Here is a 108226-nt window from a genome sequence, read left to right as displayed (position 1 = left end):
AACAGAAGGCCATTTTCTTTCTTTCTGAAATCTACGAGAAGACCTGAATGAGCACGTTTTCCCTCCCGGGACAGTTTGTGGCTCATAGGATGAAACTTTGGAGATTAAAGTGTAAACCCATAATAAAGTGGGTAATAAACAGCGTCCCTTTAGCACTTAAGCCATCATCAGAATTCTACAAAAGTCCTAAAAGTAAATAAAGAAAACCCAAATGAACAAATTTAACAAAAAATCTGGATTTTACATGCTGATCCAGCATGGCTGGGCTGCACAGGGAAAGCCTTCTGTGAAACATGGCCTGGGTAGTTTCATGCGTTTCCATTTGCATTTAGCTTACTTGGGGCTGAGACTGTTTGGCTGAACAGTGAATTGCTTGGGTGTCATGCAGCAAGACAGGAACCTGAATTACACAAGCGGCTCTATTAAAGGTAAAGCTGAAAAAGTTCATGTGAGGAAACCCAACAACATCTCTGACTTGAAGCAGATCTGGATGGAGGAACCCAGCTGACGCCCAGCTTTCACTGGCAGCCGCTTTGTTTAATTATTGTTGCTGCAGAAGGGGCAAACACAAGAAAGTAAAAGCAAAGCAAATATGCAATATTAGATAATCTTCATCAGTAAAAAAAAATAAGCAAGCAATAATTCTTTATTTTTGTTTTAATGGATTATTTCTTTATCATTTAGTGGGATCAGTGTAGACATATGCATCTTTTGCAGAAAATATCCCAACTTTCAAACTTCACTATCAATCTGCTGTTAAATAAAATGTGGGTGCAATGTTTCATACTTCGATGTCAAATACAGTGTTTGTAAGAGTGAACACTGAAATGCAACAGTGAAACACATGCATGGACGTGTAAAATGAAAGAGGTTGTATTTTGAGTCCCTGTTAGCAGAGAGAGAGGCTAGATGATCCCCCGCAGTGTCATGGTGTTGGAATTGGTTCATTCGTTGTGCTTTATTAATGCATTTCAGTCTCTGATGCCTGCATTAATGTGTCCAGAGGAAATGAAGAACTGCATGTCATCATCAGCAATGTTTTGGCAAATGGCTGTTTATGAGAACAATGCTTGTAACCAACACACTGGACTGTTGTGAGCAGTCTAATAGCTTTGGGCCTGCAGCAGGCTGTACAGTGCACAGGGCCCGTAGGCACATGAAGGCCAAACACCGCGACTTCCCTCATCAGAGGACTGTAAACACACTCTGCTCAGCCACTTAAGTGCAGTGCGTTTGGAGTGGGGTGGGGGATATGGGGGGGTGAACAAGAAAAAGTGACCAGTGTGTCCGCTTTTATTATTTCTTCTCCCTTCACATTTGAATAGAAGCACTCAGACTCTGGGACAGTTTGATGCAGGGTGAAGTATTCGCTCACAGCTACTGGAGCGGTTGCCTTGTGCAGACTTTCAGAACTGGCAGAACTTTTCCATATTCGGCAATGTTTAGATTTTATAATTGTGGTTTTCACTGAAATAACTATGTACAGATGAAACAGAGAGGCATGAAATATGGACCACCTACACTCAGAAGCTCAATATGATATACTTTAGAACATGCTAAACAACAGAATGTCACCTTCTAATTTACAAAAGAGTGACAGACTCCTTATCACGTTTTCAAATTCAACTGCATGACAACTGAGCCAAATTTAGCTGCTGAGGAAAACCATGGATTCAGTCAGCGTTGTGACTGTTTTGCACTGTCCTGGAACAGTGTAGTCTTTATTTGGCAACTTTTCTTTTTAGTTTTCACACCCTAAAAATATTTTAATGTAATAGCAAATTGCTCCAGCATCACTTCAGGGCCTTCATTTGTTTCTGCCGACAGTTTTTGATGTCACACAATCAAATTACTCCTTCAAAGGCATTTTTTTGCCCACCATAAACCATCTTTTATAAACAGGTGTCATTTACAGCATAAGTGATGTGGACTGCGTCTCCTGCTCTCTGCTTCTTGTTGTATTAACCCATATGTGGGGTGAGTATGAAAACAGACGCCTGTGGGAACTCATTAGGAACGACAGTACATTTGTTCTTTTGTGAACTGGGTGGAAACGTGGCGTCTCGCATGTCAGCACGATGCAGTGACTCACACAGACACACAGATTGTGACCCCTGCTATCTCACACAGAATGTAACCCTTGACTCTGATTTTGAAGCCCATGGAGCTGAATTCCTCTTCTATGCAACCAACACACAAACAGCCTTCATTACTTTACACAATGCCTTCTACACGTTCTGACAGGCTTGTGGTAAGGGGGTCTTAAATCCCCAAGGAATCAACAGAAGAAGTGGAAATAAAACTCTTTATAATAACCGAACCTCGTCAGTTTGTCTTCCTTAGTGTAACTTCCCTTTCAAGTGCATAACAAGTGGAAATTGACTTGATACCCACTACTCTCCCATCTCCATTTCTCTGTGTGCACAAAAGTAAAACAATGACAGCACAAACCATTTAAAAAGGGCGTTTTTTTGTGCATAGCTTGAAAACAGCAGCTTGAAATAAATCTGCTGCTAAAACGGAGCTCCTCAGATGGGCTTTTTGGAGGAAGAAGGCCAGCCACCCACATTCTTGGCATGGAAAGAGGCCCTTTTCTCACAGTGTGAGGACAGCTTGTGATGGGTCAGTGGTTTAGATTTCACTCTGCAGTGGGTCTCCAGTCATTACTGCCGTCTTGAGCAAACTCCTGAGCTTGTTCACTGGCCACTGGGAGCCAGTGTAGCCACTTCAGAACTAACAAGCTACATGCAGAGTCACTGTATTGGGACTGAGGAAACGGGGACAGTATGAGGTTGTCCTAATCTGAAACCTAGAAAAGTCCATCCATTCATCGATTTTCTTTACCTGCTGAATCCCATTTTAGGCTGCAGCCTATCCCAGCTGTCACTGGGTGAAAGGCGGGGTACACCCCGGACAGGCTGCCAGTCTATCACAGGGCCACACACAGACAAACAAACATGCACATTCACTCCTAGGGTCAATTTAGAACCACCAGTTTACCTAACAATCATGCTACTGGATGGTGGAGGATGAGAGTACCTGGTGAGAACCAACCTGTCCACGGGGAGAACAGCATACTGTGTCATAAAGAAATGAAAGTTGAAGCATTCACATTGGAATTAAATCTTACATCATGAAAAGAGGACCTGCACTCTGGGGCTACACGGTGGTGTGGTGCTAACCACTCACAACCAGTTCCTGGTTCGAATCCCGGCTGAGGCCTTTCTGTGTGGAGTCTGCAGGTTCTCCCTGTGTATGCGGGGGTTCTCTGCAGGTACTCCGACTAACTCCCACCGTCCAAAAACAAACCTGCAAACCTTCCATGTAAGGTAGTGACCAAACAACAAAGTGTGTTCAGTTCAGAGGCTTCTTCTGGGGGTCATTCATGCCCACAGCAATAACACAGCAATAACGAATAATGGCTAACAACGAATGACTAATTATTGTTATAGTCTTCTGTTACGTGCCAGGTGGCCAGGTATTCTGTGGTTTTGTGTCTCCTCCCCCCTTCCCTGTGTGTTGTCTTTAGGTAATTGCTGCAGGGATGCTGCTCACCTGTGTGAGCAGGCGGTGCACATGATTTGCTGCACATGATTGTTACCATCCTTGTCTCTTTTGGTGCTCTTTCAGAGACATATTTGTTCAGGTAGGTGTGGGAGGTTTTGGGACTAGGTAAGTTGGGTTTACCCTTTACATTTCTTTTGCACTCACGTAGCATGTACTTGTTATCCCACTAGTTTTATTGGTTGTGCCGCCACTCTACTGTTTTGGAGGGTCTTTTGTTAGACAAGCCAGTTAGGTATTTTGTTTAATTTCTTTCTTGAGAGATAGCTCAGACAGGCCTTCTTTTGTTATATTATTTTAACTTTATTTGGTACAATCACTTTTGTGTTCTATTCCTCCAGCACACCTTTCAGTACTGACTTCACTTACTGTCAGACTAACAGAAGCTCAGATGGTTGAGTGTGCGTCCCATGTCCGTAAGCTGAAAACAGCCCGGGTTAAAGTCAGCTCACCATCTGTAACCAAGTTTAATGTTAAGCTGAATACATTCAGAGTAGCTTGGATGTGATTGTATTTGTTTGTTGCTGTAAGGACATTTTGTGTTAGAAATAGTGGCTCCCTATGTCTTTAAGTAGACCAGAAATTTACATAATTTTACAAGGAAAATTTCCAAAATGATGTATTCCTTGTATTAATCTAGTCTGAAGTTCAGGGGTTCCAAATGTTCTGCTTTGACAGAAAAGTCTGGACACTGGTGTTGGCCCAATCTGTTTCCATTTGCAAGTTTTGAAATGCAACTTTATTTGACCAATCAGGGAGGTCCACTGCTGTAAGCTGAAGGGTTCCTTCAAGCTTGACCTCATTAGTTGGGATGGTTTTAAAAGCTCCAACTATATCCCTGGAGCTCAGTGTAGATCCTGGTTTCTCTGATGGACAAGCAGACGAGGGAATGTAGGCCCCGTTCCCAGGGAAAAACTTCCACTCTTTTCCACTAATGCCCTGCTTCCCAACTTAGTTTTGTCCAACATCTTCTCACAGCCAAATCAGGAGAGATTAGGTATTGTTTTGTACTGCTATAATTGTTAGACTGTAGGAAGTAGAGTCGGGGTCTTGGAGTCCTCATCTAAACCCCGTGCTGTCAGTGCAATATCATGCATTGGGGTGTTCAGTCTAAGCAGTTGTAGTGAATGAAGCACAGCAATAAATGTTTTACATTAGATTTTCAAGAAATGTCAAAGTGCAAACTAAAGGAAGAAGTACATCCCCCAAAACCCCCCATCCATCCGTTTTCCATACCTGCTGAATCTTACTCAGGGCCTATCCCAGCGACCATTAGGTGAGAGTCAGAGCACATCCAGGACCGATCACCGATCCATCACAGGGCCAACACAGATGATACTAACAACCATGCAAGCTCACACACACACACTCCAAAGGTCGATTTAGAATGACCAATTAACCCAACATGCACACTTTCAGTCAGTGAGAGGAAGCCAGAGTTCCCGGAGAGAACCCACACATACATAGGGTCAACATGCAAACTCCACACAGAAAGAACCAGCTGTTGTATGTATGAAAATCTGCTAATTGAAACATTGAAAAAAAATCCGTGGGGGAGGGGGGTGCACACACACAGACCAAGAATATCCCAACAGATAACCACACTCTCTCACAATCTGGTCCTGTTTTGAACAGAGTGGAGGGTTATTACCAATTGAAACAAGTCAAGGTCTGTTGAGTGTAAGCATTAAGTTGTAGTTGTAAGCTGCTCTGAGAGCAGACAGGGAGTGAGTGGAGTGATGGCGGCGCTCCAGACACCAGTCTCCTATCCTTAAGGTCAAACTGACACTCTGTGTATGGGCCCTGCACTTTCCAACCAGAGCTGTAGTGGATAGAGCGGACACATGCCTCATCTATTTATTGAGACTGAGTTTCAGCGGGTCTTATAACGATAATCACAATGTTTACTGCAGTGTTCAGTGAAACGAATTTCACCAGGAAAACAGACATTCTCAACTCTTTGAGAAACATCTTCACGTTTTTTAAATCCACTGACCAGCCCTCTGCAATATCTGACAATGACAAAAGACTACAAAGCTGTGGCGATCCCTACATTTTTGTGTCAACAGCTAATAGATGAATAACTGCCACAAACAAGTACCCACAACGCTAATAGCATTCCCATCAGCCCCTGCAGTACTTGCCCTTACTACCGTGCTAATGCTAGCATGCTAACCAGCTAAATATAGATATCAAACCTAGGTCTGATATATAGATATCAAACCTTCCAACATCTAAGTGCATAGATGTTTTTCTCCCCACTGTCACAAAAAATTGCTGAATTGAATGGAATGAAACTGTCAGCATACTGATTCTGGCCTTTAGCTTAAAGTAACACAGGAGAATTTGGCATTATTCTGCTCTTTGGCTCCCCCTACAGTTGTGGGATGTTGCACCACTGTCATAAAAACAAATCTCTGTATGAGCCATACAAATTCGTTTGTTGTCATTTTGAAAAGGCCACGAAGCTGCCATCAAAAGCCCCCCAGAAATGTCAGGCAACAATGAGGCAATACAGTGTGGTGTGAGGCTGGAAACCAAAGAACTGTGGCATCTCCGCCCCTGGGCACTTTCGAGCAGTTTCAGGCCCAGGAATGTTGTAAATGTACAAATGTAAAATGAGTCAGAAGCAAATTTCTCTCATGCTGCTTTAAAGCTCAGCTATATGTAAATATAGCTTCCAAATCTATTGTTAGCTTTTTATATAGCTTGTTATATCTTCATTTGTAAGTCGCTTTGGATAAAAGCGTCTGATAAATACAGAAACAGAAACATTTATTGCTAAGACTATCTTTCTGTGTTATATTGTGCAACAAGTATGCTTTGACTTTTGTCACTACACTTTGACCAAGGGGCCACATTACTGAATTCGAAGTCTCCTTGGGTGAGAGACTGAACCCCATGTTGTCTACCAATGCATCCACTGATGTGTGTTAAAGAGTAAAAAAAGCACTGTGTACTGTTGTTTGACTAAGACACGCAGTGTTAAAGTGGCTTGTAGTGTAAAAGTGCTTTGGGTGGTGAGCTAGACTATACAAATACGTTTTGAATTGGACTGTATCTTTGAAGTGCCTTGAGATGACATTTGTTGGGATTTTGCGCAAAATGAATAAAACTGAATTGAACTGAATGTCATTTTAGGTGAAATATAATTCTATTTATTCTAATTCTGTAGCTCCCCACCCTCAACGCGCTGGTGAAGGTGCAGACGCCGTCTCCACCACGCAGGAGTGTCTGCAGAGGAGTACACCAAGACATCATACTAACATCCCACGCCAGCCTACGAGCTGCTCAAAACACAGAGATTTGGCAGCTTTCACTGTATCGCTGTAAACCTACAAGCTTATTTTGATTTTCTTAAAGTTAAAACAACTGGTTTACTTCACTAAAACTAAAAAAAACCCAAATCAGATATCCAAAAGACATTTTAATGTGAGGGATTGCTGAAATCAGTGAGTGTGCCCCCCCATCACGCTGGAGTAGATGCAGATATCCCCAGATGTCCCACATTTTCTGCCACCACTTGTCTTATTACAGCTGGTTTTTAGCTTCTGACTGATTATCACTGTTCGGGTAAACCAAACACCTGACTGCTAATATATGCAATATGAAATCATTTTATGCTTATTCACTTTTCAGCTCTGTTGTAATTGGTTGCCTTTATGCCATGCGTTATTACAGACTGCTGTGCAATCTGTTTCGGCATGATTTGGAAGCTGGGTGAGACTATAGGTGTTGGTGGGACTAAAAACAGGAATCAGCAGCAGCAACCAAACTAAAGATGCTGTGATGTCTTGATAGATAAAATAATTTCTCCTTGTACTAAAATGAATCCATCCTTTGCAACAGTGGTTGGCACCTACAACTCCAAAGACTTTATGTGTGTGTGTGTGTGGGGGGGGGCATGCTCTTCTGTAGCTACAGCAGCAGCCAAAGTAGCACGAGATTGTTGATCTGTTGTAAGACTAATTGTGCTGGGCTCTCCTCATGTCAGTCATAAATTTTCCTCAGGTGGTAGCATAACATCAGAGGCTGATCCACTGATCCAGATCTCTGCCAGAACCTGCAAAGTTGATGCCAAGTCTCAGCTTGCATGCACTGGCTTCACTTGTCATTCCAGCCTGTCAGAAGCAGGACTGAATGTAGTTCTTACCTTGTGTAATATCTGCACCCCAGCGATCAAACCGTCCTGCGTAATGAGTTTGTGTAGAACTTTTTAACATGAATCGGATCAGGAACAGGGCCCAGGTTTTTTCTGCAGTAATTCTCCACACAGAGGACTAATTACACGGATGTGTTTTAGGGTGCATTGCTGACTCCGTCAGACGAAGCTGTGCTTACCTCTCACACGTAATTTTGTCTTCAGAAGATACACAACGTCCTTAGCTGAAGGGATTTACTTTTCTTTTATGGTTTTGTGTAAAATCTGTCTTTGGGCTGAGCCTGATGCAGGAACGATGGCATGAAAAGTTCACCCCCCCCTTGTGTTACTGCGAAGGCAAAAGCTTGAGCACCTCTAAAGATTTGAGCTTTTTGATAACTTTGAATCAGGGCTTGTGTTGACACCACATTCGATGTATAAATGGTTGTTTACCAAAACATTCTCAGTTATTAGGTATTCTTAACTGTATTTAATCAAAAATAAATGTTTGTGGATGATTGATACTAATATACTTACTCTACTATAGTCATTTTGCATAAAATCTCCTATTCTCGTGCCACAGAATGGCAGGTGGTGTCCAGTCAGGCCACTGCAGACTGAGCTTTTTGTGGTGGGGTGCAGCCGGACTAGCTTTTGTTCTCAGGAAATCTGTTAATTGCAAAGAGCACTGTGCAAAGGTTTCATGAGACCTTTGAGAATAGTCGGCTCCTCAGACCTTCCCAACAATCAGCAGACATGCTCTCCTCTCAGCAGGCTCCTAAAACTGGGAAAATGAAAATGACCAACACAGACCAGCGGAGGACTGGTTGGTTTCACAGTGAGAGGAAATGGAACTAATGTGAATGATGAAAATGTCAGACACGAGAAAAGAAATCTAAAACCTCTGCTTGACTGATCAAGAGCTTCAGGAAGCTTCAAACTCTGCAACTCCAGTGGAGTTGCACCTAAAGAAGTTCCTGCATCTTCATGATAAAAACAGCACTCAGAAGGCATGGACTGAAGTTAAAGTAGACCTTCCTGGCAGCGACACTGTGCGTGGAAAAAAGAGTAGATTTAATTAGAACGCCAGCAAACATCCCAATCTGTAAGATGATGAAGGACGCCTTCTTCAACAAGAAAACATGGAAGCTTCAGCTTCTGTCATGACTCATAGTCAATCAAATATTAGGAAACCTGTGAAAGACCTGGAATCTCAGAGTCTCAGCAGTGTAATGGCCAGAGAGCGGAGTTCTGTTCTGAGAGACAAAGCTGAACAGTAGAGGAAGTTCTTTATCAGTGTTCTTCAAATGATGCAGGACTAAAAGCATCTTTCACACTCCGTAGTGAATAATTCAGTGGCTGTATGGAAGGTGAACAGCTAACAACTCCTTCATAAAAGAAAGTAACTGAGACAAAAGAGCTTTTATTATAGAGGATATAAAATAAATATACATGACTTTTTTCATTTAACAGTCATTTGTACAGTAAAATTTATTAAAAGCAGCTGAATAAATGTTTTCTGCTTCCACATTTTCCTGCGCCGGGCTGTTGTTCCCTTATCTACAAACGCTAAGAAAAGACAATACAGTTGGGTCATACGTATGTTTGGAAGTCATGTGTACACACACACACACACACACACACACACACACACACACACACACACACACACACACACACACACACACACACACACACACACACACACACACACACACACACACACACACACACACACACACACACACAGAGAAGAGTGGAAAGACACTCCAACCTGCAAAGCATCTTCTTTTGAGCTTTTGGAGTGAACACAATTAAAAAGTGATCAGTAAATAAGAGCTGCTTGTCTCCCTCTCACAGAGGCAAAATGTCCTCCACCACCTCGTAATTAAAGCTGTGAGAGGTGGTTCCTGAAAGGGAATATCAGAAGCTGAGCTTTGCAGGTGGAGCATCTGTCCGTCTGTACAAACTGTGGGACAATAAGTGCTTATGTTCTCCATTGGAAATAGACAGGCACATGCAATACTATTAAAAAGTGTGAGAGGAAAGAGTGGCCTAGAAGTGCACTAGATTTCATAATAGTGTGAACTAATATTACTCCATATTGTCCATATCTACACACAGGAGCATCATCTGCTCTGTCACTTTTAGAGCACTGCCAGAACTTTAGTGTCTAAAGCAACACATTAAAAACATTAAATACTTTTTTATTTACCACTACATTTTTGAGAAATAACAGTGCATCAAAAGACAGTTACTGTATGAATATCTCAATGAAAAATGTCTTTTTATGTACAGCATTTCCAAACCAACCAGTAATGTGTGAGGAAAACATCTGTTAGCAGAGAAATCAAGCACTAATCCTCCATCAGGAGTCGTTGCAGACACAACAACTGCAAGCTTTCACGATAACTTTATGCAACGTGATATGCAGGGAAAAAGAAAGAAAAAAGAAAAATGATGAAAAAAAGGCACCATCTGCACAAATGAAGGACCAATGTCAGCGCCGTAGCAACACGGACACTGAGGAATATCTGTGAGAGAAATAAGTCACAAGAAGCCGGTGAGTGATCCCAAACCACGACATCACCTTCATTCAACCGTACAGTGAGGTGGCGTTTGCACATTCAGTAACTACGAGTCATTTCAGGTGAAGGAAACAACCATGAAATGACAAGAAATGCAATCTAGTGACGCCTGCTTTGTCTGACAGGTTCTGCTCGACAGCTACTATATTTAAGGCAGAAGCACGTTTACAAAATGTGTATTATTCATAGATGTATGGAAATAATAAATATGATTGTATGCTATCCATATATATATATATATACATATATATATATGCATTTCTTTACAATAGATAATTTTGAGTACATTTTAAAAGGATGTGAAAGAAGGGACAGAACTGAGAAGTGTTTTGAACTGCTGTACTCAGTATTACACAAGGAGTGAACACACATCACCCATCAAACACATTAAAACCTAAGCACAGGTGAAAGCTTTACTCTGGGATTTCTTTGCATAGGAGTCGTTTGACAGAAACTTGTCACTCACTTGAACCTTGCGCTCAATAATACCTATGAAACCTCGCTTTGTGGAGGTGGAAATATACAGCAAAGTGTCTTCACGAATCTTTGCTGCCGCTCACTTCAAATTCACACAATAAAGGGAAGAGAAAACCTCTGAATAGCTGCTGGTTTTGATTCCCGTCATGTCTGAGTGCCCCTGCCCCCCTGGATCTGTCTGCCACACTGTCAGAACATGTGATGAACATACGATGTTAGGTGAAAAAGTACACGTCCAATGGATCGAATGACTTTCTGTGACATTACCACAGCCACTCACAGTGACACACCTCAAAAACAATGTTTGCTACGTGTCTGCCGTGACAAAATGACACAGAGCTGGAGAGAATGTTTAATGTAACCATCAAAAGTCTGTTAACCTCACACTGCTAACCACTGAAAGTAAAGCCTCATGTCACGATTAAGTGTTGTAAAGTTTTAAATAAGGTTCGAATGCCATTGTTAACTCTAATTTGATAAGGAAGAAAACAAGCTGCAAAACTAGAGTGTTGCTCCCCCCAAAAATGCTGCACTGTGGGGCTCTGAAGCTCCAAAGTTCAGGGAACACTGAGGTTCTTGTTTAAAAATCAACCAGAAATTCCCCCCATCCAAATATGGGATTTTGGAATGAAAACTGACAATGAAACCTTTTAACAGAACTCCCACAGTGAGAATGAAAGTGACCCCAAACCGACTGGAATAACGTCCCCTGGCTGCTGTTAGTTCCAGCAATCTGAATGCGAAGCTGGGAGACATTTCCAGCAACAGAGAATTCTGGACACATTTCTGTGATATGATCTGAGACGGCTCATATCATATGATCATCTTGACTCTGAAACATTTGAGTTATGCTGTTCAGAAGAGGTCCAGTTCTATTTTCAGCCACAAGGTGTCAGTGTTTCCTCATCTGACTGCAGGTCACACTCTAAAATATTTCATTTTTTACATCTTATTAGTCCATGTCTGGAAATGCAGATATAGCAGCAGTCAAATCACTGGGTGCGCTCTTTAATACATAATGTGTTCATAATGGCTGCTCGTGTGACTGAATGTGGTCAGCGAGGCAGTGGTCAATATTATTTTCGGATTGCTCCAGAACAGAATCATCACTTGAGTTTTTTCAAAAAAGAACATGTATTTATGTCTAAAAGGTACATTATAAAAAGCATTTTACTTTGGCAGATGTCTGAGGTGCCACAGCTATTCAACAACTGCCTACTACAAAATCTAAAAGAAAATTCTGCATGAATGGGTTCTGAACACCTTCACATTCAAAAGCAATTTGGATTAGATTAAAGATATTTTTTGTAATTAATAAATGTTTAATCAATTTCATGACTTTTCATTATATTCTGAATTAGTGGGGGGAATCAGATGCCTTTGGCTGCAACTGTTAAAACAAATAAAGGTTAAGAAACCCTGTGAAATGTTGTGGAGCAGTTCCATGTAGCAAAATATTTAAATACTAAAGTAAAGTACAGGCACCTGTGTACTGCAATTCAAGAAAACAAAGAACCTTTCACGATTCCTTTCATTGCTTTTTACTCTCAGGCTGAAGCTTCTTAGCTTAGCTTAGCTTAGCTTAGCTTAGCACACAGCTCAAAAACGGAGGAAACATTTTGCCTGACTATATTCAAAGTCAATAAACGTCTTAGCATGATAGTGTTCCGAACTTATTTTACTCAACCAGTAACTAGTAAAATAGAACTGTGTACCAGATCATGGTCTAAGAATTTGTTAGAAGAAATAGACAGTAAATGGTCACTTTCATGTGTGCTTTTTGCAGATTACACAGACTAAATGTACCGTCTAACTTCATGATCCTTAGATGTGTAAGTGGTTGAATTTTTTTGACCTCTGTCAGGCTGGATGTTTCCCCTCTTTCCAGTCTTTATGCTGGGAAAAGCCAAGTAACTACTGCTGGAAACCTCCGATGAAGAATACACACAGGACTGAAATCAGTCTTTTCAGCCGAGTATTTCCCAAAAATCTAACTGTTCCTTTAGCTGCTCAATTAAGATAAATAAACTGAGGTTTGTCATGGAAGAACAAGGCATACAGGGCAATTAATATGTATACACAAATATATAAAAATAGATATACGAAGTTTTGATGTAGTAAAGAACGCACCCATTGTCTTGAAATGCGCTGTAATCTAAAAAATGCCTGTTCAGAGGGGTGGCGTCGAGGAGGGCGAATGTTCAGGTGACAAAACTCACCCAACGTTAGTTCCAGCTTTTAGCAGATTGGTTCAGCGGTCAGTGCAGATCTAGTAAGTAAAAGGATTAAGAACACACGTAAAAAAACACACTTACACACACACACACACAGGGCAACAACAGTAACAATCAAACAATCTGACATCTGGCAGTAACAGTCTCAAAGCAGGATGTGTGGAGGGGGAGGGTACACTTAGCTGCCCCGTACATTATGCGCACGTTTGTGTTGAAAACCCTTAAAGTTTTGAGGATCGGAGCAAAGCGTCCACCAGCAGCTCCTAAACAGGACAATCCTCGGAGCTGCAGGCCACAAACAACAAGAGTCATCAGAGGGAACGAAGCTGGGAAAGTGGTGGAGTGTCAGAATGTATACAGAAAGTGGAGCTGTAAGAAAGACCAAGCTGTGGTCTTTTCCTGCTTTTCAAAACGAGAAAAACTTTCCTTTCTAGAAACCCTAAAATAAGAAGATTCCAAGAAATTGCGCTTCAAATATTTCCCTGCAATGACATCAGCTGAAGAGCTGATTTTTTTCCTTGTAGAAACACGCGTCTGTCTACTTTATTTCTAAAAACACAGGATTAGCTCAAACTAACCTCTTTGATTATCCAGTAATGATACACTAGAGATGATAGTAAGGGGCTTTTCCTCCTGCTTTTCATTTCATCCCAGCGCTTCCACATGTAACAATGTTTGTAATGACATCAACTATCAAGCTAAACTTGAAAAGTCTAGCAAACAAGCAGGAGAAAAAAAATCAAATAGAAAAAGGTGCTGTAGAATATACATATATGAACACAGCTGTGGTTCTGTAAGTGACACCATTCTCAGTCTGTGGGATGCCACCACACTTGTCTTGCAAAACTAGTTTTCTGCTTGGATTTTTTTGGTTCCTATCTGTGTTAGCCTTCATGTCCCAGAGCTGCTGAAGGCTTACAGGTAAAAGATGAAAGGTGAGGCCAGCTGGAAATGGAGGATGGCTGAGTTGGAATAATGTGATGTAAAGACAGGGCTCAACTAGGACGAGGGAGCAGCTGCTGAAGATCAGGAGGAGCGGACTCCTCTGCTGGTTCCAGAGGGAGCAGGGAGCCTCAGTAACGGTGCGTCTGGTGGGAGTACTGAGAGCTCTGCTGGGAAGATGAAGAGTATCCCATGGTACTCTGAGGCTGAGTGGAACCTTGGACGTTGCTTTGGTAACCAAGGCGGGAGCTGGAGTGCTGACGGAGAGACAGAGAGAGGTGGAGAAAAGACTCAATCCCACATCAGATTAGACAGTCAGCGTGCAATCCACACAGATTATTGTACTGTGCGATGTTTCAGTCTTACTTCATTTTACAGATCCAGTACTTTTCAGATTATTCTCTCTAAACCTTTCTCCTAAAAATGAACAGTTAATAACTCTATTTTCAAAAAAATCCTGCAAATTTGGTACAGATTATAAGAAAAAAGGATGAAGTGTTAGTTGCTGCTATCCACAGGAACATTGCTGCTATATTCAAGCTTTTGAGAAAACAACTAAATTGGTCTCATTGTATCCATCTGTGTTTTCTGACTAACAAACATTTTTGAAATTCCAAACTACACAGATTTGCTTTATGATGTGTTTTTATTTAATCCATGTATTTCAGATATGGTGAACTTCAAAGGAAACCCATTTAGCAGTTAGACAGTATTTCTCGCCAACTCTCAAAATGATATGGAAAAGTTTTTTCCTCTTACCCACATAATGATTTCATATTTAGAAAATGGATGGAAATGAATAAGATTATTAGGATTGAAGGAACTTCATTAGGCTGTTTGTGAAACTACAATCTCCTAAATTCAGACAAAGCTAAAGTTACAGCCTCAGAAGAACGCTAACCATGCAATAGGTCAATTATAACTCTCTAAAAAGGAATAAATGATAGGAAAAATAAATGGTTGCCTGTCTCTCTGTGTTAGACCTATGCTGGACTGGCTGTATCCCATCTCTCACCAGTGGTACAGCTACAGATAATGCTTGAATGAAGCCTGATGATGGGAAGCAGCTGATCTTGTTGCTGACTAACACCAATAGTCCAAGACCACAGAAGTCCAACAACTCTGTCAGCCTTGCACAAGCTTCAAGAAACATGTCTGTTTTCACGTAAATGGGAAATGGACAGTACTTTTCTAGATTAGCTGACCACTCAAAGCGCTTTCACACTACCCAGTCACACACACACTCGTACAGCACATCATAGTCTACAGTTTTACAGGCTTTTCTTCAATCTATCACACATTCACACACTGATGGACCCACTGGTAGGCAACGTGGGCTTCAGTCTCCTGTCCATGGACACTTTGACATGTGGCCTGGGGAAGCCGGGAATCAAACCATTAACCTCTTTGATTGCTCTTCCTGCTGAGCTAGAACTGTCTGTGATGCAGTCATCAGATTATACATTTAAAAACTGCTGCTTTATTTTCCTGGCTGATATACCTTTCTTCTCTAGCGGTTCTGTGCTAATCACAGGGACAATTTCACAAGCTAACATGTTCAGAAGTGTAGAGTCTGAAACATTACTCGCTCTCAGAATAGCTAAGTGTGGCGGTTAGCACGCAGCACGAGGGTTAGAATCCTCTGCTGTGAGGTGACGCTGCTGAGCACCACACCACCGAGCTGCCCCAAGTACAAGTCCAATTACTGAAATCTTACTGAAAGTACATTTAAAGCAGTTAGTTTTTACTTCTAATTTGTGGCAGCTGTAGCTCAGGAGCGTCCGTCCTTCAATCTGAAAGTTGCTGGTTTGAGCCACATCTTCCCTGGTTAAAGCCCCCCCCCCCCCCCCCCCCCCCCATGTGTTTTTCACTTGTAAGTCACTTTGGAGAAAAGTATCTGCTAAAAGAATGGGATGAACATGTAATTCTACGTATGGAAATGTGAGTAAATGTAATTTGTGACTTTTATCCCAGCCAGAGCAGAAATATGGATATTTCACAGAGGTGAAACATAGCTTCAAAGAGACCGTCACCAGACTTCTCCTGTTCCTGGTAGTTCCATACACGACATGCTGTACCAACTCACAATTAGTCAGAGGATGACAGAGGCTGTGTAAATCTCAGATTTCAAGTGAACGGATTCAGTGTGCAGACGCCACAGTCCTGGTCACATGTGCACCACGGCTACTGTTTGGGAAAATGACTGTCAGGTGGTGCACAGTACTATATATTTATATAAGTGATATAGCTCAGCTGTGATGCAGCCTCCATGTGGCCCTGCTGAGGCAGAGGAAGGAGAGGTCACCTCCATCACACTGCAGCACTGACACATGATCGCCCTGACTTTGCACCTCCAAGCTGAAATTTATTTCTTTTAGTCAGAGTCTGTATGTCATCTCACTGTCCAGAACTCAGAGCTCTCTACTCTGTCTGACCCTGTGATAAGAGTCAAGCCACTGATAAAACAGACGCCTAAGTAGAAAACAAGCTAACAAAACAGGGCATTACAGAGATTTGATATCAGCTCTGTCAGCAGGACTATGTGGAATGTAGTTCTTATCAGCTGGACAACAGACTGTCGTTATCAGGTGTAGATGTTTCTCAACAATAGCCCCTTCACTGGTGAACAGTAGCTCCTTGAGCTTACGATTGCATCAGCTCAGGGATGTAAAAGTGAATAAACTTTTAATAGATCTTCAAAAACACTATGCATATAACTTACTTTATTATGGGAACATTTTCATACACCAACTTGTCAGGATTTGCTGACAATTCAGATATTGACATATGACAGATATTGTAATTCATATGTAGAATTAAGGTGACATACTTAAATCACTTGTGTTCGGGGACCCTGACCAGAACAATGCTGTGGACATAAACTTCAGAAATGCTGAACAATGTGGAAGCTAATCAGCGGTCACCACTTCTGAGAACTGTTTGTTTTGTTGTCATATCTGCTCCATCTTCAGAAATAAGTCTAGACTTATCTGATCTCTGGCTCTCAGCCCATTGGTCCTGAGGAGGAGGACAATGTTTAGAAACTGATGAAAACATGGATTTCTTTAGGTGAAGTGAGTCTATTGTTTGGGGACTATTCTTAGAAATGGATAAAAACACATTAGGGGTTGTGATAAGTACCTCTGGCAACAGGATGGTGAAAGTGGAACTATAGAAAATGTGCATGGGTGATAATGGGCGCCACCGTGGGATTCCATAGCACAGAGGAATGGGATCCATCAGCCTTATTCCACCAAGTAATCACAGGTTGAATATGTTTTAGTTGGAATTCTCTACAATCCCACTGACCTGGTACTCTGACTGCAGTACACTCGTCCCTGAGGAGGCCCCAGAGGGCCCGATCCGAGGTTTCTTGTTGGGCGGCCCCTGTTCTTGGCCATGCTGCATACCCCCACCTGCAGTGGCCCCAGCGGCTCCGGTGGTGCCATTGGTTTGTGCTGAGCTTTGCTGGGAGGGGGCCTGCTGGGCTGCTGTCTGTTGCTGGTTCTGGGCCTGAGTCTGGCCCGTCGTCTGCTGGTGCTGCTGGGTCTGGTTCTGCACAAACACAAGCAAGGAAAACTTAATGAGAGTGAGAGTGGCAGCAGAGAGTGTGGGACAGAATGCAGCCCCCGAACAAGTCTTTTTTATATTTTTTAATTTGACAGATGACTAAACACATCAATGTATCTCACTAAGTTGAACACAAGTAGTCAAAGACTATTTCATGGAAATGAGGCATTAAGGAGGAGGTATTGTCATGCTTGTTATCAACAGATGGTGTAATTCTGAGCAGGAGTGTCTCTGCACCCCAGACACTGAGCTGTGAGTTCCTGTCCACACCATGTGCCTGAATAGATCACCTGTGTTATTTTGGTAGCATTCTATATCTGGCCTTCAAATTCTGCATGTGATGCCATCAAAGCCATACTAATGCATTCATGGTAATCTCAGCAGCTTTCCAGCACACCCGTCTCTAATTATTTTATTAGCTCCCAATTTCAATCATTTTATATTGTTATACAGGTATTTTCCTCCATATGTTTTACAGCGACCTGTCCAGGGTGACCCCCGCCTCTCGCCCGATGACCGCAGGGATAGGCTCCAGCCCCCCCGGGCACCAACAGACGGATTAGGCGGGTATAGAATATGGATGGAAGGATGGATGTTTTAATGCAAGAAAATAATTCCCCTTTGGCTTATAATTAATATAACACTGCATTAGTTCCAGAAAAGTCCCCATTAAAGCCTGGAGCCTGAGACAGAAGTGAAAGTTACTTTTAGCCACACCAATTTTTGAGAACGTTACTAATGCAATAATATGACTTTGGTGTTTAATGACATTATAGAAACGACTGCTCCTCAGTTCAGAAGTGATGGTTTGCTAATACTTCTACTAGTTGTGACTTGTGACAGCCCGGCAATAGGAAGCAACCTCAGCCTGACCCACAGCAGGGGGTTCCTGGTTCTTGTCTCAGCTGGTTCTTTCTGTGTGGAGTTTGCATGTTCTCCCTGTGGATGCATGGGTTCTCTCAGACGTGTTTCTACAAAGAACATGTAAGCTGTGTCTCTGTTTGCTGCCCAAACAGCAGCTGCCTCAGTGAAACTGAGCTCGTTCACCCGGATGTTGTGCACCCACTGAGCTCAGATGATAAAAATGTCTACTAGAGGGTCATTTGACACTGGACTGACTGCTGATTAGGCACTTTCACACTGCACTCAGGAGCCAGGTGTTAGTGGGTGATAATGGGTTTTTTGGACCAATCTAAAAAGGTTAAAGATTAAAGAAAATGTTCTGGTAAAGTTGAAGCATAGCCAGACCTACAATAATCACTATTGTCTTAAAAACGAACAAATAAATCAAAGGAAATATTCTTAAAGTTCCTAAGGATGGAAATGTTGATGGTTATTGACTTCATGTGCTGTTGATCAGGTTGTAATATCTTTATCTCAGTCAGTGTCATGGTATAAATCACCTTTTCCGTTTTCTCCTCCGGCTCATCTTCATTGAGAAACTCTCGTTTTGGGTAGGGGATCTGACATCCAGCAAACACACTGGAGACAAACATCAAGCCATCAGTCGAAGCATTTTTGCAACACAGAAAGACTTAGCACAGACTTAGCACAGAAAGACTTAGCCAAACCAAGACAAGTTGACAAACTCTCACTCTGTGGTGGGTAATGGGTCCTCCAGGAAGTAGGGGTCCTGCAGCGCCTGCTCTGATGTGATTCTTTTTGTGGGATCCATGGTGAGAAGTTTCTGCAGCTGAGAACACACAGCGTTAGCAGAAAGGTTCATGAAAACCCCACAAATGAAAGTTGTAATCCCTGCAGTCTGAGGGTCGTTGTTTCAGCTCCACCTGCGGGAAACAATTTTCTGACTTGTTTTCATAACTGTAACGATCTTCTAAAACATCTAATAATCCTCAGGTGAAAAACCTGTTGGTTGCTGTTGGGCTGCATCAGGCACCGACTGAGATTCCAACCATCAACCCTCACCACTGTGCCGAGATAGACATTAAGTCTTTACTGGGGCACAGGCCCCCCATCACTCACATCATATCTTTTTATCATAAAGGCCTGCAGCATGTATGAAAAGTGCAATAAAACACATGAAGTTCCCTCTCTAAGCCTCCTTTGGCTGCTATAGCTGCTGCTGAAGCTGAAACAACCAATAAAAATAAAAATGGAGCTGTAAAAAGTATTTTTGGTGTAAAAGCAATACCAAAATCGATGAGAAATCAATCAATTATAAGTGAAATATGGGACCAGAATACAAAGTGTGAAGCTCTCAGCACACAGATCTCAAAGCTGCAGCTGTGACTGTAGCTGTAGCTGCGACTGTAGCTGTAGCTGCGACTGTAGCTGTAGCTGCGACTGTAGCTGTAGCTGTGACTGTAGCTGTAGCTGTAGCTGCGACTGTAGCTGTAGCTGCGACTGTAGCTGTAGCTGTAGCTGTAGCTGTAGCTGTAGCTGTGGCTGCAGCTGTAGCTGCGGCTGCAGCTGTAGCTGCGACTGTAGCTGTAGCTGTGGCTGTAGCTGTAGCTGCGGCTGCGACTGTAGCTGTAGCTGCGACTGTAGCTGTAGCTGCGGCTGTAGCTGTAGCTGCGGCTGCAGCTGTAGCTGTAGCTGCGGCTGCAGCTGTAGCTGTAGCTGCGGCTGCAGCTGTAGCTGCGACTGTAGCTGTAGCTGCGGCTGTAGCTGTAGCTGCGGCTGCGACTGTAGCTGTAGCTGCGACTGTAGCTGTAGCTGCGACTGTAGCTGTAGCTGTGGCTGTAGCTGTAGCTGCGGCTGCGACTGTAGCTGTAGCTGCGACTGTAGCTGTAGCTGCGACTGTAGCTGTAGCTGCGGCTGTAGCTGTAGCTGCGGCTGCGGCTGTAGCTGTAGCTGCGACTGCAGCTGTAGCTGTAGCTGCGGCTGCAGCTGTAGCTGCGACTGTAGCTGTACAAAGTACAAAGACGTATGGATCTGTTCTCACAGAATTCTGGCTTGTTGTGGGAAATGCAGACAGGTGTTGTCACTTTGACCTTGCTCTCTCACTTGAACTCAGGGTTTCATTAAAAATATGCTAATATTTGTAAAAGAGACCACGCCATAGAGTGAGGGTTTGATCCAGTACTTATATATATATATATATATATATATACACTGGACTGCTGCCTGGGCATCCCTGCGAGCATAATCAACATCCCAGACAGCTCAGGGCGTTTTTAAGTTTCACTGCACTGTTTCTATTATCTCAAACGATCCCACACAGTCAACTTGTTCAAACTTCTGGGTGATGACCTAATCTGCCAAAAAGGGAACAAAAGATTCCTTATCTATAAAAAACAGGACATTCCACATTTGTCTGATTTGTGCAGATTACGTTTGCGTGCCTCACGCCCGGTGTTTCGTTCGTTCAGTTTTGGTTTTCCAGCTTGGCTGCACTGTTTTTGTTTGAATAAGATCACCATGTCTGCTGCTCTGCTCCTCATCTGTCCACATCACATCATCACCAAACCACAACCGTAGAAGGTTGGAGTGAGAAATGACTGTATCGTCCTCTGAAGTGATAACCATGATGATGTGTGTGTGTGTGTGTGTGTGTGTGTGTGTGTGTGTGTGTGTGTGTGTGCACTTACCAACAAGAAAACCTTGCTGTCTGGTTTGACTTTATGCTTCTCCATGTATTTAATTAAGCTGCTGTTTGCATACCTATGCGATAAAAACAATGACACCATATTTGATTTTTTGTTTCGGAGTTTCTGAGAGTCAAATGACGGTTGGATCATCGCAGCATTGACTCACGTTGTCCTCCTGAAGTCTTTCTGCAGTGTGGGGTACTCTGGCATCTTCCTAATGTCTTCCCAGTCTTTATCTGTGGAATACAGAAGATGAACACACTGGAGCGTTTGACCAAAACGTTCAAGGCTTGAGGAAACCCTCAGCTGCACTGTGGAGCTGTGGGCTCATCCAACAGCTTTAGTGTGCCAGTAAGCTGTTGTCGATGCACGTTACGTTTGTCGGAGGGGTGAAGTTAGCCTTTAAAATGAAAATGAATTCAGAAACAGCCGAGGCCGTGGAGTTGTGCGTACTGTGTGCAGACCTGCAGGGAAACCCATGACGCTGAATATCCGGTCCAGTTGGTCGTGATGGAATGGGTTACTGGTCTTGATATCTTCCTGGCGACAGTGAAAGATGGGCTCTGACGTTAGCAGTTCTGCAAAGATGCAGCCAATTGCCCAAATATCTGCATACAGACACAGACAGACACCACTTAGTCTTTGTATTCTTGAGTCATGCCCAACAAAATCAGTAAAATGGTGACTCATCATTTTAGCACTTTGGTTTTAAGGCTAAGCTAACCAGCTGCTCGTTTAGGCTCGTATCTAATGGCCCGACATTATAAGTACTGAATTTACTTCCATTTCCTTTAAACAGCCCAACAGTTCTGTATCTGACACTCTTCTGTCTTTCATACTTGACATATTTACCAAAAGCACAGTGAGGGCTGGAACGCTGAGAGGGCGTGAACACTGTGAAGTACGACAACTGACGGACAGCATTGTTTGTGTTCCCAGGTTGATAAATATAGACTTTGACACACCCGCCTTAAACTGATGAACACCATGGATCATACGGGCACTTAGACCTTCTCAGCCATCACTGTCAAAGACCTCGGGAGGGAGCCCAACCCCGTCAGTCCACACGCTCCAACTTCAAGCAAACAACAAGGGGTCTAAGAGACTAAGAGGACTTAGAGAGGTCCAAAGAGTTTGACCTTCAACACGGTTTTTAATACAGGGGTCGCCTTCACATGGGACATCCATGCCACTCACCGATAGCTTTGGTGTAGTGCCGGGCACCCAGCAGCAGCTCGGGGGCCCTGTACCAGAAGGTCACCACCACAGGGTCAAGGTCTGCCAGAGGCTTGAGGGGGGAGTTGAAGAGTCTGGCAAAACCCATGTCAGCTGGAGGAGGTGTGTGGAGAAGACAGATGCAGTTAGCAAACAAAGGCTTTATCAGAAAGTGATATGGGTGGAATCAAGGCTGGCCCCAGTCCAAGGCTGCTGTCAGGGCCACAGACAGCACCACAGGCCTCCTCCCACGCACAAACCCTCCACCCCGTCAGAAAGAGGAATCTCACTTCAGACCAACAGCTTTCACATATGAGCACCAAAAATGTTTAGGAGCGAGTGCAGACCACTTCCTGGTAATGAAGCAATGACACTGTGGGAATCTCTGTGTTTCCTTCACAACAAGCTGTGTATCTGTGTGTACCTGTGTGTACCTGTGTGTGTACCTGTGTGTGTACCTGTGTGTACCTGTGTGTGTATCTGTGTGTGTACCTGTGTGTACCTGTGTGTGTATCTGTGTGTGTACCTGTGTGTGTACCTGTGTGTATCTGTGTGTGTACCTGTGTGTACCTGTGTGTGTACCTGTGTGTGTACCTGTGTGTATCTGTGTGTGTACTTGTGTGTGTACCTGTGTGTGTACCTGTGTGTACCTGTGTGTACCTGTGTGTGTACCTGTGTGTATCTGTGTGTGTACCTGTGTGTGTACCTGTGTGTATCTGTGTGTATCTGTGTGTGTATCTGTGTGTGTATCTGTTTGTGTACCTGTGTGTATCTGTGTGTGTATCTGTGTGTACCTGTGTGTATCTGTGTGTGTACCTGTGTGTGTACCTGTGTGTGTACCTGTGTGTGTACCTGTGTGTACCTGTGTGTGTACCTGTGTGTGTACCTGTGTGTACCTGTGTGTATCTGTGTGTGTACCTGTGTGTGTACCTGTGTGTATCTGTGTGTGTACCTGTGTGTACCTGTGTGTGTACCTGTGTGTGTACCTGTGTGTGTATCTGTGTGTGTACCTGTGTGTACCTGTGTGTGTATCTGTGTGTGTACCTGTGTGTACCTGTGTGTATCTGTGTGTGTACCTGTGTGTGTACCTGTGTGTACCTGTGTGTGTACCTGTGTGTGTACCTGTGTGTGTATCTGTGTGTGTACCTGTGTGTACCTGTGTGTGTATCTGTGTGTGTACCTGTGTGTATCTGTGTGTGTACCTGTGTGTGTACCTGTGTGTATCTGTGTGTGTACCTGTGTGTACCTGTGTGTGTACCTGTGTGTGTACCTGTGTGTATCTGTGTGTGTACTTGTGTGTGTACCTGTGTGTGTACCTGTGTGTACCTGTGTGTATCTGTGTGTGTACCTGTGTGTGTACCTGTGTGTGTATCTGTGTGTGTACCTGTTTGTGTACCTGTGTGTATCTGTGTGTGTATCTGTGTGTACCTGTGTGTATCTGTGTGTGTACCTGTGTGTGTACCTGTGTGTGTACCTGTGTGTACCTGTGTGTGTATCTGTGTGTGTACCTGTGTGTACCTGTGTGTATCTGTGTGTGTACCTGTGTGTGTACCTGTGTGTATCTGTGTGTGTACCTGTGTGTACCTGTGTGTGTACCTGTGTGTGTATCTGTGTGTGTACCTGTGTGTACCTGTGTGTACCTGTGTGTATCTGTGTGTGTACCTGTGTGTGTACCTGTGTGTGTACCTGTGTGTGTATCTGTGTGTGTACCTGTGTGTACCTGTGTGTACCTGTGTGTATCTGTGTGTGTACCTGTGTGTGTACCTGTGTGTATCTGTGTGTGTACCTGTGTGTATCTGTGTGTGTACCTGTGTGTACCTGTGTGTACCTGTGTGTACCTGTGTGTGTACCTGTGTGTGTACCTGTGTGTATCTGTGTGTACCTGTGTGTGTACCTGTGTGTGTACCTGTGTGTATCTGTGTGTGTACTTGTGTGTGTACCTGTGTGTGTACCTGTGTGTATCTGTGTGTGTACCTGTGTGTACCTGTGTGTGTACCTGTGTGTCTCACCTGCTGATGTTGCCACCTCTCCAGAATATAACACACTTATCATGCGACTCACTTCTGTTTACAACAGAAATGATCATTAAGATCAGATCTCGTCTTATTCTACATGTAAAAGTGTTGTTGTTTTATTTGTGTGAAATTGATTAATATTGGAAATTGAAATGCCAGTCCAGGGCTTCGTTTTCTCTGCTGATGCTGAGAGCTCGTATCTGTTCATGTTGCCAAAGTCAGAGCATCAGCCTCACAAAAAGCAACAAGAGCTTTGCAGAGCTTTTTCTCCAGCTCAAGATTTGGTCTTGGTGGTTCAGCATTGTGAAGCTGCTGTAAAATCAAGTAAAATCTTCACCACCACGAGTAATGGAACAGTAGAGGAGTCTGGCTCTACTGGAACAACACAGGGTTTGAAAATAGGCTCCAGCACAACAGTCCCTGGAAAGCCGGCTTATGTAACACTACTGATCAGAGCTCCCTTCAACCCCTCAAAGGGAAGGTTCACTGCTGCAGCCCCTCGACACACAAATAAGTGAACCACACCACTGATCTGTCGCTCTACAAACTGTATAAAGCACAAATCTGAATACATTTATCTCTTCTCACCAATTTTAACTCTTCCTCGTTCAGGACCTTCTCCCATCACCAGGATGTTAGCTGGTTTCTGTGGGAAACAGAGAGAGAAACAATAAATCCAACATATAACACACCTCTACTCAGAAGAGTAACGTGTGCATGTCACACACACCATTCTCAGCCCGGAGCCGATAAAGTGAAGGCTCTTTCCTGAGGGACCAACACAGGCAACTTGGCTGTGCAGGGACTCGACCCGCTGACCTTCACATCAGTAACTAAGACTACCCTGTTAACTACTAAAGCCATTGGAGCATGCCTGTCAGACACTGAGTCCACTCAGACCTCAGCACACAGGTGTGGAGTCAGGTCACACACACAAGCACATGGCTGTTTGTCTAGTCACAGAGAGACCAAAGAAAAAAAGCCTCTGGGAATTAACTACTGACATATATAAAAACAATACAGCAGCTTTTGTCATGTTCTGCATTTTATGTTCTGTCATGATCTTTTGTTCAGTTTCTAGTTTACAGTTTAGCCTTCCTCAGTCCCTCTCTGGTCTGGTCGTCAGTTCCACTGCTCAGTATTTAGTCTCCAGCGTTTCTCATGCCCACTGCCGGAGCCTCACCATCACTCATGCTGTTAAAGTCAGGTTGGTCCATGTCAAGTTGTCCGTGTCAGCTTTAGTTTAGATTTTTGTGTTCCGGCTCAGCTGCGCTTTATGTTTGGATAATTTAAGTAAATCACGTTTCTTTGGAATACCTGCATCGGGTCCTCCTTCACCACCACGCCTCGTTATGACAGCTGTGAAGAAAGATCTGCTGTGACACTGTTCTGTGTGTTTGATTTAAGGAGCTTTTGGGGGAACTATCTGCCTTTATCACTGCTTCAGTTCAATTCTATTTTCTTTATATAGTGCCAAATCACAACAAATTCACAGATACAGTCCAAATCAAGCCAATTAGAATCCAATACAATCATAATCTGATCAAATCCACTAAACTAAATTCCAAATTAGTCAAATTCATACAGAGCCAATAAAATAAAGTAGCCGAGCGAAGAAAACCAGCAGGTTGCACTGAAACTTCTCTTCAGTACAATCCCCGTCCTGATCTGCACGAGGCGACTGTGGAGAGAAAAAAACTCCCTTTTAACAGGAAGAAACCTCCATCAGAACCAGAACCAGGAAGGGCCCATCTGCCTGGACCAGCTGGGGGTTGAGAACACTAAAGGGGCGTGCCTACGGGGCGGCCATCTTGGTACAGTGCCACTCGCTCCTACAGTACATCTATGGAGGAATGGTGTTTCTACACAATAAAAGTCATCATAAATCACTCAGTTGTCAAGCTATTTTCACGAGGCTTGTTTGTCAAATGTCAGACAGATAGACAGACATAGATGGAACGAAAAGAACCCAGAAAACGTTCAGGTGTATTCAGGTCTTTATTTAAAGAGCCTATATAAAATATTCAAATTAGTATTTCCATTTTACCCGAGCAGCATTCAAGCCTAGCTCTTCATTCAGGAGGTTTTTCTCCCTCAGATGCTCGAGAAGAGTGTGCACATTTTCTTCACTCTTTGCTCCCAGAGCAGGCTATTCCTCTAGCCAGAACTTCACTAAGTCTGGCCTTTAGAACAGAGGGAGAAGTAGGCAAAGCATAATTGTGGTCCTAGTGGAAAGAGGGATGGAAATATATAGTGATGTTTAAAACTCATCACTCACTGATGTAGCTGGGCCACATTCTTATTTCATCCCTCAGTCCCACTGTTTGCACCCTGAATATGAGCTAAGCTGAGGTGACAGGGACATAACACACTACAGTATGTTTTAATGTGCACTCGTGTATTTCAGTGTGTCTACAATGATTGTCAGGTTTTAAAATGACCAGGGCCTTGATGCTCTCATGTGTTTGAAAAATATTACCTGCAGATCATTAGAATGAGGTTCAGCTTCAGGGAAATGCTGAGGCAAGTCCACTGGAAGAAAACCAGCATCTTTAAAGCACCCTGTATCATAGCTACATGTGTGATGGTTTTAACAAATCAATACGTTTGGAAATCGGTCCAAATTTCAGCGAATAATTCTACTTTAAGATTGAGGAATACCTCTTCCCCTCGTAAGTTCATGCACCGCTGCCTCTGCTAGCCCTGTACCAAGATGGCAGCGCTTTAGGCACGGCCTTCCACAGTCGATGCGGCGCCTGTGTATATGTCTATGGTTGAGAGGAGAGGAAAGAGGGGACAACAAACACCGTTATGGTGCTTGTTTTCTCCTCTTTCCTTGAAAAAGAGAAACACAAGTTAATGACAACAGAAATGCCAAATTTACATGATGTCATATGAGGAAATTAAAGGGGGGAAAAAAGTGTGTGGGAACTATGGGATGTTTCAGGGTCACCTGAGCCATCCCTAACTATAAGCTTTATCAGAAAGGAAAGCAGAGTGAAAGGCTTCAGACACAACGTGACAGCAGCCATTTTGACACGGAATAAAAGGTAAAGCCAAGTGTTAAACTGATATTCATTTAGGCATAGGGCAGGACAGAACCTCTGTTAATACAATTTAATAAAGCTCCCTTTTTCACATCAAAATCACTCAGTGGGTCTACATAATGAGATTAGCTGGATTACAGCTACAGTTGGGTTCTGCTCCTTATCTGAGGGTAATTATCCTTGGATATATGGCGGTGAATGAATGGAATCACTGGCACAAAGCATGTCATACCCCGGTACCATAGGTGACGCTGTCCCCATTTCAGCTATCGCTAATAGAGCCACTTCCTGTTGACGTCTTCACCACCAACAACAACAAACTCAGGCATTCAGAAAGATGGCGAACGCAGAGCGAGATGAAGCTGCGTCCCTCTCCATCTGTGATGAGCTGCTTATGGCACAGACGATGCACAACGGCGCATTCTCCATCGCCTTGATCCACTGTCGCCTACAGGCACGTTCAGTGGGCATTTGGATCGAGTTATCCTGGGGTCTTAATTCGATCACAAGTAACCCGATCCGATTCGATTTCTTGTCGATTAAGCTTGTTACATGAGCTGAATAACTCAATCTTATTGTAATTTAGCCATTAATTCGATCCGATGGCCCACATGTAACCGCACTGACTGTGTGTAAAATGTGTATTCATTCTGTCAGCTAGTTACAAATGTTTTAATGTGCATTTTGATGACATGTAAAAAAACACAACCTTTATCAAACATGAAGGTGTAATGAGCTGAGAATAAAGGCCAACTCATGTTTTCTGCACATGTGTGAGCTGATTGTGGCTCTGTGCACGTGCTTCTATTCTTTCTACAGTTTGGATTGTCTTTTCATGCATATGTATTAACAGAGCCACAGTTTCACACACCAGTCAGGTGGTTAGTCTCCAAACAAAGGAAATATCTGCAGGCTTTTTCACAGTATCTCACCTGGAGTTTATACTTTTATTACACAAGGGTAGAACAGTAGCTGCAGAGTCTTTCATCTGAACATGATTTTGTGTTTCTGAGTGGTAGGTTGATCCATGCCCATGCGTAGCACCAGACCCAGTTTGAGATACACGCTAATAGCTGAGTAGGCGTACTGCAGACTGGTGCAGATTATGTAAAATACATTACTCAGGCTTTATGCATAAGCAGGCAAGGAAACTACGAACTGACCCTAAATGCTGAGACTTTGTCTAAATGTTAAAGTTATGAGCTTTTACACCAAAATAATATGTTTTAAATCAAACTCAAATTTTCCACACAGCTGAGGGGAATTATAGAGCAGAGGTGTCATTTGCTGTTAGTTTGTCACCTCATGCAAACCCATCAGTACCAAAAAAGAAGAAAACAAACTGACATTTCATCTAATTTGTCCATTTAAACATAAACCAGATATTAAGAAGAAACAAAACAACATGCTCCATCATGGGAATGCCATCAAATGAGATTTTCTCTGTTGTTTCAGTAAAGCATATCAATCACTGGAGGCCCAGTATCCTCAGAGAAATCCACAAAAATATATCATTATCTGCGTTTTGTCATTTGAAAGGCTGTGCACCAGCATGTGTAAGCGTGGCTGATAGATGGAGATAAACGCACTGGGACAGATGTCTTTTTGCCAATCAACACACCTCTGCCATTTCATTTGGAGTAATAAATACTGCACTGTCTCGAGATTACCCTGTAAATAAGAAAAAAGAGCTTATTGCTGCACATTTAATCAAAGAGGAAATGCCATTAGGTTTATTTTCTGAGGTTCACAGTTGCCTCCTCATGCAGGAGGATTCAGTATCTGCTTATGGTCAAACAGAATCTCCAAAGGTGTCATTTTAACCCCCTGGCTCAGTAGACTAAGATCTGCCTGGCAAATACTTCTCGTTGCTATAGAAACTGCACTAATAAGGGGGTCTATTGCTAACACCAACAACGTGGAGTGGCACGCCACAATCAGCAAACACAAAGACAAGCATCTCTCAAAAGTCTAAGGAGCTCCTCTTTCAAATTCTAAACAGTTCTAAATGAATTGGTTTGTCTGGCCTGAGCATATTCATTTACCTCTTCAGTGTTCTGTATGAGGCCAGAAATGCTTCTCCAAAATACAAAATGAACAAAGCCCAAGAGCTGCGGAGAAGAAGCTCGTAGGTGGAACTGAACAGGTGGCGCAAAACATGAGCAAAGTGACATGAAAACATTGTCAAATACCGTTATTACTCCACTGAAATACAGTATGTGTAAAAAATGTGTTCATAAACATGCACTCAAGTTGGAAAAGTTTATAATTAACAAATGGTTTGTTTCATTAATGGACCAGGGCCATGGAAAACATTTTCTGTCTCAGTGTGGACAGCAAAGTTCTGTAAAGTCCTTCAGGACATGAAAACCATCTACAGCTTTGTCTCAACAGCTGGGACACCTCGGGATCCACATCTCAGGCTTCAGCCACCTCGCTTCTCACTCATTTTGAATAGAGCGCTGCCTCATTGCTTGACTTTACTTGTGGTGGAAAGTTGGAAACAGTTCAGCTTTTTCCATCAGCAGTGGAGGCCCCAGCCAATCAAATCATCTGACTAATTGTGTGTCTTGTCACATGTCGCTATGATTCCAAGCAATAGGTTCACCCAGTGTTGACTGTTTAAGCATCATGTCCATGTGAATCCTGCCTTACTCTATAATGTGGGCAAGCTGATAAACAGACACTCCTAAAACCAAAAGGTAATCCCTAACAGGGCCAACAACAAGTTTCATTGTAATGAACTGTTGCCTCTGCATGACTATGCTAGTCTGAAGGGATAACTCTGGAGTTTGTGCTGACCTCTTGCTATTTTAGCTAAAGTATATGTTGCACATGTGTGACACAGCATTGAATTGAATTGAATGGTTTGAAGCATAAGTACCAATTCTCTTTCCTTACATTAAAGTTTGTATCCTTACAAATAAAACCATGAAAAAAAGGCCAATATAGTTTATACATATCTTCCTTATTAAGTTGGTCAAGCACGTGGGTTGTTGGTATATCATTTCCCTTTGGGATAAATAAAGTATTTCATTTTAGAATTGAAGTAACAACTGTATCATGCATCACTGAAAGTTAATCAGTTCACAGATGCATCATTTGGCAGCGACACTGCGGCAAAATCCTCTTGCATTGTTTCCAGCAGCCAAATGATCAGTGACATGCACATGCACTATCGTACATTACTGTAAAAAACAGTAACCTTCAGAAAGGTTATCTGCTAAGTCAGCAGCTTGACTCAGCTTGCCATGTAGGGTGGTGCACTCGGCACTCGCAGGAAGCTCTTACATAACCCTTGAGGGGCATGGTGGGGGAGGCATTCCAAGCACCTCTGGTGTGGGGGTGGCTGGTGAGACAGTGAGAGAGAAGTGGAAGAGTGGCAGGACAAGTAAATGGGGGATGGGCAATATGCACTGGTGCAATTCAAAGCGCATGCCGGAGTCCAGAGACATAGAATGTGTTACACACCAGCACAAACAGACGCTTATGTAACAGCACAAGTACTACGACCATGAAAGATGTGCTGATTGGATCACCACAGCAACACAAAGATTACATGGCTGCTTTGTCACTCCTCCTCCAGCATTAACAATAGCACAACCCCAGGCAAGATTTCATCTAGCAGTTAGAGCATGCATTTTCCAAAAGGAAGAGAAGTACATGCTATTAACTCGCCCATCTCTTTTCATTTATTACACACACCCACAAAGAAAGCTGACAAAGAGCCAGCCACCTGCAAAATAAAACGATAATCGGACAATATTAAGAACGAAAGAGTATGAATTATACAAGCGAGACTCTGAATAGTTCTGTGGCCACAATGGCAGGAAGCCCTGGCAATAATACAGTAACACAATGACACTGAGCTCCATATATCAGCGCAGTCAGACGGAGCCTGCAGGGAAAATAACTACGAGGTCCGGAAGTGTTGGTGCACCGATAAGACTGGAGTGACCTTCAGGGACCAAAACAGCCAAGCTACTACTGTGGGAGAATTTCTTATTGTAGGTTTCTCCTTTCATCACTTCACTGTCACTGATTTCAACTCATTTCAAACCGAAAGCCTGGACTAATATAGAAAATACAATGTGGGATCTCGGCCCACTGAACAGCCTTGTGAACGCTGTTAGTAGCACAAGTGATTTTTCCCTACAATGACGAGCCAGACAACATGCAGTGAAAAGACCAACATGTGAACCTCTGTCCACAGCGTGTTGTCCCCCGGCAGTCATGACGGTTAAAAAGAGATTGACAAGTAAGGGAATGCCTTTTATAGATAGCGTTGCACCGAGCGGAGCTGTCAGCAACTTGAACTGTTGACGCCATGCTGTTACTGCGAGTGTTTTTCCACAGCAGTGATGTGAAGGAGGTGAGCGGGTCCAGACACACAGCAGCCAGTTCATTCAAATGACTTTTCTCATTTGCAGCATTACTTGGTAAACAGTGATGAAAAAAATATTCATAGTCAGTTGCACAGAGCTGCTTTTACTGATGATTAACAGTGCTAACAAAGCTCTGTATTTCCTGCAGGTCCCACTGGTTAGCTGGTGAAAAGCTGTTACAAAGAGGCGACAGTTTCCATCTGCAGTGAAAAAGTCCTCATGTGATCAATAAAGACTTTGCCATCTCTTGTCTTAAAGTGCGACATTAAATCCAATCATAAACATAATAGTCCAATATTACTTATAGGCTGTTAATTGGTCAAAATAAGCAACGGTAAGACGTCCTCATCAATGCATCTGAAAAACTCGAAATCTGTTGCAATCGTACTGTAGGCTGATGAGCACAAACTAAGAGTAAGTGAAACTCAACTTCACAGCACAGAAGCTATCAAAGCACTGAGGGCTGCACACAAGATCTTATCACCAGCACGCCTGTACACGCAGCTTGTTTAAAAGGGATAGACCATCATAGGTTGAGTGCACATGACCATAACTGCGATGATACACCACTGTAAGGACACGTTCATGCATTGGAAACAAGCTAAACCAGGCCTGTGGAAAGATACATCTCTTATGGTCAGAGGCTGGACCCAATCCAGGGAAGCATCTGTCATGGAGCCTGTGCTTCAGTCACCTGGATATTCCCAACCGTTTACAGATGCTTTTAAAATCCAGGCGTTCTGCTGAAGTAATGTAACGGCATTGTGACCAATATCAGAGGCCTGTCTACAATAAAAGCAGAGGTGGGCATCATAACATGTTGTTTCTAATGCTTTCAGACAGTTTATTTTCTTGTATTCTCTGCTTAACTGGATGCTGTTCAGTGACTGCCATGTATAATTCTTTTGGTTTCAAATGTTTACATTAAATTTATTTTCCATCACTCACCCGATGATTGTGGGATGTCAGCAGAAGACAAATGAAGGTTCAGTCAAAAGGTGGCTGGGTTTATCCCATGCAACCTATTCTATTACAACAAAAAGCAACTAAATATCTTACTCGTGTGAGTGTTATCAATGTAAAACATTAGTTTGGGGGTCTGAAAATGTTTGCAACAGGACAACAAAGTGAATGGCACAAAACATTTCCTGGACTTAGAACTCAAAATCTGTAAAAGACTTGCTTAACTCACCAACTGGATCCGTCAAATCTGAGAGTCAGCACTTTTTAAACTTTTTAAAAGATATCATTTCAGCTAAGTGATATACAAGAAATACAAGAAACAATGCAATCAAAAAAAGCTTAATGATTTTAAAGGTACATTTTATTCAAGCATTTAATGGCCTGAGGGAGCCCCTTAGAAAATGCCCTTTGGATTGTTCTAAGTCATCAAATATAGTGCAAAAGACAGAGCGTGCGCTCCATGATCCGTGCAGATTTACATTAGATTACATAAAAAGGAACACAATCTGATTTAGCATGTACAGAAATGTACAGACTGAAGATGCTTGAACTGTATGAGAGGTCTGCCCTCTGACTTCTGAACCCAACCTGTTCACAAGCAACAGCTCAGCTAACTCTCAGTCAGACCCCTGAGATCTATCTGAGAGAGCCTCTGTATGGACCATGAGACATCAGAGTAATGAGAGCAGTGATCAAAGTTCTGCTTCACAATCTGCTGTGTTTGGTTCCTTTTTTCCCCAAGGCCCAAATGGCACGGTAAGAATGACAGATAAGAGTAACACAGTGGACAGTCGGAAAAAGAAAATGATTCTAGTTTGTTGTTTTTTTTCTTTTTCTTGCACATGACAGATTTGTTTTCTATGAAACTGGGAGGAGTTACATTGATTTGGTTCTGATCATTGATACTACTACCTGCAAAACACACTCATATCTCTAAACCGACTGTTCGACACTAAATTGCATTGTGGTCATAAAGCATTAAAACATCACTGATCACTGAATATTAAGAACTTGCATCTGCAAACACATTTACTATCACTCTGTTTCAACACAACAACATGGACCTACAAAGAAAATCCTATGATTGATGAACCAATTAACTGTCCAAATCTTTCATGTTCTGTGTTTTTTTGTTCTGCTGTTCTTGGCTTTTGAGTTTCTAGTGTTTTTGTGGTTTATCAATTTATTATTTTGGTCCTATGTTCTTGTTTCCTTATGTTTTCAGTCCTGTGTCTATATTCAGGTCATTATTCTTAGTTTGCTCAGTTCCCTCCTGTCTGGTTCTCAGCTCCATTTACACACCTGTTTCCTTGTAAATTAGTCTCAGCTGCAGTCACCTCTCATTATTTTCCCTCAGTATACATTCCTCTAGCTTTCTCTCAGTTATTGCTAAATCCTCGCCGTATCACCTCATGTTACCTCAGCCATTTATGTTCTTGTTTTTGTTCTGGTTCCAGTTCTCAGTCTGGTTACCCTGTTCGTTCTTTGGAGTTTTTTTCCAGTTAGGATTTTTGGTGGCTTTTCTACGCTTTTTGTTCAGCTTTGAAATGGATCAGCTTAGTTTTCTCTCAACCTCCTGCCTCACCCAAGTCAGCATTTTGGGTCCTTCACATCTCCACCATCCATGATAGAAGGATCTGGCCAATACATGGATCCAGCGTTCATTAAAGAGGTACATTTGGCTGTGAATTTTTTCAATAACTGTTTGGCTGGTTTAGCTGGACCTTTGGTAAGTCTGAAAATGGTGGAGGAACTCCTGGACATGATGCATTCAAGGCCTTGGCTCCTCTCCTCTCTGCTCCAGAGATTGCTATGCTGGAGGTGGAGGCTAAGGCAGAGTACCACAGGTTTTTAACAAATCCAGTTCTCCAGTTGTGTCGCTGCCTGCATTTCCAGTCATATTGCCGCCTGCCTCTACAGTCAGTGTGCAGTTGGGAGTTGACTCTTTGGAGGACTGGTTGGAGGCCCCTCCATCTGCTTCTGAGGGGGGCCATGACCTTCTCTCAAGCCGCCATCCAGGAGTTGTCTCGCCTCTTCGTCAGATCCACAGCCTGAGCCAGGGCCTTGGACCGCATCTGCACCACAAAAGAACAATAACCCAGAGGGGGGAAATCACCCCTTTTAGAATATTTCAGCCGGATAAAAGCCAAGTCTGAGAGGGAATGGCTCCTCAGGTCCCAGCAGGAAACAAGTAAAGGGCCCAGTATGGTTGCTGCGAGCCGTGTTGATGACGTCACGGTGTCGTGCCGGCCATATATAGTAGTTGCAATCTTCTCCGTCACAGAGGTCTTCCTGCTATGTGAAGGTTACCACTAACTACTCTACAACAACGAAAGTAGAGAAGAAAACAATGCCCTCATCAAGAGCAGGAAGAGTAGCACTGTCATCAATGATCAGCATTCTCACCTCTGCTTACATATTTGGTGATGAGCCTACAGAAGTTGAAATTTCAGTAGGTGTGTTATCACCATTATAGTCTGAATTAGTGCTTAAAATATTGTTATAGGACTTTTAAGTGTATTGTGTTACCTTTTCTTTCTTTCTTTGTGATGACATAGTGTGCTTCAATGGACACACTTGGGAATTATCGTTGCCTTTCAGGCTTTCACATATCTGTCCCGTAGCCTTTTCCACGCACTCCAACAGAACTCTCTCTCTTTCCCCAAATCTTCATCCACGAGTTCTGGGAGTTGACGTGGTCACTATGTTGTTTCAGTGTAGTGTCGTACAGGTGCCTGTACAGACGCACTTCCTCGCTGAGTCTGTTTTCGAATTGGTCCATTCGGTTTGTCGCTCTCTGCATGCTCCAAGTTACAAATTTTGACTGGTGCACGACTACGCGCCGCCTTTTCAAATACATAATTTTGACATCTCAGGTTCTGCTAGTTCCTGACTCTTTATCAGAGCCTTCCCTCCAGCTCCTGTCCTCAGTCTTTGCCCCAGCTCAAGTCAGTTCCAGAGTCTTCACACTGTCTAAAGGTTGCCCGTGGGGTGGTTACACATGCTAAAGTGTCCCCTTGGGAGCCAAAACGCGTGCTAAAGTGCACTCTACAGTGGTGAGGACGCGCTATATGTGCCCTTTTTTTTCTTTACGCCTCTACCATTCAAAAAGCCTGTGCACGCCTCGGAGTGATCCCACTCATCTGGACAAAAGGTAGTTATTAGTGATGAAAAATATAAATCTTTAGTACATAACCATGGCGGTACAAATCCTGGAATACAAAAAAATGAACCTTCAAAACCAAAATGAGGTAAAGATTGCACAGATATCTTTGTACTAAATTAAGACCTAAGACCTCCATGAAAAAAATCATTCAGGGGAAGATATCTTGCTTGGAATAGGAAAACCGGGGCACCCTCTGGAGTAAAACCTGGAAGGGGGAAGCTCTCTGGTGAGTACCTGGTGGTGGAGTCTAGGCTCGTAGAGGGTACCTGCAGTGAGAAAAATCCCGGTCGAGTGCAATGTGAGCTGGGTGGCAGGTGAAGATGGACACGTGGTCGTGCCGATCTTTGGTGTCACAAACTGGCTTTTGAGACACGGAAAATCACCTGGCTGTCTGGGAAGTGTGTTGTCTTGGAAGAGGAGGCATATTAGGGATTCTTCGGAGGACTTCAATGACCATGTAGACAGTGACAAAGTGACATGGACGGGTATGATTGGGAAGAACTGCATCCCAGATCTGAACCCAATTGGTGTTATTGGAATTCTGTGTGAATCATGATTTGGCCATAACAAACACCTTGTTCAAACAGAAGGTGGTCCATAACTATACTTGGTACCGGGCCACCTTAGGCCAAACGTAGATGGTCGACTTTGGAGTCATATCATCAGACTGATCACTACCTAGTGGTGAGTTGGATCCAATGGTGGGAAAGATTACTGGACAGACCTGATAAACCCAAATAATAGTGAACTGGGAATGTAAGGTGGAGGCTCCCATCTGAGAGATCTTCATCTCACCTTCACGGTAATTTGCTACACGTACCGGGGGCGGTTAGGAACATGGATTCTGAATGGCCCATGTTCAGAGCCTCCATCGTGGATGCAGCTTCCAAGAGCTGTGGTAAGATGGTCAATGGTGTCTTTTGTGGTAGCGACCAAAGGACCCATCAAGGTGAAGAAGAAAGCTCTGCTGACTTGGTTGTCCTGGGGGACACCTGAAGCAGCTGGCAGTTCTGAATGATCAAAATGGTCACTGTGTTGGTGGTTGCAGATGTGAAAATTGGGCATGGGAGGAATTTGGTGATGTTATGGAGAAGGAATTTTGGCTGGCCTCAAGGAGCTTTTGGCAAACCATTCAATAGCTAAGAAAGGAAGATCAGGGCCCATCTAAGGTTGTGCTTGGTCTGGATGGGGAAATGCTGACCCAAACTGGTGATATTGTTTTTGCTGTGGAAGGAACGCGTTGAGGATCTCCTCAATCCAGTCACCATGTCCCAACTGAGGAGCCATAGTCTGAGAACTCAGGGAAAGACTTGGCAATCGTCTTGGCAGAAGTTTCTGAGATAGTTAAAAAGCTTCCAAGAGGCAGAGTGCTGGAGGTGAATGAGATTCGCCCTGAGATGCTGAAGGCTCCGGACATGGTGGGGCTGTCATGGTTGAAACATCACTTCAATGTCAGGGCTCAGCCTTCTTGGAAAAGTTTTCATCAGGGATTTGGACAGGAGGCTCGGACCTATTCTCAGTCCTCATATTCAGGAAGAGCAGAGTGGTTTACACCAAGGTCGTGGAACAGTGGACCAGATGAGTGGGTCATGGGTATTAGACCATTCAGTGTCCATGTCTTTTGTTGACTTGGAGTAGGCTTACAACTGTGCCCCCAGGGATTCTGAGGGGGATACTACTGCGGGCTATCCTGTCCTTCTGTAACCAAAGCAAGAGCTGTATCCGTATTCTTTGTATAAAGTTAAGTTTACAGTTGACTCCGCCAAGGCTTATCCCTACCACCAATCCTGTTTGTGGTGTTCATGGACAGGATCTCGAGGCCTAGTCCTAACCCTAGGGAGAGGAGTTTGTCTGGTTTGGAAATCTTGGGGCTGCATCTCTGCTACTTGCAAATTATGTGATTCCGTTGGCTTCTTTAAGCCATGACCTTGAGTGGTGTTCATGGACAGGATCTCGAGGCCTAGTCCTAACCCTAGGGAGAGGAGTTTGTCTGGTTTGGAAATCTTGGGGCTGCATCTCTGCTACTTGCAAATTATGTGATTCCGTTGGCTTCTTTAAGCCATGACCTTGAGTGAGACCCAGAATTTGCTGGAGGGATCATATATCCTATCTAATCTGGGAATGGGATCCCCCAAGAGGAGCTGGAGAGTGTCACTGGGGATAGTGATGTCTGGGCTCCTAAACATGTTACCTCTACCACCCAACTTTGGTAAGATAATGAGTGGATGGATAGATATATTGCCTGACTGAACAAGCTGGCTAATGAATTAATTAGAATGCAGCACTAAAATATCTGACGTTGATAGCGACTATCTGGTCAAAAAAAACTAATATTTGGCAAACAGGAAAGACTTCCTACAATGACAAAATGTCTTAATTTTTGCAGCATTGTTTCATTTTTACTATTTTTTCGTGTGCTTATTATTGCCACATTTTTATCCATGTCTACCTAACGACAGCCTAGACAAACTGACAACACCATATGTGGCTGCCACAATGCAAATTTTATCTCCTCCATGTAACAACAGCTGTGCCCATGTCACTTTTGGAAACAGCTCCATGCTGTAGTATTTGCTGTGGCTGGAGTGTGTCTATAAGGGGATTTTGGAGCAGTAAAGTCAATATAGCTGCTCACCAGATCCCTGTGGAGTACCCAGTTGGCATGGAGGTAATGGATCCCATCCAGAATCTGATACAGGAGAGACTTCACCATCCCTCGGGGCAGCTGCATGGGCTTCTTGTTGGCCTTGGAGGCGCGGTGGAACTTGATGATGTGCTATGAAGCAAAGGTACAACATTTTCTCTAGTTGTAAGGAAGCCCTGTTGACAATAAAAAGCTAAATGTGTTAAAATGGAATTAATGTGTTAAGTTTCTGCAGTGGTGCCGAAAGACTTACCCAAAGATCATGTTCAGCATAATCGAAGAGGAGCCACACCTTTCTGTCGCTGTGGGACAGGAACACTTTCTGAAGGGCTATCACATTTGGATGCTTCAATTCTCGTAAAAGCTTCAGGACACACAAGCGAAACAATACAGTTATTTGGAAGGGGGAAAAAAAACAGACATAATCCAGTTTTATAACGTGTGCGACAGTGATGTTATTGTCAAACTAGCAAATGAAAAGAAGGTGACTGCTTTAGAAGGAGTTTTTTCTTTTAACTTTTTGATTATTTTTTTAAAAAGCAAGAATGGACAAAATTTGGATACCTTAAGAAATGTGTAATTTCTAGTTTTAGGACAAAAGACTGAAGAATAACTGCAGTACTTTACAAAGCAAAATTGATAATGTGCAAAAATGTGAGAAAGATTCTGAATGAAACTATGTGCTCTCTTCTCAAATTGAAGAAAAATATAGGCAGATCAATTACACTTCTTTGAAATAATTGTGCACAGCAGCAAAAAAAGATGGAATAATGTGATGAGTACTTATATTAATATCATTTAAAGGCTCTTGTGCAAAAACCAGCATGATTACTAATTTCCTGTAAAACACAAAGAGTAATTATTTCCTGAAATGACACAAACCTGCAGTAGATATACTGTATGTCTCATTTAATATGCTAGTTCTCAGGGGACTGAAGCACAACATACCCATACTGTTTTCATTGTTAAACACTGTATCTGGGTAATGCTACACACTGTGCTGCAGCATTCAGGTAGCAATGCAAACTGTATGCTACATGCTAGTATTGCCACAATGGGCATTTACCTTTTTTTTTCCAAAGGTAAAAAAAAAAACATAATTATCTACCTTTGAAACTGATTAATTGATTCATCCTACTTCCATTTGCACTGAACCATCTGCTGACCCAACACACTCAGTCCATAATCAATCATGGCCTTTAGACAGGGCTCCATGTCTGCAGGGTATTTCAGTCAGGAGGGAGACAGAATTAAAACGGTGTGCAGTGAAACCCACCCTCTTCATGAATTATTCATTAGTACATGAGACTTACAGTACCTCACACACAGAAGGATGAAAATAATAGACTGAGATGTTCAGTTTCTCAACCTGTCTAAATATCTCTGAACTGGGGATTTTTATATACAATATGGTCATGCAGCAATTTTGAACCCACAGTTACTGCACTGCGAGCTTTCAGTTTTTATCTGCACTATACATGTTCTGTACATATACTGACTCAGCACATGCGTTTCACATAGCCCTATAGGAAATAACTTGTGTCAAAAATATCCCTAAAAAAATGTGTCTAATATGGGAGACTCAATTGCCCAATAAAACTAATAAGAACAGTTCTGCCAAGAATGGTGTTTAATTGATAATTCATAACTGTATGTAGAATGTAATTGCTACTTTGAGAGTAACTTCAGCTGATTAAATACAGCATAGCTTTGAAACCAGGTCAGTGTCTCACAGGAAAGTGTCAATAAATGTGCTCTTCAGACATTTTCATCATTAATCCCTCAGGCTTGTAGAATTCCTGAAAGGTCTTATTTTTCCTGGTTATGGAACAATAAAACTGTCAGGAACTGTGGTGAGGTAGGACCCAGATGCAGTTCTTTTCCAAAGTAACAAGGTTTATTCACAAAACGGGGAGCAGGAACAAAAGGCGCGGCAGAGCCGGATCATCAAAATTACTTAACATGAGAAAAAAAACACTAAAACAAAACAAGGCTATGAAAAACACTATGACTATGGCGATCTTAACAGGCTATGAGGCAGAAAACCAAACTTAGCTTTCGGTGGCATGAAGGGAAGGTGAGGATTCTGCAGTGACTGAAAGTAAACCAGGAAGCTAAATACTGTGAGGGGAGTGATCAGTGACATGAGGTGCAGCTGTGAACAATTAGACAGGTGACGTGAGTGAACTGAACGTGACAGGGGAAAACATGACTAGAACAAAACATGATTAAACATAAACTGTGACATGACAAACTAATAGAACAGACTGTGACATAACATAAACTGATAACACGATTAACATAAACTGAGACAGGGCAGACTGTGACAAAAACAGAAAATCTGATAAGTGATCTTGAAGGAGGCTGACTTTGTTCTAGTCTTTGTGCTGTCTTACGTCTCATTTTCATCAGGATTAGCCCTTGTAATTAGCCCCTTTCACACCGTCGAGGCACTTTCAAAGAAGACAAGCTCATTCAGCATGTGCTTTCAGACAGAAAGTTGATTTGGTTCTGTGACTACAGCTTTGACCCACCCTTCCTTCTCCACACCTTACAGACAGAACATCAAAGCACAACGAAGGCACAGTAGCCCCACCTACAACATGCAGCATGGAAAGATGCTACAGAGTTTTATGCAGCAAATATATGGAACGACCATAACTGATAGTAATGCTAATAGCTCTTTGCTTTTGCTAAATACTAATGCTAGGAATGTTAGCATATCAACAAGTATACATCTGACCAAAACAAAGCATGGCTAAGAGGAACATCTGTTACTTTTGCAGGTATATGGTTTTGAATCAAAGTTTGTGATGGAACAAAGCTACTGGGGTAAAGATAATAGTTATCCCAAATGATCCTCTGGAGAAAAAGAAAGGCTGCATCAGATATCATGGCAATTAATGATGTTTTTTAAAAGGAGATATCTACCACATAAAGTCCTCTCTCTGTGTGTTCTTTGCATTTCTCAATAAGCTTTTATCCCATCTTATTTAAACTCGAGAGCTATTTTACAGGGGAACTGAGGTGCAAGGGCTACTTTGAAGTTCTTATAATCAGTATTTTTTCTTAAAAGCCTTTAAAAGAGAAACATAAAGCAACATATTGTAAGGCCCAGACCGGCGTGTTGACAGGATGGACCGATAGGGTACCACCGAACAGCTGCTTTATTAAACAGAACTGTTGACTGTTGGCCGTAACCACGCCAAAACAAACAGCAACCGTAAAAAAAAGAACAACAGTCAGTCCTCCACCGGTCTCCTGCTCCGCAAACCACTCCCTCACACACGGGCGCCCTCTCTCATCCACTCACACACCCATCTCAGCCCTAAATGCATTCAATATAACCCATACAGACATGAACTACAGAACATTCTCAACATTAACACATTCATAACTAAACATAGATGTAGGAACGCTACAATATTGTGACTGCGTCAAAGTGAGGCAACTTACTAACATAACAGATGATGCATCACAAAGATGGATCCATCAAGTCAAAGCATGGATTTTTCCATATATGTAACTGTGTGAAACAAAGAGGTACTTCATAAGTACTTAGACTGAGTTTTGCTTGGTTTTGCTGATTTTCTTAGTTTTCCTAAGAAGTATCCATGTGGACCTATTGTTTAGGCATTAACACCAAGTTGCAAAAAGAATGCCAGTTTTGTAAAAGTAGTAATGCTTCTCTTGTGTTGCTGGATTTGACACTGACTGATATACTGTTGTGATCTTAAACAGATAAATACACAGCAGATCAACTGTGCAGTACAAAAGGAAATGATATGTGGTCCCAGTAGAGTGCCTGTGTAGAAATCCCTCCGTTAGCTCTCCTATAGCTGCAAGTAGCCACATAACAGCAGCTATGAGCTAACGGAGCTATAGCACACGTTCATTCATTCATTCTTCTTAAAGTATTGGTGAAATAAAGACAGATAATGCCTTATTTAGAGGCTGCATCGTCTTTGCCCCGTTCACTCCATTATATGGATCGCAAGTTATCTAAATATCTTCAGAAGGACGCCGACTTTCACCAAACTGTTCTCGGTAAGTAGCTAAACGTATTTCATGCCAGAAATAAGGTCCAGGTTTAAAAATACCGGAGTTCCCCTTTAAGGCGTCATGTAGCGACGTCACATTTTCGGCTCGATTCGGCTTGCTCAAAGTTCTTTTACTGTAGGTATGGAAGCAGTTTTGACCAAAGCATCAGCAGTTCTCCTGTTGGAAACTTTATAGCTGCATCTCTCCTGATAAGCTAAAAAACATCTTTAAATCTATTCAAAAACACCTGTTGGAATGTCTGTTAAAATGATATCTTTGTGAAAGGATCTAGGCACATCTCACAGACGTGTACTGTGCTTACACACACAAGGCTGAACAGCTTTACTGAGAGTTCATGCATACTGACATGGTCACATATGTGGAATAAAACAACATTTATTCTGTTCAGTTGCTGTGGGTACACGGGTGCAAAAGTTTTGAGAGCCAAGAAGTAGTTTACTGCTTAAGCAATAGCAGTCAAAACACCTCGGCAGCAATCTGCTGAGCCATAATCAGAAACAATACAAAAAAATTTTCCCTACTTGGTCTGACATATTGGGAGCAACAGAGAAGAAAGAAAGCTTATCCTTTGAGCTAATCTGAAAAAACATAGACGACCAAAATAACCAAGTCCTGCAGGCAATAATGACACAGCTGTAATCCAGCCAGGTGGGAAAATTTAGGCCATTCTTCAGAATGTGCTGAGATGGAGGAGACGTTGTGAACAGACATCATATTGAACTGTTTTTCAGAATTTTTCTTCTGTTTTCCAGAATTCAAAATTAAACACCAGATAACAGAGCCACTAGACCCATAACTTCTAAGTTAACATGGATCACTTTGTGTTCTTATTGCATTCTATTAGACATCATAGTCAGCTCATTTTATAAAATCCAAACATTCTAGCATTTGTTAATAATGAGATGTTGCGCATTTAATAATAACAAAATTGTGTCTTCAAACATCAGAGCCCATAAGCATGATGGTTACCCTGCTTACCACTGGTTAAGTAATTGAAAATATGTGTGCGGGGCTTTTTGGCTCTAATCAAAGCAGAAACTCCTACTGAGCAGAACAGAGGTGCTGTGGTTAGCTGTTTCCTCACAGCAAAAAGGTTCCAAGTTTGAATCTCATTTGAAGCCACACTATGTGGAGTTTTCCTGTGCCCACTGCGCCTGACTCCAGTTTCCTCCCAAGGGCCTAAAGCACTCGTGTTTCTAAACTGACAGAAGGTGTGAGTGATGAACTGGGGACCTGTCCAGGATCCCACCACTTGCCCAATCACAGCTGGTATGGGCAACTCGGAAATTGGATTTAAGGAATTCCAAATATTACACAAGTGTCATAAGACTACTCAGTTGATGACTATCAAATCTGTAATCATTTTTGACAGTTCAGGACCATGGACAGTGCACAAAACAGGACATTAAAGCCTATTGTATTACATTATGGAATAAAAAAAACATATTGAACCCAACAAGCACGCAACGATCTCTGCTCTTGCAATTAATGTGACGAGTGCAGGCTTCTATAACATTCTCAAATCTTCTAAAAATTGGAAAAAAAGGGAATCTAACATATGAAGAAGAGAGAACAAAAGATTCTGGTGCAGAGTGTGTTAGAAGATTGACTTTCTGGCTTGATTTGTTGTAAACATGTTAACAAAAGTTCCAAATAAATTAATAATATACTCATTTAATTTTTCATCAGTATTGCAGTTGAAGGCCAATCGAAGGTCATTCGAAATTTCCTCCAGCAAATTGAGAATACCATGAACCATGGACGATCTCATGGAGATCACAGATCTCTTTTTCTAGGGAGTCCTGGCCAAGAAAGAGCAACAACACAACCCAAGACAAACAAGAGACAAGCACAGTTAAAAACCAAGTTACAATAAAAAAAACAGACAACATAAACAAACTAAGAAACTCACCAATATTAGAATGAATTTAAAACAGGAACAGATTAGTGACTACATCAGGTCTGTCAATGTCGATTACAAATAATTACAATAAATAGGGTTTTGTGCAGTGTTTTGTGAACTGTTCCGGTCTGAAGGAGCACAAATACTGAAATACGATTTTGCGACGGGGGACGGTCACTGTGTCCAGCTACTGAGAGCGCAGAGCATAAGGACCATCAGACTTTAGCTGAAGATACACTCACAGCTAGGGAGGAGCAGACCCAGACTCACTTGTTAAATCAGTTGAGTATGTGCCCCATGTACCAAAGGCTGAGTCCTTGCTGCCGCTGTCTCAGGGCCTGTGCAGCCAAAACATTTTCTATTAGTAAGTATATTCAGATGGCTTTCTCTGGTAGCCAAAATAGAAAAAGAAATTGACCCTGCTTACAACCCATTCTCTGCTCCTAGTGGTTCCTCCTCCTCTTCACAGCAGCTAACACAGCTTTCTGTCAGAAAAAGATGGCATGACCAGTATAAAACTGTTTGATTACTCTGATTAGTTAATTAATCTAAATTCTCTCCAAGTACAATTGTTGGATATATTCCTAAACACTTATTCAACAGCATTATCCCTACACCTCTGGTAAATCCCAACAAACCTTCTTTACAACAAACCAGGATTTTAACAAGACTCATATCCTTGTATCTCACATTGCACACTAACACCACACTAACAGATGCTATCCCGCATCATCGTGCTCCTGTGGAAAGAATCCTGAGGATTCATCAACTTTCTCATGTGGCTAGTAAAGTCCACTGCAGAATGTTCTGTGTCTCTGGTTTAACACTGCAGTTCTGTCTGCAGTGTTGAGGGACCGGTAAAAGCCCTCTCCTTTCAGAATGAATAACCACTGTAGCAGAAACGGCACCCATGTGGTGTTCTTCAACATAAATACTGGTAACTGGATCAGGAATCAACCTTAACCTTCAAGTGTGACAGTGCAGGATCGAGCAATTGATATGATAATCATCATCGATGCACAATAAATCAGATTTTATCCACGTCGCCTGAAGTTGTGCTTCTTAACTGAAACAGCTATAACTCTGCAAGAACACTCTGCTGTACGTTAGTTAGAAGAGTCTTAATCCTGAATGGAAACTCCTGCTTTTGACTGATAGCAAAATACCAACCTTAATTTGTTCCCGAGCAACCATGTGTTGGTGCTTTCCTTTCTACACCCTCTACAAATACAACTAAAATATGTCCCTACTTCAGCATGCTTAGGAAAAATGGCCGATGTGGGGCAGAATAAACATGGAGGATGAATCAGTAAAGATGAAGCCTCAGATTTTTTTATAGCTGTCTCTTTAAGGTGAAAAACAAGTCCAATGTATTACTGTGTGATTTTCTAGGAGTAGATCATTACTATTGCAGGAGTGATTGTGCACTTATCTTGACACAGACAAAAGCTAACAAACAAAAAATGCATCTGCCATGTGCTGCTGTGTTGGAGGGGAAATAGGGAAAAATTATGAGGAAAGGACATTAGGCAAAACAAAAGCCATTGTGACACAACAAGGAAAACAAGACTCATGTCGTGGGAATAACAAAACAGATGTACAATGTTTCAATTTATGAAGGCTAAACTGATAATAATGAAGGGAACAGATGTAATGCAGCAGTAGGTGGGTGGAGGTATTTCCAAGATAATGATAAAAACACTGACAGACATTTAATTATACAGCATTCTAAGGACAATTCCACAATATTTCAGACTGATGTATTTTTCATCAATGTAGTAGAAATGGCTCAACAGGTTATGCTAAATCTATACTCTTCATCTCTGCCATAGAGTTCTGCCCCTAAGGAAATAACATGGCAAAAACTATTGAGTGAAAATAGAAATAGTGGAACAGTAAAGCACAATTACTGGACTTGTGTGAGGTTTGTTTGAAGACCTCTTTGTGGTCAAAGCACGGAAGTAGCATGTATATATAGCATGTAACAAGTAAACCACTAAGGCTTTATGACAGTGCTCTTTTTGTAGTTTCACACAACTGCATTCTAGGCCAGTTGCATTAGCCCAGTCAGAGAAAAAGAAAGAATTTTACCAGATACCAAATGTATTCATTAAAGACATTTTTGAGGCTAGCTTGCTTTGTCCTTCAGTAAAATTTCCACCTAAATGTGGTGGAGGGGTTTAAGTACTCCAATGATCCTGACAGCTGTGGTTGGCGGGGTTGTAAGCCCCCAGTAGGGTCTCCCATGGCAAAATGGTCTCAGGGGAGCGGTTCAGATTAGGAGCAATTCAAAGACCTTGATGGAGCAGCACCAGATAGGAGAGTTGCTTTGCTTGGAAAAGGGAAACTGGGGCACTCCCCTGCTTACTCACAAGCCCCGGCTAAGCGCCTCAACGCTGGAGTTCTCCCCAGGGTTAAACTGTGAGGGTCACCTGAGACTGTGAGTCATGGAAGAGAAGGTTCTGACTATTGTTTGTGAGTATGAACCAAATAGCAGTTGCCTCTGTCTCAGTCTTTGGGTGAGGTTGCCACCTGGGAATTCCACTGTCCCTCTGGGGGACTTCAATGCAGATGTGGGCAATGATGAAGTGACCTGGATAGGAGTGATTGGGAGGAACGGCCTGCCTGATCTGCACCCGAGCTGTGTTTTGTTTTTGGACCTCTGTGCTAGCCATGGATTGTCCATTAGAAACACAATATTTGAGCATAAGGTGGTTCATAAGTGCATTAGGCCAAAGGTCGAAGATCGACTTTGTAGTTGTATCATCAGCCTGGCGGCCTTATGTAACTCAGGTGAAGAGAGGGGCAGAACTGTCAACTGATCAACACCTGGTGGTGAGTTGGATCCATTGGCAGAGACAGACCGGGTAAGCCCAAATGGGTAGTGAGGGTAAACTGAGAATGTCTGTTGGAGGCCTCTGTCTGCTTCCAGAAGATTTTTTCTCATCTACCGGGAGTTGGTTGGGGACATGGAATCTGAACCGATCATGTTCAGGACCTCTATTGTGGTTGTGGCTTCCAGAGGACCTGCTGTTGGATGCCAGTGGTGAAGGAAGCCGTCAAGCTGAAGATGGAAGCCTTTTGGGCTTGGTTGTCCCAGAGGTCACCTGAAACAGCTGGTAGGTATCGAGTGGCTAAAAGGACTATAGAGTTGGTGGCTGCTAAGGTTAAAACATGGGAGGAATTCAGTGAGACCATGGAGAAGGACCTTCGGTTGCCTCAAAGATGTTCTGGCAAATCATTTGGCAACTTGGAAAGAGAAAGCAAGGTCCATGCCAGGTTGTGCTTTGCCTGGGTAAGGAACTGCTGACCCGAACTGAGGATATCGTTGAGTGGTGGAAGCAGCACTTTGAGGATCTCCTCAATCTGGCCAGATTATTCTGTAATAAATCTGAGGATTTGGGGGAAGGCTTGCCCATCACCTTGGCAGAGTTGGCTGGTAATCAAAAAGCTTCCCTGGTAAGGCCCCTGGGGTGGTTGAGATTCGCTCCGAGATGCTGAAGGCTCTGGACATCGTGGGGCTGTCATGGCTGACATGAATCTTCAATGTTGCCTGGATGTATGGGATAACAGAATAGAAATATAACAGAAAAATACTTTATTCATCCCCCATTGGGGAAAATTCAAATAACAACAGTGAGGTGGCAGACCAGGGTAGTGTTTCCCATTTTTAGAAAGAGAAAATGAAGAGTTTGTTCCAACTAAGGGGGATCACACTATTCAGCCTTAGCATGAAGGTTTACTCCAGGGCAAAAGAAAGGAAGACTCCGACTGATTGTCGAACCTCGGATTCAGTTTTTTTTTAATGGGTTTTCTTTTGGGGGGTGGCTGGGCCCAACCTTAGAGATAGGGTGAGTAGCATAACCATCTAGAGTGAGTTTGGAGTAGCCGCTGCTCCTCCACATCATAATAAGTCAACTGAGGTGGTTCGGGCATTTGGTTTTGGATGCCTCCTGATTGTCTCCCTTTGGAGTTTTTTTAGGCACATCCACATGGGAGGAGGACATGGCCAGAACTATCTGGAGGGATTGTATATCCCTTTCCTGTAACCCTAAGGTGTGGCCTTTCAAACAGTTGGCAAGTATCTGTCTGATAAAACAGACTAATTTGGACTCATACATACATACATATGCTGGATAAATTACATATTGATTTGGACTCTTCTACTAAGACAACATTCACATTAACAGGCTGAAGTGTTTAAAATCTGATTAACCAATCAACATAACTGTTGATTTGACTCATATCAGATTTTTTTCAGGGCTGTGTGGACACAGAACTCTAATCCTAAATTCTGATTTGTGTCACTTCAGTTTGTGGTTCTAGATAATATATCTCATCCAAGGCTGTGCAACATGAGTGATGAAACTCAGCAGATTCTAAACAGCTTTTTAATGAGCGTTGTCATCATAAACCTACAGCACTTCTACAGCACTGATAGCAATAGCTGCTAAAACAGCAAAGCTGGTCATCTAACTTTATTTGTAATGTTCGAACATTTCCTTTAAAGCTGAACAAATGTTTGCTGTTCTCTAAGGCTAAATGTTAAATGGGGCGGTAATGACATGTTATGTCTCAACCTGTGAATACTACAACATAATAATACTGTATACTGCGACTTGTCAATATTCAGACCACTCTATACTGCAGTTAGAAGGCTGCTATAAAAGGGTATCAAGGTAAGAAACTAAACTCAACAGGTGGCTTCCTCACTGTCTGATGCAAAACAAAACTAGGAAGTTCCTGTTTTCATTATGCCTACACCCTGCATCAACAAGCTCCACCCTTATGTATGCAACCTACACAGATCACCTCCAGCAACCGGTTAACAGAGGATTTACCTAAGTCACCGAAGCATTATCTAAACACAGACTGTTTCTGTGACAGGGATTTAAAGGTTGTGAAACCTCAGTGGGCCAAGTTATGTCATCTATTGCCCATGTTAAAGCTAAGTGAGGGAGTACAGCAGGCCCTCCACTGCCACAGTAGCCAAGAAAAGAAGCAACACGGTGGAACAGGTAAACAAGGAAAAACACACAAACCATGCTGATGAACCATTATTGAAGCAGATGCCTCATCTCCATGTGGAGGAGGATTAGAAAAAAAACCTCAATATTATCAGATAAACAAAATGTTGCCATAAAAAACCTCTTGCTGTAAATCAGGCCAGTCAGCATTCACAATTAAAGAGTATATGATAAAAAAGATTCATCAGAAACCAAATCAGAAAAAACACTATTTGGAACACTACTATCACATACTATTTGGTAAAATATTTAATGTTCGATTCTTTCTTTATTTCTGCTTCATTATAGCAGGCTTTAAAAACATGATTCATAAAAGGAGTGAAGTTTGAATTCCCACCACACATTTTTCATTTATAAATATGAATTTGTGTGCAGGAAAAGACATTGTGGTTAAGGTGGTTTCAAGCATCTGGTCCCTGAAGCTGTTGACCATTGCCTGAGTAGATTTCTGCTCACCACCCAAAATATCAATCTTTATGTTTCCATGGCAAATCAAAATGTAACTCGGGGTGCTTTACAAAGCAAAAAAAGAACACAAGCAAGAAATAAAAACAACATATCGGAATTGTTCAAATATATTGTACAATATCCATTTGTCTGAGAAGCACTGGTGATATGATAAGATGGAGCTAATGTAATAGACTGCTTCTGAGGCTAAAGCAGCATTGTGCTAACTTCATGAAATAACTAATTTCCACTTTTTCCAAAATTATTTGTTTTGTGAACAACGTGAGTCTACTTTTTACCTCATAATACTGCCAGTAATATAAATTGCTGCAACTTTATAATGTCCCACAAGCTTTTGGATAAGTATTAGTACTAATAGTGGCTTTAATACGATTATTGCAAGCTAGATATCAACAATTTATCTGTGAAATGCAAAAATATACATTTATCATCATTTAAACAAGTTCAATATAAACTAAATATATCCAAATTAACTAAAAGGCTACTTTTTAATTGACATTCCTGATGAAAACTAACCTGATGTCATTAGGCATCCAAAAGATAGCGCACATAAAAAGACAGAATGCTGCTTCCTGCATTTGCTGGAAGTGTCTCTTAGCTAAGTTACAAAAAATGCAGGCACCTTTGAAGGAGAAATTTACACAGAAGCAACTTGCTGACAGTTGTCTTTGAGCAGACTGAGTTCAAAACAGAATTGTAAGAGTTAGATTGGTTGGGTTTGTTCTGGTAAAAATATGGGTAAATATGGGAAAATTTTGAGTTTAAGTTGAATGATAAGTGACAGATGCAAGTTTGCAAACTGTGTCACAGAGAGGCGAGAATATGTCAGACTTGTCTTAGCAGTAAACTCGTGTATCATGAAAAGATAAACGTCACGGTAAAGTAAAGTTTTACACATGTTCATAAACGTTCAGGTTATTTTGGTTTAGTTTAGATGATGGAACTACCCATTAAGTTTGGAAAAATGGTTTTGTACAAAGGAGCCTATCAAAGCCCACACTCCATTAAAAGTATCCCTGTGTGGCATAATGGAAGGGACATCAGACTTTGTCAGCTAAGAGGTACTGTCATTATACAAACTCATGCTGAAAGGAAACATTTCCTTGGTTTCTAGAAATGTTGCAGTGCTTTTCCCGATTAAGAGCTGTTATCTCCAGCGTGCACCAAATAAGACTGAAGACTGAATTCTCCTTTTCAAGCTAGTAATCAACAATTGATTCTCTCGTTGATTGTATGTGTCTACAAAGCTGAAACATGACACTGATGTAACATCAGCATGTAAATAAGCAGTTTTGCTGCAAAAAGAAACACTGCAGCTAAACCAGCCTCTCTCCACCCTTCCAGACTCAGCTTCACTGCATGTGGCATGCCAGCTGCAGAACTGCAAAGTTTGCTAAATGAAGCGTGGAGGCCATTTGGGAGGCACAAAGACTCCTTTGTTAAGCCAAGTAAGTCTAGAAGCTTTTTTAAGCTTGTAATGTTCAGGAGACAAGTGAGGTGAGGCTTGATCTGATAAAAATAATGCTGAGAGGAAGTGACTCCTGCCTGCATTCCTTCCACAGATATATGTGAAAAATGTAGGTACACAGAGTTGTATGTCTGCATGCAGTTTTGAAACCATTCAGCGTGAAGCCTGGAACTGACTGATATTTGCCATCAAAGACAATCAAGATCAATTTAAGTCATTTGACAACTTTAGTCATTAGTAAAATAAAATAAGAAGATGACGTAAAGACGTGGTCATCACAACTAAAAAAAACAAAGGTGTTTTCAGAGTGAAACTAGCACTGCTATTAAATAACCCTGCCACCTTGTTTCTTTAAATTATGTGCGTGTAGCAGGAGCTTTGAGTAACAACCAAAACAGGTCTTGACCGGTTTCACCTCAGATCAAGTATTTATAGATTGCTCACTCAGTTGGCACACTGCAGGTGCCATAGCAGTGGGCTCCCTCCTCCCTTGAGAACTTTTTTATGAGGAGATCAAACCAGATAATGACACAGTCACAGCGCAGAGCATGGCATGGCAGACAGAGTCATTTCAGTGTTTATGCAAGCTTTGGTGTTGTGTAGCGGGACGACTATTTAGTCTGTTTGAGAGCTTGGAACATTAAAGTCTGGTTTGACAGAGGAAGAGGTGAGCTGAGAAAAGAGGAAATATTGCGGTGATGTGTGGGCAGGTGATTAATGTAAAAAAACAAATCAGACTATGACTTCAAAATTTATTTTATGTGCCCCAAAAGTTACTCAACATGAGGACCAACATCATGCTACAGTAAATTTCTTTCAGCAAGGACTAGGGGAGCAATTTTTCCAAGACAGTAAATGTCCAAATACATTTCATAGAGACCTACACATGCTCTGAATTAGAAAAATCAGCAATTAATTTAAAATATTCAAATGGACTGCCAACTAAACCTGTCAGAAGTAACATTATTAAAACTTCTACACCTAGTCTGTTTCATATTATCTCAATAATCACTCTTTTCTTTATTTTTACACTCTGGCATAATCCTCTCTGCATGTAGTTAAGAGGTGATCTGCAGCAACACATTAGCTGACACTGAAATGCTTTGGATCTTTAAATCACAGATTCAGCTGCTCAAATGCACAACCAACATCTGCTTTAACCACACTGAACAAACTCAACACTTTTTATCAACTCGTGTCTGGTTTCCCTTCAAATGATTTGGTCTTGGTTTTAGCTCACATTGTACATAACAACCATTTAACCTGTGAAAATAACTTTGCATAAAGACAAAATTTACAGATCATTTTCAGGATGCTTTCAGTGGGCCAATTCCCCTGATCAAGCCAGAATTCAACAGATCATTTTCTCAAACTTTCATATTTTGACTCTGTCATTCTAAGTGCTAAAACATGACTCTGGGCCTTTTTATCCAATATTACGCAAGGTGGTTGAGTGGCTAATGACTAAGAACTGTAAGTATGTGTTGTTCATCAACAACACAGGAGTGCTCCTCTGTGTTATTTTAATGCCATGATATTAAGCAACATCTTTAGATTTCCTGCAGAGCAGCTGTCAGAAACAGGCCATCATCAGTAGAGCTTTTATAAAAGGGTTAACTCTTTCAAAGCTCAAAAATCAAAGTATGTCAGCTGTGTCACGGTTCAGAGAGGTAGGACCCAGATGCAGTTCTTTTCCAAAATCAAAAGGTTTATTTACAAAACGGGGAGCAGGAACAAAAGGCGTGGCAGAGCCGGATCATCAAAAATACTTAACATGAAAAAAAAACACTAAACAAAACAAGGCTATGAAAAAATACTGACTATGAGGCAGGCAATCAAACTTATCTTTTTCCGTGGAAGCATGAAGGGATAGTGAGGATTCTGCAGTGACTGAAAGGAAACCAGAAGACTAAATACTGTGGAGGGAGTGATCAGTGAATGAGGTGCAGCTGTGAACAATGAGCCAGGTGACTTGAGTGAACTGAGGTGGCAGGGGAAAAACAGGACTAGAACATAACTGAAACCATGATTAAACAAACTGTGACCGATAAAACATAGACTGTGAAAGAGCAGGCTGTGACAAGCTGTGAATAAAGGAGACCATTCTTTATGTGAAGGAGAGACAGTCAAATTCATGACAACACCTACCAAGTACAGGAGAGCTTATTAGGAGAATATTTAGTCAGAGGTGTGACTCATCTTCACATCTCATCTTTGTCATCTTAGTCATGACTAGACGTCAAATAACAACTTGTGTTTCCAAGGGTGTGGCTCACTCCCCTTCTTATTAGTCAGAACCAGAGGAAGAGACTGATGGCAGACATGAAATCAGACCCCAAAATAAGTCAATCACTGGTCAATCCTTATCAGTATTGGAATCATGCACTGTAGAGATTGACTGATGTGAACCATTACAGTTTGGTCCACACCAACAAATCTTTTGGAAGCAGAGTAGAAGGTGACAGTTTACCAGACTTTCAATCTGATCACTTTAAATTGGAACAACTGACATAAACTTACTGTTGGAGAAACCTTAAACTGACAGGTTTTACTGACACTCATATAGACATACAGCTCAGCTGTTTGTGTGTCATCATTTTGTTAGGATTGTTTGTGTACATCATTATTTAATGGGTTACGTGACCAGCAGTTGACACGCAGTCGGCTTAACAGGCTGACTTTCAGTCCCAGTTTCTAATGTGTTTAGCAAAAGAAACAGAGAAATACGTGTATTAACAGCTGTATTAACATACACTTGCATTTGACTGTTTCCTAATTTTTTTTGGCTGTATGGTGGCGTGGTGGTCAAGACTGTTGCCTCACTACAGGAAGGTTCCTGGTTTTAATCTCAGCTGTGTTCTTTCTGTGTAAAGTTTGCATGTTCTCACACAGATCAAAAACATGTATGTCAGGTTAACTGGTGTTTCTAAATTGACTCTAAGAGTGAATGTAAGTTTGCATGGTTGTTTGTGTGGTTTGTCTCTGTGTTGACCCTGTGATAGACTGGTGACCAGTCCAGGGTGTACCCCACATCTTGCCCAGTTGGGAAAGGATTACAAAAAAATGGAACTTTGGAGCATATTCAGAGTGAACAGGCCTATTTGAGTCAGAGAGCCAGTACAGGGTCAAACTGTTATACCTTCTTTACTTTACTCATGATTTATTCACTGTGCTGCTATTGTTACAATTTGGAGTTGGTGGAGAGAAGAGGACCCAACTGCAGACAGGATACTAGAGGCTTGTGGAATCTATACTGAAGGTTTATTCCAAAACCGAAACCAAAAACACAGCAGAGCCAGAAAATCATGAACTAAACTGTGAAAATAAAAACAAAAACAAAAGGCTGAGACTGGAGCAAAGACTCTTGCAAAGGCTTGGGAGCTGGCGAAAGGAGGGAGAAGGCCAGAGGAACCAGCAAAATAGAGACCCCTCTGTGGTCAGGCAGAAGGCCAGAGTAACAGCCAAAGCAGAGAATGGTAAATGGGCAGGCAGGATGTCTGGAGATGAAGGAGCAAGGAACTTTCAGGAGGACGGCCAGATGGGCAACCAGATGTCCCATGATGAAGAAGCAGACCCCTCACTGTCAGACGACCTGGCGGACTGTCGGGCATGTAGCGATGAACGAGCAGGGACCTCCCTGGTGGACAACCTGGCGGCCGATCGGACGCCAGGTTGTCCACCAGGAGGTCCCTGCTTCTTCCAATGAAGAAGCAGGGACCTCACTGGTGAACAGCCAGTGGAATGGCTAAGCATGTCAGCCAGATGGAGCAGAAGCCTTGCAGGTTAGTTGCCAGACGTCCAGCAACTGAGAAGCAGGAGCCTCCCGGGTGGGGAGCCAGACATCCAGGTACAGAGGAGCAAGAGGAGGACCCCCTCAGACACAGGAACAGGAATAGACGGAGGTGAGCTCACCAGGGCTCCCTTGGACACAGGAGCCGATGGGATCCCATTCTGGGACCCCGTCGGAAACAGACAGAGGAGAGTCCTTTTCCACGAACCCCTAAGGAACGAGATCAGATGCAGGAGCATCCCTCGCCTGGACCCCCCTAGGAACAGATGCAGTAGCATCCCTCGCCTGGACCCCTTAGGAACAGATGCAGGAGCATCCCGCTCCAGGATCTTCTCGGGAACATCACGGGTGGGCACTAATGCCAGCAGTATGGACCAGGATTACGGCTGAGGCGCTTGCACAGGAGATTGAAGCCCTGAAGGCAGAGGCTCTGGGGACTGAAGCTCTGAAGACCAGGGCTCTTGTGATTGATGTTCTGGAGACCAGAGCACTGAAGATTCAACCAGGCAAAGATTCAGGCTCTGATGCAGACAGGCAAAGGTTCAGGCTCTGGCGCATACTCAGGCAAAGGCTCAGGTTAAGATTCTGATGAAGGCTGAGGCTTAAGCGAAGTCACTGGTGAAGGCCGAGGTGAAGTCTCAGGTGAAGGCTGAGGCTGAAGCGAAAACTGGCGAAGGCAAAGGAGCTGGTTGAGCCAGCAGCTGTGGCAAAGCTTGGGAGCTGGCGAAACAGGAACTGGAGACGGCTGTGCCTTGGGCAAGATTGTACCCCAGGAGATGTATGGGCCCCTGGAGAAGTCTGTGCCTAAAGCTAAATCTGTTCCCCAGAAGAAGTCTATGCCCCAGGATAAGTTGCTGGTACTGGGCCTAAAGTGGAGAGGCCAGTGCTGAAACTGGTGCAGGAAGTGGAGAAGTGTCTGGCTGAACCCCTTCAGGGGCACAAACTGAAGGTGTGACATCTGCTTGGCTCTGACAGGGGCGAAGACTGTGGCTCTGGCATGGATGCTGGTTCCAGCTCGGACATGGACTTTTGATGTGGCTCAGATGTGGGCGCTGGCTCTAATGGTGCAGAGGTGAGAAGAAAACTCTTGGAGCCTCGCCTCCCTCTGGAATGTCTTCCAGAAGGCTGCTCCTCAGATCTCAGCAGGAGCTGGTCCCGCTCTGTCTTGGCAGCCTGCTGGTGGAAATACTCAAAGAGAGTGATCATCTCTTATCCTGTACTAGCCTTTGGCTGTGGTTCTGAAGAAGACTGGATCTGTGACTCTGATGAAGATGTGAGGGAAAGCTTTTGGGGAAACCCGCCTCCTTCTGGAGCATCTTTAATTAGATGGTAGCTTGAGGGAAGTGTCACAATTGACCCCTTGGAATCAAGGAGATTGATGAGCAGAACAGGGAGGACATTGTAGCAGGCTCTACATTGCATATCTCCGCACTGCGCTGTGGTCCACCCTAGCTTCCTCCTCCACCTCTGCCACATCCAGAGAAGAAGAGGAACATGGCCTCACATGCAGCACCTCCATCAGCTCATCTGCCACCCCTCAGTCTTGTCCATGGTCCAGAGGGTTTGGGCATCTGGTTAGGATATCACCTGGTCGTCTCCCTTGGAAGGTTTTCGGGGAAGTCCCATTGGGAGGAGGCTCTGGGGGGGACCCAGGACTCGTTGGAGGGATTATATGTCCCTTCTGGCCTGGGAACGCCTTGGGATCCCCCAGGAGGAGCTTGAGAGTGTTGCTGTCGAGAGGGATGTCTAGATTTATCTCCTGAACCTGTTGCCTCCGCGACCCAATCTCAGATAAGAGGACGAAAAGGGATGGATGGATGGATGGATGAAACAAAAAACATGGCAGAGCCAGAAAACCATATACTAAACAGTGAATGAAAGTGATGAACAGAACCACAGAGAACAACCAAGAAGACAGCAAGAGCGAGGATCCGACAATGACTGAGACAAACCAAGGAGCATAAATACTGTAGGGAGCTGATGAGTGACTGACTGCAACTGAGACTGATCAGGTCTGTTGTCAACAGGTGGGTGTGAAGCTGAGGAACAAACAGCAGAACTGAAGACAACTACTAGTGAGGATGTGAAACAGCGTAATCTAGAGACTAAGTGGAGACCAGGGCACAAGTACATAACCGAGGGAAGACAAAACTAAGAGTACAGACAAAAGAAAGAACAACAACAAAGACAAACCATGAGAGGGACTGAAAACAAAAAAACTATTCAAGAATAGATTAATATAAACAGAGAATAAATCCTAATCCAAACCAATAACTCAAAACACTAACAACACAAACAATAAAACAGAATCAAACAAAACACAGAAAAGCACGACAAGGAAAACAAATCCCAAGTTGGAAAATTCACAAACCCTAACAGTACCTTCCCCTCCCCGCCCCGCCCTGTCCCTGAACAAAGTCCAGTCAAGCACGGGCAGGCGGACAGTATCCAGGCGAAGAGTCTGGCAAAGGCTTATACCAACCTGACCTCCAAATTAGAGGTTGAGTCTTGCATCATGGTTGTAACACATTTCACATTTCATCTCATTTACAGAGCGCGCCCCATTCTCATCCAGTGCACAACCTTTCTACAACCTATACAAGTGTAACTGTAAGAACATGTGTGAGTCAGAAGTAAATGCAGTCAAACTGTGTAAGCTGTGTCTGCCTCAGTTTGGTCCAAGTCAACTCACTAAAGATGTGACATTTGTGGTGTAATCCTACATATATCCTGACCTCTGACCTCACATAACAATCAGATGTTTGTCAGTCGAAGGGATAAGTTTAAAACCTGATTTATAGTTAAATGTCACATGGTGTGTTACTTCAATCAGTCTAAAATCCAACAAATTAAACTGCAATGATGTTTATATAACCAGTTTATTTTGATTTAAACGTACATGATAAGAAAGAAAATCCAGAGAAAAAGCTCCTCATCATCCTGCTGCATGTGCTTTAACTGTACAAGCAGCACCCATGAACTGAAAGCAGGATATTGAGTTTAAAACACTATAAATAGACATTAAGTGTAAAGCTGTAGCTGTCTGTTTATCAAGCAGCTCAGCAGCACCATGAGTGAATTGTCGATGGAGAAAAGGGCTTTGAGGTTCCTTTATACACTGCTGTGCAATGAACAAACACATGACAACAAATCATTCGTCAAATTTAAAAGCAAATTTAATTCAATGATCTTCATTTTAAAACTCGCCCTGTTTAGAAATTAATGAATAATTTCTTAATGTTTCCTTTTTTTTAATCCCTTTTAAATTCTTACATCATCACACAGTCTGATATATAATGTATCTATATTCCACTGAGTGAAAGTATAGAGAATGAGTTATCGATGTTTTCATTCATGGCTGTCTTTGCAAAAACTGGAAAAACCTAACACACATCAGCTACGTCCACTATCTTATGTGCTTGAATTCTAAAGTTTAAATGATGTTTGACTGCACTTCATGATACTGTAATGACTGAAGTCTTCCAAAATGGTAATAATACTGAATATAATGACTGTGTAAGACCTCTGTGACTGAAGGTAGAACTTACAGCAATTTCCCTGCAGGCGGACATAGATATTCCAGTGCCTTCTATTTGTTTCAGTGCATATTCCTTTTCATCTTTCCTGTGGAGATATAAATAAAAGAAAAAATCAGCAGGTATTTTGTAACATATCTCAACATGTCTTCACTACTGTGTTGGCGTTTTGGGGTATGATTTTCAAAAAGAGGGGGACAGCAGAGGGCATAAAGAGCCTGTGAAGGTTCAAGGGCCGTGGAGGAATCTGTGTCAACAGAGATAGCCTTTGGTAGTAAAGATCCATTAGTTCCTTGAAGTAGTCCTCTGTGTTAAGCTGATTTTATAGTTGGTTTTGAGTTGACGCGTCGCGGACAGCACGTGACGTCGAAATGACGTATTTTCGCCTGGCGCGCACCATGAATAGGCAGCGGCGCCTGGTCCTGCACCAGTCGAAATTTGTAAAGCTTGTATTTTCGCCTGGCGCGCACCTTGAATAGGCAGCGGCGCCTGGTCCTGCACATGTCGAAATTTGTAAAGCTGGTTTTCAGTTGATGCGTCGCAGACACATTGAAATGACGTATTTTTGCCTGGCGCGCACCATGAATAGGCAGCGGCGCCTGGTCCTGCACCAGTCGAAATTTGTAAAGCTTGTTTTATAGTTGACGCGTCGCGGACAGCACGTGACGTCGAAATGACGTATTTTCGCCTGGCGCGCACCTTGAATAGGCAGCGGCGCCTGGTCCTGCACCAGTCGAAATTTGTAAAGCTGGTTTTCAGTTGATGCGTCGCAGACACATCGAAATGACGTATTTTCGCCTGGCGCGCACCATGAATAGGCAGCGGCGCCTGGTCCTGCACCAGTCGAAATTTGTAAAGCTGGTTTTCAGTTGATGCGTCGCAGACACATCGAAATGACGTATTTTCGCCTGGCGCGCACCATGAATAGGCAGCGGTGCCTGGTCCTGCACCAGTCGAAATTTGTAAAACTTGTTTTATAGTTGACGCGTCGCGGACAGCACGTGACATCGAAATGACGTATTTTCGCCTGGCGCGCACCATGAATAGGCAGCGGCGCCTGGTCCTGCACCAGTCAAAATTTGTAAAGCTGTTTTATAGTTGACGCGTTGCAGACAGCACGTGACGTCGAAATTACGTATTTTCGCCTAGCGCGCACCATGAATAGGCAGCGGCGCCTGGTCCTGCACCAGTCGAAATTTGTAAAGCTGGTTTTCAGTTGATGCGTCGCAGACACATCGAAATGACGTATTTTCGCCTGGCGCGCACCATGAATAGGCAGCGGCGCCTGGTCCTGCACCAGTCGAAATTTGTAAAACTTGTTTTATAGTTGACGCGTCGCGGACAGCACGTGACATCGAAATTACGTATTTTCGCCTGGCGCGCACCATGAATAGGCAGCGGCGCCTGGTCCTGCACCAGTCAAAATTTGTAAAGCTGTTTTATAGTTGACGCGTTGCAGACAGCACGTGACGTCGAAATTACGTATTTTCGCCTAGCGCGCACCATGAATAGGCAGCGGCGCCTGGTCCTGCACCAGTCGAAATTTGTAAAGCTTGTTTTCAGTTGATGAGTCGCAGACACATAGAAATGACGTATTTTTGCCTGGCGTGCACCATGAATAGACAGCGGCGCCTGGTCCTGCACCAGTCAAAATTTGTAAAGCTGTTTTATAGTTGACGCGTTGCAGACAGCACGTGACGTCGAAATTACGTATTTTCGCCTCGTGCGCACCTTGAATAGGCAGCGGCGGCTGGTTGTGCACCAGTCGAAATTTGTAAAGCTTGTTTTCAGTTGATGAGTCGCAGACACATAGAAATGACGTATTTTCGCCTGGCGCGCACCATGAATAGGCAGCGGCGCCTGGTCCTGCACCAGTCGAAATTTGTAAAACTTGTTTTATAGTTGACGCGTCGCGGACAGCACGTGACATCGAAATTACGTATTTTCGCCTGGCGCGCACCATGAATAGGCAGCGGCGCCTGGTCCTGCACCAGTCAAAATTTGTAAAGCTGTTTTATAGTTGACGCGTTGCAGACAGCACGTGACGTCGAAATTACGTATTTTCGCCTAGCGCGCACCATGAATAGGCAGCGGCGCCTGGTCCTGCACCAGTCGAAATTTGTAAAGCTTGTTTTCAGTTGATGAGTCGCAGACACATAGAAATGACGTATTTTTGCCTGGCGTGCACCATGAATAGACAGCGGCGCCTGGTCCTGCACCAGTCAAAATTTGTAAAGCTGTTTTATAGTTGACGCGTTGCAGACAGCACGTGACGTCGAAATTACGTATTTTCGCCTCGTGCGCACCTTGAATAGGCAGCGGCGGCTGGTTGTGCACCAGTCGAAATTTGTAAAGCTTGTTTTCAGTTGATGAGTCGCAGACACATAGAAATGACGTATTTTCGCCTGGCGCGCACCATGAATAGGCAGCGGCGCCTGGTCCTGCACCAGTCGAAATTTGTAAAACTTGTTTTATAGTTGACGCGTCGCGGACAGCACGTGACATTGAAATGACGTATTTTCGCCTGGCGCGCACCTTGAATAGGCAGCGGCGCCTGGTCCTGCACCAGTCAAAATTTGTAAAGCTGTTCTTTATTTGACGCGTTGCGGACAGCACGTGACGTCGAAATGACGTATTTTCGCTTGGCGTGCACCTTGAATAGGCAGCGGCGCCTGGTCCTGCACCAGTCGAAATTTGTAAAACTTGTTTTATAGTTGACGCGTCGCGGACAGCACGTGACGTCGAAATGACGTATTTTCGCCTGGTGCGCACCTTGAATAGGCAGCGGCGCCTGGTCCTGCACCAGTCACAATTTGTAAAGCTGTTTTATAGTTGACGCGTTGCAGACAGCACGTGACGTCGAAATTACGTATTTTCGCCTAGCGCGCACCATGAATAGGCAGCGGCGCCTGGTCCTGCACCAGTCGAAATTTGTAAAGCTTGTTTTCAGTTGATGAGTCGCAGACACATAGAAATGACGTATTTTTGCCTGGCGTGCACCATGAATAGACAGCGGCGCCTGGTCCTGCACCAGTCAAAATTTGTAAAACTTGTTTTATAGTTGACGCGTCGCGGACAGCACGTGACGTCGAAATGACGTATTTTCGCCTGGCGCGCACCATGAATAGGCAGCGGCGCCTGGTCCTGCACCAGTCAAAAATTGTAAAGCTGTTTTTTAGTTGACGCGTCGCAGACAGCACGTGACGTCGAAATGACGTATTTTCGCTTGGCGTGCACCTTGAATAGGCAGCGGCGCCTGGTCCTGCACCAGTCGAAATTTGTAAAACTTGTTTTTTAGTTGACGCGTCGCGGACAGCACGTGACGTCGAAATGACGTATTTTCGCTTGGCGTGCACCTTGAATAGGCAGCGGCGCCTGGTTGTGCACCAGTCAAAATTTGTAAAACTGTTCTTTATTTGACGCGTTGCGGACAGCACGTGACGTCGAAATGACGTATTTTTGCCTGGCGTGCACCTTGAATAGGCAGCGGCGGCTGGTCCTGCACATGTCGAAATTTGTAAAGCTGGTTTTCAGTTGATGCGTCGCAGACACATCGAAATGACGTATTTTCGCCTGGCGCGCACCATGAATAGGCAGCGGCGCCTGGTCCTGCACCAGTCGAAATTTGTAAAGCTTGTTTTATAGTTGACGCGTCGCGGACAGCACGTGACGTCGAAATTACGTATTTTCGCCTGGCGCGCACCTTGAATAGGCAGCGGCGCCTGGTCCTGCACCAGTCAAAATTTGTAAAGCTGTTTTATAGTTGACGCGTTGCAGACAGCACGTGACATCGAAATGACGTATTTTCGCCTGGCTTGCACCATGAATAGGCAGCGGCGCCTGGTCCTGCACCAGTCAAAATTTGTAAAGCTGTTTTATAGTTGACGCGTTGCAGACAGCACGTGACGTCGAAATTACGTATTTTCGCCTGGCGCGCACCATGAATAGGCAGCGGCGCCTGGTCCTGCACCAGTCAAAATTTGTAAAGCTGTTTTATAGTTGACGCGTTGCAGACAGCACGTGACATCGAAATGACGTATTTTCGCCTGGCTTGCACCATGAATAGGCAGCGGCGCCTGGTCCTGCACCAGTCAAAATTTGTAAAGCTGTTTTATAGTTGACGCGTTGCAGACAGCACGTGACGTCGAAATTACGTATTTTCGCCTAGCGCGCACCATGAATAGGCAGCGGCGCCTGGTCCTGCACCAGTCGAAATTTGTAAAGCTTGTTTTCAGTTGATGAGTCGCAGACACATAGAAATGACGTATTTTTGCCTGGCGTGCACCTTGAATAGACAGCGGCGCCTGGTCCTGCACCAGTCGAAATTTGTAAAACTTGTTTTTTAGTTGACGCGTCGCAGACAGCACGTGACGTCGAAATGACGTATTTTCGCTTGGCGTGCACCATGAATAGGCAGCGGCGCCTGGTCCTACACCAGTCGAAATTTGTAAAACTTGTTTTATAGTTGACGCGTCGCGGACAGCACGTGACGTCGAAATGACGTATTTTCACCTGGCGCGCACCATGAATAGGCAGCGGCGCCTGGTCCTGCACCAGTCAAAAATTGTAAAGCTGTTTTTTAGTTGACGCGTCGCAGACAGGACGTGACGTCGAAATGACGTATTTTCGCTTGGCGTGCACCTTGAATAGGCAGCGGCGCCTGGTCCTGCACCAGTCGAAATTTGTAAAACTTGTTTTTTAGTTGACGCGTCGCGGACAGCACGTGACGTCGAAATGACGTATTTTCGCTTGGCGCGCACCATGAATAGGCAGCAGCGCCTGGTCCTGCACCAGTCAAAATTTGTAAAGCTGTTTTTTAGTTGACGCGTCGCAGACAGCACGTGACGTCGAAATGACGTATTTTCGCTTGGCGTGCACCTTGAATAGGCAGCGGCGCCTGGTTGTGCACCAGTCAAAATTTGTAAAGCTGTTCTTTATTTGACGCGTTGCGGACAGCACGTGACGTCGAAATGACGTATTTTTGCCTGGCGTGCACCTTGAATAGGCAGCGGCGGCTGGTTGTACACCAGTCGAAATTTGTAAAGCTTGTTTTCAGTTGATGAGTCGCAGACACATAGAAATGACGTATTTTCGCCTGGCGCGCACCATGAATAGGCAGCGGCGCCTGGTCCTGCACATGTCGAAATTTGTAAAGCTGGTTTTCAGTTGATGCGTCGCAGACACATTGAAATTACGTATTTTCGCCTGGCGCGCACCATGAATAGGCAGCGGCGCATGGTCCTGCACCAGTCGAAATTTGTAAAGCTTGTTTTTTAGTTGACGCGTTGCAGACAGCACGTGACGTCGAAATGACGTATTTTTGCCTGGCGCGCACCTTGAATAGGCAGCGGCGGCTGGTTGTGCACCAGTCGAAATTTGTAAAGCTTGTTTTCAGTTGATGAGTCACAGACACATAGAAATGACGTATTTTCGCCTGGCGCGCACCATGAATAGGCAGCGGCGCCTGGTCCTGCACCAGTCGAAATTTGTAAAACTTGTTTTATAGTTGACGCGTCGTGGACAGCACGTGACATCGAAATGACGTATTTTCGCCTGGCGCGCACCTTGAATAGGCAGCGGCGCCTGGTCCTGCACCAGTCAAAATTTGTAAAGCTGTTCTTTATTTGACGCGTTGCGGACAGCACGTGACGTCGAAATGACGTATTTTCGCTTGGCGTGCACCTTGAATAGGCAGCGGCGCCTGGTCCTGCACCAGTCGAAATTTGTAAAACTTGTTTTTTAGTTGACGCGTCGCGGACAGCACGTGACGTCGAAATGACGTATTTTTGCCTGGCGTGCACCTTGAATAGACAGCGGCGCCTGGTCCTGCACCAGTCGAAATTTGTAAAGCTTGTTTTATAGTTGACGCGTCGCGGACAGCACGTGACGTCGAAATTACGTATTTTCGCCTGGCGCGCACCTTGAATAGGCAGCGGCGCCTGGTCCTGCACCAGTCGAAATTTGTAAAGCTGGTTTTCAGTTGATGCGTCGCAGACACATCGAAATGACGTATTTTCGCCTGGCGCGCACCATGAATAGGCAGCGGCGCCTGGTCCTGCACCAGTCGAAATTTGTAAAACTTGTTTTATAGTTGACGCGTCGCGGACAGCACGTGACATCGAAATGACGTATTTTCGCCTGGCTTGCACCATGAATAGGCAGCGGCGCCTGGTCCTGCACCAGTCAAAATTTGTAAAGCTGTTTTATAGTTGACGCGTTGCAGACAGCACGTGATATCGAAATGACGTATTTTCGCCTGGCTTGCACCATGAATAGGCAGCGGCGCCTGGTCCTGCACCAGTCAAAATTTGTAAAGCTGTTTTATAGTTGACGCGTTGCAGACAGCACGTGACGTCGAAATTACGTATTTTCGCCTAGCGCGCACCATGAATAGGCAGCGGCGCCTGGTCCTGCACCAGTCGAAATTTGTAAAGCTTGTTTTCAGTTGATGAGTCGCAGACACATAGAAATGACGTATTTTTGCCTGGCGTGCACCTTGAATAGACAGCGGCGCCTGGTCCTGCACCAGTCGAAATTTGTAAAACTTGTTTTATAGTTGACGCGTCGCGGACAGCACGTGACGTCGAAATGACGTATTTTGGCCTGGCGCGCACCATGAATAGGCAGCGGCGCCTGGTCCTGCACCAGTCAAAATTTGTAAAGCTGTTTTTTAGTTGACGCGTCGCAGACAGCACGTGACGTCGAAATGACGTATTTTCGCTTGGCGTGCACCATGAATAGGCAGCGGCGCCTGGTCCTACACCAGTCGAAATTTGTAAAACTTGTTTTATAGTTGACGCGTCGCGGACAGCACGTGACGTCGAAATGACGTATTTTCGCCTGGCGCGCACCATGAATAGGCAGCGGCGCCTGGTCCTGCACCAGTCAAAAATTGTAAAGCTGTTTTTTAGTTGACGCGTCGCAGACAGGACGTGACGTCGAAATGACGTATTTTCGCTTGGCGTGCACCTTGAATAGGCAGCGGCGCCTGGTCCTGCACCAGTCGAAATTTGTAAAACTTGTTTTTTAGTTGACGCGTCGCGGACAGCACGTGACGTCGAAATGACGTATTTTCGCTTGGCGCGCACCATGAATAGGCAGCAGCGCCTGGTCCTGCACCAGTCAAAATTTGTAAAGCTGTTTTTTAGTTGACGCGTCGCAGACAGCACGTGACGTCGAAATGACGTATTTTCGCCTGGCGCGCAACATGAATAGGCAGCGGCGCCTGGTCCTGCACCAGTCAAAAATTGTAAAGCTGTTTTTTAGTTGACGCGTCGCAGACAGGACGTGACGTCGAAATGACGTATTTTCGCTTGGCGTGCACCTTGAATAGGCAGCGGCGCCTGGTCCTGCACCAGTCGAAATTTGTAAAACTTGTTTTTTAGTTGACGCGTCGCGGACAGCACGTGACGTCGAAATGACGTATTTTCGCTTGGCGCGCACCATGAATAGGCAGCAGCGCCTGGTCCTGCACCAGTCAAAATTTGTAAAGCTGTTTTTTAGTTGACGCGTCGCAGACAGCACGTGACGTCGAAATGACGTATTTTCGCTTGGCGTGCACCTTGAATAGGCAGCGGCGCCTGGTTGTGCACCAGTCAAAATTTGTAAAGCTGTTCTTTATTTGACGCGTTGCGGACAGCACGTGACGTCGAAATGACGTATTTTTGCCTGGCGTGCACCTTGAATAGGCAGCGGCGGCTGGTTGTACACCAGTCGAAATTTGTAAAGCTTGTTTTCAGTTGATGAGTCGCAGACACATAGAAATGACGTATTTTCGCCTGGCGCGCACCATGAATAGGCAGCGGCGCCTGGTCCTGCACATGTCGAAATTTGTAAAGCTGGTTTTCAGTTGATGCGTCGCAGACACATTGAAATGACGTATTTTCGCCTGGCGCGCACCATGAATAGGCAGCGGCGCCTGGTCCTGCACCAGTCGAAATTTGTAAAGCTTGTTTTTTAGTTGACGCGTCGCGGACAGCACGTGACGTCGAAATGACGTATTTTTGCCTGGCGCGCACCTTGAATAGGCAGCGGCGGCTGGTTGTGCACCAGTCGAAATTTGTAAAGCTTGTTTTCAGTTGATGAGTCACAGACACATAGAAATGACGTATTTTCGCCTGGCGCGCACCATGAATAGGCAGCGGCGCCTGGTCCTGCACCAGTCGAAATTTGTAAAACTTGTTTTATAGTTGACGCGTCGCGGACAGCACGTGACATCGAAATGACGTATTTTCGCCTGGCGCGCACCTTGAATAGGCAGCGGCGCCTGGTCCTGCACCAGTCAAAATTTGTAAAGCTGTTCTTTATTTGACGCGTTGCGGACAGCACGTGACGTCGAAATGACGTATTTTCGCTTGGCGTGCACCTTGAATAGGCAGCGGCGCCTGGTCCTGCACCAGTCGAAATTTGTAAAACTTGTTTTTTAGTTGACGCGTCGCGGACAGCACGTGACGTCGAAATGACGTATTTTCGCTTGGCGTGCACCTTGAATAGGCAGCGGCGCCTGGTTGTGCACCAGTCAAAATTTGTAAAGCTGTTTTTTAGTTGACGCGTCGCGGACAGCACGTGACGTCGAAATGACGTATTTTCGCTTGGCGTGCACCTTGAATAGGCAGCGGCGCCTGGTTGTGCACCAGTCGAAATTTGTAAAACTTGTTTTTTAGTTGACGCGTCGCGGACAGCACGTGACGTCGAAATGACGTATTTTCGCTTGGCGTGCACCTTGAATAGGCAGCGGCGCCTGGTCCTGCACCAGTCGAAATTTGTAAAGCTGGTTTTCAGTTGATGCGTCGCAGACACATTGAAATGACGTATTTTCGCCTGGCGTGCACCATGAATAGGCAGCGGCGCCTGGTCCTGCACCAGTCGAAATTTGTAAAGCTTGTTTTATAGTTGACGCGTCGCGGACAGCACGTGACGTCGAAATTACGTATTTTCGCCTGGCGCGCACCTTGAATAGGCAGCGGCGCCTGGTCCTGCACCAGTCGAAATTTGTAAAGCTGGTTTTCAGTTGATGCGTCGCAGACACATCGAAATGACGTATTTTCGCCTGGCGCGCACCATGAATAGGCAGCGGCGCCTGGTCCTGCACCAGTCGAAATTTGTAAAACTTGTTTTATAGTTGACGCGTCGCGGACAGCACGTGACATCGAAATGACGTATTTTCGCCTGGCGCGCACCATGAATAGGCAGCGGCGCCTGGTCCTGCACCAGTCGAAATTTGTAAAACTTGTTTTATAGTTGACGCGTCGCGGACAGCACGTGACATCGAAATGACGTATTTTCGCCTGGCTTGCACCATGAATAGGCATCGGCGCCTGGTCCTGCACCAGTCAAAATTTGTAAAGCTGTTTTATAGTTGACGCGTTGCAGACAGCACGTGACGTCGAAATGACGTATTTTCGCTTGGCGTGCACCTTGAATAGGCAGCGGCGCCTGGTTGTGCACCAGTCAAAATTTGTAAAGCTGTTCTTTATTTGACGCGTTGCGGACAGCACGTGACGTCGAAATGACGTATTTTTGCCTGGCGTGCACCTTGAATAGGCAGCGGCGGCTGGTTGTACACCAGTCGAAATTTATAAAGCTTGTTTTCAGTTGATGAGTCGCAGACACATAGAAATGACGTATTTTCGCCTGGCGCGCACCATGAATAGGCAGCGGCGCCTGGTCCTGCACATGTCGAAATTTGTAAAGCTGGTTTTCAGTTGATGCGTCGCAGACACATTGAAATTACGTATTTTCGCCTGGCGCGCACCATGAATAGGCAGCGGCGCCTGGTCCTGCACCAGTCGAAATTTGTAAAGCTTGTTTTTTAGTTGACGCGACGCGGACAGCACGTGACGTCGAAATTACGTATTTTTGCCTGGCGCGCACCTTGAATAGGCAGCGGCGGCTGGTTGTGCACCAGTCGAAATTTGTAAAGCTTGTTTTCAGTTGATGAGTCACAGACACATAGAAATGACGTATTTTCGCCTGGCGCGCACCATGAATAGGCAGCGGCGCCTGGTCCTGCACCAGTCGAAATTTGTAAAACTTGTTTTATAGTTGACGCGTCGCGGACAGCACGTGACATCGAAATGACGTATTTTCGCCTGGCGCGCACCTTGAATAGGCAGCGGCGCCTGGTCCTGCACCAGTCAAAATTTGTAAAGCTGTTCTTTATTTGACGCGTTGCGGACAGCACGTGACGTCGAAATGACGTATTTTCGCTTGGCGTGCACCTTGAATAGGCAGCGGCGCCTGGTTGTGCACCAGTCAAAATTTGTAAAGCTGTTTTTTAGTTGACGCGTCGCGGAAAGCACGTGACGTCGAAATGACGTATTTTCGCTTGGCGTGCACCTTGAATAGGCAGCGGCGCCTGGTTGTGCACCAGTCAAAATTTGTAAAGCTGTTTTTTAGTTGACGCGTCGCGGACAGCACGTGACGTCGAAATGACGTATTTTCGCTTGGCGTGCACCTTGAATAGGCAGCGGCGCCTGGTTGTGCACCAGTCGAAATTTGTAAAACTTGTTTTTTAGTTGACGCGTCGCGGACAGCACGTGACGTCGAAATGACGTATTTTCGCTTGGCGTGCACCTTGAATAGGCAGCGGCGCCTGGTCCTGCACCAGTCAAAATTTGTAAAGCTGGTTTTCAGTTGATGCGTCGCAGACACATTGAAATGACGTATTTTCGCCTGGCGCGCACCATGAATAGGCAGCGGCGCCTGGTCCTGCACCAGTCGAAATTTGTAAAACTTGTTTTTTAGTTGACGCGTCGCGGACAGCACGTGACGTCGAAATTACGTATTTTCGCCTAGTGCGCACCATGAATAGGCAGCGGCGCCTGGTCCTGCACCAGTCGAAATTTGTAAAGCTGGTTTTCAGTTGATGCGTCGCAGACACATTGAAATGACGTATTTTCGCCTGGCGCGCACCATGAATAGGCAGCGGCGCCTGGTCCTGCACCAGTCGAAATTTGTAAAGCTTGTTTTATAGTTGACGCGTCGCGGACAGCACGTGACGTCGAAATTACGTATTTTCGCCTGGCGCGCACCTTGAATAGGCAGCGGCGCCTGGTCCTGCACCAGTCGAAATTTGTAAAGCTGGTTTTCAGTTGATGCGTCGCAGACACATCGAAATGACGTATTTTCGCCTGGCGCGCACCATGAATAGGCAGCGGCGCCTGGTCCTGCACCAGTCGAAATTTGTAAAACTTGTTTTATAGTTGACGCGTCGCGGACAGCACGTGACATCGAAATGACGTATTTTCGCCTGGCTTGCACCATGAATAGGCAGCGGCGCCTGGTCCTGCACCAGTCAAAATTTGTAAAGCTGTTTTATAGTTGACGCGTTGCAGACAGCACGTGACATCGAAATGACGTATTTTCGCCTGGCTTGCACCATGAATAGGCAGCGGCGCCTGGTCCTGCACCAGTCGAAATTTGTAAAGCTTGTTTTCAGTTGATGAGTCGCAGACACATAGAAATGACGTATATTTGCCTGGCGTGCACCATGAATAGACAGCGGCGCCTGGTCCTGCACCAGTCGAAATTTGTAAAACTTGTTTTATAGTTGACGCGTCGCGGACAGCACGTGACGTCGAAATGACGTATTTTCGCCTGGCGCGCACCATGAATAGGCAGCGGCGCCTGGTCCTGCACCAGTCAAAATTTGTAAAGCTGTTTTTTAGTTGACGCGTCGCAGACAGCACGTGACGTCGAAATGACGTATTTTCGCTTGGCGTGCACCATGAATAGGCAGCGGCGCCTGGTCCTGCACCAGTCGAAATTTGTAAAACTTGTTTTATATTTGACGCGTCGCGGACAGCACGTGACGTCGAAATGACGTATTTTCGCTTGGCGTGCACCATGAATAGGCAGTGGCGCCTGGTCCTGCACCAGTCAAAATTTGTAAAGCTGTTTTTTAGTTGACGCGTCGCAGACAGCACGTGACGTCGAAATGACGTATTTTCGCTTGGCGTGCACCATGAATAGGCAGCGGCGCCTAGTCCTACACCAGTCGAAATTTGTAAAACTTGTTTTATAGTTGACGCGTCGCGGACAGCACGTGACGTCGAAATGACGTATTTTCGCCTGGCGCGCACCATGAATAGGCAGCGGCGCCTGGTCCTGCACCAGTCAAAAATTGTAAAGCTGTTTTTTAGTTGACGCGTCGCAGACAGCACGTGACGTCGAAATGACGTATTTTCGCTTGGCGCGCACCATGAATAGGCAGCAGCGCCTGGTCCTGCACCAGTCAAATTTTGTAAAGCTGTTTTTTAGTTGACGCGTCGCAGACAGCACGTGACGTCGAAATGACGTATTTTCGTTGGCGTGCACCTTGAATAGGCAGCGGCGCCTGGTTGTGCACCAGTCAAAATTTGTAAAACTTGTTTTATAGTTGACGCGTCGCGGACAGCACGTGACGTCGAAATGACGTATTTTCGCCTGGCGCGCACCATGAATAGGCAGCGGCGCCTGGTCCTGCACCAGTCAAAAATTGTAAAGCTGTTTTTTAGTTGACGCGTCGCAGACAGCACGTGACGTCGAAATGACGTATTTTCGCTTGGCGTGCACCTTGAATAGGCAGCGGCGCCTGGTCCTGCACCAGTCAAAAATTGTAAAGCTGTTTTTTAGTTGACGCGTCGCGGACAGCACGTGACGTCGAAATGACGTATTTTCGCCTGGCGCGCACCATGAATAGGCAGCAGCGCCTGGTCCTGCACCAGTCAAATTTTGTAAAGCTGTTTTTTAGTTGACGCGTCGCAGACAGCACGTGACGTCGAAATGACGTATTTTCGTTGGCGTGCACCTTGAATAGGCAGCGGCGCCTGGTTGTGCACCAGTCAAAATTTGTAAAGCTGTTCTTTATTTGACGCGTTGCGGACAGCACGTGACGTCGAAATGACGTATTTTTGCCTGGCGTGCACCTTGAATAGGCAGCGGCGGCTGGTTGTGCACCAGTCGAAATTTGTAAAGCTTGTTTTCAGTTGATGAGTCGCAGACACATAGAAATGACGTATTTTCGCCTGGCGCGCACCATGAATAGGCAGCGGCGCCTGGTCCTGCACATGTCGAAATTTGTAAAGCTGGTTTTCAGTTGATGCGTCGCAGACACATTGAAATTACGTATTTTCGCCTGGCGCGCACCATGAATAGGCAGCGGCGCCTGGTCCTGCACCAGTCGAAATTTGTAAAGCTTGTTTTTTAGTTGACGCGTCGCGGACAGCACGTGACGTCGAAATGACGTATTTTCGCTTGGCACGCACCATGAATAGGCAGCGGCGCCTGGTTGTGCACCAGTCAAAATTTGTAAAGCTGTTCTTTATTTGACGCGTTGCGGACAGCACGTGACGTCGAAATGACGTATTTTCGCCTGGCGCGCACCTTGAATAGGCAGCGGCGGCTGGTTGTGCACCAGTCGAAATTTGTAAAGCTTGTTTTCAGTTGATGAGTCGCAGACACATAGAAATGACGTATTTTCGCCTGGCGCGCACCATGAATAGGCAGCGGCGCCTGGTCCTGCACCAGTCAAAAATTGTAAAGCTGTTTTTTAGTTGACGCGTCGCAGACAGCACGTGACGTCGAAATGACGTATTTTCGCTTGGCGCGCACCATGAATAGGCAGCGGCGCCTGGTCCTGCACCAGTCAAATTTTGTAAAGCTGTTTTTTAGTTGACGCGTCGCAGACAGCACGTGACGTCGAAATGACGTATTTTCGTTGGCGTGCACCTTGAATAGGCAGCGGCGCCTGGTTGTGCACCAGTCAAAATTTGTAAAACTTGTTTTATAGTTGACGCGTCGCGGACAGCACGTGACGTCGAAATGACGTATTTTCGCTTGGCGCGCACCATGAATAGGCAGCAGCGCCTGGTCCTGCACCAGTCGAAATTTGTAAAACTTGTTTTATAGTTGACGCGTCGCGGACAGCACGTGACGTCGAAATGACGTATTTTTGCCTGGCGCGCACCTTGAATAGGCAGCGGCGGCTGGTTGTGCACCAGTCGAAATTTGTAAAGCTTGTTTTCAGTTGATGAGTCACAGACACATAGAAATGACGTATTTTCGCCTGGCGCGCACCATGAATAGGCAGCGGCGCCTGGTCCTGCACCAGTCGAAATTTGTAAAACTTGTTTTATAGTTGACGCGTCGCGGACAGCACGTGACATCGAAATGACGTATTTTCGCCTGGCGCGCACCTTGAATAGGCAGCGGCGCCTGGTCCTGCACCAGTCAAAATTTGTAAAGCTGTTCTTTATTTGACGCGTTGCGGACAGCACGTGACGTCGAAATGACGTATTTTCGCTTGGCGTGCACCTTGAATAGGCAGCGGCGCCTGGTCCTGCACCAGTCAAAATTTGTAAAGCTGTTTTATAGTTGACGCGTCGCAGACAGCACGTGACGTCGAAATTACGTATTTTCGCCTAGCGCGCACCATGAATAGGCAGCGGCGCCTGGTCCTGCACCAGTCGAAATTTGTAAAGCTTGTTTTCAGTTGATGAGTCGCAGACACATAGAAATGACGTATTTTTGCCTGGCGTGCACCATGAATAGACAGCGGCGCCTGGTCCTGCACCAGTCGAAATTTGTAAAACTTGTTTTATAGTTGACGCGTCGCGGACAGCACGTGACGTCGAAATGACGTATTTTCGCCTGGCGCGCACCATGAATAGGCAGCGGCGCCTGGTCCTGCACCAGTCAAAATTTGTAAAGCTGTTTTTTAGTTGACGCGTTGCGGACAGCACGTGACGTCGAAATGACGTATTTTCGCTTGGCGTGCACCATGAATAGGCAGCGGCGCCTGGTCCTACACCAGTCGAAATTTGTAAAACTTGTTTTATAGTTGACGCGTCGCGGACAGCACGTGACGTCGAAATGACGTATTTTCGCCTGGCGTGCACCTTGAATAGGCAGCGGCGCCTGGTCCTGCACCAGTCGAAATTTGTAAAACTTGTTTTTTAGTTGACGCGTCGCGGACAGCACGTGACGTCGAAATGACGTATTTTCGCTTGGCACACACCTTGAATAGGCAGCGGCGCCTGGTCCTGCACCAGTCGAAATTTGTAAAACTTGTTTTTTAGTTGACGCGTCGCGGACAGCACGTGACGTCGAAATGACGTATTTTCGCTTGGCACACACCTTGAATAGGCAGCGGCGCCTGGTCCTGCACCAGTCGAAATTTGTAAAACTTGTTTTTTAGTTGACGCGTCGCGGACAGCACGTGACGTCGAAATTACGTATTTTCGCCTAGCGCGCACCATGAATAGGCAGCGGCGCCTGGTCCTGCACCAGTCGAAATTTGTAAAGCTTGTTTTCAGTTGATGAGTCGCAGACACATAGAAATGACGTATTTTTGCCTGGCGTGCACCATGAATAGACAGCGGCGCCTGGTCCTGCACCAGTCGAAATTTGTAAAACTTGTTTTATAGTTGACGCGTCGCGGACAGCACGTGACGTCGAAATGACGTATTTTCGCCTGGCGCGCACCATGAATAGGCAGCGGCGCCTGGTCCTGCACCAGTCAAAATTTGTAAAGCTGTTTTTTAGTTGACGCGTTGCGGACAGCACGTGACGTCGAAATGACGTATTTTCGCTTGGCGTGCACCATGAATAGGCAGCGGCGCCTGGTCCTACACCAGTCGAAATTTGTAAAACTTGTTTTATAGTTGACGCGTCGCGGACAGCACGTGACGTCGAAATGACGTATTTTCGCCTGGCGTGCACCTTGAATAGGCAGCGGCGCCTGGTCCTGCACCAGTCGAAATTTGTAAAACTTGTTTTTTAGTTGACGCGTCGCGGACAGCACGTGACGTCGAAATGACGTATTTTCGCTTGGCACACACCATGAATAGGCAGCGGCGCCTGGTTGTGCACCAGTCAAAATTTGTAAAGCTGTTCTTTATTTGACGCGTTGCGGACAGCACGTGACGTCGAAATGACGTATTTTTGCCTGGCGTGCACCTTGAATAGGCAGCGGCGGCTGGTTGTGCACCAGTCGAAATTTGTAAAGCTTGTTTTCAGTTGATGAGTCGCAGACACATAGAAATGACGTATTTTCGCCTGGCGCGCACCATGAATAGGCAGCGGCGCCTGGTCCTGCATCAGTCGAAATTTGTAAAGCTGTTCTTTATTTGACGCGTTGCGGACAGCACGTGACGTTGAAATGACGTATTTTTGCCTGGCGTGCACCTTGAATAGGCAGCGGCGCCTGGTCCTGCACCAGTTGAAATTTGTAAATTTGACGTGTCATGGAAAGCACGTGACGTCGAAATGACGTATTTTCGCGTTGCGCGGACCAGGCGACGCTGCCTATTCAAGGTGCGCGCCAGGTGAAAATACGTCATTTCGATGTGTCTGCGACTCATCAACTGAAAACCAGCTTTACAAATTTTGACTGGTGCACAACCAGGCGCCGCTGCCTATTCAAGGTGCGCGCCAGGCGAAAATACGTCATTTCGACGTCACGTGCTTTCCATGACGCGTCAACTAAAGAACAGCTTTACAAATTTTGACTGGTGCACAACCAGGCGCCGCTGCCTATTCAAGGTGCGCGCCAGGTGAAAATACGTCATTTAGACGTCACGTGCTGTCTGCGACTCATCAACTGAAAACCAGCTTTACAAATTTTGACTGGTGCAGGACCAGGCGCCGCTGCCTATTCATGGTGCGCGCTAGGCGAAAATACGTCATTTCAGTCCAATCTCCCGTCCTGAGCGTGCCTGAGGCGACTGTGGAAAGGAACGACTCCCTTTTAACAGGAAGAAACCTCTGGCAGAACCAGACTCAGGAAGGGTGGCCATCCGCCTCGACCAGCTGGGGTTTGAGAAGACAGAAAAGAGGGAAAAGAGGGGGGAAAAACACCATAACACCATTCAAAGGATATCTGTTGGAACAGGGAAACACAAGTTAATAACCACAGTAATGTCACATGTACATAATGTAACTTGAGAAATTAAACAGGGGGAAAAAGAGAGCAAAGTGAGGAAGAAGTGCTTCTTATTATATACGATACATGTATCATATTATGATAACATGATCTCTGCTGTTAGATCTCATCAGAACTCTGGCTGCAGCATTTTGGATCAGCTGGAGGCTTTTCAGAGAATATGTGGGACAGCTCAATGATAAGGAATTACAGTAGTCCAATCTTGAAGTAACAAATGCATGAACTAGTTTCTCTGCATCACCCTGAGACAGGATGTTCCTGATTTTAGCAATATTACGAAGGTGAAAGAAGGCAGTCCTAGAAACCAGTTTTATATGTGCGTCAAATGATAAATTCTGGTCAAAAATAACTCCAAGGTTCCTCACTGTAGAACTAGAAGCCAAGGAAATACCATCTAGAGTAACTATATAACTAGACAATTTCTCTCTGAAGCGCTCAGGTCCAAAGAGACCAACTTCAGTTTTGTCTGAATTTAGAAGCAGACAGTTCTGACTCATCCAGGTCTTTATGTCTTAAAGACAGGCTTGTAGTCTGACCAACCTGTTGGTTTCATCTAGTTTCATAGATAAGTACAGCTGAGTATCATCAGCATAACAATAGAAATTTATGCCATTCTGTCTGATAATGTTACCTAATGGAGGCATGTATAAAGTAAAAAGAATCAGTCCAAGCACAGAACCCTGAGGAACTCCATGACTTACTCCGATGTGTGAGGAAGATTCTTCATTTACAAGAACAAACTGGAATCTATCAGATAAATAGGACTTAAACCAGCCTAATGCAGTTCCTTTAATCCCACTAACATGTTCAAGTCTCTGTAACAGAATGCTGTGATCGATCGTATCAAATGCAGCTCTGAGATCCAACAGGACAAGCACAGAAACAAGTCCGCTATCAGAAGCTAACAGGAGATCATTGGTAACTTTCACCAGTGCTGTTTCTGTGCTATGATGCACTCTGAATCCTGACTGAAACTCTTCAAACAGATTATTTCTGTGGAAATGATCACAAAGTTGAACTGCAACTATTTTTTCAAGAACTTTAGACAAAAAAGGGAGATTGGATATAGGTCGATAATTAGCCAACACTTCTGAATCAAGAGTAGGTTTTTTAAGTAAAGGTTTAATTACAGCAACCTTAAAGTCTGAGGTACATATCCTGTCAACAAAGACCGATTGATCAAATCCAATATGAAAGTGTCAATTAAGGGGAAAACTTCCTTGAACAGTCTGGTTGGAATTGGGTCTAAAATACAAGTTGATGGTTTAGAAGAGACTATTGCTGTTGTTAGCTCAGAGAGATCAACTCGACAGAAGCTGTCTAAATACAAATCAGGTTCTAAAGATTCTTCTACTGCTGAGAGTTAAAGGAATACATGGCTCAACAGAGCTCGGACTCTTTGTCAGCCTGGCTACAGCGCTGAAGAGAAACCTGGGATTGTTCTTATTCTATTCTATCAATAATGAATAATAAGCAGTTCTACCTTTACGAAGGGCTTTCTTATACGTTATTAAACTATCTTTCCAGACTAATTGAGACTCTTCTAAATTAGAGGAACGCCACTGTCTCTCCAGCTTTCTTGCAGTCTGCTTTAACGCAGCTGTGGATTATACCAAGGAGCCAACCTCTTCTGACTGATTACCTTCATTTTCAGAGGGGCCACATTGTCCAGTGTTGTACGCATTGAAACTACAAGTTTAAAAAAATACAACTACAAGTATTTTTTTAACAGACCAGAGTTGAACCATCATGTGATGACAGATCTCATATAATACATACACTAAGGCCCAGAGGAAGGCTGTGAGGGACCTGTTGTTAAGTGAACATGTTTGCTTTAACCATAATAGAAAAGCGTTGATGTAGCTTCTCAGCCATCCAGGTCATGGTAATCATAAGAGCTTGAATAAGGGCAACTGGACTTTTCCAATAGAAAAGGAGAATATGACCCTCATTCAAGAACAAAGCAACACAACTTCAGCTAAAACTGCAAATATGGCATCATACTTCACTGTTTAAAGTTGACATATTTCTATTTCTGGCTCCTTATGGGAAGATCTCCAGCCTGTATTCACATGGAGCCTCTCCTGGGATCAACCTGCTACAGTAACATATTGCTCAAGCTTTAAGTGTACAGCCACTACACATTAAAAAACATGTGGAGCCTTACAATCAGGTGGGGTGTTAGGGTAATTATCTTCTGGTGTTGTAAGCACCGGGGACATAAGTAGCAGTTTCCACTTTAATAAGATTTACAGGTTAAATTCACTGGGAATACGTGACTTCCTAGAGCCTAGCCTGCAGCCTCTCAGAATGCAATCCAGCCCCAAGCTCTGGCAGACGGCCCTAACTCTCCTGATGTCACTTAACGATGTCCACTATACTTTCTCAACTGTAGTGTTGTGACAGGATTTGACAGGAGCTTCTGAGGCCATAGCTTTGAAACTAAAGTTAGGGTTGAAATGCCAACTCTCCTGTTAGCATTAAACCAGCTTGACATACCTGAACCGCCTTTTATCTGTTTATTCTCTCAGTAAAAGTAAAGTTACAACCAGCAGCATTAATGACAACTGTGGGCATTTAAAAGCAATTACTTGCACCTGACTTTTCTTTCTTTGATAACATATCATATCAGCAGCACTGCACTGAGCTACTTGTGAGATAACAAATGAAAGCCTACTGTATCCTGTGGCCAAAGCATGAGAGTGTAAAATAGCGTTGCATTTGTTATATTCAGGTTTTCCTCACATACTCTACAGAAAACTTAGCTGGTCTTCCAGTCAAAAGATCCGTGGTTCGATCCAAGCCCGTTCACCTGTTTGAGTTTCCTTTGCCAATACACTGAACTCCACACAGCCCCTAACATGTTCATGAGTGGCACTAATAATAAATATTTCAGCCATTTCAGGGTTCCCGCTCATTTTTTTCAATATGTCTGTGGCTCAAGCTGCACACACTGTGTAAAACCACTGAAAATGTTACAGTCCTCTCAGGTACTACAGCTGTAGAAAGGGCTGCTATAGACTTCACCTTCTGATCTCACATCTTTATTATACTTGCTTTGTGGAGGTGAATACAGAAATGCACCGCCTGCAGTCCTAACTCAGCCAGTCACTGACAAACTGAGAACTGTGTGAGAACTGCGAAGGCACCGGTTTGAACTGTAAACTTACCAATTACTTTACTTTAAGGTCATTATGTTACCCAAGACTTATGCTTTTTCTTTAAAAAAAAAAGTAAAAACAGCATTTTGTGTGGATCAATCTCATCTGTCTGACACTCAATCCTCTTCATAAGTGTTTAGACTTGTGAAAATAATAATCAACTTATAATAATGACACCAACGGTGCTTCATTGTATCAATACAGATTCTCCTACAGCAGTGACAAAGACATGTCATTCAAAATGAAACTGTCACATGTTAAGTATCCAGTCCCTGGTATAGCGGTTAAGAGGCTTGCATAAAGTTTTTCCCAACAATAAACTCATTCTTCTTATCCATAACATTCTGCCGTTTAGGTTAACAGTGGAGCCTATTTGATTAAAAGAAAATCTAAGATAACTTCATGTTACCACATCAGACCGTTTCATGTAGAGGTGTAGACATATAACCTGGATACATTTTAGAAAAGCTATTACTGAAAGATTTGCATTATTTCTGCTACACACAGACAATGAATGAGTACAGCTTTAAGAAATAGTTTCAAGTAAATCAGCCCCATCTGGTCGTACATCACACCTCAACATCCTTTATTGACATATGCAAATGTTAATACTGGAGTTTCTTAAGGATAACAAGGCAGTGTCTAATCATTAGACCATCCAATAAAATACATTGTTACACGCTACAGGCTGGAGATTCTCCAGTTTGAGTAACAAACAGCAGACATAGTGGGGGAGAACCGTCTCAGTCCACCTTCCTGCTGCTCTGCACATGTCCTGGACTGTCATTTACTACACAGTGTGAGTCGAGAACACTAATTAAATTCCAACAAACAACTAAAAAAAAAAGTTTGCTATAGCACGACGCCAGGGCTGGGGACGGATGCACGCTGACATGTTGAAACACCGACAGCAGCGTCCTGCGGCGCGTTGCTGCACGCGGAGGACGAGCTGCGTTGGTCTCCATCGCAAAGAAGAGGCTTGTCAAACATAAACGGCACCACAGCCTTAACGTGTTGTTTGGGGGTGTTGTGTAAGAGGTGGCAGAAAGGGAGGAGGTGCGTGCGTATGTGTGTGTGCGCGCGCGCGCGTGTGGAGGGAGGGGGTGTACCGTTGGAGAGTGAGTGCGTTACATGAAAACAAAAACACAGAGACACGGGTTATCGCTTCGGGGAGGTTCAAATCTAACGCCCCGTTCAACACAGGCGATACGTGTGCTCAGAAAATGCATCCTGCAATCAGTTTCATGTCAGCAGAAACAATAATGCTCACGGTTATCTTACCCGTCTTTGCGCTTAGCTTTATAAACGTGCCCGTAGGTGCCTCGACCCACTTTGCAACCTTCATATTCGAACAGATCTTCTACTCTCTCTCTCTCGGCTGCCAGCTTTGTTTTGAAGTCGTAATCCATTTTAACCCATAAATACGTCTTAATTTACAATAAAATAAAATATTAATTATTACATGCATTAATTAAATAATCTGGTCGTTTTATTCCCCCACCATTTCCTTGTTTGGGATTTTGGTCTGCTCCGCTTAATGTTCACTGGCTCGTTGACGTTTCTAATTGGCGCACTGGGCTTGGTGGATAATGTAGTTCTTTTGAGTAGTCACTGCCATTCGCCCGCTCGTAAAACAAAACATAGGAAACTACAACCCGCGTTTCTCGCTGCGGTTTGTTGCACTTTGCGTACTCCTGAAGCTCTTCAATAAATGCAGCTCAAACGTTTGAGTTTCTGGACGTCTGCTAATGTTACCCAGGTGGTAATATAGCACAGCCAAACTGCTGCTGTGCCCTCTTCTCACATAGTAATAATAATGATAATAATACATATTCAAGATTTTGCAAACGCATCTTTATATTGAATGGTTTTATGCATTTATAGTTGTCCTATACACGGATAACATTCTCTGCCAGGAACAATAATATATATTATACATTATATATTTTATTTATATATATACATACAACAACTACCTAGCTATATAGATATATATAGCTAGGTAGTTGTTGTTGTGTTGGATTGAATAAGACTGCACAACTACAGATAATATATATTAGATTTATTTTATGCATATATATGTATATATGTATACATATATATATATACATGTATATATATATATATATATACATATATATATATATATGTATATATATATATATATGTATATATATATATATATATATATATATATATATATATATATATATATATATATACATATATATTATTGTTCCTGGCAGAGAATGTTATCCGTGTATAGGACAACTATAAATGCATAAAACCATTCAATATAATATATATACATATATATGCACATAATTTCACAAAAAAACATGTCAAAACGTGTTGGAAACCTAGCATTCACACAGTGGTCGTAAATCTGAAGGCGGATTGTTGCTTGAGGAAACCCCTCGCTGAATTGTGAGTGGCAGCTCTTTGGGCCAATTATAATGACTAAAACAAGGCCCTACGACTTGACGTAAAACTGACGTAGGTACGCTACGATATAAAACCATCGCGCGACGTACAGTCACGGCTTTACACAGTATGGCCGGCGACATTAGCTAGCACTCGCTTACGGTATTCTCTGCAAAAGGGAAGACGGTAACTTAAAAAAAAAAATCAACACCTGGATTGCTTAAAGGACTGTACCTCAATAAACTATAACCAATCGAGGACGATTTAATTAAGCTACTAACGTTACAACCGACGTTTAATACTTTTTTGTTGGGTGTCTGTTGTCTCATAATGGAGGATAACGGTGCACATTTCTTCGAGGGGACCGAGAAGCTGTTGGAGGTGTGGTTCTCTCGGCAGGATGAGACCAAAGGAACCGGGGACCTCCGCACCATCCCAAGGTTTGAGTCTTTCCAATGTCTCGGGTATAGTGTCAGTCAAGTGTAGCCTATGGAAACGCTGGCCATATGCTTGGCTTCGTTAATGCTCTACTTTGACGAGAGTTAGTTAGACGCAATCAAATCCAGTTTTCCGGAGACAGTCGCTATTACCTCATCCTTATTAGCTAGCTAGGAAACCAATCATTCTGTGGCCTTGGAGGCCACAATCAGTAAGTTAGCTAACACCGTCAATTGAAAATGGCCACCTCCCCCTCAACTGTGGGTCTTCCAAGCTGAGTCATTCATTCTTCAGTCTGTTAATTTCTGACCATTACCATTTCTCTGTTCTCCTGCGTTTTATTGCTTTTAATCTTTAGCCAAATATCGGTTCAGTGCTGTTTAAACTCTAATTTAACAGCAACTGTGTAACCAGTTTGTAGCTGGCTAAGTTGTGCTACTTCCTGGAAGAAAATATTCAGCTTCAGTTGTGTCCTGCTTCTCTTCCCTGGTCTACAACAGGAAAGGAGCCATTCGTTACTCTAAAGTTTTCACTCTTTCATCATTGACGTCTGTCAGTTCGGTTTTGTACCAACATTAAGCTGATGCTTGATGTTTCTCTCTCTCTTTTAACCCCTGCGTGCGCACGCGTTTCATTGCCTTCGCATCGCCTGTGTCGTTCTGATCGCTTCACTGTGCTAAAGATATACAAAGCTACGCATCTTTAGTTAAACTATGTTTGCTAAATGTCTTTAAACTGTTTTTGTGCTTTGTAAAACAGTTTAAAGGTGGGGGTGGGGGGCTGTGAGCGTGTCAACCATGTGGTCGCCCTTCGTGACCGCGTCCGTCATCGATGGCAGCAACTATCGGCTCCAACCTTGTCACTGACGTCCCAGACTCTGAGAGAGGATCTGTCTTATGTAATTAACTGAGAGTGAGGAAGAGCTCAGGTTGTGGGATGTTCTCCCATGTGGGGGTAAAATATGGTTGTTTAAACTGAGATTAAGATTGCATCAACTGCGATTCTTACGGTCGTTTTTTTTTGTTTGTTTTTAAAGTTAATTTTGAGTTTATTTCTACAGTGTCAGCGACAAGTTTGCTTTATAGGTTTGAATGACACTGCCGACTCTCCCAGCCTGGCTCACGTTTCTAGCCATGCGCACGCTCCCCTCCCAGTTCCTCTGATTGGTCAGAGGTTTCCACTCTCTGATTTGCTAAGAGACACGAGGCAAGTTTCAGAGAAAGGAGGCCGTGATGGGACATTCAGAGAAATCCATATGGAGAGTAAAAAGGCGTTTCAACCCTTGGCCCAGTTCAGAATCACAAAATCCATGTCTTACATAGGCCTGAGGCTTTCAGAGGGTTGATGACGAACTGATTCAAATGAGCATCGTCTCCAATTATTTCTAAATGAATCCCTTGTGACGACACTGACCAGCATAATGCAGGTCTCACCCATCAAATGACTTGAGTGTCTATAAGGTAGGTAGGTGGGCAGCAGCTTGTTAGAACTGAGGAGCTCATAGCACAGTTTTGCTACTATTTTCATAAGATTATCCTGTGGCATGATTGATGGCCAAGTCTGCAACCCCTGAGCAACTGTTTAGTTCATTTATCGGAAGAAAAATGCATGGCCTGTCAGGTAAATGTAGACGGTCATTGATTTATAGCCAGAAGAGAGATTAGCCAGCTTAGATGGATGTAGATGGTGGATCAGGTTTCCTGGACATTAGCCAGTACCCATATTAGTCTACTAGGAATCAGATTCACAAATGTGGAGCTCGCTCACATTACCTCTGCTGCCCTACCTCAGGGCTCTCTGGCAGCTTATGCAGTATACAGCCTTAAATGACTGCAAGGCAACTGTCCCAGTATTCTCTGAATGTTTCCAGTTTTTTCCCAATGTTTTCTCTAATACGTTGTCGAAAGTAACAGATCCTGTAATAGTCTGTTGGTTTAACCACGTTCTGGGGTTATGAATTAAATCTCATTAGGTTAATTAATTTGTTAAATCCTTAGAAAGTTTGATCCCGCTGAGATACCAGAAATAATCTCTGGTGACTGACCCCCCCCAAGCATCATATCTCCTCATGAAGTCTAAGAGCAGACCACCAGATGTGTGGCCATTAGTTGGATAGCAAGACCCCAGATCAAGGCCTGCTGTATTGGAGTGAGAAGCAGAAGCAGCAGACGCCTGCAAGCCTTGGGAGCCCGCGCTGAAACCCCAGATAGATGCCTTGCTTCAGGGAGCCACCTCTGTGGCACACCGCTGGCAACAACCTGGGCAGGTTTGACACGTTCAGGGTCTAGTAAGGAAGCTTTGCCACCTGATGTGTTGAACAATGAAAAAGTGAACATTGTGGTTGTCCAGTGTGCATGTGCTCATTATTAAATGATACCCAGTAAAACAACAGCATTTTTGGTGCCATTTGTGAAAGTTGCGAAGTGGGGAGTCGAAGTTGACCCACCGCCGATGTGCCTCAGGGGCAGCAAGGCGGGAAGTAACCAAGGTGAAACATGGTGTAAGGGCGAGTCAGCATCGCGGGACACGTCTCTATAACCAGTGATCCTGCCTCCACCCAGTGGATTCTGCAGTGCCACTCTGATGTAATTCACTTCACTTTTATTTATATAGCGCCAAATCCCAACAAATGCGTCTCAAAGCACTTCAAAGATTCTGTCCAGTTCAAGCCAAATATAACCCAGTTCACTGTAGCACAATGCAATCCAGTTTGAAAGGTTGTCTAGCTAAGAAAACCAACAGATTGCTTGGAAACTTATCTCTGATTCAATCATGTGTGAACACACACTGATGTGGAGCTGAGACTCCTCTGATTGGCTCACACAAACGACCCAAGTCACTCACCTGTTTAACTCAACTCATTCAAATATGGCATCATTCATGTTGCAGCTGTAGAATGCACCAGAGGTCACCAAATCTGAGCTTTTCTCTGGGTTGGCCTTCATTGTGCTGGGAAGCCCTGTGAATGGAAATGATTTTAGGATTATTTTTTCTTTCCCAGTTGCTTTAATCTGCTGCTGGTACGTTCCCCGTTGAGCTCATGAGCCGTCTCTCTCTGTCGAGTCTGAGCTGTGAATTGGCCCAGGCCTTTCTTCCAAGGTTGCACTGAAAACGTGACGCAGCTGCTTTTACACTGCAGCTGTCTTTGAGTGGCGATGGTGGGAGGAGGGGCAGCAGCCTTTCAGTTGTAGGCCGTAGTGTGTGTGCACACACACTCTCCCCAGCACTTTTTGCATCCATCCGCTCAGCCTTAAAGACACGAGGTTAAATCAATGTTTCTGTTTCTTTTCTTTTAGGTTTGAGTGGGACAAACTTCTGGAGAATGTGCATTGTTTGATCATAAGTGTGACAAAGACTGACAAGCAGGAAGCTTATATACTCAGGTAAGTGCAGGACATGTCCCTGTTTAGTTTTTTTGCTGACTAGCAGACTGATGGAGTTAGACAGCCGTCACCTGTAAGCTGCTTCCCTCTGATGGCAACATTCCTGGCCTCAGTTAGGAGACACAGCCCTGTGCTGCACTTGTTACGCTCTGAATCCGAGCTGAAGCCGGTCAGACTCACTTTGCTTCGCTCACACTAGCAAAGATTAAATGGATTCTGTCACATGTAGCTGAAATGTCTTGAAACTCATTTACAGATTTCACCTTTGCTCTTTTTGTCCACATCTTAAACAGTGTTTAGCATTAGCTATTGGAAGGTGTCTGAATATGCTTAGAACAAAGAACCATCAATTGTCATGCTTCAAATCTTCACTGCCCCCCCCCCCCTTATCTGTCACAGTGAGAGTAGCATGTTTGTCTCCAAGAGACGTTTCATTTTGAAGACATGTGGAACCACCCTCTTACTGCAAGCACTGGTGCCTCTGCTGGAACTCGCCAGGGAGTACTGTGGCTTCGATACCATCGAGGTCAGACCCAGAGTATTTGAAAATGAATTAAAAAAACATTCTGTATATTTGAAAGCTGATTTTCATAAAGTCTAAATCTCTTCAAATTCTTCATGATCCAGGAGTATTCATCATAAATGGTCTGTTTGCTTTGCAGAATTTCTTCTACTCCCGCAAGAACTTTATGAAGCCGGCCCATCAAGAGTTCCCTCATCGGAACTTCCAGGAGGAAGTGGACTTTCTCAGCCAGATTTTCCCGAGTATGCAAAAACCCATTTCTGGCCTTTCTGTCTACTTAGCCTAAAACATAGCAACAGGTGCTTTCCTTTGCTTTCCTTTTTGCAGAACTTTTATGGTCAAACATGTGGCGTTTCGCTCTGCCGTTGCCATGTTATTTTGGTGCATGGTCGGACATCAGATAAAGGAGTACCTTACAAGCCAAATCCCCTGGTTTTCCAGTCCACAGGCAAAGAAAATCTTTACCCTGAAAGGAGTTTCTCAAGAAGATTAGTTTTAGTGCTCCAGGGCTTTTGTGCTTTGTATGTTAAACGGCTCAGGAACATATTTGGGCACCTGTATTCAGGCCTTACTCTTTATAAGCCCTTTGTTTTCTCTCCTGAGAAAATGGAGCTACATTTAAAAATGTTTTAAACCTGGATTAGAAGCTTTTTCATACACATTCAGGCTGTGATCACACTAAATTTAATGTGAATACAGCTGCTAATTGCTGACATTTGTCAGGAACTCATTCGTACTTGATGAGCTCTGGAGAGGATTCTGAAGGATTTGTCTTGGGCGTTTGTTCAGGTCTCTGCTCTCTCTGTGTATCACGAACACTCTGTCGGGCCCACATGTTGAGTTGTTGATGGTTCTGTCAGTGGCAGATCTGATTGGCTGTTAACCACCATGAATTAAAAGGGCCTTGCAGAAGTAGAAGAGTTTTACTGATGAACTTTCCAACAGTGTACCGCTTGTTGTTTTTTTATCTACAGACTGCTCCTCCGTGCAGCACTGTGGAAACACTGTGCAGTTAAATCTGCTCATGCAGGCATTGATTTTCAGTCAGTCATTGGAAGTCACCGCTGTTTTTCAGGCATTGGCGGCAGAAGTGGGTTCTGCTGGTTCTTGGTGTCCATTCGGTGTATAAGAGCCCTTAAATAGCAGCAAGACACTGAATTACAGCTGAATCTGTTGTATTTGTGAGTCTTTGTTAAAGTGACAGCGTTTTCCTGGACCTCTGGTCTGCTGGTACTGGACTATCTGGGTTCTGGACCAAGACTTTCTTTATGACTCGGTCATTGTTTGAATGCAGGTGCATTTTTGTCAGATGATAATTAATTTTCAGAATATATTAACGAATGTGTCCAGTTTTTCATGAGCATCCAGCCAAAACCTGCAGGAATGTGTCTGTATTATTCAGACCGCAAACCTAAACCAGACACCCCCCCCCCCTCAGATCAAGCAAAGGCATACAGTGTGCAGGTGTGATTTCACACTGATTCTACACTAACCATCACTTTCTTTATCTACCCCATCCATCTAGATGGTGCAGCCTACTGCATGGGACGTTTGAACTCTGACTGCTGGTGAGTAACAGTCCTCACAGGCTGAAACTGCATGCCTGCGGTGTTGCTGCTATGAGTGGACCCACAGAAATGTGCTGCTGATATAAAGTGTTGTAGAGATTTGCCATGTTCGTCTCTGAACAGATGAAGCAGCCAGCAGCTGGTTGTAGAGGCTGCTGCAGTAATTGTGGTAACTACTGCATCCAGCACAGCCATGAGGTGCTGGTGGAAAGGTCTGTTCTCTGGGTGTTGGTCCTCAAATGAAGCATGTTCACAGGTGTTAACTGGCTGTCTCCTCCTCACCTGTTCCTGGCCCACAGGTACCTGTTTACCCTGGATCTGCCAGAGTACTGGGAGAACAAGCATGCAGATCAGACGCTGGAAGTTCTGATGAGCGACCTCGATCCAGCCATAATGGACCAGTTCTATATGAAAGATGGTGTTTCTGCAAGTGAGGTCACTCGTGTGAGTAGTTTTTAACGGTCCCGATCGAGAAACAAATCCCAGAATCCAGACGGGCCGGTGCTTGGAAAGGCTGTGAGATGAAAGGAGCCCTTTGCTTGCTTTTTCAGATGAGTGGAATTCGTGACCTGATACCAGGTTCAGTGATCGACGCCACAATGTTCAACCCTTGTGGATACTCAATGAATGGAATGAAGACTGACGTGAGTGACCGTTCCGTCGTTCTGCATCTGTCATGTCAAATGTTCGCACTTCAGCAATGTGCTTCTGCCCGTCATCTACAGGGAACTTACTGGACCATCCACATCACACCAGAGCCAGAGTTCTCCTACGTCAGCTTTGAAACCAACCTCTCCCAGACTTCTTATGACGAGCTGATCAGGAAGGTTGTGGAGGTGTTCAAGCCAGGAAAATTTGTGACAACCCTTTTTGTCAACCAGGTGTGTGACGGGTCCAGTTGGTTTTATTGCATTTATTCCTTTGTTTTTCTTCTTTTACTCACTTTGTTTTTTGCCCCCGCCCTCCAACAGAGCTCCAAATGTCGCAGCGTCTTCTCTTCTCCCCAGAAACTCGAGGGCTACAAGCGTCTCGACCGCCAGTTGGCTCAATTCAATGATTACAATTTTGTCTTCACAAGCTACACCAAGAATCACCAGCAGAACCAGCAGAGCTGAGGGTTGAGGATGAAGAAGAGGCGCAAAAAGAAAGCCGGCCCCTCAGGGCTCTCCCCGAGCAGCCCTCTTCATCCTCATGTAGATAGCTTGTCGTCTTCCCTGTCCATCTCCCCCCTCCTCTGCTGCTGTCGCTGCCCAGAGTTGCCTGGCGGCGCCGAAGTCTCTAGTTTAACCTCCAGTTTGAGTTGTTTGCGTTGTTGTACCTGTGACTTAGATCTCTTGCATGAAAGCTCTTTTCTCTGTCTTGGTAATCTAGCTCACTCTTGCTGTGATCTTGAGGTGCATGTAGAGGAATTAAACACGCTCTGTTTGACACTGTCCACCTGTGCCCAGTACAAAGGTCCATTCCTGCAGGTCTCCCCCCTCATCCCCCACAGACAAGGCTTCCGCCCACACTAGGCCAGGGCCCTGACATGCTCAGATCGGTCGGCCTCTAACTGCTCGCCACAAATTGTCCTTAATTTGGTCCTGATCTCTTGCTTCTGTCGGGTGGTGTTTATCAACCCCTAACAGCTAATGAACGCACTTTAAAACGCCGCTTTCACATTTGTTTACTCCTGGTACGAAAAGAAGGCTAGCCCCCTTGTCTCAAGTTTGAATGTACAGGTCACTGAACCTTTGGCTTTGCCAGGACGTTTGGGTTTCTTCTGCCATGTTCTGCTGTCTTGTAACGAATGTTGGTCCTCGGTTGCTGTAAATGGCACTACAGCAGTAGATCTGTGCTTTGCTGGGCTGTGGAGCTCCTCCCCCTGCACTTTACTCATCTGTGCTTCTTAACTTCCATAGTTTCCTAAAATGGGCTTGTTGTTTGCATGTGAATCGGTTCAGAACTTTACCAGCCATACTTCTTTTTGAATATGAAAGGAGGGTTTTATCTAGGAGATTGTTGGGGCTCTTTTCCACCTTCACATGAAGGGGTTAAAGGGGACAGTGAGGCGCAGGGCATCCCAGCTGACCCGTCTGTAGAATGTACGCGTCTCTAGAGGAGAGGTCTGGAGCAGGTTTGGGTTGAATGTGGACTCCAGGAGAGTGCCACACCCTCCTCTTCCCTGTCCACTCACTGCGCTCACAATGCCCTCTGCTGACCAAACATTGTTCAGCTCACAGCAGGAGCCCCCCCTCCCCTCCACCACCAGTCTATGGCCCCAGAACGGTGACACTGAGAGCCAGCTCTCCTGGCTGCACACTCGTCCACTCTGAATTGGGGAAACTGTGAATCAGACACTTTTTGCTCAGTTGTCCAGCAAAGCATTTCTCTTTTTCGAACATAATATCCATCCTCTGTCTCTTTCCGCCCCATACAGAAATCTGTAAACGCACAATAGAGGCCCACCAGTCTGAGCATGCCAGGGTGATCCCGGATCATTCCACATGTAACTGCTGCCTAAACTGCCGTTTTATAACATTTGTGCCCCCACAAATTTTTCTTTTTATTCTTTGTAGTGACTCAGTTGAAAATATGACTCCCCTAGCAGTTTCCCCCCCCTCCCCTTTTTGTTTCGATCAATGCCTTTTGTCCATTGAGGGGGAAAGTCCTGTGACACTACAGTGCATGTGACTTGTAGTACAGATTTGCTTGACAGTGTAGCATAGCGCCGTCCCTTCCTCCTTGTTGGTCAGCATCCTTCACCGTTGCCAGGTTTGATCAGCTGAGGGTGCTACATCCTGATGTGGTGGATATGTGGGGCTTTTTTCTTCTTTTCCTCAGAGGTTGAGCTAACCTGTAACTAATCACACTCAAAGCACTTGAAGGCTGCTCTGTTCCCTTGGTCACTTTTTGACAGGCGGGCTTTGTTCTGTCAGACTTGTGCAATGCTCCCCCTGTCAGAAAAGGTGGTTTTAACTTGTCGTGAGGACGTGATGGAGCCCGTGCCAGCTCTTGGAGCTCAGACTGTCTGAACCTTGTGGAGATTAAAGCCCTTTAGACGCTGCAGATGCTGGTTGGACTCGTAGATGTGGTTCCTGTAAGAACTGGGACTTGGTATGTTTTCCCTCTTGATTGGCCACTGTGGCTTTTTGGAGTGGGCTCATTCTTTTCCTGGGGACCAGTGTCTGTTTCTACAGGAACTGCTCTCTGCTTGCTGTTAATGACTTCTGATGGAGGTCTGCTGTGAATGTTACAGCCCACCCACCCATTGGGATACTCTTAATACCTCCCGTTGTTGGGTTCCGTACATTTGAACCTTTTTAATGGGTATCATTGCTATTTTTATACAGTGAAGTCAAAATGCATTATTGCATTTGAATGATTGAGGGATTTTTATTTTATTTTTATTTTTACAAAACATTTTGTATTTCTGCTGCGGACCAATTTCTTTTTTTTTTTTTTCTGATTTTTGTCCAGATGTTGTAGAACCAGTACTTCATACTAGTTTGTTCGAACGTTAAGGCAATATTTAAATTTTTTTATTTTATTTTTTTGGCCTAAATCGCATTCATGTGTGTATTTGACCTTCCCTTCCTGTGAATCCTCAGGAAGGGAAAGTCTCCCGGTTCAGAGGTTGCAGTTACACAATCTGTCAGGATGTACTGAAGGACATACTTTGCTGTTCTAATTCTTTCTTTTGCTGTTCTTTAGATGGTCAAGATGCGCTAAATATATCTGTGCTATGAGCTTGATGCTTCAATAAAAACATTCTGTGCAGTCACTGTGTATTTTTGTGCAGAGAACTTGTAAATCGTCTCGTTTTGTATTGAACATTTCGTTTCAGCCATATAATTTTCATGAGTACTGATGGCACAACATCCCACACGATTGCTCATCTTTACAGGCGTTCCAATGACCATTCATTTGTAGCCATAAGAATGCCCCACACCAGTTTCCCCCACTAATCCCATCCCAGCTGTATGATGGTTGTCAGAAGGAAGTGAGGCTAGAAAATGTAAGGATGTCTTTTGTTTTGCCCGTTCTCCTGTGCCTGGTAGCACCTTTTCAGGTCAAGTACCTGAGCAGGCCCTGATTTTGGCGGTCACAAGGATAACTGATGGTGGACTCTAAAGCCTTCAAACACACCAGCTGTCCCACATGCAGTTGCTGGGAGAGAACCCACGTGTGCACAGGGAGAACATACAGAAAGAAACCAGCTGGGATTTGAACTGGGATCACTTCTGGTGTGAGGCAACAGTGCTGACCACTGTGTGGTCCCTAATCGTAATAAAAGTGTTTCACAGTCGCCTGATCTCTTCAGGCAGCTCACCCCATAATTCTGGACCCCCCCCCCCCAGAGCAAAATTATACCAAAGCAGAAGTACATTACAGCTCGTCTTCGTACATATAGTCTAAGCTACTGTTTAAGCGTTATATGTTGGAAATGCACACAAGGTCAAAATGATGGCAAAGAAGAATACTTAATAAATATGTTTGGGACTTTCTGCCACAACCTTTGATTCCTGAGCCAAATAACAGCAAAATGTTTTGGGTAGTTTTACTGAGAAAAGATGAGGTCCACTTTGATCACGGGCTGCTTTAGTAATGTTTGAAATCTTTTATTTTGATAGTAAGACATGTATAACATAGCTGCAAAAACTTCTTTTATGTTCAGCTGGGCTCTTTGTTTGAAGAAGCTTAAAAGGCCTTACATTTGGTATTTTACAGGAAGTACTGCCCCCCTCATGCTGACACCACGTGGGACATCTGCTTAGCATTCTGCAGCATGACTCATTCTGAACCTTTTCTCCGATAATTGTATTGCTTTACAAAAAAACATTGCTTTCAAATAAATCAAGATATTCACAATCTCTTCTGTTGACATTCTACCTGTTATTGAAGACACTTTGACATTAATATCATTGTGGCTCTGAACTTGTAACAAGAAATCTCCATTTCAAGTATTGTGCAATCATTTTGGTGTTTTAAAGAAAATAGAAAAATGTTTAACATCACTTTTTGGTTTATTTGTTTCTGGTTTTAAAACCTATTTTAAGGCTTCAAACAAATGATCCTTTTATATCCAAGTGTTAAATACTTTTAAATTGTCATTTTTGTCATCTGGAGCAGGGTTCTTCAGCTCTGGGCCTCATGACCCACTGCCCTGCATGTTTTCGATGGTTCCCTCCTCCACCACACCTGATCAAATGATCAGCTCGTCATCAAGCTCTGCAGTGGCCTGATAAGGAGTCATTCATTTGAATCAGGTGTGGTGGAGGAGGGAACCATCGAAAACATGCAGGGCGGTGGGTCCCGAGGACCAGGGCTGAAGAACACTGATCTAGAGCCATTGTGCTAAAAATGGAAGTCATGACGTATGCTAACGGTTGCTGAACACGTGGTTAAACAGCACTTTCCATCATATTAAGATTAAGACTTTATTTATCCTGTAGATAAACGAAATTACTCCTCCGCATTGAACCCATCCAGGTTGGCACCCGTTAAACACACACGCGCACAGGGTCACACACTCATGGAGACAGGTGCCATAGATGCCAGATGCCACTGGAGCGGTGGGCAGCCAATCACAGCGCCCGGCGGTACGGGCACCTCGGCCGTGGCAAGCAGGTGGACTGCCACCCCTCCAGCTGTCCCAATCCACTCACCACTGAGCCACAGCCGCCCAATACATAACATTTACCGTAAAGCATAAGTCTGCTTTACAATGGTTCAAAAAGCCTAATGCAGAGACACGTTTCAACGGCTGGTCCCCAGGACACACAGCCCTGCATGTGCCCTCCTTTATCAGCTGTACTGGTGACATTGCTGCTGGGATTTTTTATTTCATTACTTCAAACACGTCGTCGCGTGAAGTTCCTCTCTTTCTAGCCACAGATCAACTGCGTGGCGCAACTAGATGGCAGTACTGAGTCCGTAGCGCGATATCAACCGCCGCAGAAAGACGAAGAAGAAGAGGTACTGTTGTGGGCCACGCTGAGGTTCACGTGGAAGCTGTAACATCGCGGGTGCTCAAGAAGTTGACAGGGACACGGTTAAAGACAGAAATGACGCAGTTACACGCTATAATGTAAGTAGGACAGTCCACTGTGTTGAAATGTTGGTGCTCGTTTCGTCCAGAGTGTCGGTGTCCGTGAGAGTAGCTGTGGAAAGCTAGCCTGTTGCTAGCTCCGCTCTGCTAGCTGCTCCCGGCAGCTAACGGAGCTCAGGTTACCAGACTGTTTCATGTTCCGAACCCTGTGGAAGGCAATCATTGGACCCTATTAGATATGTATGCAGGTCGATGATGGTCAGTTCTGCTTTGAAATAACTCTGAAACAAATGAACAGCCTGTAGAGGTGGCTGTTCGCGATTTTACTGGAAACATTTCTCTGGACTTTTTGGTGTTTCATCACCGCTGAAATATCGTTGAGGAACTTCTGTGAAGAAGACCGCAGTGTATTGACTAAATGTTCAACCGCCCTGAAATTTGCTTCTGATTGCAAACTAAAGAGATGGGCTTAAAGGGCCATTTCACTGCTTTTTCACTTGTGGATCACATTAGATTAAATTCTATAGGAAAACCTTAGACTCCTCAAACCTGGATAGAATTATTCCACAGAGGGTACAGAGTCTTTAAAACACACTTAAAGTTCTCATCTTTGTTTGCATGAGGATTTCTTGCTGCTCGCCACACAGGGAAAAGACATTTGTTCCATTTCCTTTTGAGTTACTCACAATATTCTTCATCACTTGTTGACTTTGTTCATGTTCTTCTCATTGCAGCTCATTACTGAGTCAGGCATAATAACTCTGTTATAAATGACAACCAGATACAGTTGGAACATGCAGAAATGCCACAAAGCACAATTGTTTTCAGCAGCAGATGTAGAGCACAGGTCACACTGAGTGGGGCAGTAAACGGAGATGTTTCCTGCTGTTTTCACTGCCCCCGGGGTGCCTGCGGTTCAGCCTCAGTGCAGCTGGAGAACCACACTAAGACACCGTAGGTTAACATGCTACCAGCAGCACAGAAGTCCAGCGTGAGCTGCTGGGGGAGTTTAGCACTCTTCAGTTTCTTCAAATGGAAGAGACTTTGCTTGGCTTTTCCTACAGCTGAGGTGATGTTGATGCCCCGGGACAGCTCCCCTCGTCACAGCCATCAACTTAAAGCTTGTTCAGACAGAGGTGGCGTTCGGACACAGAGGTGGCGTTCGGACACAGAGGTGGCGTTCGGACACAGGGGTGGCGTTCGGACACAGAGGTGGCGTTCGGACACAGGGGTGGCGTTCGGACACAGGGGTGGCGTTCGGACACAGGGGTGGCGTTCGGACACAGGGGTGGCGTTCGGACACAGGGGTGGTGCAGTTTGGACACAGGGGTGGTGTAGTTTGGACTGGAGTTTGGGTTAAAAGCTGAAGGAAAGTCGACAAAGAGCAGCCTTGCATGGACGTGTTCCTGTGCTGATGCAGTTTCCTACACAGCCCTCACCATCATTGTGGAAATGTTGGAGCAGTTTGACTTCTCTTTATGAGACTTGGGTCATCAGAGGGGACAGGTGCTGAAGCCTGTTCCGCTCGCTTCTAAAGATTTGGAACTTACATTTTTTAAAGTAGTCATTGAACTAAATCCATTCCTGTCATCTTCCCCAACAATGTTTATGTGTGCAGCATATTAAAGGTGATAAATTGGCTCAGTAATGTCTGCCATCATACAACTGGAAATCAGAGGTACTGTCTCCAGTAGGGGTCCTTAGGCAAGACCCCCTTACCCTACCTGTAAGTCGCTTTGGATAAAAGCGTCTGCTAAATGCAGAAACATGTGACGACTATTGAGATTCTCCGTAAGTGAAATTAAAGCAGACTGACTGCTGATTAAAGCTCTAGCTAGCCCTAAAGCTGTTTTTTTCTCATAATACCGGGCTCAGTTTTGTGGTTTTCTTAGTAAGCGCTGTGTCATCTCCCTGGGCTGGTTTGTATCCTCAGAAAGCCAAAGACTAGGCGCTCGAAGCGCTTCTTGGAGAGCAGAGCACCCAAACTGACTGAGGATGTGAAGAGTGCCATGATTATGAAAGGAGGGAACGCCGGTCTCACCATCACACAGGCCCTCAAAGACATCGTAAGTAACCCGGTGATTTAAGCACTGAAGGGAATTCATTATGAGAGAGACAGAAGATTTCATCCAGAACAGTGATTGTTGACAAGTGACTAGTTTGTGATCTAAATGTCTTCTTTTTTCTTTTCAGTATTCCCTGAAGAAACCCAATGCTGTGCTGTACAAGAAGTAAGTGAACCCAGAAAATGATTAAAAATGCTGCTGCATGTAACTGGGCTGAAGCAGCTGTACAGACTGATCGCAACAGATCCCTTAAGATGTTTGGCTAAATGAGCCGTTAATACGCAGAGAACCTTAAAGGTTCAACAGAGCCATTAACTGGAGGTATTGGGATGAGAAATCAAGAGGTTTGATCTGGCGTTGAATGCTGAATCCACCGTCTGTTGGGGGTTGTGGTTAAAAGTAGGAGGAAAAGTTCCACAGAAAAGACGGGTCTGTGGGTGAGTATGACTGCTGCTGATGACAGAACAGCAGGTGGAGGTGTGAAGAAGCCCAAAGATGGAGGAATTATGGAATGAAAAGCACCTTTACTGAGAGGAACAGAAAGGGCTCATAGTCTGCATTATTCCAGCTCATCGGTGAAACATGGAGACCAAGATGAGTCCAGAAATGCACAGGCACTCTCTGTTGGTCTGCTCACAAAGCCGCAGCACGCTGCCGGTCCACCAAGGCCTCTGACACTGACAAAGTGACCAGATTCAAGTGTGAGAGAGCCTCTTATCAACCTCCAAACTTCACCTGACAGCAAAACCGCTGTCACGTTGTTTGCTTTGACCTCTTCTTTTTGTACTCCACATTTCAGCGTGTCCTCGATGTGAACTCACAGCATTTCTGTGTAATTAGACGGTGTGAAGTAATTACATGATAATAGCTGATGATAGACATTGGAGCAGCATCCAGGAACCCTCAGATTAGGGAGCTGATGACAGGAACTTTGCTGAATGCAGTTGATGTCAGTGTGATAAAGCCTGTGTGTGCTTTTCAGAAAGAATATTACGCGGCCTTTTGAGGACTCCACATCACTGGTAAGTGTGTAGTATCACAGTAATCCTTCGTGACTGCTTTGTTTCTGCCAGTTTTGAATGAAAATCACTCTTTTTCAGGAGTTTTTCTCCAAGAAGACAGACTGCTCTCTGTTTCTGTTCGGCTCCCACAATAAGAAACGGCCCAACAATCTCATATTTGGTGAGTCAGGAAGGTTAACATGCAAACACCAGCTCATGTCTCGTTTGTGTATCTGCGATTTGTATTTTCAGGTGTGGAGTCTCTGACTCCGTCTCTTTACGGTTGTACCTGTCAGTTCTAGTCTATTGTCTTTGGCTTCGTATGGTTCTCTTATTGGAGCACCTGGAACATCTAAGCTCACAGTGGCAGATACTTCGTATTGGACCCTCCTGTCGTGTTTTTGTGGTGGTCAGCGCACGGCTCTGTGCATTTCTGCCATCTTGTGGTGGTAGTAATGTGTCACTGCCAGCTGCTGGTTAAAATAGCTCCATATCAAGACAACGGTCTCATGAAGTATTCAGTTACTTAGTTTAATAATAACCCTTTGACAGTGGAAAGTCATTCATTACCCATCCTTAGATAATGTATTGTGACATGAATAAATGCTGGAGAGAAATGATTTTCAGTGGAGGGGCTTCATACTGGGAATGTTGTCTGAGTGTACACCATCCTTACTTTAACTCTTCTGCTGGACACTCATTTTTTTCAACACACCGAACAGGAGAGGAATGTCCGATTTAATGATTAGTCTTGCCGATCTGATACAGAGAAACAGCGCTGAATTATGGTAACAAACTGTAAGTTTCATTGTGTGGAAAAGACTGGGATCATTCTGTGGTGCAAGGCAACATCAGACTTGACTTAAACATTTCTTTCCTATTTTTAATAAACAGATATAAATATACTGAATTACTTGACTGGTTCAGTCAGTGCAATCAGGGATGCAAAATCCAATGTAAAACTAAATATTGAATAATAAAGGAGCTGAAATGGAGGGAAAAACCACTAGCTTCACTAGCTTGGTTGGTAGACTTTCAAAATAAATGTCAGTCAGCTCTTTATGTAGTTTAGTGCAAATGGGAATTAAACATCTATAACAAAAGCATCTGAGTAAAACAATAGCTTCTGTAGCCTGGTAAAAACTAAAAAAAAAACCTAAAATCAGAGGAAGTCCCAACTTCATTTTCTTCACCACTAGAGGGGGCTAAAGGCCCTTGAATGAACGCCAACGCTGGACAGGGCAGGGAGGAATAAAAATAAAAAAATCATACCCGATCTCAACTTTTCTTCGATATCGGTACCGATATCGGATCGGTGCATCCCTGTCTGTCTTTACTGCTCACTCCCTCTAACCTGATGTAACCCCGTGGCTTGTTACATCAGACAAACCTCCTTCTGTGTAACACAGCAGCGAAGGTCCTGACATATCGGAGTTAATGTCCCTCCACATTGTGGGTGATTCGACGTGACAGCTGTGCATGGCCGTATTGCAGAGCTGTGTCATTCAGCAGGAGTCCACTCATTTAAAACTGGAGCAGAAAGCATGTGTATTCAGGGAAAGCAAAAGCTTGTTCTGAAGTACTCCAGGTCAGCCGCTGCTCATGACTCTTTGTTCTGCCTGTGTGCAGGTCGTCTGTTTGACTTCCACGTGCTGGACATGATTGAACTTGGAATCGAGAAGTATGTCTCCCTTAGTGAGATAAAGGTAATGCCTCTAATGATGCGGCGGGCCTTTGATTGGGGGGATCACTGGCCGTTTCTTATGTCTGCAACCTTTCAGAGTGTAAAGTTCTTGTTTTCTGTTTCAGGTCAGCAAGTGTCCTGAGGGGACCAAACCGATGCTTGTGTTTGCAGGAGAAGCTTTTGATACAGACAACGAGCACAAACGCCTCAAGAGTCTGCTGACAGGTTTGCACAACACGGAACGAGTGGAGAGAATAAAGTAATTAGCAGCTAATTTTAGGCCTTGCACGTATCTGTTGTGTGTTGCAGACTTCTTCCGGGGCCCCACTGTGTCAGCAGTGCGACTGGCAGGTCTGGAGCACGTGCTGCATTTCACTGCCTTGGAAGGGAAAATCTATTTTCGCAGCTACAGGTACGGAGACAAAAGCAGCTTGATAAAAAGCATGCTAACATCCCTTTGAATGTAGTATACAGAAGGCAGTTTGACATGGTCTTGTGACTGCAGGTGCCTGTTAAAGAAGTCTGGGTGTCGGACACCACGGATCGAGCTGGAAGAGATAGGGCCGTCATTTGACTTTGTATTAAGAAGAACACACTTGGCATCGGAGGACTTGTACAAGCTTGCTCATAAACAGCCCAAAGCCCTGAAGGTAAGTGTCGGCTGACAAAATCCCCTCTCTTTGTCACATTTGATGGAGATTCTGAATTCTTCTAAGGGTTAGGGCCCAACCCGCTTTAATAATGAAAAACAGCACAACACTAACTGGGACTGGGACTTCTGAACATTTTACAAGCTTCAAATAAACTTTTGACTCATTTATATGGTTCTTTAATGGCCAATATGTGGAGATAACAGTAAGTAGAAACCTGTCCCAGAGTTCACATGGAAGCTTAACTTGGCTGCTTTTCTGTTTCTCGGGTAATTCTTTGTCTGTTCTTAAACCCACTCTAAAATATGGAATGGTCTGATGGGAGAAAAACAAATGTTTCTTTTGTGGTGATGGAAAATTAGCTGGACAGGGGCAACCATGTGGATGCCTAAAAGTAGGGCCTGTTCACTTCAGGTCATCTTTCAGTCCCAGCGCTACAGGATCAACTTCCACCACTCTGAGCCACATTTACCTTCCCTGAACTCTGCCATACAGTCCCTGTTTTGTTTAAATGAACTGATTCTCTTTGGTAATATTTCATTAAACTGCATGTTTGAATGAATAAAATAAAAAAATCCCCAAAGTGTGTGAAGAAAACTAACTAACTAATTAACTAACTAATTACTTGTTCTTTTTCACTGCTACAGCCAAAGAAGAAGAAAAATATTTCCCATGATGCCTTTGGTACCAAGTTAGGCCGGGTGCACATGCAGAAGCAGGATCTGTCCAAGCTGCAGACACGGAAGATGAAGGGCCTGAGGAAGAGGAAGGGCGCGGTGGTTGCTGAAGAGCAGGACGGACAGGCCCCCAAAGTGGCGAAAGGAGAGAGCTGAACCTGCATTTGGACTTGTGGAAACATCCCTGGCTGCTTGGATTGTCTCAAGGACTCTGCATGTCAGCAGCTGCCAGGCTGATGGGAGACGTGTTTTTCTTCAGTTCTCAGCTAAAACTCCATCAGAACCTTTGAATTCATTTCAGATTTGGTTAAAATCTCACTTTGTGTCTTTTTTTTTGTTTTTCTAAACAGTAAAATGTCATTTCTCTCACATGAAACTTTGTTCTAGGCTTTTGTATTTCTTTTAAGAAGAGATGTTTGCTTGAGTAAAGCGACTCCTCCTAAGCAGAGTTTATTCTATTATTATTATTGAAGCTAACATTACTAATTGATTCAATTCAGTTTATTTATATAGCGCCAAATTACAACAAATGTCATCTCAAGCCACTTAAATAATATAATCCAATTCAAGCCAATTGGAATTCACATTTAGTTCTTAGGATTCAATGTAAATTTATAGTTATTGTGGAATAACGGGCACATAAGTGTTCTGCGTAAACTTGATCTCACAGAAGCATGTCTTGGTTCAAGAAAAAGCCTTCAGAATTAATTTCAAGAACACTGAACACTAATTTTTATTGAGTTTTCACATGTTTATCAGGCAAAAACAATGCAGCAAACAAGGTACAAGTTTGAGTACCAATGATGCCACTAACAGATGCTACTGTTCAGTCCACTGTTCCATTTAGCATCTGCTCAGCTGGTGTCGTGTCTCCTGAAAATGTTCCATTTTTCCCAGGTTTTTCAAATGCCTTCTTTTTTTAAATTCTCAACAGGTATGTCAATATTTCCATAACGGGGACAATTTCCAACCACTTTTGGAGTGTTCACATTGAGCCAGCTTCTGGTGACCGCTTTGTTACTTGCTGCGAGTAATACTTTAGTCAAGTACAGATCTTCTTTCATTACAACCGTCACAATATTCCCAAGATTACGTCACTGGACAGGTATTTGGAAGACATTTTTTACAACAGTTAACCAGTATACTCTCATTTTGGTACAATTCCAGAAGATGTGTGCATGGTCTGCCTCCACGCTCCCACATAATCATAATCTAATTTAGTTCTGCTTCCCATTTTGCTTTTATATAAAGTGTTGATTCCTTCCTGCTCCAGAGCTTGATAGAAAGCAGAGGTGGGCCGGGACCCCTTCTGTTATGAATCAGAAATAACGCCAATTGTCTTATTCATAATTTAATTTGACCTTCTTACTTTTGTTAAATAAGCTCTCAGCTGCAAGTATCTAAAGAAGTCTTTGTTTTTGAGGCTGTACTTTGTCTTTAGATCTTGGAAACTTGGAAGTTATCCACCTTCTGGTACTGTACATATTGCTGTGGCGCCTTTTTGTGTCCATTCTTTGAATGTTGGATCATACGTCCCTGGCTTAAACTTTAAATCGTACGCGAACCACCTCAGAGTGCATATATCCCTCTTAAGTTTGTATTTTCTTACAACAGTGCTCCACATTTCAAGTGTTAATGCTACTGTTGGGTTCATAGGATGTCTCAAAGCACCTATCAAATGTTTATCATTGAAGCCAAATCTCTTTTGTACCTCGTACAAGAATAACCAACTAACACTACCGAATGCTTTTTCGGCATCCAAACTAACCAGAATTGTTAAAAAAACAGGCTTTTTTGGGCACTATATAGAATATGGAGGGTTCTGCTAATATTATCGTGTGTTTGGCGACCTTTAATAAACCAGTTTGGTCTTCATCAATCAAATCTGGTATATGGGCCTCAAGTCTTTTGCAAATAATTGATGTAAATAAGTTGTAGTGTACATTTAAAAGTGACATCGGCCTATAGTTTTTGCAGTGTTCTTTATCTTTGCCTTCTTTAGGTATAACGGTAATAATCGCTTCCTTCCACAATGGGCCCCACACTCGTTAAGGGTCCAGTTAAAACAGGACAGAAGCAAAGATGTTTGCTCCTTCTGAAAGGTCTTTTCTGAAGTGTCCCTATCGCTACCTGGTGATTTGCTAGTCTTTAACCTACTAATTGCAGCTTGTAGCTCCTTAACTATAAATTCTGACGTAATAGTAATTCTGTGACTCACCAGTAGATGGCAGGTCTAGTGTGTTAAGAAAACTTGTTTTTTCATCAGCTGATAATGGTTTAGAATAGTTTCTTGTAGTATTCTTCAAATATTCTTTCTGTTTTATCTGGTTTGTGTGATGGTTGGTTTGAGGGTTCCTTATATTATGACTTGTGTTAAAGGGGAACTCCGGCATTCTTAAACCTAGACCTTATTTCTGGCATGAAATACGTTCATCGACTCACTGAGAACAGTTTGGTGAAAGTCGGCGTCCTTTGGAAGATATTTAGAAAAAACTCGCGATCGGCGTATATCCATACAATGGAGTGAACGGGGCTTAGACGATGCAGCCTCTAAATAAGGCATTATCTGTCTTTATTTCACCAATACTTTAAGAAGAATGAATGAATGAACGTGTGCTATAGCTCTGTTAGCTCATAGCTGCTGTTATGTGGCTACTTGCAGCTATAGGAGAGCTAATCTTCTCAAACCCCAGCTGGTCGAGGCGGATGGCCACCCTTCCTGGTTCTGGTTCTGCCAGAGGTTTCTTCCTGGTTCTGGTTCTGCCAGAGGTTTCTTCCTGGTTCTGGTTCTGCCAGAGGTTTCTTCCTGGTTCTGGTTCTGCCAGAGGTTTCTTCCTGGTTCTGGTTCTGCCAGAGGTTTCTTCCTGTTAAAGGGAGTCGTTCCTTTCCACAGTCCCTCAGGCTCAGGACGGGAGATTGGACTGAAGACAAGTTTCGGTGCAATCTGTTGGTTTCCTTAGCTAGGAAATTAATTTTTTGAATTAGCTCTATATGAATTAATTGGATTATGATTACAATGAATTGACTTCCAATTGGCTTGAATTGGACTATATTATTTAAGTGCCTTGAGATGACAATTGTTGTAATCTGGTGCTATATAAATAAAATTGAATTGAATTGAATTGAATTAACGAAGGGATTTTTACACAGGCACTCTACTGGGACCACTTCATCCACACGCCCCCCTGCAGCACAGTTTATTCGCTCCGTGCTCTGTGACAGTCGGCTAACTTCACACAGAGTTTGCTGCTCATAGTTTTGTGCAACATGATAGGATGTTTATCAAATTTTGACGATGTGAACAATGACTTTGAGTAAGATGGACGTTCTTACCGGAGTGAATGAGCTGTGCTGCAGCCATGCTGTGGATGAAGTGGTCCCAGTAGAGTGCCTGTGTAGAAATCCCTCCGTTTGCTCTCCTATAGCTGCAAGTAGCCAACAGAGTTTTTGAATTTAGCACGGGGAGCGCCGAGCATTCATCGGGGCATTAAGCCCCCTCCGCATCACTCACCGCTCTCCCTTGGCGCCGCTCACCGCTACGTTCACTTCTGCCTCTTCGCTCTCCTACATTGGAAATGAATGGCAACTGGCCACTTCCGTCGCTCGCTTTGCGTTCGGTGTGAATCCAGGGTCAGGCGGATCTCAGCCATTCACTCTGAATGGGCCGAAGATTGTATTGAGCTCGTACTTAGCAACTAAATCGTGTCATCATTAAAGCTTTTTCCCATGTCCCAGTGAGAGCCTGTTCTTCAGTCTGAGATGGGTGATGCAGACCAATGTGCAGTTTGAGTTTATAAAGTGTAAAAACCACCGACGATGTTGTCCTTGACCGTCGGACCATGTTTTAGCGTGCGCCTTATAATCAGATGAGCCTTATAGTGCGGAAAATACAGTAGACAGAATGAGGTACTGAACCGAGAGTATAGTCCCTTTCTAGTGGGTGTCGTTCTCTCACACATCGGTTAGTCCCATTTCCTGCACTGATGTATTAATAGACTTGGTTAGATGCTTCTTGCTTCTTTTTGGGCTCGTTGTATCTAGGTTATGGTTCATTACCACATTATAATCTCCCCCACAAATCAAAATGCCTTCACTTCCTATAGTAACCGTGTCAAACAGAGTTTTGAAAAAACATTTAGTACTTTCTGGGGGAGCGTATACATTGATCACTGTCACCATTGTGCTTTCTAGCTTTCCTTTAATTAATACAAGTCTCCCTTCATTGTCCGTAACTTCTTAAAGACATTCAACTTGAACTGCATTTGTGATAAGGATAGCCACTCCCCTCTTCTGGCTGGGTCTGTAGCTGCCATAAAATGTATTCCTTAAAGAATCCTGTGTTTAAACCCACGTTTACTGACTCCATTTTCTCCTTATGGCATTATAAGGGACTGAAATGTTTTGAGGATTTCTATAATTCAGTCTTCCACTCTCATCTTTTTAGATATTTCCAGGTGAGGAAGTGTGCTAAATCCTTTTCCCCAACTTCCCTCACCTTCAACCTAAGCAGCCAAGGGGTGAACTCCTACAGATGAATCCTTCACAAAGGTCTTTAATCTCTAAGGTTTACAATTCTATCCAGTCATATGATGAACGTTTAACAAAGGAGACTTGGGAGCGTGAGCTGGGATTGATTTTTGATGAATGCTGTTGGGAATCCGCACTGAAAGTCTTTCACAAAACCTCTGTTTGTGCCCGTGTGACCTTGATACAGTTTAAAGTTGTATTTGAATGCCATTATTGGGAAAACAAGATTGGGACAGATTTTCCCAAATATGGTAGATGTCTGTGACAGATGTGGACGCTCAGCCTGTAGTCTTACGCATATGTTTTCCTCTCGTCCAGCTCTGACGAACTTTTGGCTAATTTATTTCAATGCCATGTCTCAGGTACTCTTAGGACTATTCACACTTCACCACACACTGGCATTTTGGTCTTCCAGAAGACTATGTTCTAGTAAAGAATTGGAAGTAATAGCTTTTACCTCTGTAATTGCTAAACGCTACCACCTCCTGAAGTGGAAATCCACAGCAGCTCCTTCCAGCACACAATGGATCAAAGAGACTGTCATTTTTTTAAAGTAGAGAAAGTGCTGAGTACAGATAAAGTCATTGTAGTGGGTGACTTTAATATTCATGTAGATGTTGAAAATGACAGCCTAAATATTAACTTTAATTCTATATTAGACTCTATTGGATTTTCTCAAAGTGTTCACAGACCTACTCACTGCCTTAATCATACCCTTGACCTTGTGCTGACTTATGGCATTGAGAGTGAACAGTTAACAGTGTTCCCTTATAACCCTGTCTTGTCTGACCATTTTTTAATAACTTTTGAATTTACATTACTTGACTACACGGTTTCTGAGAAGAATTCTACATATAGAAGGTGTCTGTCAGAGAATGCTGTAACCGGATTTAAAGAGTTGATTTCATCATCCTTTTCTTCACTGCCATGTGCAGATATGACAGAGGACGGCTACCTAAATTTTACTCCAGTAGAACTTGACTCTCTTGTTGACAGCACTATAGCTTCAATGCGTACAACACTGGACAATGTTGCCCCTCTGAAAAGGAAGGTAATCAGTCAGAAGAGGTTGGCTCCTTGGTATAATTCACAGCTGCTTTAAAGCAGACTGCAAGAAAGCTGGAGAGACAGTGGCGTTCCTCTAATTTAGAAGAGTCTCAATTAGTCTGGAAAGATAGTTTAATAACGTATAAGAAAGCACTTCGTAAAGCTAGAACTGCTTATTACTCATTATTGATAGAAGAGAATAAGAATAATCCCAGGTTTCTTTTCAGCACTGTTGCCAGGCTGACAAAGAGTCCGAGCTCTGTTGAGCCATGTATTCCATTAACTCTCAGCAGTGATGATTTCATGAGATTCTTCATCAATAAAATGGTTTCTATCAGAGAGAAGATTGATGGAATCCTTCCCATTATTATCACTGATGTATCATCAAGTAGAGCAGCTTTAGAAGTATCTTTGGAACCTGAATTGTATTTAGACAGCTTCTGTCCAGTTGATCTTTCTGAGCTAACAACAGCAATAGTCTCTTCTAAACCATCAACTTGTATGTTAGACCCAATCCCAACCAGACTGTTCAAGGAGGTTTTCCCCTTAATTGACACTTCCATTTTGGATTTGATCAATCAGTCTTTGTTGATAGGATATGTACCTCAGACTTTTAAGGTTGCTGTAATTAAACCTTTACTTAAAAAACCTACTCTTGATTCAGAAGTGTTGGCTAATTATCGACCTATATCCAATCTCCCTTTTTTGTCTAAAGTTCTTGAAAAAATGGTTACAGTTCAACTTTGTGATCATTTAAATAGAAATAATCTGTTTGAAGAGTTTCAGTCAGGATTCAGAGTGCATCATAGCACAGAAACAGCACTGGTGAAAGTTACCAATGATCTCCTGTTAGCTTCTGATAGCGGACTTGTTTCTGTGCTTGTCCTGTTGGATCTCAGTGCTGCATTTGATACGATCGATCACAGCATTCTGTTACAGAGACTTGAACATGTTATTGGGATTAAAGGAACTGCATTAGGCTGGTTTAAGTCATATTTATCTGATAGATTCCAGTTTGTTCTTGTAAATGAAGAATCTTCCTCACACACCAGAGTAAGTCATGGAGTTCCTCAGGGTTCTGTGCTTGGACCGATTCTTTTTACTTTATACATGCTTCCATTAGGTAACATTATGAGACAGCATGGCATAAATTTCCATTGTTATGCTGATGATACTCAGCTGTACTTATCTATGAAACCAGATGAAACCAACAGGTTGGTCAGACTACAAGCCTGTCTTAAAGACATACAGACCTGGATGACTCAGAACTGTCTGCTTTTAAATTCAGACAAAACTGAAGTTGTTCTCTTTGGACCTGAGCGCTTCAGGGAGAAATTGTCTAGTTATATAGTTACTCTAGATGGTATTTCCTTGGCTTCTAGTTCTACAGTGAGGAACCTTGGAGTTATTTTTGACCAGAATTTATCATTTGACGCACATATAAAACAGGTTTCTAGGACTGCCTTCTTTCACCTTCGTAATATTGCTAAAATCAGGAACATCCTGTCTCAGGGTGATGCAGAGAAACTAGTTCATGCATTTGTTACATCAGGATTGAACTACTGTAATTCCTTATTATTGGGCTGTCCCACATATTCTCTGAAAAGCCTCCAGCTGATCCAAAATGCTGCAGCCAGAGTTCTGATGAGAACTAACAGGAGAGATCATGTTTCTCCAGTTTTAGCTTCTCTTCATTGGCTCTCTGTTAAATTCAGAATAGAATTTAAGATTCTTCTTCTCACTTATAAAGTTCTTAATGACCGAGCTCCATCATATCTTAAAGATTTAATTGTAAGATATTTTCCAAACAGAGCACTTCGCTCCCAAACTGCAGGTTTACTTGTTGTTCCCAGAGTTTCTAAAAGTAGAATGGGAGGTAGAGCCTTCAGTTATCAGGCCCCTCTCTGTGGAATAAGCTGCCAGTAAATGTCCGGGAAGCAGACACCCTTTCCACTTTTAAGATTCGGCTTAAAACTTTTTGATAAAGCTTATAGTTAGGGATGGCTCAGGTAATCCTGAAACATCCCATAGTTAAGCTGCTACAGGCTTAGACTGCTGGGGGACCTCATCTGTCACACCTTTCCTCACTTTGCTCTCTTTTTCCCCCTGATTAATTTCACAATTGATTTTATGTACATGTGACATTATTGTGGTTATTAACCTATGTTTCCCTGTTCCAACAGATATCCTTTGAATGGTGTTATGGTGTTTTTCCCCCCTCTTTTCCCTCTTTTCTGTCTTCTCAAACCCCAGCTGGTCGAGGCGGATGGCCACCCTTCCTGAGTCTGGTTCTGCCAGAGGTTTCTTCCTGTTAAAAGGGAGTCGTTCCTTTCCACAGTCGCCACAGGCACGCTCAGGACGGGAGATTGAACTGAAGACACGTTTCGGTGCAATCTGTTGGTTTCCTTAGCTAGGATATAAATTTTTTGAAATGGCTCTATAAGAATTAATTGGATCATGATTACAATGAATTGAATTCCAATTGGCTTGAATTGGACTATATTACTTAAGTGCCTTGAGATGACAATTGTTGTAATCTGGCGCTATATAAATAAAATTGAATTGAATTGAATTGAATTGAAAAGAGATATTCAACAAGGGGAAATTTGAGAAGATTCTACAATAAATGGCTACCATTTATGGACAATATAACCCCTCCCACACACACTCCCTCCCTTTTCCCCCTCTTTCTTTTACTATTATTTATGTAATTTCCCTGTTTATGTGGACAGTTTAATCATTTCATACAGATTATGTCTAAAATACTTTTTTCATTGTATAGTCTATTTAGCTTGTTTTTTTGCTGTCCTCGTTTGTTCTTGAAATATAATAATATACAAATCTAAATCTAAGGGTGTATACAAACATGTTTAATGTCCACACCAATGTATACGGATATATGTAAGGGCATCAATAAAAATATTAAACTGAGAAATGGAACAGACTGAAGGCTCCATAGGTCTGAGACCACCTGCATCTCTTTTTAGGTTGAAACCAAGCGATTTCCCCCTTTTTGCTTTCATGTCATTAGCACTTGAGTTGCACAGCTTTGTTCAAACGGTGTATATCGTGTAATCTCTGCACCACCTGACAATTTTCTGAGAACAACTTTGTGATGTTAGACATTTTTGTCAAGCCCCGTCCCCGGAAATGTAAATCTGAGTTGAGATCAGGTGACGAGGAAAAACTGCCCGCTACCCTTGGTCTTTAAGCTGTTCTTTAAAGCTTTGAGGTGGGTTTGGGCTCATCATGCTGCTGCAGCATGGATCTTTCTTCACAGAGATTTCAACAAGCTGCTTCTCCTCAATCAGCAGGAAGTTGATGTACTGTCTGTGTGATCAAGTGGGACAGCAGCATCAGAGCCAG

At 43.8% G+C, this 108226-nt stretch overlaps 3 protein-coding genes across 3 annotated transcripts; 2 read left to right on the top strand and 1 right to left on the bottom strand.

Annotated features, from left to right (window-relative positions):
- Window positions 1-11875: 11875 nt before the first annotated feature.
- On the bottom strand, window positions 11876-80379 carry cdk19 (cyclin dependent kinase 19). Its single transcript, XM_072362826.1, has 13 exons — window positions 80123-80379; window positions 58769-58844; window positions 38756-38866; window positions 38494-38634; window positions 24886-24943; window positions 22265-22396; window positions 21532-21675; window positions 21234-21303; window positions 21068-21140; window positions 19112-19209; window positions 18920-18998; window positions 17256-17501; window positions 11876-14203 (listed from the first exon to the last, which is right to left on the bottom strand). Exons 1-13 carry the CDS (start codon window positions 80248-80250, stop codon window positions 14078-14080), a joined length of 1482 nt encoding a protein of 493 aa, XP_072218927.1. The 5' UTR covers window positions 80251-80379; the 3' UTR covers window positions 11876-14077.
- A 1008-nt stretch (window positions 80380-81387) lies between these two features.
- amd1 (adenosylmethionine decarboxylase 1) lies at window positions 81388-90934 on the top strand. Its single transcript, XM_072362818.1, has 9 exons — window positions 81388-81705; window positions 85000-85086; window positions 85486-85612; window positions 85749-85851; window positions 87135-87177; window positions 87477-87621; window positions 87729-87821; window positions 87903-88058; window positions 88149-90934. The coding sequence occupies exons 1-9, from the start codon at window positions 81596-81598 to the stop codon at window positions 88290-88292; spliced, it is 1008 nt and encodes a 335-aa protein (XP_072218919.1). The 5' UTR covers window positions 81388-81595; the 3' UTR covers window positions 88293-90934.
- Window positions 90935-93126: 2192 nt separating this feature from the next.
- On the top strand, window positions 93127-99606 carry rpf2 (ribosome production factor 2 homolog). Its single transcript, XM_072362819.1, has 10 exons — window positions 93127-93247; window positions 95142-95274; window positions 95402-95439; window positions 96257-96296; window positions 96375-96456; window positions 97905-97981; window positions 98085-98184; window positions 98269-98371; window positions 98465-98609; window positions 99257-99606. Exons 1-10 carry the CDS (start codon window positions 93225-93227, stop codon window positions 99440-99442), a joined length of 927 nt encoding a protein of 308 aa, XP_072218920.1. The 5' UTR covers window positions 93127-93224; the 3' UTR covers window positions 99443-99606.
- The last annotated feature ends 8620 nt before the right edge of the window (window positions 99607-108226 follow it).

This window comes from Leuresthes tenuis, unplaced genomic scaffold (assembly GCF_036924035.1).
Source record: "Leuresthes tenuis unplaced genomic scaffold, fLeuTen1.0.hap1 SCAF_13, whole genome shotgun sequence".
Classification (NCBI taxonomy): domain Eukaryota; kingdom Metazoa; phylum Chordata; class Actinopteri; order Atheriniformes; family Atherinopsidae; genus Leuresthes; species Leuresthes tenuis.
The sequence above is the reverse complement of the archived record's forward strand: the minus strand, read 5'-3'. Positions and strand labels throughout refer to the sequence as shown.

Bases quoted from the DNA above. Each gene is read 5' to 3' on its own strand.
- amd1 (XM_072362818.1), top strand. From the start codon at position 81,596: ATGGAGGATAACGGTGCACATTTCTTCGAGGGGACCGAGAAGCTGTTG. The intron at 81,706-84,999 runs GTTTGAGTCTTT...CTTTTCTTTTAG, and splicing joins GACCTCCGCACCATCCCAAG to GTTTGAGTGGGACAAACTTC. The intron at 87,622-87,728 runs GTGAGTAGTTTT...TTGCTTTTTCAG, and splicing joins CTGCAAGTGAGGTCACTCGT to ATGAGTGGAATTCGTGACCT.
- rpf2 (XM_072362819.1), top strand. From the start codon at position 93,225: ATGACGCAGTTACACGCTATAAT. The intron at 95,440-96,256 runs GTAAGTGAACCC...TGTGCTTTTCAG, and splicing joins AATGCTGTGCTGTACAAGAA to AAAGAATATTACGCGGCCTT. The intron at 98,185-98,268 runs GTTTGCACAACA...TGTGTGTTGCAG, and splicing joins CCTCAAGAGTCTGCTGACAG to ACTTCTTCCGGGGCCCCACT.
- cdk19 (XM_072362826.1), bottom strand. From the start codon at position 80,250: ATGGATTACGACTTCAAAACAAAGCTGGCAGCCGAGAGAGAGAGAGTA. The intron at 24,944-38,493 runs GTGAGCAGCTAT...TGTTTCCCACAG, and splicing joins GGGTACTCCACAGGGATCTG to AAACCAGCTAACATCCTGGT. The intron at 14,204-17,255 runs GTCAGTGGGATT...TCTCTCCGTCAG, and splicing joins TACTGCAGTCAGAGTACCAG to CACTCCAGCTCCCGCCTTGG.